At 46.9% G+C, this 113,898-nt stretch overlaps 6 protein-coding genes across 13 annotated transcripts; 4 read left to right on the forward strand and 2 right to left on the reverse strand.

Moving 5' to 3' along the window:
- Nucleotides 1-1,559: 1,559 nt before the first annotated feature.
- P3H1 (prolyl 3-hydroxylase 1) lies at nucleotides 1,560-22,376 on the reverse strand. The gene is made up of 15 exons (XM_045476928.1): nucleotides 21,846-22,376; nucleotides 18,527-18,679; nucleotides 16,534-16,723; nucleotides 16,197-16,328; nucleotides 14,786-14,925; nucleotides 9,142-9,231; nucleotides 8,792-8,844; nucleotides 8,496-8,617; nucleotides 6,551-6,678; nucleotides 6,330-6,425; nucleotides 5,760-5,910; nucleotides 3,320-3,437; nucleotides 2,869-2,944; nucleotides 2,441-2,581; nucleotides 1,560-2,023 (listed from the first exon to the last, which is right to left on the reverse strand). Exons 1-15 carry the CDS (start codon nucleotides 22,308-22,310, stop codon nucleotides 1,889-1,891), a joined length of 2,190 nt encoding a protein of 729 aa, XP_045332884.1. The 5' UTR covers nucleotides 22,311-22,376; the 3' UTR covers nucleotides 1,560-1,888.
- Nucleotides 22,377-22,556: 180 nt separating this feature from the next.
- On the forward strand, nucleotides 22,557-31,848 carry CC1H1orf50 (chromosome C1 C1orf50 homolog). 2 transcript variants are annotated; one of them, XM_045476934.1, is made up of 5 exons: nucleotides 22,557-22,755; nucleotides 22,875-22,990; nucleotides 30,017-30,103; nucleotides 30,627-30,758; nucleotides 31,325-31,848. In XM_045476934.1, the coding sequence occupies exons 1-5, from the start codon at nucleotides 22,572-22,574 to the stop codon at nucleotides 31,508-31,510; spliced, it is 705 nt and encodes a 234-aa protein (XP_045332890.1). In that variant the 5' UTR covers nucleotides 22,557-22,571; the 3' UTR covers nucleotides 31,511-31,848. The 2 variants fall into 2 exon arrangements, with proteins under 2 accessions (XP_045332890.1, XP_045332892.1); XM_045476936.1 differs by having other exon boundaries at nucleotides 22,557-22,746.
- Nucleotides 30,649-56,858, forward strand: TMEM269 (transmembrane protein 269). 5 transcript variants are annotated; one of them, XM_045476929.1, is made up of 8 exons: nucleotides 30,649-30,758; nucleotides 39,275-40,327; nucleotides 41,370-41,478; nucleotides 44,384-44,528; nucleotides 49,351-49,448; nucleotides 50,120-50,263; nucleotides 50,896-51,096; nucleotides 56,627-56,858. In XM_045476929.1, the coding sequence occupies exons 2-8, from the start codon at nucleotides 40,250-40,252 to the stop codon at nucleotides 56,761-56,763; spliced, it is 912 nt and encodes a 303-aa protein (XP_045332885.1). In that variant the 5' UTR covers nucleotides 30,649-30,758; nucleotides 39,275-40,249; the 3' UTR covers nucleotides 56,764-56,858. The 5 variants fall into 5 exon arrangements, with proteins under 5 accessions (XP_045332885.1, XP_045332886.1, XP_045332887.1 ...); XM_045476930.1 differs by having other exon boundaries at nucleotides 44,390-44,528; XM_045476931.1 differs by having other exon boundaries at nucleotides 39,275-40,264.
- Nucleotides 56,859-63,380: 6,522 nt separating this feature from the next.
- On the reverse strand, nucleotides 63,381-70,485 carry LOC123597715 (small vasohibin binding protein). 2 transcript variants are annotated; one of them, XM_045476938.1, is made up of 3 exons: nucleotides 70,380-70,485; nucleotides 69,392-69,532; nucleotides 63,381-63,813 (listed from the first exon to the last, which is right to left on the reverse strand). In XM_045476938.1, exons 2-3 carry the CDS (start codon nucleotides 69,503-69,505, stop codon nucleotides 63,727-63,729), a joined length of 201 nt encoding a protein of 66 aa, XP_045332894.1. In that variant the 5' UTR covers nucleotides 69,506-69,532; nucleotides 70,380-70,485; the 3' UTR covers nucleotides 63,381-63,726. The 2 variants fall into 2 exon arrangements, with proteins under 2 accessions (XP_045332894.1, XP_045332895.1); XM_045476939.1 differs by having other exon boundaries at nucleotides 69,392-69,550; nucleotides 70,380-70,464.
- A 5,527-nt stretch (nucleotides 70,486-76,012) lies between these two features.
- LOC123597716 (erythroblast membrane associated protein (Scianna blood group)) lies at nucleotides 76,013-95,734 on the forward strand. 2 transcript variants are annotated; one of them, XM_045476940.1, is made up of 12 exons: nucleotides 76,013-77,332; nucleotides 82,650-82,739; nucleotides 82,983-83,321; nucleotides 83,596-83,874; nucleotides 86,194-86,310; nucleotides 86,859-86,891; nucleotides 87,906-87,938; nucleotides 89,711-89,731; nucleotides 90,763-90,783; nucleotides 90,882-90,908; nucleotides 91,002-91,028; nucleotides 93,172-95,734. In XM_045476940.1, the coding sequence occupies exons 2-12, from the start codon at nucleotides 82,655-82,657 to the stop codon at nucleotides 93,894-93,896; spliced, it is 1,707 nt and encodes a 568-aa protein (XP_045332896.1). In that variant the 5' UTR covers nucleotides 76,013-77,332; nucleotides 82,650-82,654; the 3' UTR covers nucleotides 93,897-95,734. The 2 variants fall into 2 exon arrangements, with proteins under 2 accessions (XP_045332896.1, XP_045332897.1); XM_045476941.1 differs by lacking the exon at nucleotides 91,002-91,028.
- A 1,029-nt stretch (nucleotides 95,735-96,763) lies between these two features.
- On the forward strand, nucleotides 96,764-102,900 carry ZNF691 (zinc finger protein 691). Its single transcript, XM_045476942.1, has 2 exons — nucleotides 96,764-96,826; nucleotides 101,394-102,900. The coding sequence occupies exon 2, from the start codon at nucleotides 101,403-101,405 to the stop codon at nucleotides 102,261-102,263; it is 861 nt and encodes a 286-aa protein (XP_045332898.1). The 5' UTR covers nucleotides 96,764-96,826; nucleotides 101,394-101,402; the 3' UTR covers nucleotides 102,264-102,900.
- Nucleotides 102,901-113,898: the final 10,998 nt, after the last annotated feature.

Below are 113,898 nucleotides of genomic sequence, written 5' to 3' on the forward strand. Positions count from 1 at the left end.
TCCGCTCAGCCTCTCAGCACGACTGCCCCCTGCTCACCCCTCCTCCGGGAGCCACTGCCATCGGCCGCCCGGGGACGCGGTCCCTTTCGGTTCCCCTGCTCGCGGCTGGCCCCCCATCCTCTGTTGGGTCCCGCCGCCCCACCAGGCTCAGTCTTCTGCCTCTTCCTGTCTATGCTGACCTCAGCCTCCCTGCTTTGAACACCGTCCACGGCCGTGATGGCTCCCGAAGTTTTGGCCCCTCCCTCTTCCTCTCCCTAAACTGTCCAACCGCCTCATTGGCATTTCTGCTTCGAGGCCCAACAGGCTCCTTGAACTCCAGCGTAACACTCGTAACACCGGGCTCCCGGTTCCATGCCCAGCGTCATCTCTCGACAGTCTCCCTGTCAGGGGGAAGTGGCTCCATTCTTCCAAGTGCTGGAAGCCTTCATGATGTTCCATGATGTTCCTTCTTCTCACACCACCGACCCACCAGCAACTCCTGTGGGCTCTACTTCAAAAATGGGTCCAGAACCTGATCGCTTCCACCACCTTCACCGCCGGCACCCTGATCCACATTACCCTCCCCTCCCCCACTGAGGACTGCCGCAGTCTCTTCATCTGGTCCTTGCCCCAAAGCCCCTCCTCCACATACACCCTTCACCGAGGCCTTGGCAAGGTCAGCAGATGCTGTCACTCCTCCAAGGGCTTCTGTCTCACTGAGTCACGGCCCAAGCATCCACGGTGACCGATGAGACCCGTCTCATTGGCCGTCCTTCTTGCCTACTCTGTGCTATGTTGGCCTCCTTGCCCTGCCCCTGCCTCCTCTGGGCCTGACTCGCTTTCTTTCCTACCTTGAAAGGTCACACACACATGCGGGAGCACATGCACACACGTTTACACGTTTGTTACCTGTCTCCCCCCACTAAAATAGAAGCTCTGTGAGGCCAGGGACTTGTTTGCTACTGTATTTCCAGCACAGGCACTTCGCTGGCGCTCAGGACATCACTCCTGGTTGAGTAAATACATGAGAACTCAGAGTGCAGGTTCCCAAACTCCATACCCCACAGCATCTCAAGCCCAGGAGGAGAGACGGGCTTTTGGCCAGGGGAGCCGTCTGCTCCTTGTCTCCCGGAGGTGTGCGTTGTCCTGCACACGAAGGCCCTGAGGTACGGACACTCTGAGGCCAGACGGCAGAGCAGGACGCATGTGGCTGACATGGAGGCATCACGCCAGAGCACTGCTGACCAGCTGGTCGTTGCCAGAGAGGGATTAATAATAATCCCTACCATTCATCCAGAGCATTCCAGTGTACGAAGTGCTGTCACAGCCGATACCGAACCCGGGCCACACAACTGCCAGGAGGTGGGCAGAGCTAGCACCGGGGTCCCCATTATACGGATGACAGCTCTGAGGTTAAGTGTCTGGCCCACGGCTGCACAAGAAGTGGCCGAGCCGGGCCCTGAGCCAGGCGTCCCCACACGGCACTGGAGCTGTATCCTGCCCAGAGCAATCTTTATCAAGTGAAAGTTCTACAGCAGGTGGACATATTTCTACCCTCCGAATAAACTACTGAGTAAAAAAAAAACCCACAAATCATTTATTCTTTGGTTGTCTACACAGACACTTAAATACCGTAGTGCTGTCATGTGGCTGCCTGTGCAGGCCTCCAGGGGCGGCTCGGGGCCTGCGTCCTGAGCCCACAGCCGGGTCCAGAGGAGAGAGGGCCGTCCTGCCATATCCACTTCGGGGAGCAGTAGCACCCTGCGGATAGCCGTGAGCAGGGTCCCATTGGCCGGGCAGCAGACGGAACCTTCTCACTGCTCCGCAGCCCCCAGGGGCCGGCCGGTCCAGGGTGCAGACGTTTACTCCAGGTGGGTCTGGCCACCCACCCACAGTGAGCCGGACGCTGTCAGAGCTCATCCCTGCGCCCCGCCTCAACGCCAGAGAGAGACTCCTCGACGGGCTGGGGGGGCCCCTCCTGGGGGAGGACCATCTCTTCGGGGTTGAAGAGCATCTTCACCAGGTCATCCGCCTGCACCCTGTCCTACAAGGACAGACCCGCCTATTCAGAGAGGCCTCGGGACCAGGCACTCCCCTCTCTCAGGCGCTACTCGCCCGAGAACAAGAAAGTCTTCCTCCCTGGCTTCTGAGCTCCTCTCCTTCCCAACAGCTCCCCCTCTCTGGGCGGACAGCTGGGGTGCTGCCCAGCCAGGGAGTCAAGCACCAGGACCGTCCCCGGTCCTGGCATCCCTGACCTACAGCCCCGTTTACAAGTAAGGAAGAAGGGCCGGGGAGGACAAGGAGACGTGGCCACGGTGACACATCGCTGGAGGGAGGGGCCTCTGTGGACTCGAGGCCTGGGACTCTTGTCATGTCTAAGCCACTGGCAATGAGACGGGAAGGTGGGAGCAGAACCCGAGCCCTTCCAGGAACAGACCACAGCGGTACCAAGTGCTCTCACCCGCTCGCTGTGCCGGGCGTCCAACGTGAACCACAGGGCGATGGCACAGCGCTGGCCTCTGGTGACAGCCCTCACTCCATGCGGGTTTTCGGTGCCTGAAGAGAACCCCACAGCCCTTCCGCACTGGGGCTGTACTTCTGCCTGAAGGAAACACAAAGTGTGGGGTGGTGGGGTGGTACATGGGATGCAGACTGTAACCTGTCTTCAGAAGGGACACGGGATCATCAGGGTCCGGGATCAAGGGTGGTTCCTCAGCCTGGTTTCCCAAAGACCAGAGCTGGAGAGGTGGCCACTCAGAGGAGTAGGTGACACATCTCAAAGCCACCCACCCCCCCCCCCCCCCGGCTTGAGGAGGGGAGCCCTGGCCGCTGAGCCCATGGTGCTTGGGCGTTTCTGTCTCCCAGGGATGGGGACAAGGGCATACTCACTGTCACAGTCTTGGCGTCTAGTTCAGTGAAATAGAAGGTTCCTCCATCGAAGTCTCCATTTAGATAAAGAATAGCACTGGGAACAACAGACAGTGTCTTGCCAAGGGCCTCCTCCTCCTCCCCCCCTCCCTTCCCCTCCCTTCCCCTCCCTCAACAACCCACAGCTCCAGTTCCTTCATCTCCAGGTGCTCTCAACCAGCAGCTGGAGGATGGCTTCATGGAAAGAGAGCCTTCTAGACCCTTCTCTGAAGCCTCAAACATGACCCCAGCCTTCCCACCCCTCTACCCTCACTCCAGAGAACCCGCTGTCCTTCTCATGACACCACACTGGAATGACTCCCTAACTGTCTGACCTCCTAGCCAGAGGGCGTGGGGATAGGCATTGGATTCTGGGGACAGCTGGGCCCACAGCTCCGTGTGCGTGTGTGTTGGGGAGGAGGACAGCTGTCACCTGTAGTCCCGGAAGGTGTAGGCGGGGGGCTCCTTGATGCATACGAGGGCCTCGGCGTTCAGGATGCAGTTGTCCACGTGGACTGGGTGGCTGCTGTCCTTCCTCTCAGCCTGTGCCTCTGGGGCCGGGGTAACGCACATTAACGCGGGGACACCTCAGGAGACACTGCAGCTCTCCTGTTGGCATGGGGGGGTACTTCCCCAAATGTGTCTGGGTCTATGGAAATGGCCAATGAACTAGGGGGGGGGTCTCTGGCTCAGCCACCAGCCCAGAGGCCAGGACAAATCTGCAGGTTTCCCAGGAAGGTTCTTGGTGGGGCAAACAGGTGCAGCACGTAGGGTCAGGAGGCTCTAACCAAGGGGCAGGTCCTGGGCTGAGCTGCACGACCCCAGCTTTCTGGCCACAATACAAAACAGGAACCCCCAGGTAAGTAAAAATGAGGAGTCAGGAGGGTGGCAGGATGCAGGCACGGTACGGTGAGACTCCATATGCAGTGGGAGACAAGGTGAGGACGGCATGGAGGGGGAACAGATAGGAGCAAAGGTAAAGAGTTAGCAGGGTGCCTGGGTGGCTCAGTCGGTTGAGCGTCTGACTTTGGCTCAGGTCATGATCTCACGGTTAGCGGGTTCGAGCCCTGCGTGGGGCTCTGTGTTGACAGCTCGGAGCCTGGAGCCTGCTTCAGATTCTGTGTCTCCCTCTCCCTCTCTCTCTCAATCAATCAATCAATCAATCAATCAATCAAAAGGTAAAGAGTTAGTCTCAGTAGGGCTTTGCAGGTGGAGGAGCCATGCAGGAGGAAGGTCGTGAAAGAGAACAGACGGCACGTACTCTAGGACGCCAGGCAAGCACGCACATCACACGGAGCCATCGCCCCCAGCGCAAATGTCTGGCATGCCCTGAGCAGGCTGGTGGCCCTGTCAGGTCACCATAGATTCCTCCTACTTGTCCCCACCTGTGCAGCCAGTCATCAGGCCCTGTCCCTCCACCTCCTACACCCCCCTCGTGTCTTCCCTTCTCTTTACTCCCAACACCACCTGCCAGCTCTAGGCCTTTGTCCTCACCCACCCAGGTCACGGCTGACCGGCTTTCCTCCCTCTGGCTTGATCCATGCCCTCCGAATCTCTCAACACAAAGCAGCAAAACTAACCTTGTAAAAAAGAGGTCTCACCGAGTCCTTCCTGCTTGATGACTCTTCCCGGCTTCCCACTGCCCATGCCCCCAGCTTGGGATGCCGTGACACATATAGTTGTGTATCTGACACATTCCTTTGGGTGTGTCCAGATTTTGATAGAAATCCAAACCTTCCGGGGGGAGTAAAGCTCTCTAATCCCTACCACCTAGCCACAGCGCATCAGTGCGGAGAGCCTCTGAAGGCTGTGGCACGACAGATCTAGCTGTAGGCCACGTGTGACCCCCGCCCCCCTCCACAGGCACTGGCCATCCCTCACCCCTCCTCAGGACAGCAAAAGGGATAGAAGAGAGGGCGAGTGGGCAAGGAATGACCTTGAATCTGCTCTGACTTGGTTTTTGTTTTGTTTTAAAGATTTTATTTTTAAGTAATCTCTATACCCACTGCAGGGCTTGAACTTACAATCAAGAGTTGCATGCTTGGGGTTCCTGGGAGGCTCAGTCAGTTAAGCATCTGACTTTGGCTTAGGTCATGACCTCACGGTTTGTGAGTTCAAGCCCCGCATTGGGTGAGCTTGAGTTTTGGGCTCTGTGCTGGCAGTGCGGAGCATATGTGGGATTTTCTCTCCCTCTGGGATTCTCCTCTCTCCCTCTCTCTGCCCCTCCCTCACTTGTGCACTCTTTCTTTCTCTCAAAAAAAAAAAAAGAGTTGTACGCTCTCACTGAGCCAGCTGGGTGCTCCTTAATTTTCCTTGATTTATAAAATTAGATCTCTCACAGATTTGGTATTTAACATGTGGTGACAGAGAACTTGCAACTTAGCTCATGATTGATCTACACCCCTGTACGTCCAACACCACTGCTGAGAACCAATGGCCTACAGGATGAAAACCAAGTCCTGAATGTAGTTCTCCATAATCTGGCTTCTGAAGGCCTCCCCGGTCTTATCTGACTACCCCAACTTCACCCCCACTCCCCAGAAACGGCCACTTTCTTAGCCCCACCACCAGGTTGTCCAATGCCTGTCCTCATTTGCACATGCTGTTCTCTCTGGCTTAAACAACCTCTCATCACCTGCGCACTCCACAGCTCCTATTCATCCTGCACAACTGTCATCACCTCCTCTGGGAAGCCCTCCTGTCCTCCCAGTTGACTGTAACTTCCTGGGCTGCACTGATCGCACTGGGCTGCCACTTTCTGGTTCCCCAACTAGGATGAAAAGGACCTTGTCCTGTTCCTCCCCACGTCCTCGGCACCAATGCCAGGGCACAGAGCGTGTGCAGTGAGAGCGGCAGGGATGGAGAAGGCCCACCTTCGATGGCGGTGCGGCACACCAGGTGGGAGTAGGAGAAGTAGAGGGGGGTGTCCAGGCGGAAGTAGGACTCCATGACGCGCCGCACCTTCTCGGTCACGTTGTAGTACAGGTGGGCGCTCTGCAGGGGAACCTTCCCTTCCTGTCCCAGCTGCCAAGGAGACCAGTGGTCGGCTGCCCTGAACGCCCGTCTGTGGGCTGACGGGACCCACCGAGGCAACAGGCCCCCCTCCCTGTCCCTCGCCCAAAGTGCCAACGCTGCACCCACGCACAACGGCCCCCCAGTGTTACACCCGCCCCTCCTCCACCCGTCTCTTTATGAACAGTTTGTGCAGCCCTTCAGAAAGCACTCTCCTGGCTCTGGACACCGGTCAGTCTTGCTGCCTCGCTCTGATCACACTGAGTTTACTAGCCAGGACTCAACAGTCCACCTCCCTCAACTTAATTCATCCTGTGACAGGCAGACACCTTCACCTTTCCTGCCTCCACCCCCAACTCTCCCCTCTCCCAAAGCCTGAGCGTCCCCTCTCCCCATCCCCCACACTCTAGAACACTGAGTATTGGGTTTACCTTGAGGGCCTTGAAGACAGTGACTCCATAGAACTTTTCACTGGGGGTGTGTGGGGAGGTCTGACCCCGGTAGCCATCTCCTGAGGTCGCTGCTGCCTACAAGGCCCAAAACACAGGACGTAGACAGGGCAGCTGGGGTGGTTAAGGGTGAGCAGTGAGGGGCACTGGTGCAGGGGAGGCTGGGCCTTGGGGTGAAGGCGCGGTCACCGGGTTTCCCTTACGTTGGTAAGTCTCTGCAGCTCTCGGCACTCATCATCGGAGATGACACCATCCATCACCACCCTCTGGGAACCATTCAAGACTTTGGAGTTCATGGTGAGACTGATGCCTTCGTAGAGCAGGGGGCCACCTGCAAAGCAGTCATGAGACTGGGCTGAGACCTGCAGCAGTTCTGTCCAGACACACTCCATTGGATGGGAATAGAAATTCCAGGTGTTTCCAGGTCGCCAGAGAAACCTCGTACTCGGTCACTTCCAAAGGTGGGGTGGCCAGGAGGACAGAACTTGGAGCTGACAAGACAGAAGAGCCAAGTGCTAGTCCTGGCTCCCCTCCCAAACAGTTGTTGGTTCTTGGGCCTTTGCCAATAAGGAAACATCACCAACACATTCCTAAGACCATGAGCCCCAGAATCAGAAAGAACATGCTTAGCTGTGTGACCTTAGCAAGTTACTTAACCTCCCTGAGCTCTAATTTCCTCATCTGGAAAATAGCATCTACCTAAGTCTGATGCTTGTTTGATGTCAGAGAACAACAAGGCAAATTAAAAACCTAGCACAGGGGCGCCTGGGTGGTTCAGTCAGTTAAGCGTCTGACTTCAGCTCAGGTCATGATCTCACAGTTTGTGAGTTCAAGCCCTGCGTTGGGCTCTGTGCTGACAGCTCAGGGCCTGGAGCCAGCTTCTGATTCTGCATCTCCCTCTCTCTCTCTCTCTCTCTCTCTGTCCCTCCACCACTCACACTCTGTCTCTCTCTCTCTCTCAAAAATAAACATAAAATTTTTTTTAAAGGGGAGCAGCTAAACTAGCCGCCCCGTTTCAAAAAACAAAAACAAAAACAAAAAAACGAGCACAATCCCTGGCACATAGTTAATGCTTGAAACTTTAGTTCCCATCACATCATTGTCACCAGCAGCAGCGGTATTTATTTACAATGGGGACTTCCATCTGCCCAACCCACCCCCCAGGCAGTTATGAGGATCCAAAGAAACAATAGAGTGAAAACGAAGGAATGCGGCGCCAATTCTTTTCATATGCTAATCTTGTTAAATTAACCACTGTCAACTTAAGCCACAGCAGAGCAAAGGCCAACCTTCTCTTCTATTTCTTGTGGCCTCCCTCCATGCTGGGGACCCACTGGAGACGCAATTCAATTCCATCTATTTACTGAGGCTGCACTGTGTGCCCGGCCCCCGCGGGTCTCACACCTGAAGGTGGCACCTCTTCCAACAATTATGCACACGGGCAGACCTCGTGCAAGCACAGAGAAGGCTGCCAAGGAAGCTCAAAAGGAAGACGGAGGGGATCCTCAGGGCTGGGAGTTTAAGAAAGGCTTTGTGGACAGAGATGATGGGCGGGCCCTGGGAGGAGAGACAGGCTGGCAGATGAACAGAAGGTATAAGCAGGGGAAGAGCTCAACATGAGGTGAAAGGCGCAGGCAGGGTGGGTAGGGGCAAGGTCCTTGTATTTGGAAGACTGGTCTAGCCACGTGGTGGGGGAGGGGAAGGACAGACCAAGGAGGGACAGGAGTGCTCTGACAGCACCGGGGCCTGCAGCACCGGGAGAGGAGAGGCCTAGGGAGACAGGTGAGGAAAAGCAGTTTCAGTGCAGGTTGGAGGGGGCAGGCACGGGGGCAGAGCCCTCGGATCTGGAGGCTTGGTAACAGGGTACATGATGGAAGCGGTGTGTGTGTGTGGGGGGGGACAGGATGAGGTCTGTGCTGTAAACACTGACTGCAGTGAGCGGAACCAGCGTTGCAGTGACAACAGGAATCCTATCTCTTAACCAAAGACCAATCGTCAGTGCCCCTTCTGGGTGGAAGTCCTGGTGAGTTAAAAAGGGCACCAGGCGAGGCTAAGCCTGGCACAGGTCCTGAGGCTGGTCAGCTAGCGCAGGGACACCAGCTTGCTGCATACATGACAGCCGCAGACCCCCAGGCTCTGACCTCTCACCTTCCCGGGTCAGCCTGCTCACATCCAGCGACTCCTTGGTCTTCTCCTCCACCAGGGTCTCAATCTCCTTCATGAGGTTTCCGATCTCCTGGGAGATGCGGACGGCTGTTTCCCTTTCGGACCTGTGAGCACGGCCACCCTGAGCACTGTGTTCTGGGGCCGCCCTGGCTCCCACCCCAGCCTCCCAGCCTGGACCAGCCCACCCCCCTGCCAGGAGTTCACATCTGCCTGGGCTCAGGAAGCCTCGAGTGCCTCATCAGGCCGGTCCAGCCATGCAGTTTCTTCAGGGGCCTCACTTTTGTTTCTCTTGCAATCTTTTGGGAATCACCTCTTCTGGAGTCCATGAATCCTAAAAGCAGATCAGGAGAAAGATCAACACTGTAGAGCGACCTGCATCCTCCTCCAAGGTCTCCGTGCGTAGATTAGGGCCTACGGGAGGACCCGCCTCATCGCCTGCCTCCTCTCAGGAGGTAAAGCGAGGTGTGGGAGCCGGAGTCACCCCTGGCTGCCCAGAACTCCCCTTTGTCTTCCTCTGCCTCTCGTCCACAGGTTTCACAGATCCCATGTCTGGCTCAGGCCCCTGATGGTTTTTGCCCAGAGTCACACAGCTAGCCCCCTCACCCCCAGCTCCTGCATCCTGGCTCACCGGGTCAACAAAGGGAATTCCGAAAACATCGTAAGCGAAGAAGAGCAGTTCTTTCTCCAGCAGGCTGCGCTGTCGGTACTCCCGGGCACTCTGAGGAAAAGGAGTGGAAGGAAGGCCCTGGAACTCAGTCCTGTTAGCTCTGCAGCAGGGGTGGGGAGGGGGGAGTCCAACCCCACATTCTGCGCTGTTGCTCCCTGCGTGACCCGAGACTCTTCTCCCACTCCCACTAGTACTAGTGTGTCTGTTCTCCGGCACCTCTGTGCTCCGGGTTCCTCTGGCCTGGCGCAAGCAACGCCTCTGAGGGTGGCATAAGGCCCCCTGCTTCCCCCCATTTAAATCTCTGAGACAGGAAATCTGATGATTCTCAGGAGATGGGGAAATATTCCTCAAAGAAGGAGAGCTCTTTCTGGACTTTCATAGGGGTTCAATGCTGAGGCAGGAGACCTCGGTGCTCCGTGACCCATGTGTTATCACTTAACCTTTACAGCCACCTTTGAAGTTGACAGTATTCATTTTAGAGACAAAGACGCTGAGGAGCAGAGGGGATATGTGACTTGTTTAAGGTGACACTATAGGAAATGGAGCAGGGACCGACATTCAGACCCAGGTCTTCCCAATCCTGAAGCCCACGTGATTTTGGTTAGGCCGCTGCCTCCTCTCAGACTCTGAGCAGACCGGATCCCTCCCGGAGTCCCACGGCTGCAGCTACAACAGCAGGGTCTGGCCTTCCGGCCCTCCCCACACGTGCTCACAGAGAGGGCTTACCCAGGGCAGAGAAACTAAGTACCTTCCAGGGTCACATCTCTCCCTAGGTGCCCTGCTAGCCTCCAAGCAGCAGAAGGAGGAAAAGAAAAAAAAGAAAAAGAAGACACCATCAATTGAAAGAAAAGATGAGGGGAGTAAGGAAAGTGTTAACAAGACATCAATGAGTTCTACATCATCTATCATATTTACCCAACGGGGAGATGGAAATTTTCTCCTAAGGAGTTTAAGTGGTTCACCAAGTTCTAGATACCCAGCTAGGTGCGTTCTCCCATTTAACCCTCTCCCACAGCTCTATGAGGCTCCTAGGAAGCAAATCCCACTCCTATGTTTATTCACTCGGCAATGATTTGTGGAATATCAGCTATGAGACAGGAACTGTGCCAGCCCTGGGGTAACGCAGGGCCAGAACCGGGTCACCACCACCAGCCACAGGCCACTGTGTGAGTCAGCCCATCTCCTGGAGCCAGAATGTTCTCATCTGTAATGTGGGAGAATAGCGCCCCCTACCAGGGCTGCTGCGGTGATTAAATGAGATGATGGGTGTGAACCACACAGCACAGTGCGTGGCCTGGGACAGGGCTCAGCAAATGCTAGTTACCTTCTTTCCAGAAAGGAAAGTTCTAGTTAAAAGTGGTTTATTTTCTCCCTCTGCTCCAAACTCACTAATACGACTATAAGTGGAGGGAAAAGGGTCTTAACTGAACAAGACAAAGGCACCTGAAGCAGCACCCTCTCAAATGAGACGGTCCCCACCTAGTGGCCAAAGAGGACAACTACAAGGTCGGGTCTCCACAGGAGAGGGGATCGCAAGAGAAGGGTTATTTCTTTTTTTTTTTTAATTTTTTTAACGTTTTATTTATTTTTGAGACAGGGAGAGACAGAGCACGAACAGGGGAGGGTCAGAGAGAGGGAGACACAGAATCTGAAACAGGCTCCAGGCTCTGAGCTGTCAGCACAGAGCCCGACGCGGGGCTCGAACTCATGGACCGTGAGATCATGACCTGAGCCGAAGTCGGCCACTTAACCGACTGAGCCACCCAGGCGCCCCGGGAAGGGTTATTTCTATTAGAGACTCGGGATTCCAGAGCCAGGAAGGAAGAACCTTGCTTTTTTTCCTTCAGGGCAAGCTGGTGGCCCTACCTCACCATATGAGAATCAAATGAAACAAAAGCTGTGGAAGAATTTTTCAGACTAAATGCCACACACATCGGAAGAGTGGTAATTTTCAACAGCAAGCTCCGCAACAGCCACAATGGGAAGTTGGCTACTGCCTCATTCTCTGCCTCCTTCTCCTGGTGAACAGGGGAGAATTTAGCTACCTGGGGCTGGAGTACAGACAGGGCAGACCTGTGAGGAAAGCGCCCTGCTCCACCTGTATGTACCTGAGTTAGGTAGGCAGTACCACTCATGTATCTCCAAAGCTGGAAGTTTGGTTCTAATTCGATGGTAAGATGGAGCAGTGAACCATTCTGCCATCGCCGCCTCCTATTCCACCTAGCGAGTTCCTTCCTCCAGCCACTGCCTCCCTCGGCCCAGCAGCCCCCCTCTGCCTTGCCACTGTAACCCTGTACTGGTCTCCTGCTTCTAGCTTCTTCCTGTTCTGAGCCTTGCACCGTTTCAGCTGGTCGGGCTACTGTTTAAATCCCTTCGTGCACCCACCACTGTCTGCCTTATGGAATAGAGGCCAAGGTCCTGGGAAGGCACTCAAGATCCTTCAAAATCTGACCTTCCCAGGCCTCGTTGTCTGTAACTCCCCAGTATCATCTTCCATTTATGTGGGACAATCGTCCAGGTTGTTTGCACGTGCTGTTCTTCATCTAAAAGGCCCTTCCTTGCCTCATTCACCTGCTGAAGGCTTTTAAAACCAAATGTCAACGGCACTTCCTCTTGTGAAGCCTTCCATGACTTGTCAGTCGATTATTTCCTTTTTTTTTTTCGATTTGAGAGAGCGAGAGAGGGCACATCATCAGGGGAGAAGGGGAGAGGGAGAGAGAGAGAGAGGGAAAATTTGAAGCAGGGTCCACACTCTGCATGAAGCCCAATGCAGGTCTCGATGCCATGACCCTGGGATCGTGACTTGAGCCAAAATCAACAATCGGATGCTCAACGGACTGAGCCACCCAGGCGGCCCAGTCGATTATTTCTCTTCCATGATTCCACTACAGCTTGCATATGTATCCACTATTAGATTTACTACGGTATTCTGTAAATTTTGGATTAAATGCCTTTCTGTATCATCAGTGCCCTAAGGTTGTGCTTTAGATGGCATTCAAGGGGCACTTGGGTGGCTCAGTCGGTTAAGTGTCTGACTTCAGCTCAGGTCGTGATCTCACGGCTTGTGGGTTCGAGCCCCGTGTCAGGCTTTGTGCTGACAGCTCAGAGCCTGGACCCTGCTTCAGATTCTGTGTCTCCCTCTTTCTCTGCCCCTCCCCTGCTTGTGCTGTCTCTCTCTCTCTCAAAAGTAAACATTAAAAAAATTTAGATGGCATTCAAAAAGACACGAAAGTAATACATTATAGTGACTCTAGCTCAGGTTATGATCTCACGGTTCATAGGACTGAGCCCCATGTTGGGCTCTGTGCTGACAGTGTGGAGACTGCTTGGGATTCTCTCTCCCTGCCTCTCCTCTCTCTCTCTGTCTCAAAATAAATAAATATTAAAAAAAATTTTAATGTGTATTTATTTTGAGAGAGAGATACAGTGTGAGCAGGGGAGGGGCAGAGAGAGAGGGAAGCACAGAATCCGAAGCAGTCTCTGAGCTGTCAGCACAGAGCCCGACGTGGGGCTCAAACCCACGAACTGTGAGATCATGACCTGAGCCAAAGTTGGGCACTCAACCAACTGAGCCACCCAGGCACCCCATCAAAATAAATAAATATTTTAAAAATCCCACATGTGTAGCTATAAGAAATCCACAAAGTGCCAACAGCCATAAATACAAACATTTTGGTCTCTCTCCCTACCCAGGACCTGTAGGCCCATTCCTTGGGGGTAATTTGACGAACAATTTCTCATCAATCTGTCTAAAAAGTGTACAGTTTAAAAAATACCTATGTGTTTTAAAAAACACAAATAGGATAGAATATAACTACAGATCTCTTTTGTTTTCCTTACCTAAAACAGTCTCATGGAGACAATTTCACAGTGGTGCATAGTAATCTGCTCATGCAATAGGACAGATGTCTTGTATACCATTGAACAGATGTACTGCCATTTACGTAGACAGTTCCCAAACTGACGGCATTTAGCGTGGTTCAGTTGGTTGCTTTCAGTGGCAAGGTTCTGATGCGTATCTGTGCCTGTCTACCTCTGCATACCGGGGCAACTCTGCTGCGGGCCAAATCTCTGGCGGTAGAATCGCCAGTTAAACGAACAGTCCCACCGACAGAACCACTAGCGGTGCAGGAGTGTGCTTGCTTTTGCACTCCCTACATCTGTCCCAGAGATTTGGTGCATAAGCAAATGGGTTGCCTCTAGAGTAACAGTAGCTTTTGGCATCTGTTTGAAAAACTGGTCCAAAGTTACTTTTACACAGTATGTAGACGGGGTTTGTTTGAGAGGAGCCAGCAGGACACAGGCGACAGGCTCGCCGTCCTAAGTCTCACTCATTCTCCTCTTCTGAAACCAGGGATCGCTCCTGCAGTGACAGGCCACCCCCGATTTCAAGAGATGGCTGAGGTAAGAGGTGAGGAAACCGGCCACTGGCTGCTTGTGTCATATACCATCAGTAGGGCCCTCGTGATGCTACCTGTCCACAAAACACCTGGGAGATATTTGTGCCTGTTGGCTTGCAAAGTGCATTTATACTCAGTATGTCATCTGACCCTCACGCCCATCTTGTGTTAAAGAAAGAGTAAGAACCACAATCCCATTCTATGGAAGGAAAACCCGAGACTCAGAGGGGCCATGCCATGTGCCTGAGATCCCACACGACATGAAGAAGTTTATACAGCTAGTAACTAGAGGAGCAGGTGCTTGAGCCCAGACTAGTGACTTCAAATACAACTCACCGTTCTGGGCTCAAGAAGAGGGTCCAGGGCGTGTGCAAGGCGTATGTGAAAATATCAAGGATCATAGTATCACGTTTCACTAAGTTTAAAAACAACTTTCGGGGCGCCTGGGTGGCTCAGTCGGTTAAGTGGCCGACTTCGGCTCAGGTCATGATCTCACGGTCCATGAGTTCGAGCCCCGCGTCGGGCTCTGTGCTGACAGCTCAGAGCCTGGAGCCTGTTTCCGATTCTGTGTCTCCCTCTCTCTCTGCCCTTCCCCTGTTCATGCTCTGTCTCTCTCTGTCTCAAAAATAAATAAATGTTAAAAAAAAAAAAACAACAGAGAACTTTCTATGTTTCTAAGTGCAAAAATAATACCATTTGCTGAAGGGAATTTAGAAAATATAAATGGGCAAGATACAAACATCACCCATATTCCACCACCTAGAAATAATCCACCACCTAGAAATGACCACTGAACATGTCAGAAAGTTTCACTTTGGTCACTGGGTCTGCTTGGGAGGGAGTCGGGCATAGTGCTGAGAGAGGGAGAACTCAGCTCACACAATGGCAGAAAGAAGGGACAGGGAGGAAACGGAGGCAAGAAAATAGGTGAGTGAAAAAAGAGTTTAGCTTGAAGTAAAAAAACGATAGATGTTGGCCAAACAGTATCAAGTCTCAAAGCAGAGGTGCCAAGAAAGGGGAAAAGGGGTGCCCGCACTGCAATTCTGTTTTTCTTTTACGACTCAGACAACAGACTTCGGGGCCCTGATCGCACCGAGAGAGGCTGTTCCCTGTCCAAGCAGTGCCAGACCGCACCCCCCCCCACCCCCTTCTGCCCTCTGGTCTGGGTTCGGCTCGAAGCTGCCAGAACTAAGGCAATCTCTCACCTCACGGGGGCCAATGGATCTGGCTGGTTCTTCTCCAAGCATGGCTGTGTAGTAGGCCAGATTCTGGTTCATCACCTCATCGTTGGGGAAGAAGAGGAGGTAGGTCTTGGCACATTCAATAGCCTGTGTATAATTCCCAACTGCAGAGCAAAAAAAAGACGGCTGGGAAGAAAGGGTCTAATCCTGGGTACCAGGAACCACTGATGCCGAGTCTCAGTGCAGCTCGAGGCGGTGATGACACACAAGATGGCCCTGCTACCTAACACAGCTGCTTGATCTGAGGGGGGAATTCTAGAATAAGAACAGAAGTTACATAAATACAGAATATAGAATTGATTTAAGATGCTCAACATCCTCAGGCCTGCCTAATGTTTAAAAAAATTTTTTTAAATGTTTTATTTATTTTTGAGAGAGAGAGAGAGAGAGAGCATGAATGAGGGTGGGGGGCAGAAAGAGAAGGAGACACAGAATTTGAAGCAGGCTCCAGGCCCTGAGCTTCAGCACAGAGCCTGACACGGGGCTTGAACTCATGAGCTGTGAGAGCATGACCTGAGCCGCCCCTCAGGCCTGCCTAATGTTGAATGCCCACATCTTTAACATTTCATAAATAAACACTACCCTCACATGAGACCAATTTCACGAATATTCCCATCTTCCTACCTTCTTTTCCCTACAGATTTTCAGAAGATGGGGACAGACCAATAGCAGATTGCCTCTCTGACAGGACAGTTCTCATGCACATGTGTTGGTCTCCCCAACTCAACTAATAAACATTTTATACTCGGGCCGCCTGGCTGGCTCAGTCAGAAGAGCATGCGACTCTTGATCTCAGGGTCGTGTGTTCAAGCCCGTAGAGATTTCTTAAAATAAATAAAATTAAAAAACAAAACAAAACAAAACACTAGATGCCTATCTTCTAAAAAAAAAGAAAAATAAATAAACACTTTATACTCTTGAGTGTGTGGTGATGCTTAGCACACAGAAGGAACTCAGGAAGGATCTGCTCATTGCTGCTTGTTTGGATACTGGCAGTCCCCTGCCCGGAGCATCAGCACTCTCCTAGGGAGAAGGGCTGGAAAATGTCCTGTGAACTGGTTTAAATGGCAGTAATGGTAGTATATACCCTTGCCTTTGCTCTACCTTAATTCAGATGGGAAATCAGGTTATAAATGTTATAGAAGGGAGGAGAGAGGTCCTACCTAGGTCCTCTCCCAGCTTTGCCGGTTGCTGGCCTCGGCTCCTGGGGCCAGTCCCTTGTCACAAAGCACCCAGGGGTCACCTGGCTGGGTGCCTCCCAGAGTCACAGTGAGAAGCCAAACATGTTGAAGCAGCACAGGGGCCATCGTCCCTGCCTACCTTGCTTTGGGCATTCTACTGAAAAGCAGCAGAGAAGGAAGAAAGTCGGTCTTACTGTTATAGTAGGCAAACTGCAGATAATTATAATGTGATGGGAGGAAGTCTTCAAAGGGCTTCTCTCGGCTTGGGTGGGAAGCCAGCTCCGTGACGCAGTTCTGCTTACAGCTCAGGACCTGGATGTAATGATCTGAAAGGAATCAGAGGGGTAGTAACCATCAGGTCGACCTTCAGGATTCAAATTCTGGTGAAGATGAACACGTTCAAGAGAAGGGAACTTTCAGGCCCATCCTCAGACGGCGGGGATTGAGGCGGAAGACGCCGTGTGCGCATCGTCAACCCGTGGCCCCGGGAGCCCCCGGGCGGCAGGCGAGGGCAGGCCCGGGGCCGCGCACCTGCGATGGCCTGGAAGAGGTCCGCGTTGTACTCCAGGTAGTTGTAGCCGTCATAGTCGTACGGCCCCTCGCAGAGTGCGCGGCACTCCGCGTCCGCCACCGAGTACTCTCGCAGCGCCGCCTCCAGGTGGGCCACGGCTTCGTGGGGCTGCTCCTCCGAGTAGAGCCGCACTCCCAGCCGGAACTCGTGCTACTGGGAGGAAGGGGGGACTCAACTGCGGGCCGCACCCAGCCCCCGGCCCTCGTGCCCCCACCCCCACCTCTGGCCACCTGCACCTGCGTCCTCATGGCCTGCCTCGGGTTAGGGACACAAAACGGTGGCTGCTACCCAGTGGAGGCCTTTCGTAAACGGCCTTCACAGGTTTCTCTGGACACTCCAAAGCATTTAACTCAATCTCGATAAAAGATACACGGGAGTTCGCTGCAATTTTCTTGTACTTTTCTATAGGGATAATAGTGTTCAAAATAAAGATTTAATGAAAAAGAACTCTTAGATGCTAGAATGAGGTCGGTGCCGATGGTAGCAACCTTTCCAGCATAAGGGGTGATGTGGGCTGCAGATGACTGTAGAATGGGTTTTGCTATCTGTGACACATAGCTCCCATTCTCGTGTACAGCAATTTTCATTTGCCACAGAGTCACTAAGACACACACACACACACACACACACAAACTGTGTGTAGTTGTATAACGTATTTGATGTACACAATTTACTTTTAAAGTCATTTCGGTATTGTTTGTTTCTAATATCTCTATTTCTAAACTATTAAAACTTAAGAGAACATAAGCTCTTTACAAAATGCTATTAGCATCACAGATAATATCTCTTGTGGGACATGGATTTCTGCTAAACAAATAGAATAAGATCATCAAGGAACACTGCACCACTTATTGTAGTGAAAGCAAAAACCTACACAGATTAATACAATTATGCAAAAAATGGACTGTCATGCAACCATTAAAAATTGTATTTTCAAAGAAAATCTGAAGCCATGAGAGAAGCCTCATGATATAGTGTTAGTTCAAAAAGGATTTTGAAAAATACGTATACAACATGATACCGAATTAGGTTAAGAAATTAAGATATAGTGGAGGTGCCTGGGGGCCGAGTTGGTTAAGCATCCAACTCTTGGTTTTGGCTCAGGTCCTGATCTCATGGGTTGTGGGATCAAGTCCTGGATCTGGCTCTGTACTGACAGTGTGAAGCCTGCTTGGGATTCTCTCTCTCCCTCGTTTTCTGTCCTTCTCTGACTTGTGCTCTCTTTCTCTTTCAAAATAAATAAACATTAAAAAGAATTAAGATATAGAAGACTTTAAAAATAGGCTAAAATATGAACTACTAGTTTTTTTAAAATTTTTTTAATGTTTATTTATTTTTGAGACAGAGAGAGAGAGAGAGAGAAAGACAGAGTGTGAGCAAGGACGGGCAGAGAGAAATGGAGACACGGAATCCAAAGCAGGCTCCAGGCTCCAAGCTGTCAGCACAGAGCCAGACACGGGTATCAAACCCATGAGCTGTGAGATCATGACCTGAGCCAAAGTCGGACGCTTAGTCGACTGAGCCACCCAGATGCCCTGAACTACTGGTTTTGTTAAGATGGCAGTATTATAGATGATTACTTTCTCCTTTGTACTTATCTGCATTTTTCTAGTGTTGTACAATGAACATTTACTACTTCTGTAATCAGAAAACAAGCCTAGTAAAAGTCACTTTAATAAAAAAAGAGAGAGGGGGGTGCCTCGGTGGCTCTCCGTCAGGTAAGCATCTGACTTCGGCTCAGGTCATGATCTCACGGTTCATGGGTTTGAGCCCCGCGTCGGGCTCTGTGCTGACAGCTTGGAGCCTGGAGCCTGCTTCGGATTCTGTGTCTCCCCCTCTCTCTCTCTACCCCTCCCCCGTTCATGCTCTGTCTCTCAAAAGTAAACAAACATTAAAAAAAAAAATTAAAAATAATAAAAATAGAGAGAGAGAAAGGGACAAAGTTTTTTTCACCATATGGGGTTTGGCCTCAAGATCCTTGAAGTCAGCCTCCTTCACCCCAGACATGGTTTGGTAATAGTCCAGATTCTGCCGCATCTCCATGTGTTCAGGATTGCCCACGAAGAAGGTATGTGCAGCTGCTACTGCTTTCTCCAGCTTGTTTATCTAAGAATAAAGCACAAGAACATAATCCTCACATCCAAGCCCTGAAGGTTTGTGTCCAAATGCACAGTCCACGGTAAACAGGAAATCCCAGCCTTCCTGAGCCATCCACTCAAACAGTATGCTCTAGACCTTACCAGCCGCAGAAAACACACCTATTACAGGAACTACATACCAGAAATTAGGAGCACAGAGCCCTGGGCAGAATTAGCCTTTCTCAAATCAGGCGTAGCAGTTCCCCAAATCATTGGAGGTGAAACCTTCAATAGTGTAAACATTCTGTTTTTATTTATTTTTTAATTTTTTAAATTTCTATATATTGTTTAATGTTTACTTATTTTTGAGAGATAGAGACAGAGAACAAGCAGGGGAGAGGCAGAGAGAGAGGGAGACACAGAATCTAAAGCAGGCTCCAGGCTCTGAGCTGTCAGCACAGAGCCCAACACGGGGCCTGAACCCATGAACTGCGAGATCATGACCTGGGCTGAAGTCAGACACTTAACCGACTGAGCCACCCAGGCACCCCTAAACATTCTATTTAAAAAAAATTTTTTTTTCAACGTTTATTTATTTTTGGGACAGAGAGAGACAGAGCATGAACGGGGGAGGGGCAGAGAGAGAGGGAGACACAGAACCGGAAACAGGCTCCAGGCTCCGAGCCATCAGCCCAGAGCCTGACACAGGGCTCGAACTCACGGACCGCGAGATCGTGACCTGGCTGAAGTCGGACGCTTAACCGACTGCGCCACCCAGGCGCCCCAAACATTCTATTTTTAAACAAAGGTCATATTGTGGGGGGAATGCTATGGAAGATTGACTGCCCAAATAATATACTCTCAAGATTCAGATGTGGCAACTGAGCTGAAAAATGTGTAATGCTTCAAGAATTTAGTAGTAGAGGAGAAAGAACAGTTAACAATGACGCCGTGTCTAAGGATTTCCCTAGAAGATACTTTTCTTTTTCTTGCATAAAATATAATCAAGTGTTTTTGACACATTCAAGGAAAAGATGAGTGACTGAAAAATCCTAAGGTCTTATACAAAATCCAGACATGGCATCTTCTGACTCAAAGCCTGGGGCTCATGAGGTTAAAGCAAGTGGTTATATTGAAACCTGAGGAGAAAAAATCGTGCTACATGCCACAGTAATGCCCATAGCAATGGACTCAAGCATATCAGTGTTACACAGTTTCCTATGTAGAAGCTAAAATAAATCACTGATGATCTAATGATTAACATGGGCTTAAGTGTCAGACAGATCTGTGACAAAGCTAGGTTTAATTAGTCACTTGCTGGGGCTTTAGATAAGTCACTTAAAGTTTACTCTCTAAATTCAGTTCCCTAATCTGTCATCTGCAGATAGCACTCACTAACTCACAGGGTTGTTGAGAATGTTACACAAGGTGATATACCTGCAGCTTCTAATACATGGAGCTGGGCACATACGAAACGCTCAATAAATGTTAGCTGGTATAATCAATATCCTAAAAATTTTTTCCTTTTCCTCTTACCATCAGAACTAGTAAATGCACATTAGATAAGGAGTTGGCCCTGGCTCTGACCCTAAAATAGCTAGGTAACCTAGGGTCAATAATCGCCATCTCTGTACCTGTTTTGTTAATTGTACAATTAGAATTTCTCCCACGCCTGTCCCCTTTATGGATTTATTCTCCCACTGTTATCTTTCTACATTGCTCGTGCATTTTCTCGTTCTCTCTTATCTTCTCTCTCCACCCCCAGTCCTACTTTACTAAGCACCAAGGCACCTAATTTCCTTCTCTCGTGTGGACAACCCACACTCATCTCCTAATGGTTAGCCCCACCACCTCTTTCTCCTTCTCCCAAGGCTTATTCCACCTTCCAGAAATAGCATTCTAAAACCTGACACTGGCTCCTGAAGCCTGCAGAATTCTCTTCTGAGTCTGGCCTCACTTTACCTGGAATGGCCATTCTTCCTCTCCTCTAGTGAGATTTAGGACTCACCTCAATTGTCAACTCTTCTTTTAGTCTCCCTGGTTTCTCTGAGACAAAGCTAGGTTCTCCCTCCTTTGTGCTCCCACAGCCCTATGTACATACCTTTTTTAGCCTCTTCTATAGTGATTCTTAATAGGGAAGCGATAGGAAACAAAACAGTGTAAAGTTAAGCATTTTAATGACCTGTACAAGAACTGGAATGTAGTAGGTATTCAGGAAACATTTCTCAAAGAATTTTAGAAAGTGCTGTTAAGTGACACGACCGAAGACATGACCCACTTATTTTGGTTTCAAATACAGTACTTTCGCAAGTAACAAGGAGGAAGGGAACAGAATTGTGTAAGCAAAATGCTTGTGGAGAGGTGGAGGTCTGGTCTCCACAGTTCTCTTAAGTCTCTCTTTAGGTGGAATTGAAGGTCTGTGAAACTATGGATATAATAAATATGCAGCACAGCTCCTCCTTCTTTGTTTCCCCCCAGTAAAATGGGTCTAATAATAGCACCTACCTTACAGGATATTGACAAGATCTGGGCAAATAAATCAATAAACACAAAGTTCTTAAAATAGTGTCTGGAACAATGTGCTGGCTATCATCACCACCACCACCACCACGCAAGCCAGGGACGCTCCAAATCCATGTATACACTTGGTCTTAAGCCACTCTGGAATTCCTAAAAATACTCATTTTCTTTGAAAACCTGACAATAGCCAGAGGGTCCCCCCACAGCCTTAGTGGCTAGACAGCCCCTACTGGCGACGTGGCAAACTCACGTCCTGAAAGAGAGCTGCAGTAATCGTGTGGCAGGAAAAGCATCACTGAACAACGAACCGGAAGGAAGATATTGCAGAAAGGTCCTAGCTTCTCACTCGGACACTTACAATGAAATCCGGATGAGAGACCCAAGCTGCCGCTTTAGTTCCCTCTAGGAGGCCTCCCGGGGAATACAAGGCCAAGGTTTGCTTGGTCGTGCCTTAACCCCACGCTGGACCTTTGGGGTTACCATCTGCCTATGCGAACCTGGCGTAGCAGGTCTTCCGGCAGGGTCCCTCTTCTCCCTGGGTCCGAGGAGAGCTCCCCGGCCAGGAGGCCACCTTCCCTCTCCGCGGATACTTCCCCGGCCCCCCAGGTTCGCCCGGGTCATCTGCAACCACGCCCAGAAGGATCCCTGCCGCCCAGGGCCGGACAGGTCTGCACCTTGAAGTAGGCGACCTGCAGGTAGTTGTAAGGGCTCCGCTTGCGGAACTCCAACTCCAGCTCCTCGCTGAGCGAGTGGGCGGCCGGCGGCCCGAGGCAGCGGCGCAGGCAGGCGGCACGACGCAGCAGGCCCCCAAAGAAGCGCAGGTCGTGCAGGGCGGCGGCGCCCGAGGCCTGCGCCAGGCTCGGGGACGAGTCGGGGTCCATCTCCCACGGGAGGTCGGCGGCACACCGGGTGCGGCAGCGCAGGCGAAGGGCGCGCAGGGCGGCCCTCGAGCGAAGCGCCCGCTCCATGCTCAGGACCACCCCAGCCCAGTCCCCGCGCGCGTAGGCCGCGGTCCCCTCCGCGAAGAGCAGATCAGGCGCAGGCATGTCCCATCCCGTCTCGGACTCGACCTCGGCCCGGGAGGCAGCGGCGGCAATCGCCAGCAGTGTGGTCAGCAGCCTCAGAGCGCGTGCAGCCATTGCCGCCTCAGACCTAACGGGACAGCCGGCCACCCGCCACGGAGGCCGGAGTCCCACCCCCGAGGAGCCCCGCCCACCACGTCCCTCCCCTCCCCGCCCCTTCCCTGAGTGGAGCCCCGCCTCCCAAGCCCGGCGGCGCATGCCCACGAACGTTGCACTACCCTTTTTGGCTTTCCCTAAGCCAGCACCCCGCCCCTCAGCAGAGCCTAGGGCGTCAGCTGGAGCCCCGCCTCCGGGCTCAGGCGGTGCCCCTCAGCCCTGATGGCCAATGGCCAGGGAACACAGAAGCTCCGCCCACAGGCCTCTATGCGCATGCTCTTCCGCCTCGCGCCGCGGCTGGGGACGCAGGGAGGTTTGGCTGTTGTCATGTGGGACGCCGAGACGCCGGGGCAGTCGGGGGTAGTCCCCGCAGACCAAAGAGTTCAGCCGGCTACAGGTCGGGGAGGTACGCAGGGCGGGAGTCCGAGCGGGGAAAGAAGCCCTCACGGAGCAGCTAGTCTCCCGGGCTGCGCGGGAGGCCGAGGGCGGGCGCTCACGGGCTGTGTTCCTGGGTATGTGTCGCAGGAGCCCTGGTGGAGCTCACCCCGACCCCCGGAGGCCTGGCCCTAGTGAGCCCCTACCACACCCACCGGGCCGGGGACCCCTTAGACCTCGTGGCGCTCGCAGAGCAGGTGCAGAAGGTGAGGAGGCGCGGCTTGGGGAAGTAAAGAACCGTTTTGGTTCACGTTTGGCCCTGCATCTTGAGACTGGGACCTCACAGCCAAAGCCAAAGCGAAAGCCATTTGCTTTTTGTCTCCATTTTACAACTCGGGAAAACTGATTGTCATTGAGGGTCGGTAGTCTGACTCGCACTCTGAGCTTCTGAGACCAAAGGCTCCATCTGCAATATGAGTGCCCATAATCTCCTTTCGTGGGAAGTTTTTTTAAAAAATTTTTTTTTTTTAACGTTTATTTATTTTTGGGACAGAGAGAGACAGAGCATGAACGGGGGAGGGGCAGAGAGAGGGGGAGACACAGAATCGGAAACAGGCTCCAGGCTCTGAGCCATCAGCCCAGAGCCGGACGCGGGGCTCGAACTCACGGACCGCGAGATCGTGACCTGAGCGAAGTCGGACGCTTAACCGACTGCGCCACCCAGGCGCCCCATCCTTTCGTGGGAAGTTTTGCACAGCACTTTGAATATTCAGTATTTCTTTTTTTTTTTTTTTTTCAACGTTTATTTATTTTTGGGACAGAGAGAGACAGAGCATGAACGGGGGAGGGGCAGAGAGAGAGGGAGACACAGGACCGGAAACAGGCTCCAGGCTCTGAGCCATCAGCCCAGAGCCTGACGTGGGGCTCGAACTCACGGACTGCGAGATCGTGACCTGGCTGAAGTCAGCCGCTTAACCGACTGCGCCACCCAGGCGCCCCTGAATATTCAGTATTTCATTTGGGCCTCAGGACAGCCCTGTAAGGTAGGCAGTACAGAAGTTACTCTTCCCATTTGACTCGTGAAGAGAAGTTTCCATGCAAGTGTCAGATTACTCTAACGGATTCTGCAGGGATGCATAGTCCACTTACTTTAAACCGCTTCCCATTAGATCGTTATCTGTGCCCTGAACGCTTTTAGAACGTAACATCTTTTAGAAGGACAGGGACTTTTTGAAATTTATTTTCATTTAATTAATTTATTTATTTTTTTCCCAACGTTTATTTATTTTTGGGACAGAGAGAGACAGAGCATGAACAGGGGAGGGGCAGAGAGAGAGGGAGACACAGAATTGGAAACAGGCTCCAGGCTCTGAGCCATCAGCCCAGAGCCCGACGCGGGGCTCGAACTCACGGACCGCGAGATCGTGACCTGGCTGAAGTCGGACGCTTAACCGACTGCGCCACCCAGGCGCCCCATTCATTTAATTTATTTTTAAAATTTATATCCAAGTTAGCATATAGTGCAACAATGATTTCAGGAGTAGATGCCTTAATGCCCTTTACTCATTTAGTCCCATCCCCCCTCCCACAACCCCTCCAGTAAACTTGTTTGTTCTCCATATTTAAGAGTCTCTTATGTTTTGTGCCCCTCCCTGTTTTTATGTTATTTTTGCTTCCCTTATGTTCATCTGTTTTGTATCTTAAATTCCTCATATGAGTGAAGTCATATGATATTTGTCTTTCTCTGACTGGCTAATTTCACTTAGCATTATACCCTCCAGTTCCATCCACATAGTGGCAAATGGCAAGATTTCATTCTTTTTGATTGCTGAGTAATACTCCGTTGTATATATATACCACATCTTCTTTATCCATTCATCCATCGATGGACATTTGGGCTCTTTCCATACTTTGGTTATTGTTGATAGTGCTGCTATAAACATTGGGGTGCATGTGTCCCTTCGAAACAGCATACCTGTATACTAGAAGGACAGGGACTCTTAAATTTTGTCTTGTGTTCTCATTCACTGGGCACAACATTCCCAAGCCCAGTGCTTACGCATTCATTGCCAAGAGAATAAGGAGGAAATGTGAAATAACAAAAAGCGTCAGAAATTTTGACACGTGTGTGTTAATCCCACTGTTGATAATAACTTGCACTGTAACTTAAGGGAAATTACTTTCCTCTGGACTTCAGCTTCTTCATCTGTAAAATGCAGGGTTTCAACTAGGAAAGTTCCTAGATCCAAAGCTGCGAAAAACCAAATTCCATCTAATTTTTTTTTATAAATTTTTTTTAATGTTTATTTTTGAGACCGAGAGAGACAGAGCATGAACGGGGGAGGGTCGGAGAGAGAGGGAGACACAGAACCTGAAACAGGCTCCAGGCTCTGAGCTGTCAGCACAGAGCCCGACCCAGGACTCGAACTCACAGACTGCGAGATCATGACCTGAGCAGAAGTTGGTTGCTTAACCCACTGAGCCACCCAGGTACCCCTCCATCTAATTTTTACCAAGACTTCCAGTTGTAGAACCCTCTTCAATATGTACAGATAAAGGGCCCTGCTGCTTTAAAGCTTCTGATATTCCTCTCACCCTTGTGTGCACTATCACATTTGGCTTTGGTTATATTCAAAGAAAGGTCTTTATTTTGTTCAAAATATTTAATAATTAATGTGCTCAAATTCCCTCACAGAAACACCTCTGTACTTCAGGTTTTGTTTTTTTTTTTTTAATTTGAGAAGTATTCAAATGCTTAGGAAAGTGCTTTTGATTCAAACTTAGTGACTTGTCTTTTCTAGAGAGGTGGGAAGCAAAGCATAACTTTTATAGATTAGGAGAATACCATGTGTCTGTTTAACTGGATCACTTGTTGGGAGGGAGGCAACTAGGCCCAAAGCTTGGGCAAACATTTTCATGGCTTACTGAGTGACCATCATATTTATTACAATGGCTTGAAACAAAAAAAAAAAAGAAGATGGAACACAGTTTTTGCCCTTCAGCGTATGATCTAGTAAAATACAGAGGATGCATTATGGTGCTGCCTCCTTTTTTCCAATATTATCAATATTGAGCAGCTGGAATAAAAACACTAGAAACAAACAGATTGAATCAAGCATATTTACTGTTTGTGTCCTGAAATGTACTTTGTAGCAGGACTGACTGCTGCCATGCCATTTTGGTATTGATGTGTGTTTAGAATGCTCTAGAGGTCTGGTATTAAGGCAGAAATTTGGAATCAGACTGATCTGTGTTCAAATCTTCAACTGCCATTTATTAGCTGTTTTTAACCCTTGGACAGGTTGCTTTACCTCTCTGGGTATAATTCCTAAAATGAGACTGAAGTTATCATCTCCAACTTCATAAGGTATTATAAAAATTAAGTTAGATAATATATGTGAAGGGCCTCAGAATGATTGGGGCCAGTAATTAGAAGTACTCTTTAGTAATTAGAAGTGTTTAGTAATTAGAAGTACTCTTCTCATTTCTGTCATGAATTAGACTGTTTTGTTTACAGGGGACAGATTTGCTGCCACCACCTTAAGAAGAAGATTAATAATGAGGCCACTCCTAACCTAGAACTCTCTTAGCTCTAGAAACCACCTGCTTTCTCTTTGGCCACCAGGTGCCTCACTGTCCTTGGAACAAAATGCAGTACTTTCACCATGGGCCATAAGGCCTTGCATGATCTGGTCCCTGCCCCCTTACTGACTACTCATTAACTACTGCCCCTCGCTAACTGCCTTTCAGACATAACTTCTCCAGTTTTTGTTGCATGGCTGGCCCTTTCTTTTCTTCAGACCCAAGTCAAATGTCACATCTTCAGTGAGGCCTTCTTGTCTATTGAAGGTTATACTCCACTCCATCCAGATGATGCTATTATTAAATTGAATATGGGTACCTGGTGGCTCAGTCAGTTAAGCATCTGACCTTGGCTCAGGTCATGATCTCATGGTTTGTGAGTTCGAGCCCCACATCCAGCTCTCTGTGTCAGCAAAGAAACCACTTCAGATCCTCTGTTCCCCCTCTCTCTCTGCCCCTTCCCAGCTTATGCTCTCTCTCTCTCTCTAAAAAAAAAAAAAAAAAAAAAAAAAAGTAAACAGGGGCACCTGGGTGGCTCAATTGGTAAGTGTCTGACTTCAGCTCAGGTCATGATCTCCTGGTTCACGAGTTTGAGCCCCCACATCGGGCTCTGTGCTGACAGCTCAGAGCCTGGAGCCTGCTTTGGATTCTGTGTCTCCCTCTCTCTCCCTGTTCCGCCCCCACTCATGCTCTGTCTCTGTCTCTTAGAAATAAATAAACATTAAAAACAAACACACACACACACATTAAAATAAATAAATAAATAAATTGAATTTGCATCTAGCCTGCTCATGCATGCCAATCCCTGCGGTGCTTACCACTACCTATTAAACCAGTTACTCCACTCACTTGTTACCTCTGATCTGCTTCTACCACATAATTCTGGTTATTTTCTTCATAATAGCACATCATTATTCTGAGTCCACATAATACTAGCTCTAATGGTCTTTCTTGTTGGTGTCTGTATCTCTCACCAGAGCTGTGTTATGCATTATGGTAGCCTCTAACCACATATGGTTGTTGAGCATTTGGGCTATATGGTTAATGCAGCCGAGAAACTGGATTTTAAATTTTATGTAATTTTAACAATTTACATTTTAAAATGTGATAATTGATTCAATTATTGGACACTTTTGAAGTATATTTGGAACAAGCTGAGTATGTGAACTGACCCTTTTAAATGCAAATTTTATGAAGTTTACCGATTGAGTATTTCTTTTAATTTTTTTTAATGTTTGTTTATTTTTGAGAGAGAGAGAGAGCACGCACGAGCAGGAGAGGGGCACAGAGAGAGGGAGACACAGATTCTGAGGCAGGCTCCAAGCTCTGAGCTGTCAGCATAGCACCTGATAGGGGGCTCAAACCCACAAACTGTGAGATCATGACCTGAGCCGAAGTCAAACGCTTAACTGACTGAGCCACCCAGGTGCCCCAGATTGAGTATTTCTCACGATAATTTGGTATCTCAATTGATAGTATGAGTGTAAAATATAAGTATATACTTAGTATGAAATGTAAAGTATCTCATTAAAATTTTTTATACTGATTGCATGTTGGAATAATGTTTTTTGATGTATTGGGTTAAATAAAATATAATTAATTTTACTTATTTCTTTTTATTTTTAACACAGCTGCTAGAAAATTAAAAATTTACTACTTTGGGGTACCTGGGTGGCTCAGTTGATTAAGCAACTGACTCTTGGTTTCGGCTCAGGTCATGATCCCACAGTTTGTGGGATTGAGCCCCTCATTGAGTTTTGTGCTGACAGTGGAGCCTGCTTGGGATTCTCTTTCTCTCTTGCTTTCTCTGCCTCTCTCCCACTCGTGCTTTCTTTCAAAATAAATAAACATTAAAACAATTACATATTTTACTTCATATTCTGAAGGACAGTGCATTAGGCTGCAATCTTGATGGAGGTAGGGACTTCTTTCTCCTGTTTCTAGTATGTCCAGGGCCTGGCATGATGTCTCATACACAGTGGTTGCTCAATCTCTATTTGTGGAGCAGATAAATGATTGACTCTGTTGACTCCATTGTTTTATTCTCATGTGATGCTGGCTTATACCTGACTTTTACCTTGAGCTTCCTCAACTCACCAGCAATTTCTCTTAATATTTCTTTTTTGTATTTTTATTAAAATAAAATTTAAAAATATATAATATACATATATAATTATATATAATATATATTAATTATGATAATATATAATTACATATATTATATAATATGTTATATTATTATAATATATCTTTAAATATATTACAAAATATTTGTAATAAATTTAAATTAAAAAAATTTTTTAATGTCTATTTTTGAGAGACAGAGCATGAGGGGGGAGGGGCAGAGAGGGAGACATGGAATTGGGATCAGGCTCTAGGCTCTGAGCTTTCAGCACAAAGCCCGACATGGGGCTTGAAACCACGAAGCCTCAGTTGGAGGCTTAACTGACTGAGCCAATCCAGATGCCCCTAAAAAAATTTTTTTTAATGTTTATTTATTTTTGAGAGACAAGAATGTGAGTGGGGGAGGGGCAGAGAGGGAGGGAGGCACAGAATCCTAAGCAGGCTCCAGGCTCTGACTTGTCAGCACAGAACCTGCCGTGGGGCTCGGACTCATGAACTGTGAGATCATGACCTGAGCCAAAGTCAGACGCTTAACCGCCTGAGCCACCCAGGCACCCTCTTGATATTTCTTAGTTTGAGTTTAATCTCGTAATTTCTTCTTCTTAACTTGCTGTATACCCCTAGACATTAATCAGGTTTTCTTGATAGTAAGCTGGAAGTCTTTGACAGATTTCTGATGCCCGAGTGATAATCCTTCCCATTGGTCACACCAGTCTCTCTGGTTTTGAAAAGTGTTTGATTTATTTTAAGCAATTTCCATTGCCTTCATTTGCACTTCCTAGCACAAGACAGGAAGTCTTATGTGCACAATATAACATTGTTTCAGATCTACATCCTAGTATAGTCTTTAAAGGCTCAGTGGGTAGTTAGAGCATGTGACTCTGGATTTCACTGTCGTGAGTTCGAGCCTCACATTGGGCCTGGAGCCTACTTAAAAAAAACAAGAAAGCATTTGAAGTAACAATTAGGAAGGCAAATATAAGTTAAAATATAACTAGGTATGATGTAAATAATTCAGCTGCAGCAACGGTCAGATTAATAGGTCCTTCCTATATATAGCTAGATTCCTACATAACAGGTGATAAGAACTTTATCACAAGTGTCTTTTTATTTTAAGACCCATCCCAGATCTCAGAAGTATTTAAACATGAGAAAAATAAATGGAGACCTGAGGAATAAGTGTGTTTATTTGGGCAAAGAGTAAGAGGGGAAGTATTTTCTGTTGAGGAGAGGGCATATTCCGTACATGTGTTAGCATGTGAGAGTAGACCATGTTAGAGGACTGAAGAAGGTGCAGAGTGACTGGAATACAGAGGGTAGAAAGCTCTGGGACGTAGAAAAGAAGGAGGACTTAGTTCTGCTGTGTGGGGTCCTGGCAGGGTGAGCTTCTTATAAACAGTGCTATTTGAGTTGGGTGGGAACTGGGTGAGATGAGTGCGAGTTCCCAGGACTGTGTTGAGGCTAGGAAGGGTATTTAAGGCCTAAGCGAGGCTGTTGAGGTAACTCGTCACTCTGAGCTCTAAATACGAACATTGTCGAAGTCTTATCCTTTTTCCACCCACAGTTTGGTTTTGTCTCACCTGTAGGCTGATGAATTCATCCGAGCAAATGCCACCAACAAACTAACAGTCATAGCTGAGCAAATCCAACATTTACAAGAACAAGCCAGGAAGGTGAGTAACATGTAACAGCTTTTAGGTAGGGACTCCTTTTCCTCATTTAATTCACAGGTCTGCCTGGTCTTACTTATAATCGTTAAACTATTTTGTCTTGCTTATAATCGTTAAACTATTTTGTCTTCAGGACCTCCTAGAAATATAGAAGTGTTGAGCAAAATAGAGTAAGCCCAAGAAGTTAGGTATGAGGTAAGCTTTTTCACTGGGAGACAGTTTCAGTGAAGTAAAGCATTTTGAGGGGAAAAACATGTTCTCAGTTTTAAAAGAAATGTACATACTGCAGAAAAATAGGAAAGAAATTTAAAAGGCACTCAAAGCCAGTGACGTTCACTAATGCAATTCTTCTAAAGGCATTTTTACAGTCTAGTAGCATAGTCTAATTTTTGTCTCCTCAGAATCATCTGGGTCCTAGTAGTGACTGTGTGCTATGGGGGAGCAATTCCTAAGCATTGATTGGGATAATCACTGAGTGTGCCTGTTATGTCCAATACTTAATTTGTTACATCTCTGTGGTTCTTAGGTACTGGAAGATGCTCGCAGAGATGCCGACTTGCACCATGTAGCTTGTAATATAGTAAAAAAACCTGGCAACATTTATTACCTTTATAAACGGGAAAGTGGTCAGCAGTATTTTTCTATTATTTCTCCAAAGGTAAGAACATGTATTTTTGCGCAGAAATCTACTCTGGTCTTTGAGAAACTCTTGGCATATGTGCGTGAAGATGTAGGCATAAGGGTTTGTAAATGGCCTTCTAGTAAATTGGAGGTTTTCGTGAGCCCTGGCATGACTCTTAAAAAATATACATGAAAAACACAATTAAATTATCTCACAGTCATTATCTCTGTTAAGGGAGGTATCTGATGTGTAATGCAGTGAGGATGATTCTGACTGGTCTGAAGTGAAAACCCAAAAAAGAAATTTGTGGCATACAATGAGGAAATGAGGGGAGCCTGGGTGGCTCAGTGGGATAATGATTCTTGGTTTTGGCTCAGGTTATGATCTCACTGTTTGTGGGTTCAAGCCCTGCATCAGGCTCTGCACTGACGGCTCCGGAGCCTGCTTGGGATTATCTGTCTCCCTCTCTCTGTGCCCTTTCCCCGCTTGCTCTCTGTCTCTCTCTCTCAAAATAAGTAAGTAGACATTTTAGAAAATGAGGAAATAAGCTCAATTTCTTTACCTTCTACCCTGATGAGAACTGACTCCTTTGCCTTCTTTAGGAATGGGGGACAAGTTGTCCACATGACTTCCTTGGCGCCTACAAGCTCCAGCATGACTTATCCTGGACTCCGTATGAGGATATTGAGAAGCATGATGCTAAAATCAGCATAGTGGACAGGTTGCTAAGCCAGCCAGCGGCCCTGCCTCCAAGCACTGAACCCGCCTTCCAGGGACTGACTGACTGAGAGAGGTCTCTGACAAACAGCTCTCACAGCAAGGACTTACCACTATCACCTCCTTGTTGCCCTCATTTTCTGCGTTGATGGGAGGGGGCATGAGAATTGAAGTCTTGTGGGGGAATCATGCACTTCTTGAAAGGAGACCCTGTGCGCATATAAATGCTGTCGTAATTACTTTCAGTTCCGATGGTAATGAATCATACCAGACCCAACCAGTCACTTTCAGAGTACTGGCCAGTGTACTTTCCTTCTCCTTTATCTCCATCTGTTCTCCCGTAAGTCAGAGCATTGGAGAAAGAGGGGTGTCTTCTACCCACATAAAGGTTGGCGAGGCATTTTCCAGAGAGGACTGTTTTTAGTCTTATTGTAACTGGAAGTGTTTGAGATTGGGTTGAGGTTGAACATAGGGGGGAAAGAGAGAGAGAGAGAGGCAAACCATAAAACAAACTTTAACAATAGGGAACAAACCGAGGGTTCATGGAGGTGGGTTGGGGATGGGCTAGATGGATAATGGGGATTAAGGAGGGCACTTGTGATGAGCACTGGGTGTTCTATGTAAGTGATGAATCACTAAATTCTACTTCTGAAACCAATATTACATGATATGTTAACTAGAATTTAAATAAAAACTTGAAACTTAAAACAGATTGGGTTGAGGCTGTTGAGCAGTTAGTGTAGCTCCAACTTCAGATGCGTCTGGGAACAGGAATGTTGCGTAATGGAGGATGATGAACAGCTCGGCTTGCCTGGGCTAGACAGTGTGTGATTCTGGTATTTTTGCACTCTTGCGGAAGTGTGGCTTGCCTGTTTTGCTCTTCCTGCCTACTTTGAGTGACTGGAGATTCTGGGGCAGCAACAATGGACAGGTTTGGGGAAGGTCTACCTGTAACCTCACAGAATTCTAGACTTGGAAGAGATGTGGGAGGCTGCCGCGGACCACTGTATGGATCTGTGCTGTAGCCTTGCTGAAGAGGAGATCCAGAGTTTAGCCATCTGCAGCAGGCCAACTCCATTTAAATGGCAACCTCAAACTATTGTGGAAGAGGGGCAGTGGGTGAGAAACAAGAAAAAGAGCCAACCTGTTGATCATGAGTTAATTCAGATTGAAACTGATTTTGACCTGAATTACCCAATAATTTAGCAGAGGCTTTTTAGCTGAGTTCCTCTAGTTCTCATTCTAACTAGACTCTTGTGGGACTCTACCTCACCTCGTGTGTTCAGTGGAATTAACTAAATTTACAGCATATCCAGTGTGGCTGTACTTCAGTGCCATATATCTTATCACAGTCTGCTGTAACCACAGTTGCCCAAGTTCCTTTCTGGGTATGGATGTCTCTTGTGCTGATCTGCTTGGTAATATCCTAACCCCATCCTAGTTTTCATGGCCTTTCCTCATAAGGTGTATTTCTTGTTAGCTGTAAAATGGTTCATGAAGGCCTCACACAGAATGGGGCTAGAACCTGACAGGGCCACCCAGGTGATACTTGGTCATTCGTTTCACGGGGGGATGCCTGTGGGGTCAGCTGCAAAAGCCTATGATGGGGATGGTGTAGGGGACACACACACACACACACACACACACACACACACACACACACTTTAGTGGTATGATAGTTGGTTATGTAAGTTTCCCAGGTTTTCAAAAGGTCCTGACCTGCATGGTAATGACACATTCTGAGTAGGTGTTTATTAGTTATCTGTTGCTGCATAAATTACCAGAAACTTAGTGGCTTAAAACAACACACATTTATGATTTCATAGTTTCTATGGGTCAGGAGTTCAGGCACACTTAACCTGGGCCCTCTGCTTCAAGGTTTTTCACAGGCTGCGTTCTGATTATTGGCCAGGACTGGGTTCTCATCCAAAGGCTGGAGAAGGGTCTGTTTCCAAGCTAACTTAAATTTTGGCCCAATTTTAATTCCTCCTGTTGGACTAACATTGTTAATTCTGTTTACCCATAGACTATTAACCAGAAACTGACTTCAGTTCCTTGCCACGTGGGTCTCCCCAACATGGCAACTTTCTTTATCAAAGCCAACAAGGATGAGTCTGCCAGCAGGATGGAAGTTACAGCTTTGTGTATTCTAATCACGGGAGTGACATCTCATGCTTTTGCTGTATTCTGTCCATTAGAAGCAAGTCCTAGGCAAGCCCACACTCAAAGGAGGGAATTAAACGAAGGCGTGAATACCAGAAGGCAGAAATCATCAAGCAGATCTTAGAATCTCTGCCACAGTGCTTAGCTGAGAGGGAGAAAAGAAGGTTCTTGGGTAAAAGAGGCAGTATTACAAAGTGGTTAAGCATGGTAGTGGTAAAGTCACAGATCGGAACTGGACTCTGCTCTGACAAAATAACTTCCCCAGCTAGCATCCCTGCTTCCTCCTGTATCCTTCTCCAATCCATTCTGCAAAAAATCAGCAACTTGATCTTTTTAAAATCCAAATCTCCCTCACTCTTTACATTTCCTAACCACTCTAGAGCAAAAAGAGCAGTGGTTAAAAAAAAGTTCTTCTGTTCAATAAGGTGCGTTCCCTGCACTGACCACCAGGTAGTGCCATTGCTCTTTGCTACTTCTGCCAATTACCAAACTTAGGGAAAGTCAGTGGCAATGTGAAATGACTTTGGAGGTAGCACCTCTGAGTGGGGGGGATCTAGGACCCCTTGGTTATATACAGTAACCACTTTTCATTCACCCATCCATCTACCCATTCAACAATTTTAGAAGTATTAAGTGCCTTCTAGGTTCCATGTTCTGGAGAATAACACAGCTGAATTAAACAGGCACCTATTCCCAAGAAGCTCACAGTCTAGTAGGGGAGGAACCAAATCAACAATTACAGTGTGGTATAAAAAAGACTATGATAGTGGCATGTAGGATATGGAGCACCACGGAAGGATACCTAACAGCTTGGAGAATTTAGGAAGACTTTGTGGAAGAGCAGACACCAGCTTATGTGTTGAAAAACAAGAGTTAGAGCTTGTTTGGACACTCTCACCTGTCCTCTAGAGAAAGACTGTCTTTGGAATTAGGAGTAGGGTTCATTTTTGGATGTTTGTGAGTGAAGAAAGGGATATCCATTTTAACAAGCCATGTCAACCAAACTAGTCCTGGCAGTCAGGAGGGCTAGAGTGAGGTACGACCTGGCTAGAAAATTCTTTCTCCTCCTCCTCCTTCTCCTCCTCCTCCTCCTCCTCCTTCTTCAGAGAGAGGGGGAGAGAGAGAGAGAGCGCAGGGGGTGGAGGGGGAAGAAGAGAGAGAATCTTAAGCAGGCTCCATGCTGAGCCCCCGACGTGGGCTTGATCCTACAACCTTGAGATCATGACCTGAGCTGAAATCAAGAGTCAGAAGCTCAACTGACTGAGCCACCCAGGTTCCCCTAGAAGACTCTTACTTCTAGTAGCTAAGAGATAAGTAGATGAAGAAGGGGAGGAAAAGCAATTCCAGACTAGAAGCAATATGACATTTGGAAAATTTCAGCCAGTTTAAAGTGAAGAATGTGGGCCAGGGGCTATGGGAAAAGGGTTAATTGAAAGATTTGGGGGTACGTAGCTGGCAATATTGGCCTTTTAGAAATCTGTTTGGGCGTTAGAAGATGAGTGGAGGGAAGACCATTAGGAGCTTCCATCCCTAATCCAGGCAAGAGAGGACGGAGGCCTGAACTAAGGTAGCAGTGATGGAATGAGATATATAATTTCATCAGTTGTAAGGTGTACTTTTCTTCCCCCACATTTTAATATCTCTGAAACTCGGATGCTTCTAAAAGTCAGTGACACGTCGTAGTTTAAGTGGCAGCACTTTGTCCTTTCTCAGAGCTGCATAACATAATGCTGTGTCTTACAATGGTTGGGGTCTTGGATTTGATAAAGCTTGGCATTTTGAAGGTACAATCGATTGCAGCTTGTTAAATAATAAGATGTCGGGGGATGAGTGAGAAGAAAGTCTTAGGTAATGCTTGAATTTCTGGCTTGAATGCTGATACGGACGTTGGGGATCCACGCAACAAAATACGGAAGTGGAAGACATCCTGATATTTCCCAGAATAATGAGCAATCTGTGTTTGCTTTATTAATCCACCATGCTGGTCCTGTCCAGGTTCACTAGGTGTGAATAGCACCTGACTGTACTTGTCTCTCTCCACCCTAGCTGTCTGGAAGGAGGTTTGCTGTGTCTTAACCTTCTCAAGTTATCAGTCAGTCCACCAGTATTGGGAGTATTGGTATCGTAGATGCAAAGATGACAAATACTGCTTAGTGAGCTTTTATTCTGCCAAGCATATCCATTACCTGATTGAATTTTCATATAACCAACTATCTATGAGGTATATTGTATTCCTGTTTTAGAAAATGGAAACATCTGCTCAAAGATTAAGCAACAGGCCCATGGTTATAGTGATAGAGAGTGGTATGGCTCAGACTCAAACCGTCCTGTTGGATTCAAGTCTGAGCATAACCAGCCCTAGAGGATTCTGACATAGAGGTGTAAGAAAGTTAAATACCAAAGTGACAGAGGAAGATGTGCATATGGAATACCATAGGAGTAGTTCACTGGGATGTGTAGTGATGAGCACACAGGGCATGTATATCACGGCCCGGAGAAGTTAAGTAACTTACCTAAGGACATAACTCATAAGCAGTGGAGCCCATGTTCCTGGCACTAAAGCCTGTGCAAACCCCCCAGGCACAAGATAGGGTTCATCCCCTTAAAGAGCTGGAGATTGGGAGGAAGGAGGTGCTCAGTGCCTGGAGTGATTATTTCTAAAGTACCTTTGATTCAGTGGACCAGCCTCTAGTTGAAAGCTTTGTCTTCATTTTGATTTGGAATATTACCATCTCCTGCTTTTTTCCAACCTCACTGACTACACCTTTTCTGTCTCCTGACATCTAGCTTTTGGATTGCTCTGGGGCCTATTCCTTAGCCCTCTTTTCTATTAGGTGATCTAACCCATTCCCACGGATTACATACCCCCCATACGCTCTTGACGCACTTACATGTCTCCAACCCTGCTCTCTCCTGAGCTTCATGCAGGCTTACTTACCCAACAGCCTCACTTGATGTCACAATAAACCTAACATGTCCAAAATGAGTCTGGAATTCTGCCCCAAGCGTGTTTCATTGCCAGTCCTCTCCACTGCCATCAACACCTAGCTCACTGTTTTGGAGGCCAGAAATCTAAATCATCCTCGATTCTGTTTGTTCTTCCTGTACCAGTCAGCAGGTCTTCTCAGCTGTCTTCAGAATATATCCCACATCTGACTGCTTCTCACCACTTCCACCCGTACCCCTAGGGCCAGACCACCGCGGTGTCTCTGGCCTGGACTAATGCAGTGACTTCCCAGCAAACCTCCCTGCCCCGGTGCTCACGGTGCTTCAGGCTAGCTCCACAGAGACTGGTAGCATTGTCCTTTATTATTGTTATTTTTAAATGTTTAATTATTTATTTTGAGAGAGAAAGAGCCTGAGTGGGGAGGGGTAGAGAGAGGTGGAGAGAGAGATCCCAAGCAGGCTCCATGCTGTCAGCACAGAGCCCAATGTGGGGCTTGATCTCACCAACCGTGAGATCATGACCGGAGCCCAGATCAAGAGTTGGACGCTTAACCGACTGAACCACCCAGGTGACCCCCGGTAGCGTTGTCCTTTAAAAATATAAATTGGGTCCCAACACTTCTCTATAAAGATGATTCAAGAATTTCTCATTACACTTAGACTAGAGCCCAAGCTTTTTTCCAGGATTCTGTGTGGTCTTGCCACGTTCCTGCTGACCTTGTCCCTTTAACAAATCAAGCTCATTTCTGCTTCAAAGGCTATACATTTGCTGTTCCACCTGCCTGGAACATTTCCCCCAAGGTCTTTGCATGGTTTGTGGCTTCTCACCATTTAGGTCCCTGCTCAGGTAGCACTGCACTGATTCCTCTGTGAGAGATACCAGCTCGTCTCACGTCAAAATAACTTCTGGCCCTGCCTCGTTTTCCATAGCACTTATCACGAGCAGACATTATTTGTGCCCACACCCGAACGTAAGTTCCGTGAGGACAGAAACAGTGTCTGCCTTGTTTGCTGCTATATCCCTTGCACCTGACATAGTGCCTGGCACGTAATAAATACTCTAATAATGTACGATGGATGGACATCTATAGCTGTGTACTTACTTAGATCCTGTAAAGGATCTAAGTCAATATCACTAATAGAAATGTAACGTGAGTCACATGTATGGTTTTAAATTTTTTAGTAGCTACATTAAAAAATAGAAGCAGGTGATATTAACTTTAATAATACATTTTATCTCACCCAGTATATCCTAAATATTAACACTTCAAATAATACTAAAAAATTATTAGTGTGTTATATATGAAATAACACGCTAATAATTTTTTAGTATTATTCGAATATATATTCCATATATATATTCCACATATATGTATTCCAACTCATAACTCATATATATATATATATTTGAATATTTGAACTGTGGTGTGTATTTTACACATATAGCACATCTCAATTCAGACTAGCCACATTTTAGGCACTTAAGAGCCATATGTGGGGGCGCCTGGGTGGCGCAGTTGGTTAAGCGTCCGACTTCAGCCAGGTCACGATCTCGCGGTCCGTGAGTTCCAGCCCCACGTCAGGCTCTGGGCTGATGGCTCAGAGCCTGGAGCCTGTTTCCGATTCTGTGTCTCCCTCTCTCTCTGCCCCTCCCCCGTTTATGCTCTGTCTCTCTCTGTCCCAAAAATAAATAAACGTTGAAAAAAAAAATTAAAAAAAAAAAAGAGCCATATGTGGCTAGTGGCTACCATATTAATACAAGTGTAGACAGTCTGCTGTTCTTGCTGTCTACTTTCTTGTGAGATTCCAGAACAGAAGGAAGCTAGAAACTTCTGACAGACGGGGACAAGTGTCTTTTGTAGCTATCCCTCCTTCCTCTCCCTCTTCAGAAGGAAGCCTTGGGGATGTCCAGGCTGACAGATGCATGATCGTGTGCTTAGAATAATACTGATAATGACTGAACTTCTACTCTGCGCTAAGCACTTCATATAATCTCATTTAATCCACACAAGAATCCCATTTTACAGATTAGGGAATAGGTTCAGGAAACAAAGTAAGATTTACACATCTGGTAGTGTTAGTGCTGCAACATAAACTTGGTTAAGAGGTAAAGCCAGCATTGCCATTCGTATGCTGTAGTGGTTTTTGTTGTTGTTTGGCTTTTTTTTAGAGAGAGAGAGAGAGAGAGAGAGAGAGAGCAATCACAAGTGGGGGAGAGGAGCAGAAGGAGGGAGAGAAAGAATCGCAAGCAGGCTCCACACCTAGCACAGAGTCCGATGTGGGGCTCAATCTCCCCACCCTGGGATCATGACCTGAGCTGAAATCAAGAGTCAGCCGCTCAACCGACTGAGCCACCCAGGTACCCCAGTAGGCTGTAGTTTGTAATTTGCCACTAATGGTCCATGTGGCATGGACAAATTAAGGTAAATACAAAGGATAGGAGGAAGCTGCCCTGACTCTTGGACTTGTTGCCTCCATTCTGGTTTTCTCTTTTAGTTTCTCAGACACCTTAGGTCTGACTTTAGTGTTAGATTGTGTTCAGGTCTCATTTCCACCAATTATTAAAATCAACGAATCCCCCATTTCCTCTTCTGGAGAGTAGAAACGCTAATGCTAATGTCAAGAGCATTTGAGAAAATCCAGTAAGATGATAATGTGTGTAAAGCACCGTGAACAGGGCCAAAGGCTAGTTGCCACTCAGGACACGCTCCTCTTTCCCCCTCCAGGTTGCTGGGAGAGACAACAGTGTCACAGGACCGTGCAGCTCCGCCCCTTCCCTTGCATCTTCTCCCGTGGGGTCCTGGAAGCCAGCGCTGCTCTGACTCAGCGTTAGGGCAGGTGGGAGGATGTGGGGCAGGTGTTAGAACCTGTGCCTGGGAACCTACCCAGTACTAACAAGCTTCTTTCTGTAGCGCACTATTCATCCAGTTGCCAAATCCAGACACCTCTGAGAAGCTCTTACCTTCTCCCTCTCACACCTCTCCCACACCCTGGGGATTCCTTTCACAATGGCTCCTAGTCCGGCTACTTCCATTCCCTTCCGTTGCTGTCCAGCGAATGCGTCCTTGCTCCAGCCTGCTTCATCTGTCCTGTGGTATTACAGACCCTTCTTCCACGCTGGCTGCCAGAATCATATTTCTAAACCAAACTGACCATGTCATCCATACTTAAACCAACATTCAGGACAGTGTAAATTACTCAGCTTGCCATTCATCTGACAAATACTGGGGTGGGATGGGGTGACTTACCATATGCCAAAGCAGTTCTTACAGGTACAGAAATACAGCAGTGAACCAAACAGCAAAAGCCCTGCTCTAGGGACCCGTCACAGTCTGGACCCCAGCAACCCTTTACAGCCCTGTCTTCCCCAAAGTCCTTCCAGCCCACCTCTCCTGCACCATGCACTCTGCTCTCTGCCTCTCAAGGCTTCCTTTGCTGGCCACGTTGGAGAGACCAGTCCCCTCCTCCTAGATCCCTCCGTTCCCCAAGTTGCCCACAGGGTGGCCTAGGGCTCCTCTGCAAATTGAGGCCCCTCTTCCAGCCAACTAGAGCCCCGCTGCCCCTCCCTTGCCCCTCCTGGATTGTGAGCTAAGAGCCAGGGGTGAGAGGCTTGGGACCTGCGTGGCTCCCCCAGGCCTGTGGTGGCCGCCACCCACCACACAGGAAGCGGGGAAGGAGTGCGGCCCTCACCCCACCCAGGAATGTCTGGTCCCCAGGTAAGCATCCTGACAAAGCGCGTGACCCTCCCAAGATTACTGTCAGCGACCAGGACCCTGTGGGTAAGCGCTGCCCTAGAGCCCAGCCTGCCTCCATCTCTTCCATCTTCTCAGAGGGGGTGTCTTCCTGGGACCCCGGCAGGGCCTGGACAGGACCAAGAACTGGGAGAGGGGGCGTGGCTATCTGTTGGGGGTGTGGTCTGTAGGGCTGAGGGGTGGGGAGCATGCCTAACTAGAGTGGCTGCGCCCCGGAGTCCCTGCGCCTGATGGAGAGCCCTACCTGAGCATGCTCACTGCAGTTTGTGCCCTGGATGCCAGACACAGAAGCTGTGCAGCCTCGGGCCAGGCCGTACCCTTCTGCCCTCTCCTGCCCACAGTCCCCGCGTCTGCAGTTCCCGCTTGCTCACTCCTCTGCCCTCTCTCACCAGCCTCAGGGCTGCCTTCCTTTTCTTCACTTTCTCCCCTCCACTCCCAACCATATCTGACCCAGACACATCACTGCTACTCAAGGTCATTCAGGCATACCCCCAACTGCGACCTCCCTGCCCACTATGCCTCCAGTCACCCCCCCTTCCTCCCGGGGATCCAGCCTCATCGTGCTATTGCACGTTTTACCCCTTTGCCCCTTCATCCTTGGAGCCCCTTCCTAAATGTCACCACATCAGAGAAACCTTTCCCCACTGCCACCGCAGACTCAGTCTGGTGTTCCCTTGTGCGCCCAGAGAAATGGGACAGCGCCTTGCCCGATGTAACACTTGCCGCACTGCCCCTACTCGAATCTACCTCCCCTGCCAGACCCCTTCCTTCTTGGCGATGCAGCCTGGCTCTTGTTCTTTCTGCCCCAGAACATAGTCCTGGGGGTAGCAGGCATCAACAAATGTATCTTAAAATGAGTAAATGGAAGATTGTAGGCATTAGGTAGATGCTGGGTGTGTGGAGGGTCTGGATTGTTGAGAGTTCATTTGAGAGGGCTTCTTGGAGGACAGACTGAACAGGCTTTGGTGCGGGGGAGAGATGTGATTTAGTGCAGTGAGAGGATCCTGGGGAAGCACCAGAGTGACACATTCTACCGATTTAACGATCCCTGAACAACTTCTATTGTCAGGCTTCATGCTGGGCACAGGGGACCTCAGTCTGCACTCATGTTGCTTGCCCTGCAGTCGACAAGGAAGACAAGAGAGGCGGTGCCAGTGTAGAGTGCCGAGTGTCACACGGTGAGCACACGGACATGTGGCAGTGCGGAGGAGGAGTACTCACTCCAGGGGAGAGTCAGCCTTCCCAAAGAGGACCACCGGCCAACCCGAGAGCAGAGGGAGGGCCGGAGCCAGGGGCAGTGGAGAGAGGAGGCTGGGGGCTGAGCCAGCCTCATCATAAGGGCTTGTACGCCAAAGGAAGGAGGTGGACTCCATTCCCGGGGGAATGGGGAGCCACTGACGGGCTTCCGCAAAGTTCGGGAGTGACACGATCTAGTCCTGCAGGCCAATGCTGCGCAACGCCTCAGCTCTGAACCCCTCCTCAGAGAAGTCTTGTCTGAGCCCTCTGTCAGGCTGGACCCTCTTCCATGCTCCCCTGGCAGCCTGATCGACTCCCCTTTTCTGTGCAGGGTTGAACACCTCTCCTGGCCTGAGCTCCTTGAGACACGAGGCCAGGTCTTAATCTGCTCCATGTCCCAAGCACCAGGCGCTCATTCTTGCTCATGACCAAATGTTTGTTGAATGAATGGATTGCTCCTTTCTTGTCTGGATTTCTAGAGCCCTTACTCTCAGGTCCACATCCTTTTACACCCGGAACCTGTGCATTATGTTGAAAATAGCATTTAATTGCGAAAGAGGAGGCCCAATTCAAATCCTGGCTCCATTTCACGGGGCCAAGTCACTTGACTATCTTGAAACCTCAGATTCTTCATCTGTAAGATGGGGTACCATCGTGAACAGAGTCTGGGAGTCCCCACATGCATGCGTGAGTCTTGTGTCCCTGGGTAGACTGTATGCTCCGTGAAGGTGTTCCCCAGCACCTAGTGCAGTCTGAGCTTACAGGGAGCACAGTGCTCAGTCCTGTTGGTTGGTAGACAGCAGAGTGCAGAGTGGAGGGGAAGGAACACCTAAGGTGAAGTTGTAAGCCCTGTCCTGCCACTTCTGTGTGACTTTAAGCAAGGTTCTTCCCCTCTCTAAGTCTTCCTTGCCTCATCTGGCAACTATGGATATTAACCCTCACTTGGCAGACCTCACGGGCCAATGGAAACCATAGACATGAAAATGCTTCATGAATGAAAGAGATGATAGAGTAGATAACCGATCATTAATTAAAAACAAAAAGACAAAAAAACAACTCAAGGAGTACAGATGAGGTGTGCGTGGCAATTGGTAGAAATGCCCCAGGCATCTGCTGACTACCCCTGACAGGCAGAGATGCTGGGTTGCTGCCCTGGCAGCAGCTGGGCTGGGGACAGAGGTGTTTGGTCTTGCTGGGGTCAGCCCTGGGGCCCAGGAGAGACCGGGAGGGAGGGGTTCCTGAGGAGGGACTGAGCAGCTGGCCTTGGCTCTCCTTCCCTCCCGGATTTCTTAGGCAGCGTTCTTCTGTCTTAGGTTTTGAGGGGTCTCAGGAGTCCTGATGGCCTTGGTGAATGGGACCTGCCTGGGGGAGCAGTGAGCCCCTTAGTGCTGCCTGATCAACTCCCAGTTCCAAACTCCCAGTCTAGCCCCCTCCTCCCGGCCTCTGACATCTTGGTGGCAGGGCTTATGGGCCCTAATTTGTCTTAAGTCCAGCCTGGGGCAGAGACAGGGGCTGGGCAGAGGGAGTCTCAGCTTCCTCACCTCTAAAATGAGTGAGGATGAAACGAGAAAGCGGCTGCGACAACACCTCGGAACTTGCGTATTTTATTCAGGTGCAGGATTGCTGTTTATGGGCAGCGTGTTTATGGTGACCAGTGGGGCGTCCCTGTTTCAGGGAGCACTGGGGCTCTTTCTCCCCAAGAAACTTGGTGCCACAGGCCATTTATGTGTATGGAGTGCAGGTTTGGTGTTGGAGGCAAAATAGAGCCGGCCAGGCTATGGAAACAGGCAGGGCCAGTTGATTCCCTGGGCTCTGAGGGGCCCAGGGCAGGGCCGCTTCCTCTTGGGCAGGATGAAACTGCCCCGTGGGGCTGGCCCCCTGAACTCCTCCTTGGCCTCCTACCCCACAGACCGCCTCCTTCCGGACCTGTGCCCCCGGCAGAGGAAACACCAGACTTAGAATCCAGCAGGCAGGATTACCTTTCACTCACTGAGGATGTGATTTGAGCCAATATATCTCCATTTCTCTGAGGCTCAGATTTTGCATTCATCAAATAATGACAGCACCGTCTCCTGAGGTCGTCAGGATCAGGAGAGAGAACAGAGTGAAACGTGCCTTGTGCGCCGTTTTGTGCTGGACGCATTCATCTCTTGTCTCTCATCTCTTCCCCTGTCGGAGCTGGGCCTGATGTTCTGGTTGGGGTCGTCAGAACCAGGACCTCGGGGCACCCCCGCTGCAGCCCCGTCCTTCCGAGGGAAAGAGCAAGGCCTGCAGGACAAGGGAGGCTGACTCTGCAGTGGGTCCCTTTCGTGCTTTCTACCCCTCGGGTAGCCTCTCGCCCCCTGGAACATTCCTGGGGGTGAGGGGCTTGCCCTTTCCCAGTGTTATTTTTTATTCCTGTGGGGCTCCCCTCACAGGAATAAAAAATATGAAAAGTAGCTTTGTAATTTTTTTTTTTAAAGGGCTCACCTATGACAAAAGGCTCATCTCCCAGATAGGGGAAGGGCCCATATCCCTCATACCCTGGGCCATGGGGGTACCAGGAGGGCCAACCGTGGGCTGGAGGGAGGTCTGCACTGTAGGCAAGGGGGCAGACAGAGGGGTTGGAGACTGTGGCTGTACTGGCGTGGGGGCTTTGCTGTTGTGCCTTCCCAAGACACTCATCTTTAGCACCTTGGTCTTTACCTCCTGGTGTCCTCCAGCTACCTCCTGTCTCATTCTAGTCAGTGAAACAGTGTTGGGAGGGTACAGTTCTGGGATGAGGTCCAGGGAACAGGAGCTGCCTGGTCCTGGGAGCCTCTTTTGGGACGCTTTGACCTTGGGAACCCCTGACCCCTCTCCCCGGAGCCCCAGATCCGTGCACCAGGTTCTTCCTGACCAACGACCAGATCCATCTCTATATGAATGAGTTTTCCTGGAAGGACGTTACCAATGCCTTGTCCCTGGCCAACTTGATCCTGGGGCTCTTCTCCATCTTCTGCAGCTTCTGCAAGTAGGTCTGGGGCCCAGGAGGATCTTAGCCAAGAGCTGGAGCCAATGGCATGCAGGGAGGAGTGGGGAGCCTAGATAGCCAGGCACTGAGGCCCAGGATCAACCGGGGGCAGGAGAAAGGGTAGTGATTGGGAGTCAAGAGGCCAAGGTCCTGGCCTCAGCTCTACTACCAGCCTGATATGTGACTTTAGGTCGCATCCCTGAGCCTTGGTTTCTCCATCGTTAAAACAAGGAGCTTGCACTGTGATCTCTAGGTTCCTTCCAGCGGTGGCAGTCCAGAATGGTCTTTATGAGAAAACCAAGAGATTCTATTCTGGTGGCCTTTACATAATCCTTGGGGTAGGCAGGCTATCATGAGAAATTTTTGATTCCTAAATTAGAACTTATGATCTGGGGAATATTTATAGTCAGCACTATTATGGAAAATCTGGGACATGTTTATGGGCCCCTAAAAAGTTGTAAGCAAATTATATTTCTACAAATTGAATCATATTTCAATGCCTTGGCAAATCAGTTCTTTTTTTTTTTTTTTTAATTTTTTTTAACGTTTGTTTATTTTTGAGACAGAGAGAGACAGAGCATGAACGGGGGAGGGGCAGAGAGAGAGGGAGACACAGAATCGGAAACAGGCTCCAGGCTCTGAGCCATCAGCCCAGAGCCCGACGCGGGGCTCAAACTCACGGACCGCGAGATCGTGACCTGGCTGAAGTCGGACGCTTAACCGACTGAGCCACCCAGGCACCCCTCAGTTCTTTAAAGATAAATCCTTTATAATGCAGCCTCCTAACTTGTTTGATTCTCTATAACCATCAGCAAGTGACTTCTCTGGATCTGTTTCTCATCCATTAAATCATTTTACCTGATGATGTTTGAGTTCCCTTCCAGTTAAATTTTATGATTCTCTAAGTCTGGATTTTTGGGGGTCTTATAAAGTAGAGCATATCTACAGCAGAAAATCTCTAACTTCTTAGTTCAGTGCAATCTTCTGGGAGTGTAGCTAAAAAAATTTTTTTTAATGTTTATTTACTTTTGAGAGAAAGGGAGAGACAGAGGCATGAGTGGGGGAGGGGCAGAGAGAGAGATACACAGAATCCAAAGCAGGCTCCAGGCTTTGAGCTGTTAGCAGAGAGCCCAACGTGGGGCTCAAACTCACAGACCATGAGATCATGACCTGAGCTGAAGTCAGACACTTAACAGACTGAGCCACCCAGGTGCCTCAGTTTTGGGAGTGTCATTTTTATGGCACGGTGGTGGGCCCATTTCCCTTTAGACACATAGGTATGGCTCTAAAGAAAGGTAGTGCTGAGCTTGTTTGGAGACAGCTGAAGCCTGGGGTGAGGTTCTCTGCTTCTGCTTGGTCATCCAAGCATTGCAATCAGGGTGTAGACTTAGGAATGGCATTCTAGGGCAGCCTTGCCTGAGACTATGGTGGCTGCTTTTAGAGGGGTCTGGGAGCATGTGCTGGACTAAAGCACAGAACCCTTGAATGTAAGATCTGAAAGAGATCTTGGAAATCATATGGAGCATCAAAATATGTGAGACAAAAAAACAGAACTGCAAGGAGAAATGGGCAAATCCGCTATCGTCGTTGAATATTTCAACACCCCTCCATCAGAAACTGACAGATCCATTTGGCAGAAAATCAGTAAGGAGATAGTTGAACTGAACAGCACCATCAGTCAACTGGATCTAATTGATATTTATAGAATACTTTACCCAATAACAGCAGAATACACATTCTTCTCCTCACACTTTTGGGCTATAAGACATACCTCAACAAATGTAAAAGAATAGAAATCATATGAAGTATGCCCTCAGATCCCATGGAATTAAAGTAGAAATCAATACCAGAAAGATAACTAGAAAATCCCAAAATATGTGAAAGTTAAGCAACACGATTCTAAATAATACATTAAAGAAGAAAAGTATTTTGAGCTAAAAGAAAATGAAAATACAACTTATCAAAATTTGTTGGGGTGCCTGGGTGGCTCAGTCGGTTAAGCGTCCGACTTCGGCTCAGGTCATGATCTTGTGGTCCGTGAGCTTCGGGCTCTGTGCTGACATCTCGGAGCCTGGAGCCTGCTTCAGTTCTGTGTCTCCCTCTCGGCCCCTCCCTTGCTTGTGCTCTCTGTCTCTCATAAATGAATAAATGTTAAAAAAAAAAAAAACCCAACTTATCAAAATTTGTGAGATGGGGTGAAAGTGGTAGTTATAGTGAAATTTGTAACATTGAATGCGTGTGTTAGAAAAGAAACCTCTGTGAAAGACAACATCAGGAGAATTAGAAGACAAGCTATAGGCTGGGAGAAAATATTTGCAAAAAGTACATCTGAGAAAGGACTGTAAAATAGACAAAGCTTAAAATTCTTCAATAAAAAAACAAAGAACTCAATTAAAAAATGGGCCAAAGACCTTAACAGAGACCTCATTGAAGGAGATATACAGATGGCAGTAAGCATGTGAAGATACTCCACATTGTATGTTATCAGGGAGATGTAGTGAGATATTACTACACACCTACCGGCCAAAGGAGTTGCCCAGAACACTGACGACATCAAATGCTGGTGAGGACGTGGAGCAACAGGAACTCTCATTCACCGCTGGCGGGAACACAAGATGGTTCAGCCGCTTTGGGAGACAGTTTGGCAATTTCACAAAGCTACACCTAGTCTTACCATATGATCCAGCAATCACACTGTTTGGTATTTATCCAAATGAACTGAAAACTATGTCCACACAAAACCCTGCACTTGGATGTTTATGATGTTTAATTTACAATTGCCAGAACTCGCAAGCAACCAAGATATCGTGTAATAAGTGAATAGATGAATAAACTGAGGTATTTCCAAATTTTCCAAACAATGGAGGATTGCTCAGTGCTGAAAAGAAATGACCTATCAGACCATGAGAAGACACAGAGGAATCATAAGTGCATATTACCAAGTGAAAGAAGCCAATATGCAAAGGCTGTATACTATATGATTACAGTGATATGATATTCTGGAAAGGCAAAAATATCAAGATAATAAAAAATCAGTGATTGGTACAGGAGGGTGGGGGGAATGAATACGTGGAGCACAGAGGATATTTAGGACATTGGAAATAATCTTCATGATACTATAATAATGGATACTCATCATACGTTTGTCCAAAACCATAGAATGTACAACACCAGGAGTGAACCCTAAGGTAAACTACGGACTTTGGGTGACTATGTGTCAACATAGGTTCATCCTTGGTATGTGTCAAGAATTAGAATGTACTGTTCTGGTGAGTGATATTGATCATGTGGGAAGCTATGCATAGGTGGGAGATGGGGGGGTAGATGGGAAATTTCTGTAGCTTCTTTTAAATTTTGTTGTAAACCTAAAACCTCCCCCAAAAAATAAAGCCTTAGAAAAATTGGGAAAAAAAAGGAGATAGAAATCAATAGTATAAGGCTTCCACCTTAGCAAACTAGGGGAAAAAAAAAAAAAGCATGTTAAATCCAAAGTAAGTAGAAGAAAATAATAAAAATGAGAGGGACACCTGGGTGGTTCAATCGGTTAAGCATCTGATTCTTGACCTCAAGTCAGGTCTTGATTTCAAGGTCGTGGGTTCAAGGTCCGCATTTGGGCTCCACGCTCTGGGTGCAAAGCCTACTTACAAAAGGGGGGGTGGGGGGCCACCTGGGTGGCTCAGTCAGTTGAGCGTCCAACTTTGGCTCACGTCACGATCTCTCAGTTCGTGAGTTCAAGCCCCACATTGGGCTCACAGTGCCAGCCTGTCCACACAGAGCCCGCTTCTGATCTTCTGTCTCCCCTCTCTGCCCCTCCCCTGCTTGTGCTCTCCCCAAACTAAATAAATATTAATTTTTTTTTTCAACGTTTATTTATTTTTGGGACAGAGAGAGACAGAGCATGAACGGGGGAGGGGCAGAGAGAGAGGGAGACACAGAATCGGAAACAGGCTCCAGGCTCTGAGCCATCAGCCCAGAGCCCGACGCGGGGCTCGAACTCACAGACCGCGAGATCGTGACCTGGCTGAAGTTGGCCGCTTAACCGACTGCGCCACCCAGGCGCCCCCTAAATAAATATTAAAAAAAAAAAAAAAAAGAGCAGCCATCAATGAAATTAAAAATAAGAAATCAGTAGAGACAATCAACGAAACCAAAAGCTGATTGATTCTTTGGAAAAATCAATAAAATTGATAAGCCTCTAGGCAGGCCAACCAAGAAAATAAAGAAAAAAAGAGAAGACACAAACTACCAGTATCGGAAATGAAAGAGAGCCATCACTACTGATCTCCTGGACTTTAAAAGGATAATAAAGGAATATTATGAACAACTCTGTAAGTGACATAGCCTAAATGAAAGGGACCAATTCCTTAAAAGTCATGAATTACCTAAACTTGCACTAGGAGAAATAGCTTATCTGAATAGGCCTCTATTAAATCATTTGGCACAACCCCCTCACTTTCCAGATGGAGGAAGAGAGGCCTAGAGGGGTAGGGAGTGGTTTATCTGAGAAACTACAGTGAGATGGTTGCGGAGGCTGGGAACATAGGACCCCTGTGCCCTCAAATATGCCTGGGATTTCGAGTTGGAAGGGACCTTAGTGATTAAGGGGCTTGAGGCACCCCCTTTAAGACTGTGGGTTGAGAGTATGGCAGGGGTGTGTGTGTGTGTGTGTGTGTGTGTGTGTGTGTGTGTGTAAAGCAGTGTATTTCAGGAAGAACACGAGCGTGGGGAACATGCAGGGCAGGGTGTGTGTGTGTGTGGAGGGGTTGCCCAGTGCAGCCCATGACACAGCTGTCCTGTCGGGGCCTGCTGCCCTACACTTCAGGAAATGCTACAGTGCCTCCTGGATGCTTCTGATCAGCTTCCTATTAGACATGGCAGTTGGGACGATAACCAGACACCTCAGCCTCTGCTCCAGATCGGGTGAGTCCAGGCCTCAGACCCCTGATCCCTGACCCCAGGAGCCCATCTCGGGTCTCCCTCCATCTTCTCACATCCAGCAGGCTTTCAGGAGTCAGCACTCCTGCTCACCTCCCTCCGAGGACAGCAGAAACAGCTGGAGAACCATCCCGGACCCCCATAGTCCAGATCTAGGCCCCCCGGCGGGCTCACCTGTTGATCCTTAGCCATCCTTGCCCAGGCCGCAGTTTCCTTGGCGGTGCTGCCTCCCTGCTAGGGGTGCCCCAGGAATTGGGAGTGGGTGGTGGCTGCGGTGCTTGGGAGGGGGGAAATGAAAAATCACCCCAGCAGAGCGGCTGGTTTAAAATACAAGAAAATATTTCCATGTAAGAGTTTGCTTGAAAAAAAAGGTTCTGTGGCTTGTGAATTTGTATCCAGTTGTGGTCCAACCCTGGATGTTAAAGGGCGGGAAAACTAAGACCTGAGAAGGAAAGATTTGCCTCAGGCCGCATGGTCCATGTGAGGCAGAGCCAGGAGGCCCCCCCTCCCCCCGCCCCCGTCCTTGATCCCTAGGGGAGCAGCTGTTGCTCTCTGGGACCTCAGTCCCGGCTTGGCACCCCTGCAGCTCCCCCACCACAGGGGACTAAAGTGCAAGACAAATGAGCATAAGTTCTGACCTCGACCTTCTGGAGCAGGGGTGGAGCTGAATGACTTTGCTGTCTTCACCACCTTTGGCCTGGCCTCAGCCCTGCTCCTAGGTGTGGATGGGCCTCTGAATGCGTTCCTGGCCGTCATCTATGTGTTAGCTGCTACCTTCCGCCTGTGTTTTTATTCAACCGGTGAGTGGACCCCAGCCTTGTAGCTAAGGGTGGGGAGCCACGGAGGGGCGCTGTTGGATGCCAGAAGCCTGGGGGTGGGGGGGCGGTAACTGACTCCTCCCCTCCTCTTTGGTTCCTTTCCCTTCCTTGTCCTGTGCCCCAGGCCCACTGGAGGCTGCAGGCTGCACTGGCAGAGACCTGGAGAGGGGCAGGGGCCCATGGTTCTCGGACCAGCTGTGCCTTTTTCTCGTTGTATGACCTTTGGGTGGTGCACAGAGACTCACAGAATCCAGAACCAGAGGTCATCCTCCACAGTTTTCTACAACAAATGGAGAAACTGAGCAAGGCAACCAAGGGCAGTTGCCTTGCCCAAGGTCACAATGCAAGGGGGCGTAGAGGTGGACTAGAAGACCTCAGAGGACCCTCCTGCAGAGCCTTCCTTGGTGCTGGGGCCCATGCCTTGTCCCAGCCGCCTGCTTCCCCGTGGGGATCCGGCACAGAACCCACACACCATCTCTGCGAATGGCTGACCGCTTTACAGCCTGCCACTGCCTGGCGAGGAGGGGGATCTGGAGTGGGTGGCAGGGAAGACCCAACGGGCTGGCTTTGCTCAGCGGGAGGCAGCTAATCTCCACCTCTTCCTTCCCTGGCAGGTGTTCCCTTCACATACAAGGGTCTACCCTGCCGCTATGCTTCCTGTGTTTTGGCCTCCACCTGCCTTCTGACCAAAGGCAACACGTTCATTCTGTCTTGCATGGCCTCACTTATGATTCTGTTCATGATGGACCAGAGCTACTATCCACGTGATGAGATCCTGGGGTCTGAGAACTGGAAAAAATTGATTTATCTGGGGGGTGAGTGAAAATACTGCTTTCAAATGGCACCAGTGCTGGTCTATTATCACTGCTGCTCATGGCCACCCTGTACCTCGCCCCCACACTCCCGATCTCCCTTACCCTGTTTTATTTGTGTCCATGGAGTTTATCACCGTCTGAAATGTATCTACTTTTTTATTGTCTATACACACTAAAACTGCCCCCAGATAGAGGACTCTCTTTCATTCGTGCAGTAATCCCTGGGCCTAGCATTGTGCCAACCACGTGGTAGATGCTCAGTAAGTATTTGTTGAATGCTGTTAAGTTCAATCAGGAACACCTACCATATGCTGGATACTGCGAACCAAACTGATAAACTAGACAAACCCTTCCTGCCTCAGGATTCACGGTCTAATAGGGGAGACAGACCCCAACCAAATAATGGCAGAAATAACTAGAAATGCATAGTTGTTTTTTAATTTATAATGATTAATATTTATAATTAATAATTAATTATTATAAATTATTATATATAATTAATAAATAATTAATATTTATAATGTCATTATTTGTAATGACAGAGAGAGAGGGAGAGAGGCAGAGAGAGAATCCAGCTGGTTCCATGCTAACAGAGCGGAGCCCGACGCGGGGCTCAAAGCCATGAACTGTGAGATCATGACCTGAGCTGAAACCAAGAGTTGGACACTAGAAAGGCATAGTTTTTTTTTTTTTTTTTTTAATTTTTTTTTTTCAACGTTTATTTATTTTTGGGACAGAGAGAGACAGAGCATGAACGGGGGAGGGGCAGAGAGAGAGAGAGAGGGAGACACAGAATCGGAAACAGGCTCCAGGCTCTGAGCCATCAGCCTAGAGCCTGACGCGGGGCTCGAACTCCCGGACCGCGAGATCGTGACCTGGCTGAAGTCGGACGCTCAACCGACTGCGCCACCCAGGCGCCCCTAGAAAGGCATAGTTTTGATGTGTTGTGGAGCACAGGGTGCTCTGAGAAGGGGACTTAATGAGACTGAAATGGTCTGAAGGGTGGAAAGGATGCTTCAGAAGGTAACATTTAAATGGAACCTGGGTGAAGGTGGTCAAAGGTACAGACTTCCAATTATAAGTTCTGGGGACGTAATGGACAACACGGTGACTACAGTTAACAATACCACGTTGTGGGGAGCCTGGGTGGCTCAGTCGGTTAAGCGTCTGACTTTGGCTCAGGTCACGATCTCACAGTTTGTGGTTCAAGCCCTGCCTCGGGTGAGCATGAGCCCTGCTTTGGGTGAGTCCCACTTCGCTCTCTCTTTCTCTCTGCCCCTTGTGGGATTCTCTCTGTCTCTACCCCTCGCTCACTTGTGCCCTCTCTAAAAAAAAAGGGGGGCACCTGGGTGGCTCAGTCGGTCGAGCTTCAAACTTCGGCTCAGGTCATGATCTCACGGTCCGTGGGTTCGAGCCCCGCATCGGGCTCTGTGCTGACAGCTCGGAGCCTGGAGCCTGCTTTGGATTCTGTGTCTCCCTCTCTCTCTGCCCCTCCCCCACTTGTGCTGTCTGTCTGTCTGTCTGTCTCTCTCTCAAAACTAAATAAACATTGAAAAAAAAGAATATTGTATTTGGAAGTAGATAGGAGAGCAGATCTTAAAAGTTCTCGTCGCAAGAAAGGGAAATGGGTAACTGTGCAGTGGCAGACACTAACGAGACTGCTGGTCGTGTCACAGGATACACAAATATCGAATCATTGCGCTGTACACCTTGGACTAATACAGCTTTGTGTTATATGTCCATAATATCTCAATAAAACTGGAAAAAATAAAAAAGGTGACCTTCAAGATGACTGGCTAGGTGGGTGAGAGAGGTAGTTCAGAAGAGAAAACGGCATTTTCTAGGCTCTAGGCTAGAAGGTGCTGGGTGCGGTCGTGCAGCCGTGTGGCTGGAACTTGCTGAGAGATCCTAGTGATACATACCGAGTCCGTGCAGGGGGTGGGTTTGGGGGAACTGATCCTAGCGGCAAAGGGGAAGCCTCTGAAGGGACTTCTGAGCAGCGGTTTTAAGTGGCCACTTGACTACAATGTGGGGACCAGATGGCGAGAGACTGAGAACAAAGAGGAAAAGTGACTTGCTGTCGTATGAGAGGTGGTGGCAACAGAGCAGACGAAGGGACTTCAGATGCATGTTGGGAACAGAACCGATCTTGAGGAAGCCCTGAGGTCCTGGCCACACTGGGGACCTGGCGGATATCTCCCTGGAGCCCTCCCTGACTTAGGGCTTCCTTCAAGGAATACCAGTGTTTCTTCTTTTGGGATGTGCTCATGGGGACAAGACAAACATCTACAGGGATACTTGGTTTCTTTCTTTATTCCCTGTGGGTCCAGTCTGGTTCATAGGGTCCCTGCTTTCATCCCGACTGTCCTTTTTTCTTTTAATTTTTAATGTTTATGATTTATTATTGAGAAGGAGAGAGAGAGAGACAGAGTGCAAGCAGGGGAGGGTTAGAGAGAGAGAGGGAGACACAGAATCTGAAGCAGGATCCAGGCTCTGAGCTGTGAGCACAGACAGGGGCTCAAACTCATGAACCGTGAGATCATGACCTGGGCTGAAGTCGGATGCTTAACCGACTGAGCCACCCAGGTGCCCCCTGACCTTCCCTTTTAGGCTCATACCCTTTCTCTGTACCACCAGCACCGACGCCCCTGCTCAAGTTCTAGGCAGTGGCTCCTCTGTGGCCCGGCTAGCAGAGGCAGAACAGTGTTGAGAAGCATCTGGGTTTGCTGCTAAACAGACCTGAGTTCAAGTTCCAGTGCCAGGACGTGTTAATTGCATCAACTTCGGCTGACGACCTCATTATTTTGAGTTTAGTTTTCTTCATCTATAAAATGAAGCCAATAATTCCTACCTCAGGATTCTTGAGATTAAATGGGATAATGCAGATCAATCCTCTGGCACAGATGTGTCCTGTAGGGAAATTTCTAGTCCCTTCTTCCCTCCACCTGCCCTCCTATCTCTCAGCAACAGTGTTTCCCACAATGCTCTTTGCTCCTGTAGATACCACGGCTCCCCTTTTCTCCCAATAAACCATATGCTTGGCCTCAGCCTTCCTTGGATTGTCTTGGCTGTGAGAGTAAAGGAGGAAACTGTACCTCACAGATTTCGATACCACTTAATACCAGAGCCCAACTGGACAGATTCCAAAATGGCCACTCTTGATATTCCTCTTACCTGGAGTGCAGCCAATCACCTTTTTAGACGGAGGTTCCGTCTCCCCCACAGAGCTTCTGAAAAGCCGGCCTGTGGCTGTGAGACCTCATGTCACGCATTTTCCAGGACAACTCTGGTTTAAAATATTGTCCCATTGCCTCAACAGATCAATGACTGTTCTGAAATATTAAGCATTCCAAAGCTCCAATACATCTCTGTAACTGAAAGTGGTCTTCTGTCAGATCATATGTTCTGATTTCTCTTGAGGAATGTATGGTAGTTATCCCCACGGAAACGATGTTGCCTCGTACTCTCCAACCCTCTTTGAGCTTTCCGAGGCTGTCTAGTTTTTACAAGTCAGGCAGACACGGCTTTGAATCAAGACCTTGTACAGGTTATATCCCCTCTGCCTCTTCATCTGAAAAACAGACTGGATTCTGAGTCACAGAATGATTGTGAAACGTAAATGGAGTGATCTTTGTAACATGCCTAGCAGATTGGTGCACAGTAGATATTCCACAAGTGTTGGGGCCCTTTTGCCTGTCGGTGGTGTATCTCAGATTCAAATGTGTTGGGGGTCCCCCAAGACCACCCCAGGTTCAGTGGTTCTCTTGGGGATTCACAGGATGCATATAGTCACACTCATGGTTAAGACCTATTACAGCAAAAGACACAAAGCAAAGACAGCAAAGGGCAGATGAAAGGGGCAAAATCTGGAGGAAATGAGGCACAGCCCCTCAAGTGTCCTCCCTGTGGGGCCACCCTGCACAAAACTGTGACAACACCCATGAAAGTCTTGTGTACCTGGAAGCTCTTTAGAGACTCAGGGTCCAAGGTTTTTATAAGGGCTGGCCCCATCAGCACCCTAGACCTAGCGGTACCAAAATTCTAGACTTACACAGAAGGAAATCAACACTCAGCACAGTCTAAGGACAGGGAACCATTCTTGCCCATTAGGGAAAGTTCTATATTAGAAATAGACTCTTTTTTTAATGTTTATTTATTTTTGAGACAGAGAGAGACAGAGCATGAAGGGGGAGGGGCAAAGAGAGACGGAGACACAGAATCCGAAACAGGCTCTGGGCTCTGAGCTGTCAGCACAGAGCCTGACGTGGGGCTCGAACTCACGGACCGTGAGATCGTGACCTGAGCCAAAGTTGGATGCTTAACTGACTGAGCCACCCAGGCGCCCCAGGAAAGTTCTATATTGATATAGGGAACTGTTTACTAGCCATGTTCCTGGACTCCAGTTAAAGGCCAACCTGGCAAGCAGGACGGCCTTCATTCATTCGTTCGTTTGTTTGTTCCTTCCTTCCTTTCTTTTTTATTTATATTGAGAGACAGAGTGACCAGGGGAGGGGCAGAGAGAGACGGAGAAAGAGAATCCCAAGAAGGCTCCATACTGTCTGCATGGAGCCCAATGCAGGGCTTGAACTCACAAACCCAGGCACCTTGCAAGCAGGCCTTTCTTCTTTTTTTTTTTTTTTTTAATTTTTATTTATTTTTATTTTTATTTTTTAACGTTTATTTATTTTTGAGACAGAGAGAGACAGAGCATGAATGGGGGAGGGTCAGAGAGAGGGTGACACAGAATCTGAAACAGGCTCCAGGCTCTGAGCGGTCAGCACACAGCCCGACGCTGGGCTCGAACTCACGGACCGGGAGATCATGACCTGAGCTGAAGTCGGCCGCTTAACCGACTGAGCCACCCAGGCACCCCAAGGCCTTTCTAAAGAGAGCTGTCCCAGGTCTGCTGTGCTCTTCTGCATATGTGTAACATTGTATCGGCCACTATCACATATTAAACTTGACACAATTGGCAATATATATGTCATTCATATATATATATTTTTTCTTTTTAATGTTTATTTATTTATTTTTGGAAGGGGGGGGGAGGAGAGAGTACAAGTAGGGAAGAGGCAGAGAGAGAGGGAGAGAGAGTCTCAAGCAGGCTCCATGCTGTCATCACAGAGCCTCACACAGGACTCGATCCCACGAACCCTGAGATCATGACCTGAGCCAAAATCAAGAGTCGGACGCTTAACTGACTGAGCCACCCAGGCGCCCCTGGGATGGATGGAGATATATACATATATTTCTAACAAGGGGTCTAGACAACTCAAATTTATTCTCGGCTAAGACTGATTTCTGATCTGAATTCAACCAAATGGAACCTGAGTTTGCATTACATTATAATTGTCTAGTTGCAAAGAGACAAAACCTCTTAAAGGCAGGGCTCGGGTCTTGTTGGTTCTTGTTTCTTAGGCCGATGAGTAAAAACTGAAGGATGGGAGGATGGGGATGGGAGAGAAGAGGGCGGGAAATACATGCAGAGAGCTTCATAGACATGGAATGTTTGCCTTTTTTCTCCCTCCAGGTGTCATCATGCTGCTTGTGTCTCCATTCTCCCTAACTGCTTTTTACTGCCTGATGTGGTCGCTGTCCTACATCTTCTTTCCAGATGCTCTGTGGGGCAAGGCAGCATGCTTCAGGCTACAGCACCAAAGAAAGTGAACAGCTTCACCCACTCCCACTGGCCTCTGTGGGGTTTGTGCCAGCATATCGGGCCAAGCCTTGCCTTATCCTCACTAAATCTTTCTTTGTCCCTATGTGTCCTGTGTGCTAGATACGTGTGCCTTGAACCAAGGCAACCCACGATAGAGCCAGTGGCCTTCACTTCTTCCTCTTTACTCAGGGTTCCGAATCCCTTGGGGACAATAGCTGTGTCATATACAACAGAATTCTTTCCAAGATAAAGTTGGGTTGGGTTTGAGTTCCAGCCCTGTTACCGGCTGGGTGATGTTGTGTACTAAGGTCAATCCCTTGGAGTGGGGTGAAACCCTTTAGCATTGGTATAGTCTCCACCTTGGCCTGATCCTTATTACTCCAGGGCACGGGGGTGAGGGGGCGTGGGGGGTGCTTATTAAAGCATTTCTTAAACTTGCAGATTGGTTCAGTAGAGCAGAGCTAATCACAGGACAATCATGCTGCCCAGTGTGAATGTATACAGGATTTCGTAACTTAAAATTCTATATTTCGACAGTCAAAGCTTCTGCCTTTTGCTTCAGTTAGAGATTAGACACATTGGCAGCTTGAAGGCGTCACCTGGTTCCCATCTGTTTTTTTCCTCAACTATAAAATACTAACCTAGATATTCAGATGCCACTTCATATTTTTTTTTAAGTTTATATATTTACTGAGAGAGAGAGAGAGAGAGAGAGAGAGAGTACCAGCAGGGGAGGGGCAGAGAGAGGGAGAGACAGAATCCCAAGCAGGCTCCGGGCTGTTAGTGCAAAGCCCAACCTGGGGCTCAAACTCCAGAATCGTGAGATCATGACCTGAGCTGAAGTCAAGGGTCGGACACTTAACCGACTGAGCCACCCAGGTACCCCACACTTCATATTCTAAAATCCAAATTGAATAAAAATAAGGAATATTGTATGGAACCTTAAAGTTGCCCCTCACAAAGAATTTAGGCCCGAAGGCAGTGACTCCCCAACACTGCCTCTGGGCCCTCTACCTCCAAGCAGTATACCAAAGGATTGTTGGCTGGCTTGGCCCCTTCCCCAACTCTGGCGCCAGAGAACCTTTTACCTCAGATCTAATTTCTTGGTTTGCAGAACAATGTATTTGGTAAATAGGTAGGAAGTCTAAAATTAGATTTTAAAAAGAACCATCTGGTGAATCACACTGCCAGGATCTGGCTTTGAAGGAGCAGGTCGCGCCCTCCTCGTCCCTCCTGCTCTCCATTCATATCTGTTAGATCATTTATATTTTTTCACGGGTAGATGAATATGTCTGTGTGCCACCGGATTTTAGGCTCCTTCAGTTCGCATGTTTTTATTTCTGCTGTTTGCCACAGTGCCCGGCACTCAGAAACGTTTGCTTTGCAGGTGAATTGATTTTGTTGTGGATTCTAGCAAATTAGATACAAGATTACTATAATGTAGAAAGAACCTTACAAATATACATCTATATACCCGTACAAATGCATGATGTCCTTGGTCCTACACCCTTATTTCAGAGATGCTACGCTTCATCAGAATATTTTAGGAAATCCAGTTTGAGAACTGTCTTCACATACGCTCTTAGAGGCCAGCACGTAGCACAGTGCCTAGGCATAGCAGGTGCTCAAAAAATACTTGTATTCTGAACCAAACAAATCTAGTCCCAAAAATCTACTATTGAAGATTAGCCAATGATGGTTTTTTCCTGGAGCCACGTTATTTATCAGATTTGGCCTCCAATGACTTCTGGCTTTTTCTAAAATTTTCAACTACATTCAAAACAAGATGCAGTCTGAAAGAGGATTTCTGTGTCCATTTTGAGCCATAGCAGCAGAGTTAAAATATATAGGCAGACCCCCCACCTGTCCAAAAGGGGCTGTTTGGAGCAGGAAAGTACCCATTTGAATATGTAAATTGTGCTTCGCTTAGGACAATAATAATTCATACTTCATTGTCTCAAACTCAAGTTTAGGTTAGTGACACAAGGATAGTTATAGGTCAACGGGAAGCCTCTAGATTTCACAGAGGTGATGTGTGCTTCCTTCCAACCACGTGGAGGGATGGCTGCCCTTCTACACTAGTTCTGGGGACTCAAGCTGCTAATGCTGATCATGCAGGCCTTCCTCAGGAATAAAAATTTTAAAGTAGAATAGCTAAAATAGGACATTGTTCTAAAGTAAAATAAAATTAATAAAAAATAAAATAAAATGTTTTAACATAGAACAGCTCTCAGGAACAAGTGGAAAGTCCAAGACTTTAAAAATATGCTTCTTAGGGCATCTGGGTGGCTCAGTTGGTTAAGCACCCGACTTCGGCTCAGGTCATGATCTCGAAATTTGTGAGTTCGAGCCCCGCGTCAGGCTCTGTGCTGACAGGTCGGAGCCTGGAGCCTGCTTCGGATTCAGTGTCTCCCTCTCTCTCTCTCTGCCCCTCCCCTGCTTGTGCTCTGTCCATCTCTGTCTCAAAAATAAATAAACATTAAAAAAATAATAAATGAAAATACGCTTCTCAGATGAGCACCTGAAGTCAGAGGGGTTGGTTCTTGATTCCAGGCAGCTCTACTTCTCCCCTCGGGATAGAGTATAGATTTCCCTTCTAGCCCCCCCTGAGCTATCCTGTGCCCAAGGAGCAGGATCAAGTGACTGAGAATTCTGGGACTATTTATTTATTTAAGCTCTGTGACCTTGAGTGACCCATTTCCTTAACTGTAAAATGGAGCCTTTACTTCCTCTCTGGGTTGCTTTGTGAATTAAATGCAACACATAAGATAACTAGAATAGGGAATGGCATGTAAAAAGTGTTAAATAAAAGCTAGATCTCTCCTCTCTCTCTCTAGGCGTTCTCCCTTCCCGTTATACACCTTTCCATTTAAAATAACAGTAATAAGGGGCGCCTGGGTGGCGCAGTCGGTTAAGCGTCCGACTTCAGCCAGGTCACGATCTCACGGTCCGTGAGTTCGAGCCCCGCGTCGGGCTCTGGGCGGATGGCTCAGAGCCTGGAGCCTGTTTCCGATTCTGTGTCTCCCTCTCTCTCTGCCCCTCCCCCGTTCATGCTCTGTCTCTCTCTGTCCCAAAGATGAATAAACGTTGAAAAAAAAAAATAAAATAACAGTAATAATAACAATTAACATTTATTTAGTCCTTTCTATGTGTCAGGAATTGTTCCTTGCACTTTACTCTTTCACTTAATCCCCCATACAACCCAATGGCATGGTGACTGTAGGCTTAAGGTCAGCAGTTCTCAAAGTCTGGTCCACGGACCCCTGGAGTTCCTGAGACCTTTTCAGGCTTAAAATGATTTCCTTTTTCTCTTTCTTTCTTTCTTTCTTTCTTTCTTCTTTCTTTTTATTTATTTTTGAGAGACAGAGAGAGATAGAGCATGAGCAGGGGATAGGCAGAGAGAGAGGGAGACACAGAATCTGAAGCAGCTACAGGCTCTGAGCTGTCAGCACAGGACCCAATGCAGGGCTCGAACTCACAAGCCTCGAGATCATGACCTGAGCAGAAGTCAGACGCCCAACCGACTGAGCCACTCAGGCGCCCCAAAACGATTTTCTTAATAATCCTGAAACAGGAACGAAAATCACTGTTGACATTTTGCAAAGCAATGGTGGGTAAAGCTCCTGGCGCCTTGGTGTGAATCTAGGCTGTGGCACTAAATGGTATTGGTAGTTAATGTACTTTTCCCTGCCATATGCTCACGGTGAACAAAACAAAACAAAAAAAATCTCACTTAAGAATGTCCTTGATAAAGCAGTAACAATTATTCTTTTTATTAGACCTTGACCCTTGAATATACATCTTTTTTTTTTTAATGTTTTTTATTTATTTTTGAGACAGGGAGAGACAGAGCATGAACAGGGGAGGGGCAGAGAGAGAGGGAGACACAGAATCGGAAACAGGCTCCAGGCTCTGAGCCATCAGCCCAGAGCCTGACGCGGGGCTCGAACTCACGGACCTCGAGATCGTGACCTGGCTGAAGTCGGACGCTTAACCGACTGAGCCACCCAGGCGCCCCACCCCTCTCTTTTTCAACTACATATTAATGTGAGGCCAGATTTTCGTCACATAGTTTAACCAAAACAATATGAGAATGCAGAATGCAGAAGCAGATATGAGAAACCAGCTCCTTTCCTGTAAGCTGGGTGTGAGATTTGCAAAAATGTAAAACAATGCTGCTCTTCTCACTCAATGATTATTTTGAAAAAGTATTTTTTTCACAAAAAAAGTTATTTCAAAAATATTCATTTAAAATGAGAAAAATCAACCACGGGTTAACATAAATAACGAAAACAAAAGCCCTCCATTTTTAGAGTATAAAGAAATCTGAGACTGAAATGTCTGAGATTCACTGACTTAGGGAGACAAAAACTTGTCCAATGTTCATAGAGTTAGTAAGCGGGGGACCCAAGCATCAAGCAGCCTGACTTCCCAAGTCAGTGTTCTCATGAATTTTTAAAACAAATTTTAACGTTTTATTTTTTGAGAGACAGAGTGCGAGCAGGAGAGGGGCAGAGAGAGAGGGAGACACAGAATCCGAAGCAGCCTCCAGGCTCTGAGCCGTCAGCACAGAGCTCGATGTAGGTCTCAAACCTACGAACGCGAACCAGGAGATCACGACCTGAGCCGAAGTTGGATGCTCAACCGACTGAGACACCCAGGCGCCCCTCATGAATTTTTTGATGCAGAACTTCAAAAACATGTCTTACCTCTGAGAAACCGGGAGTAGATCCCCTCAGGGTTAGGGAATCCCAGGCAGGGAAGCAGACACAAGGTGCTCCCAGTTTCACTGATCGTGCTCCCAAGAGTCTTAGCATTCAACGCTATTCCAATTAGAGACTCAGAGGCCTCTGGAACCTTTACCTGAGGCAGATGAAACTTCTTTCCCTTTAAGTTGTGAATAAAAAGATGACTCAGTCTTGCCTCACAAGACTCAAACTTTTTTTTTTTTTGCCACAACCTACAGTAATAAGGAACTTTTCCCTCCAATGCATCTGACGCTTTCAGAAGTATACATAAACCTGAAACAAAAGCTTCATGAAACAGTATCTTTACCATATGATATTTTTGAATCTATTATTTCATTAAAAAGACAAGTGGGTCATAATTTATTAAATGGATTTTACAACCACCTGTAGTTTGAAAAATTGGAACACTACAGTATTTCTCTTGGATGGAAGATATCAGGCTGACATATATTAATACAGGCAATTCCCTACTAAGGATCAGAATCTTTCCGACCAAAGCTCATGTATTACTTGGTTGACATTTGAAACATTTCCCGTGAAACAAGATGGTTGGGAAAGGAAGTAACATTCACTAAGGATCTATTACATGCATTATCTCATTTATTACTCCAACAAATGATCCTGACTGGAAGAAAATACTCCATCACACAGATGGGAAAAATTAAGGCTCAGAGATTAGTAACTTTTCTAGTGTAGTAGAATTTGACCCCAAGACACTCGACTCCCCAAAATGTGCTTTGTAGCACACTACAGCATTTTCTTAGGTTTATAATCACTCACTCCAAACCCTGACTTCTTCTCCAAAAAATAAAACCAAATAATCCCTATTCAACCCAAATTGAGCAGGATATTATAGAGCCTAATCACCATTTATGAGGATAATCTTTGTAGAGGTCATCCTTAATTATAACTTGGGCTCTCAAAAACACATTCTCCACAGTGGTAGCAAGATTCTTATACCCCGCAAATTCCCCAGTTGACTCCTAAAACAAGCCACAGCAAATGGGAACAGAATTCTCAGTGATTTCAGGGGCAGCAGGGAGACAAAGAGGAGATGGGGACTGCTTGAGACATCCTCAAGGCCAGTAGGGGAAATCTAGGCATTTCCAGGGTGGAGACTTAAGGAGGTAGAGTCTGGCTCCTTTGCCCTGACTAGGTCTACTTCATTTGCATACATATTCCCACTGTCTTGACATCCCTTTCCCTACTCCCCAGGAGTAGCTGGGGAAAAAGAAAAACGCTCCTTTTGCTCAGCTTTAAAAGGACTCTGTTGCTAAAGCTGAAGTATGAACCACCATTCTTGATACAAGTGCCTGAAGCAGAAACAAATTTACACTTGATACTGAAAGATGGCAGGTGGAAGGATGGGTAGGTGAATGGTTCTTGAGGAACCAGTCTGAATATGCCCATCGCAAACCCGTTTCCAGGCCTGACAAAGTGGTTTCCGGAATGAAAAGCAAAAAGCACCCGCACACTCTCCCTGCTGGTGCAAGCCTGCTGCTAACTGTCCTTCACGAGGTCAGAGGAATCCTAGCTGCGGCCCTCCACCCCGAGTATTGGCTCACGTGGGAGTGAAGCGTCACGTATTTATGTCCGTGTGGCTGAAAGTTCAGAAGCTATTGGGGGTGCTGGGCTTTCGCCCCAGGAAGGAGAACTGGAAGCACTGACTTTCTCTTCCCTCCTCCCTTCCACTCCCTCCCCAAGGACGAAGGGTTGCCTCCGCTCACCTCAACTTGTCTTACCTATTACATTCTTCCTTTTTGTTAATTTTTATTGGTTTAAATTCAAGTTAGTTAACACACAGTGTTATCACATCCTTTCTGAGTCCACTGTCTATGGCTAGGCACCCCCTGCCCCCAAGCTAAAGTGAGCAAACGAACATTTTATCAGTCTTTTATTTATATTTTTGGAGAAGATCTACAGTTTCACGAGAAACACTGATTTTTTTCTCAAACAATAGAAAAAGTTAAAAAAAAAATCTAGGGTCTAGTGTCTTAGAAGAATAAAACAAGTCTCTTCAGCAAGCATCGGGCCAATTCAGACGGGAGTAACCAGTGAAGCAGGAGTCACACACAGGAAGTTCACATTTATCCAGTTTTAGGAAGAACCCAGATGTCGTCTTGTCTGGTTCTGTAAGGTTCCAAGTGGACCGGTTCAGCCTAAAACTGGCAACAAGCTGACCAGCACAGCCTCCGGGGGCCGTGTCGTTTGGACACGGGTGGCTCACTCTCCGGGAGGCTGCATCTGTTTACAGAACTCATCGAACTGCTGCTGCTCCAGCTCTGTCATGACTCGGTTGAGGGCATAGATCTGAAGGGAGAAGCCGACATGTTAGCAGACGAGGCAGCTGCTTAAGCAGACACCACAGGCTGGGTCAGGGGCAAATGCCGGGCCTGGGGCAATAATGCAGGGACAGTGATAACGGAGCACAAGAGACGGCTACTGATTCCATCTGGAGCATGAGGAGAGAAGCAGGCAGGTGGCTTGATCTGGCTCTTGAAGCTTCAGTAGGATCTGGCCAAGCAGGGAAGAAAGGACATACTAGGGGGCGGGCAGAGGGTGGTGTGACGGAATAAACAGAATAGAAGAGTACAGGATTAGTTCTGGAACCTTCAACTATGCTAATATGAAGGATATCACAGCGTGTGGGGAGGTGGAGAAAGCACTGAGGATGTTGAAGCCTTAAATGCCCTGCCGAGGCATCTGGACTTTGGCCAGACTCTGGAAAGCCAGCAAGATTAGTGCGCAGGGGAGCAACCCGATTGTATCTCTGCTTTGGGAAAGATAACTAGAGACCATGTGAGGGATCAAGTAGGGGAAAAAGAGATTACAGGCCCCTTAGGAGGCATCATCACAATAGTCCAGGGAGGAGGCGGCAAGAATATGACAACGTAGGGCAGGCAGCGGCGGTGGAGTGAAAATCGCAAGAGACATTCTCAGGTGAAAGGTGGGGTATCTACCTCATTCCTCACCTTTATCCTTGTGGTGCTGATTTGTCCACTAAAGAACAGAAACATCATAAAACGCCCCCAGTTGTAAAAGAGAAAAATGAAGGAGTGTGTTTGTGTGTGGGGGCGGGGGGATGTAACTTGGATCAATTTAAGAGAAGACAAGAAAGGGGGAAAAAAGAAACCGAGCAGTGAGACAAATAGAAAACACAAAATAAAGAGCAGAAAAGGAAACCAAATGTGTAAGAGAGGATCACTAACCATGCAAGATGGTTCTTTGAAAGCAGTAGAGAAAATCCTGCAAACCTATGACAGGGTGAACAGAGATAAAAAGGGGGAGACACAAACATGACTGGCATCAAAAAGAAAAGATAATCACTGATCTAATGGAGACTAACTCCAAGTATTATGAACTTTGTGTCAATAAGTTTGAAAACAAAATGAAATAAATTCCTACAAAGAGTAAAATGATCAAAACTGACTACATAGAAAGGGTGAATGATCCTACAGTCCCCCCATGTGTCTACTGTGGTGAGACCCTATAATCTCTAAGGAAAATGGGAATCCCACACAGTGATGAGGACAGTTACAAGCAACATAAATGATTATCAAAAAGCAGAATACTGATGGTTAAGGGGCACCTGGGTGGCTCAGTCGGTTAAGCGTCTGACTTCAGCTCAGGTCACGATCTCGCGGTTCACGAGTTCAAGCCCTATATCGGGCTCTGTGCTGACAGCCCAGAGCCTGAAGCCTGCTTCAGATTCTGTGTCTCCCTCTCTCTCTCTGCCCCTCCCCCACTCGTGCTCTGTCTCTCTCTCTCTCTCAAAAATAAAAACTTTAAAAAAGCAGAATACTGATGGTTAAAATGGTTAGCTTTTAGGTTATATACACTTTACCACAATGAAAATAAATGCATAGATCTGAATAGTTAAAAAAAAAAAAAAAGAAGCGGAGTGAAGAGACAGTCACAGAATGTAGTAACATATTTAAAAATTCAGAAACATGCACAACTAGATAGTATATCGTTAGGCCACAAAGTATTACTTGGGGGTACACAGTGGAAGAGTAAATTAGTACAGAACAGCAAGGGCACAACTGGCATAAAATCAAGAAATTAGGCCATGCTAGTGGGAAGGGTTGGGGACAAGACCAGAGAGGGGCCTGAGAAGCTTCCAAGTTCCTGGTCATGTTCTATTTCTTCAGTTGGGTGGTAGGCACAGGGTTGTTTTATTCATCTCCTTTAAGTTGCACACATTATATATACATATGAATACACATTCTTCTTATATATGTAGATTAGATATAGATCTATAGATATAGGTATCATATATTTGAACCTCGGCTTCATCCGTTCATGCTTTACTGAGCATTTTAATCTGCATCTGACTGAGCTGGGGACTAAGAAGGATATGAAGTAGCTTTTTGGAGACCAGAAGGCAGACTGGTAGAAGGGAAAATAAAATAAGCAGAGAAAGAAGGAACTCAAAATAGGTCAGCAGGTCTGAGCCAAGGAATGAAAGACTTTTGAGAAGGAAAGAGTCGCTAACAGTGTCAAATGCTGCTTCACTGCCACATGTGCCCTCTGTTCCCATTTACCCCCCACATCGCTCCATCACATCGAACATTCTAGAATGTGCCATCTTTGTAGAACTGAATGGAAACTGTGTCTCCTTTTCCCCGCAAGGGTCTTGCCATTTCTATCTTAAGACACTACATCCCAGGCAGCACAGATAAAGCGAACAGCAAGGTCACTGTGGGGCAAAGCAAAAAGCAGGAGCCGAAGGTCAGATTTAGCTGGCAGTCCTGCCCCTCAATCTGTCAGTAACTAGGGTTCTGTGCTTTAAAGTGAGGATAATACCTTCTACCTCACAAAGTCACATATCCTCTATCTCTTCCTTATGCCAGGCAGGATTTACAAAGGTCAGAATAATGGGAGGAGTAATAAGCCCTAGTGTGAAGATACACGTGGTCATGCATGTGCGGGCTGGCCCCGTGCCTGGGAATGTTACATTTCAATATTCCAATATTCCATTGCAGCATATCGCCATAAACACGATCAGTCCTTCAATTCAGAATCCACACAAGTAAAAGCAGGCCAAGTGCCTGGAAGCACCCGGTCTCTGCTAACAACCTGCTGCCATTTACTGTGTGCTCTCTCAGTGCCAGGTCCTGTGCTAAGTGCCTTACATACATTTCTGTTCCTCATGACAATCTTGGAGGTAGAGGTCATCATCCTTGTACTAAGGGGGGACTGAGGTTCAGAGAGATGAAGCATCTTGTCCAAGGTCCCATGGTAAGAACTGGGGTTCATAGAGGAGCAGGGATTTAGAGTTGGACTAATAAATCTAACCTGTGGAACCTCACCAGAAGGATGTCAATAAGGACAAGAATGTCCCTGACAGCATCTTTTCTTACAGTGTGCACAAAGGACAGTTGCCTCAGGCTGTTTCTTAGAGCAACCCTCCAACTGTTCCCCAAAGCGCAATGCAATAAGAACATCTGGGGCCTGGATCCAGGTGGGGACGGGGAGGTGAAGAAGGGAAGAATAATTTGTTAGAATCCAAGTCCACAGCCCTCAGGCGGTCGGTCTTAACCCAAAGGTAGATTTCTGTGTATGGATTAACTTCAAACACTCTATTATACGGTTTACTTAGTATAAAGCGCCTCCCCCAATGAATGCAGCTCCACGAAGGCAGGCATTCTTCTTTGCCTGGTCCAGTCACGGGTCTCAAGCTCCTGCAACGGCGCCTGGCACCTAGTAGCAGCTCAGGACTTAATGAACGGATCAAATCAACAAAAATGTGAAGTCTTTCGCTATCAAGTAGGAAAAGAAGTGAGGAATGAGAACCCTCTTACACTGCTAATGCACACTGTATCACCTCTTTGACGGCAATCTGGCAATGTCTAGTACAACGGAAATATACACAGCCATTCTACTTCTAGTTATAGATGCTCTACGGAAATTCTAGCACAGGTGCCAAAGTATCTATGACATCGAAAAGTTTTTCACTACAGTAATATCTGTAGTAGTAAAAATCTACAAGTAATTTAAATGTTCATTCCTGGGGCTCCTGGGTGGCTCAGTCGGTTGAGCGTCCGACTTCAGCTCAGGTCACGATCTCGCGGTCCGTGAGTTCGAGCCCCGCGTAGGGCTCTGGGCGGATGGCTCAGAGCCTGGAGCCTGCTTCCGATTCTGTGTCTCCCTCTCTCTCTGCCCCTCCCCCGTTCATGCTCTGTCTCTCTCTGTCTCAAAAATAAATAAACGTTAAAAAAAAAAATGTTCATTACTGGAAGAACGGGTAAATATACCCAAGTGGATTCATAAAATAGACTACTGTATCTCTTTTTCTCCTATGCTCATTTCTTTTGTTTCTTAAACTAAGAAACAGACTCTTAACTATAGAGAATGAATTGATGGGTTATCAGAGAGGAGGTTGGGGTGGGGGGGATGGGTCAGGTGGATAATGAGCACCGGGTGATGTATGGAAGTGTTCAATCACTACATTGTACACCTGAAACGAATATTACACTGTAAGTTAACTAACTGGAATTTAAATAAAAAGTCAAAAAATAAAATAAAATAGATTACTGTAAGCAGTGATGAGGAATAAACTACATTATTATAATAACATGAATAGTCCTAAAAAACATAATGTAGGCAAAGGGTCAAATAAAACACAGAATTTTATTTTTTACTTATTTATTTTTCTTTTTTTAAAGGAGGATTTTGTCAGTTTTTAATTTTTTTAAATGTTTATTTATTTTTGAGAGAGAGACAGAGAGAGAGCATGAGTGTATGAGTAGGGGAGGGGCAGAGAGAGAAGGAGAGAGAATCCTAAGCAGGCTCCACACTGCCAGCACAGAGCCCAATATGGGGCCTGAACTCACGAACTGTGAGATCATGACCTGAGTTGAAGTCAGATGCTTCACCAACTGAGCCACCCAGGTGCCCCTAGTTATTTATTCTTTGATAATTTTTTTGAAGATTTTATTTTTAAGCAATCTCTATGCCCAACATGGGGCTTAAACTCACACCCCCGAGATCAAGAGTTGTACACTCTACTGACCAAGCCAGCCGGGTGTCCCAAAACACAGAATTTTATTAATATAAAATTTTAAAACACAAAAGAACATTGTATATTGCTCAAGGATATCTATTAATATATTTGAGTGTAAAAGCATAAAACATTATAATGGTTGCCCACAGAAAGGGAAAAAGGGTGTAAGACAGGAATGGACAAAGAGGACTTCAAATTCATATGTAATTTTTATTTATCTGAAAGGCTCCAGGCGAGTATGACAAAATATTAATCACCACCAATCTGGGGTGCTGAGTACGCAGGTGTCTGTTATAATAGTCTGTTCTTCCGTATTTTTTAATGTCTCAAAAAAGGAACAAATAAAATGACTACAAAGAGGGAAGACAGTGCAGCAAGCTTTCTTATGATATTAAATACTAAAAAAAAAAAAAACCCTACATGTCTGGATGTGCTCCAACAAAGGTAGTGTCAACAGTTTAGCTTTTCATTCTCAAGTTGACTGTGTCGACTGAACAAAGGAACAGGTTTGGTGGCTATAGGACCTGCGCCTCTTCTGGTTATGAGCAGCTAGCTGCTCCCCGGCCAAATCCCGAACATCTGTGCTAGGGGGTATCCAACACTTGTTGTCTCACTCTGACCCCTCCCTCACATGTCCCTTCTGTTTTTCCTTTCTTCCTTGCACAAAGGCTCTGCACCAGGAATCACGTGGGGATGGTCAGGGCTCTGACAGTAACCTGGCATGAGACTCTGGGCTGCCACTCCATCATTCTGGACCTCGATCTCCTCCCAGGAGAGCACCTGCTTTCCTGGAGGCAGAACTGCATCACAGTTCTCTCTCCTGTCTCTATTCCAGCATCATCTCCAGCAGACCACAGGTATACTCGCCCATTTTTATCTCACCTCTGCTCTTTGTCTTTGCTTCAGCTCCTGCTGGGCTGATTTCTGCTTGGCCTTCTCCACTCTGCTGACAGGTTCTTTAACTTTGGATTTTTCTTTGCGGGCAGGTGGATCCATGACTTGGCTTCTGAACGCTTCCTAGCTCTGATGATGCAGAAGAGACTGATGAACAACAGAAAGAAAGAAGGAAAGAAAAGAAAAAAGAACTGCCGGTCACTTCCCTAACAATCCCTGAGCTCAGCCCCTTCCTTTGACAGGGAATGCAGAGTGGCCCGGTGAAAAGGGTGTTGGATTTGGTGGACTAAGACTGAATCCCACCGCCATGACCTTGCTGGGCGTCACTGGGCGAACCGTTATAATATTCTATTTTTCTGTATTTTTAAATTTATAAGAAAAAGAAAAAGCAAGAAATGAATAAAGCTAATATAAGGAGGGAAGAGAGTGCACCAAACTTTCTCCTGATATTAAATACTTAAAATCCCCTCCCCACTCTGAGCCTGTTTCCTGTCTGCAAAATGGGCCAACAGCCACATTCCCTGCCTCCTTCCAAGGCCTGCGGCGTGAGGATCAAGCCAGAGGACCTCTGAAACGTTCATACACTGCAGCGCGGTTCTGTGAGGACACCGCGGCCCGGCGGGGCCGGCCCACGCGTCGGAGCGGGTCGGCGGGGAGGCCCGGGCCTCGCGCGGTCTCCGGCCTCCGACCCGGCGCCTTTCCACGCCCCGCCGGCCCGACAGTTACGGCCCCCCTCCGCCGAAGGGTCCCCGCCTCCCGCCGCTCCGCCCGGGCCCGCCCGCCGCAGCCCGCCGCCCGCCCGCGGCCCAAGCCCGGCCCCGGGGTACGCCTCCCCGCCCGCCGCTGCCCTCTCCGGGGGCAAGATGGCGGCGAGCAGCGGCCCGGAGTCGCCGCCGGCCCTTCTCGCCTCGGGACTCCGGGGCCCGGCCGCGTCGCCGTGCAAGACCCCACGCGGGACACCCCCGCCTTTCCCTACCTCCCGGCTTGGACTCGCGAGCCCGCCGCGCCTAGGATTGGGCAGGGCCGGGGGCGGGGCCGAGAGGCGGGGCGGTGGGGCTGGCGCGCTCTGAGGCCCCGCCCCCCGGGAGAGCCACGCGTGCGCAGAGAGCACATCTGGCCATTCCCAAGTCATTCCTGAGTGTGAGCTCTGGGGCAGGGGCGGGGGGTGACTAGCAAAAGCTTTCCCTGGGATATTTTCTGGGACAGCTACCAGGCTTTGAAGAGTGAGATCTCAAGCCGGGAAGAGAATTGTTAACTTCCTGGCCTTCACTATTCTTAATTCGAAAAGTGGGGATGGTGACCGCCGCCTTCTTGGTTTACAAGCTCATTAAGAAGACCAAGGGAGGGAGGTCCTGCTGGCCACAGTGTCTGGAAAAAGGAAATCAGGACGGAAATGTAAATAACCAATATAAACATAGAGAAACGTTCAAGCTCATCGATAATACATAATTTTACATTTTTTTATAATTACAATTTTACAGTCATTTAAAATAATTTTACAAATCAAAATAGCTGGTCATCCTTTCTCATTTATTAGATTAGAAGGATTGAAGAAAATGGTAGGTAAATGACAACAGAAATCTTGTTCAGTCTAATCGTAATAATAATAGTAATAATAATGATAATGGCTGCCTCACACACTGTTTTTAGAGCTTCACATTTATTAACACATTTATTCCTGTTGATATGTATGACAATGTACATGTATAGTACCATGTTGTTATCCCCATTTTACAGGTAAGGGAACAGAGGCACAGAGAAGTTAAATGACTTGTCCATGGTCACACAGCTAGTAAGTACCCCAGCAAGTATTTCAGCCAGGATTTAGGATAGGAAATGGCCTATCCAGAGAAAGACGCGGCCATGTAGACCCCCTACTTTTGTTCTTCTAAGGACTAGGCAAGAATTGAAACAATTGATGGATGCTAAGCAGGGAGCTGTTCAATGGATACAGACTTTGAATTTTGCAAGATGAAAAAGTCCTAGAGATCTTTTGCCCAAGAATGTGCATATGTTTAATACCATTGTATTGTACACTTAAAAATAAATAAGATGGGAAATTTTGTGGGGTTTTTTTTTACCACAATAATAATACAAGCATGATCTTTGACTCAGCAATTCCACTTCTAAGTTATCCTAACTAAATAATCAGAGATAGCACTATTCTTAAGAGTGAAAAACTGGAAACAATAAAAATAATTGTAATAGGGGTTGATTAAATACATCATAGGATAGCTGTCATGGGAGTCAATGCAGTCATTAAAATGACATAGCAGAATATTTATTGATGTAATAAAATGTTTTTATTAAATGAAACAGTTAAAAAGAGGCACATACAACATGATCACAACATTTGTTTTATTTTTTCAAAAAAGATTATTCTGGACATATGGAAAAAAGATTGGATGAAAACATACCAATAGGTAAATCCAGATTACTTTGAGAGTAGAGGGGATTTTTATCTTATTTGTGCTTTTCTGTGTTTTCCAAAATTTCTGCAATGAACACTTATACCTTAGCAAGATTTATACTTTCTTCTTTTAATTAGAAGGAAGTCTAATAAATTTCATTTAAAAATGCTATACGAATGGTGATTGGATTATTGTTAATAATAAAAGTAGCCAAATTAGACTGGATTATAATACAGCTGGAAACAGGCATGGGCCTTTGGAAAACTTTAGAAAGCCATTCTAAAACGGACTGCATGCAGGGTATGAAGGAGTGGAAAAGCCGAAGTAGAAGATTAGGAAGAATAGTGGAGCCACTGATAAAAGTGAAGGTATGCTGAGTTAGCTTGGGAAAGGATAAAGAAGAGGGTAAATTAGAGGTGTGTGTGTGTGTGTGTGTGTGTGTGTGTGTGTGAGAGAGAGAGAGACACACACACACACACACACACACACACACACACACACACACACAGTGTGTGTGTTTACACTCGAGGTGGCAATAGGCAAGAACAGTTGTCTAGCTCCAGAAAGGTACAGGTGTAGAGACACTGGTTTGGGATTCTTCATCAGGATAGTGAGGCTGGAATCTGGAAGGAGGGGGAGTCTGGAAGGAGTGAGAGTCTGGAAGGAGTGAAAATCCCCTCCCCCTAATTCCTCCATGAGTTTATAATATCTATCTATCTATCCATCATCTGTCATCTTTTTGTGACCATCAACAGACTGTTGGCCAGTCTGCTTAATTCCCTAGTTGACTGAGTCAGAGTTTATGTTGATACAACCGCAGTATATTTTTACAATTGAGGTGTATACCACACTGAGGTTACATTCACTTTATTGAATAATTTTTTTTTCCTATAGTCAAAAATTGCCTTTTTTCCCCCATTCACTTAGTTATGTATGCATCTATTGTTAATTCTTCCCCAAATTCTCCATGTGGACTATAAAACATCTCTTGATCTGGTCACGTGAATCTGGTGATGTTTCAATGTCTTTTTTTTTTTTTCTTTTTTTTTAATTGGAGACATCCTTCCTTAGGCCCATCCTCTTCTCTCCAAATTATCGTCTTGGCCTCACTAGGCAACTATTGTTGTAGGACTTCCCCTAACCACATTCTGGGGATTCCCATCTCTTCTCCCCGTTGCCAAATCCGTTGTGTCCTGGATCTTCCCATTTGTGGTTTATTCTCTCATTTTAGAAGAGTGCATTCTCCAGTAACCTCCCCAGAAGGGGATCATGGGAGGTAAATGTTTGAAACCTTGCTTGTCTAAAAATGGCTTTATTTTACTCTCACATTTGACAGTTTGTCGGGGTACAGATTTCCAGACTGGAAATCAAATTCTCTTGGAATTTTAAAGGTATTGATCCGTTGTCTTTTAGCTTCTCATGTGGCTAGACTTTTGAGAAATCTGATTTGTATTCTGATTTCTGTTACTTCCTGTGTAATTTTTGTTTGTTCATTTGTTCTCCAGAATTTTTTAGGGTATAGGTTTTTCCTTCATCCTTGGTGTTCCGAACGCTCATAATGACTTGTCATGGTAAGTCTTTTTCTTTTTTTTTTTAATTTTTTTTTTCAACGTTTTTTATTTATTTTTTTGGGACAGAGAGAGACAGAGCATGAACGGGGGAGGGGCAGAGAGAGAGGGAGACACAGAATCGGAAACAGGCTCCAGGCTCTGAGCCATCAGCCCAGAGCCTGACGCGGGGCTTGAACTCACGGACCGCGAGATCATGACCTGGCTGAAGTCGGACGCTTAACCAACTGCGCCACCCAGGCGCCCCATGGTAAGTCTTTTTCATTCATTGTACTAGGTACTCCCTTTCAGTCAGGAAACGTGTAGTGTTCGATTTTGGGAGACTTTCTCTGTGATAGATTCCTTTGTTTTTAAAATCTTTTCCTTCTCATTTTCCACCTCTTGGTTTTGCTCTAGTTTATAAGAGATTATCCTGAACTTCATCCCCTGCTTCTTCTGTTGAGTGTTCTCATTTCTGCTCCAAAATTGTAATTTCTGAGTTTTTCCTGGTACCTGACTTTTCTTTTGGCAACCTCTTGCTTTCATGTTGTGGATTCAGGACCTTCTCTCATTCCATATACCTGAGGACATCAGTTGTAATTTTCTGCTCTTTCCTTTCACTTCCTAGGTTATTTTTTGTTGTTTATTTTGGTCTCTAGCTTTGAAGCTGGAGGCTGTCCTCAAATAATGATAATAGCTACCAAATATTGGGTGTCAAGCTCTGTTCTGAGTATTTTACATATTTTAACTAATTTAATCCTTATACTATCCCAGTGAGGTAGTTACCATTCTTATCCTCAATTTACTGATAAGGAAACTGAGACACAGAAAGGTTAAGGCTCTCATCCTGGACACACAGCCTGGAAGTGAACCTGAATCTAATCAAACCTCCAGCTTTCCAAATCACAGGAAATATGAGGGATAGGGAAATAAATTAAATGATGCCACTAGAAAGCAATCAGCCAAATCCAGAATGTGGGACATTGTACGAGACAAATTTCTAAGTTTTACCAATAATCAAGGGTATAAAGACAAAAATCTTTAAAAAAAGGGCAAAGAGACCATTATGGAACAAAGGCACTTTAGAAACCGAACCACAAAATGTAACATGTGTGTCTTGTTTGGATGCAGATTTGAACAAACCATGTGTAAAAAGACATGTCTGACACCATTGAAAATGTGTGAACATAGACTGGATATCAAATAATATCAAGGGATTATGATGTATGTAGGTGTGTGTGTGTGTGTGTGTGTGTGTACCTTAAATGGGTTATATTTTTGGAAATTTGCCATAGTAGAAATTAAACTAAGAAATTATTACTTCATTTAAACATGTCCTTACATGTTAACATAAGCAAAATATGTTTTATGAGAACAGCTATTTTCTGAAACAAAAAAATTAGTGAGAAGAGTGGTTTTGTTTCACACATCTGTACATCTTTTAAGCGTCTGGCTTGATAAAAGACAGCTGTATTCTCGTATCAGCTCTTAAAAAATTTGATCTGCTGCAGTAGGCTGTGTGGTTGAAGTGGATGTGATTGGAAAAGGGGCATTTCAATCGCCTTCTCAAGTAATTGTGGATATTCTTCTTTGATACTTTGGCCAAACATGGCCAATGGTAGTTTCTGAAAGGTTACTGCAGCATGGGATCTGCAGCCATCCCAGTGAACTTTTCTTGTCTTTTTTTCTCTCAGCTTTACTGAGATAAAATTGACATATAGGCGTACAACTTGTAGATCTGATACCCTTATATATTGCAAAAGGATTACCACCGTAAAGTCAGCTAATACCTCCATCGGGTCACATAATTACCATTTCTTGGTTGTGGTGGGAACCTTTAAGATGTGCTCTCCTAGCAACTTTAAAATGTATAAGCCACTAATGAACTTTTCAGACTCTGTTACCACTGAATTCTCTTGCATTTTGAGTAGATCTTTTACCTTTGCATGATTTTGTCAAGACATGCATTAGTCATTTGGAAGTTACTGGTTCACTGAGTTACACAGGTCTTTCAAATGTTGACACATTTCATTACATAACGTCAAAAAATCACTAATTACATTTAAAAAAATTTTTTTTAACGTTTATTTATTTTTGAGACAGAGAGAGACAGAGTATGAACAGGGGAGTGTCAGAGAGAGGGAGACACAGAATCCGAAGCAGGCTCCAGGCTCTGAGCTGTCAGCACAGAGCCCGACGCGGGGCTGGAACTCACGGACCATGAGATCGTGACCTGAGCTGAAGTCGGACGCTTAACCGACTGAGCCACCCAGGCGCCCCTAAAAAAAATAATCACTAATTATTAATGTCACTACCAATCTCAAGAGCATGATCTTTTTTATTGGGAAGCTATCAAGCCCACAGCGGCAGATGAAATGTCAACACAGTGAAAAAAGCAAATAACAGTTTAGTATTATTACGAGCATAACAATACTGGGGGACCTCAGGAAAGGGTCTCAGGGGCTTCCGGAGTTCATGGACCCCATGGACCCCACATATTGCTCTCCTAGAGAAACTCTTGCACATGTGAGCCAGGAAAGAATGTTCACAGCAGCACTGTTTGTAAAAGCAAAGGCCCAGGCACAACCCACATTTTTATCAATGAGGGAATAGACACACTGTTGGTATATTCATACAATGTCTACCACCCAGTGGTGAAGGAACGTATCAGAGCTCTCTGAATCAATCTGGATGAATTTCAGTATTTTAATCTGTACTCCACCAAAAAGCAGAGTGTGAACTGAGTCCTTCAGTGCAAGAGTTAGGAGGTGATCCCAGGAATCAGGAATGGGTGAGAAGAAAAGGAAGAAAAAAACCAATAAAATGTGCATTATTGAGCTAATGACATCTGTGCGCTACTGTGCTTATTTCCTCTGGCAACTCTCTGAGGTGTCGCATAGAATACAGCTCAGAACTGTCCCTCAGGGTGTGAGGCTGGAGCCTTTTCCACTGACGCCTGTCACTGCCCAGTTGATCCCTTCAGGGCATTAAGGTTCCTGAACTTCTGGGCGGCACACAGGTCGAACAGTCTTCCCTTTGTGTAGAGCCGAGTCAGACAAGCAAAGAGACCCTGTGGTCTTTGAGGTGGCATGCTGGCAGGTTGCCTGCAAGTTTCAGCTACCCCAGGATCCGGGGAGGGGGGTTGCTGAGGGGATATGGTGTCCACCACGGATGTCTGCTAGACTCAGAAACTAAGGTTGAGTGAAAAAAAGGAAGTCACAGGGAATTACGTACAATGTATTACATTTTTACAAAGTTCAAAGATAAATAAAGATATATCCTGCATTATTAAGGATACAATTATGGATATTGTGCATATGCAGTTATGGATTTTATGAAAGCAAGACAGGCAGGAAAGGGTTTATCGCATGTTGGGAGACAGTCAGCAAGTCTGCCAGAAAGCACATGTCAGGGTGCAGCTGGAGATAAAGGTAGTGGGGTAAGGAAGGTGGTTCATTGGCGGGTGTCTTTGAAACCAATCTTCAATTTTACTCTAATACGAAAAGCAAAGGGCAGCGAGCTTGTGAGAAAGAACGCGACAGGATGGAAATGTATGGAAGGGAATCACTCCGCCTGGGAGGGGAAGGAGGCTTTGGGACAAAGTTCCTTCGCAGCGGGTAGCACTGGGAGGTTCCCTTGCTTTTAGGGAGCCTCCTTTCTGCTCTGTTCCTTTATCAGGGGCGGACAGGCAGGGTGTGGCTGGTTGGTGTATAGGAGGCAGCTAGAGGGGAGTGTGTGGGGGCAGGAGAAGCCCCTGGCTGAGGGCTGAGGGCTGAGGCCTGAGGGCTGAGGGCTGAGGCCTGAGGGCTGAGGGCTGAGAATAAAAGATGAACTCTTCCCAAGGCTCACCTCAGCCCTACCTGATGCTCCTGCCTGAAGCCTGATCTCCGTGGATGGACGGAGGGAGCGTTCCCAGCTTGGAGACTCCAGGTCTGCTGGTGAGGGACAAAGGGCCCCTGATTCCAAAGGTGGTGAGTCCTCCCTCTCTCTCCTCTTCATTCTCCTTAGTCCTTTGACTTTCTCGGGATCCTCAAGTTTGTTGGAGAAACTGTTCCCTTTCTCCTTACTCACAAGTACGTTTTAGAAGACAAAATGGGGCAAGTGGAAATGAGCGTAACAGGATGAGGGACAAGGGGGCTGGATGGGTTTTGTCTAAAGATTCTCACTGAAGTAATATTGTTATCATTATTATTACAGCTGTCATGTATTTAGTCCTTATTAGCCAGGTCCTATGCTCTGTGCATCTAGACCAATCATTTGTAGATTTGTGGAGTCTTCTTAGCCTGCTTGGGGTTGTCAAGGGAACTTCCAGTGCGTGGTTTTTTGTGTTTGTTTGTTTTGTTTTTTCTGATTTAGAAGGTTTTGAAATTAAACTCTTTAAAACTTAAACGTAAATGGGTGCCCGGGGACAACATATTTCCAACACGTGTAGTAGAAAGAAAATTGTTGCTATGTGAAGAATTTTGCAAACCATTAAAGAGACAGATGCCCACATAAAAAAAAATGGACAAAGTCCAAATAATAAGTAATCAAAAAATATAAATTAAAACAAAACACCATTAATTCTTTTATTTTTTATTTATTTTTTAATTTTCTTTTCTTTTTTTTTTTAATTTTTTTTAACATTTTGTTTATTTATTTTTGAGACAGAGAGAGACAGAGCATGAACTGGGGAGGGGCAGAGAGAGAGGGAGACACAGAATCGGAAGCAGGCTCCAGGCTCTGAGCCATCAGCCCAGAGCCCGACACGGGGCTCGAACTCACGGACTGCGAGATCGTGACCTGAGCCGAAGTTGGACGCTCAACCGACTGAGCCACCCACGCGCCCCCACCATTAATTCTTTTAAAAGAGATACCATTTGGGGTACTTGGATGGCTCAGTCAGTTCAGTGCCCGACTTCAGCTCACGGTTCATGGGTTTGGGCCCCGTGTGGGGCGCTGTGCTGACAGCTCAGAGCCTGAAGCCCGTTTCAGATTCTGTGTCTCCCTCTCTCTCTCTGCCCCTCACGCACTCACACCCTGTCTCTCTGTCTCTCAAAGTATGAATAAAAACATTAACAAATTTTTTACATAAATAAAAAATAAAAGAGATACCATTTTGCTACTCATTAAAATAACAAAGATTCTTTTAAAAACATGAAGCCATGTGGTAGCAATCTTGTGGGGAAACAAGCAATTTCCTCACTTTGGTAAATTGATATGACCTTTCTAGAAGGCAATTTGGCAGTGCAAATTAAAAGTCTCTCTATTTTAAAGATGGGAACCTCAAGGCCTAAGAATTTAAGTGACTTGCTTAAAGTTACAAAGTCCATAGTTAGTTAGGGACTAAACCGAGATTAGGGCTCAGACTTCTAACTTTGGCCCTCCAGGTCTTATCTGGTAGCGATGCTTAATACAGCAATGTGTTGGAAAACAACCTAAATATCCTACAATAAAGATTTACTTTAAAAATTCTCGAATATCCATGATATCCGTGGCACATAAGTCATTAAAAGAATATTTGATGGTATGGGAAAATGCACATAATGTAGTGGTTAGGGAACATGACAGATATCAGCAGCATATATGGTATGGTCCAATTTTTTAAAAAAAGTTATATACATGCATGGAAAAAAATTTGACGAAATATATCTCTGGGTGGAGAGATTTCAGATGATTTAAAAATCTTAGGAGCACCTAAGTGGCTCAATCGGTTGAGCATCGACTTTGGCTCAAGTCATGATCTCATGGTTGTGAGTTCAAGCCCCACATTGGGCTCACTGCTGTCATTGCAGGGTCTGCTTCGGATCCTCTGTCCCCCTTTCTGCCCCTCCCACATTCGCCCTTGCTCTCTCTCTCTCTTGAAAATAACATTAAAAAAATGTACACTTAAAAAATAAATTTAAAAATTTTACTTATTTTTTTTGATAATTTCCAGATTTTCTACGGGATAGAAAAAGCAATATATTTTATTTAATAAAAACTTTTAAAAAATGGCTGAAATGCCATGGGGCTCTTCTGGATGTGAGCTGGAGCTGGCTGACTGGCAGGTGACTGTCAGGGCAGGAAACACTCATCCCAGAGGGCAAGTGTGAGGGGCTCACAGAGTCTAAGAGAATTTATAGCCACGACCAGGGAAGATAGGAAAGATGGCTTTTAGTTCCTTGAAGTTGGATAAGTACAAAGCAAAAGTTAAAGTTCAGGTATAGGAATGAAAAAATACCTAATTAGATTAACAATGTGTTTGGGGGACCTGCTGTACTATGGGGGGACTCATAGCAGAGGTAGTACCCAGAGAGCCGGTGATGGAGGATTCCCACGCACTGTCTGTTCACCCTTTTATACTTTCAGCCTTTTTCTTCTACCCTGTCCCCCTTCTACCATCTTTTGTTTCTCCTCCCGATCTTACTTAGGTTTCTTCTCCCCATCTGACTTGGAAAGGTACATTGAATACCCTGGTTCTCCTTCAGCACCGCTCTGCCCTCTGAAGGCTCTCAAAATTACAATCTGACTAATCCTGCTCTTCATAATTTTGTAAATGTAGGCATCAAGTTTCCAAATTAAGTTATTTCTAGCAAAGAACTGCAAGACAAACACTCGATATATAATTTTTCCTTTTCATAGTATACTGGAGTTAGAAAAGCTCCATCTATGGGGCGCCTGGGTGGCTCAGTCAGTTAAGAAAAGCTCCATCTAATCAAAATCCCTTAATAAGTGAATTTAATTTTTGCTAAATTTAGTTTTGTGTTATGTCTTTTTATTATTTTATTATGCTTTATTAATAAGTTAGGAAATAGAGATGAGAAAAAATTGTCTATATTTCCAACACCTTAATTAATTTTAATGTTTTTAATGTTTATTTATTTTTGAGAGAGACAGACTATAAGTGGGGAAGGGGCAGAGAGAGAGGGAGACACAGAATCTGAAGCAGGCTCCAGGCTCTGAGCTGTCAACACAGGGCTTGAACTCACGAACTGTGAGATCATGACCTGAGCCAAAGTTGGATGCCTAACTGACTGAGCCACGCACGTGCCCCACCAACACCTTAATTATTAATATTCATATTTTATAGGACTTCCTCTCAACTCCTTTCTTACACACTCTTTAGTTATAATCATTGTAAATATGTTATTTTGTATTTTGATTTTAACACATCATTATTAGTTTGAAACTAATCATTTGAAACACAGGCTTGATGAACCATAATTTACTTCGGCATTTCCTTATTGATGTACCTATAGATAGTCCAGTTTTTCACTTTTATAAACATACTGCTGAGATCATGTGACCTTTTATATTTAAGATTCTTTTCTTAGAATAGATTTCCAGAATATTTCTTACTGAATCAAAGGCAAATACATTTCTTTTTTTTAAATGTTTTATTTATTTTTGAGAGACAGAGAGAGATAGAGTGTGAGTGGGGGAGGGGCAGAGAGAGAGGGAGACACAGAATCGGAAGCAAGCTCCAGGTTCTGAGCTGTCAGCACAGAGCCCAACGTGGGGCTCGAACTCACGAACTGCAAGATTATGACCTGAGCTGAAGGTGGATGCTTAACCGACTGAGCTATCCAGGCGCCCCCAAGTAACGTTTCTTTACTTCTTGTTCCTTCCCAATTTACAATGAATTCAGCAAATGTAAGTGAATCTCCTATTTTCAAGACAGGAGACTCAGGGCCTAAGAGTTTAAGTGATTTGCTCAAAGTTATAGAGTCACATAGTCAGTTAGGGACCAAGACAAGACTGAAACCAAGGCATCTGACTCCAGCCCTCAGTTCGCTAGGTCTACTAGCTTTTCTTTTACCATTTGGCTTTATTTAGCCTTAGATTCTTGGGAATTTTCCCATTGGCTTACTCTTTGCTCTTCTCAGATGAGATTATGCATGAAAGTCACATCTTTAATAAAAAAAGCTAAGACCATACATTACACTCGTCACCCTCTACCCAACAACAGAATACACACTTAAAAAAAAAGACACATGAAATATGTGTCTCCTTTGCCTAACTTCCCTATTCAGTTTCTGAGTAGCTGGTAACCTGTGGGAAAGTGGGTGGGATAGAGGGGGGGAAAAATGTCCTAATTGTCATCCTAACCTCAGTGTGTCCTAGTGCTGTGTTGCCATTTGCAACCCTAGGGGATTAGAGATGGATATTACATGTGTCGTGACTGAAAAACAAAAACAAACGAAAACAAAAACAACCCTAAAGCAGTGTGCTGTTTGCCATGAGAGAAACAGAACTGGAAATTCGTTCAAAGCTTAAGTCCATCCTCCGTTTTTCCTCCTCCCTTTGATGGCCCCACCTCCTCCAAGTCTCTTTTTGCTCTATTCCAAGACCTTCCGGGACCTGACCTGAGGACTTCTACAAAAACCCTCCTCTTTAGAAAGGATTTGAAATCTTGGGGAGAATTCAAGAGACATTATCTCTTCCCTGGAGTGTTTTTTACCTTTAAACTTCATCCCCGGTTGTGGCATGAAAAGGTTTGGTTCCCGCTAAAGGAATTTCAGGCAGCCGCAAGTAGGTGGGGAGAGTTTTATAGTAGGGAATCCTCTAGGGTGTCCTTTTGGTTAATGCGCAAGGTGCATTTAGTAATAACTAAACTGTGGTGAATGCACAAGGTGATTTAGTAATAACAACTACAGCACTTTTATTGAGAACTTTTTCTGCCGGGCATTTGCGGCAAGTGCTTTCCATGCATTATCTCCTTGCATCTGGGAAGAAGCTCCCCCCTTTATAGATTAAGCACTGGAGGCCCACAGATTTTAAACAATATTCCCAGGGACACGGAGCTAGTACATGAATGGAGCTAAGACTTGAATCCACTGTGCATGGAAGAGCAACTGTGGAAGGGCCGGCAACAGGCCCTTGCCAAGCCTGGCTTGAGACACTAAATGCTAGAAGAAGCCTATATTCTGGTGTGCACCTGGTTAGTTCTGGGTGTAAGTTCTTGTTTCTCCAGACCCCTGCCTATGCCTTCGAAATCACACTCAGTGTCTCAGCCTCCCTGTCACCATGGCCCTCAGTCACGGCTTCCATGTTGAGCACTTACCTCCTCCAATCCTCACAATAATCCTGCAAGGAGGCACAGTTATTATACCCATTTTAAAGATGGAGAAGCAGAGCCTCAGTCACAAGGTTACTCAGAGAAGTTAAGTCACGAGTTTCCATGGAGGTAAGTAGCCAAGCTGGGCTGTGGGATTCCAGAGTGCTTGCTGTGCGGCTCGTGCCTGCGCCCCCACCTCCTCCATTGTCCCCGTTCCCTCATCAAGCTCACCAGCCCTTTCTGGTGTCTCCCTGTGTCTGTCCTCCTAGTTCGGATGGAGATGGCAAGCTCCTCGGGCGCCTGGCTCTCCGGCTGCCTCGTGGCACTCGTGTTCCTCTGCCTGCCCATGCGCGTGTCAGGTAGGAGTTTGTGAACCTCTTCCCGTGTCCGGGACGTCTGCGGAAGGAGACCCAAGCGCAAGGGGGCCTTATTTCTCTCGCGTTCACTTCTTCCCCCCCCCCCCCCGCCCTACCCCCCCAGTCCTCTCCCAGGCCCTTCCCAGGCCCTGCCCTTCCCCAAGACGTCCCCTTCGTCCACGGCACAGCTCCTGCCCTCCCATCCCTCCCAGACGCCCTTGTCCCTTTTTTGTCCGCACCGCACAGGGGACACCGGCAACTTCCACCTGGCCCCGCTAGGGGGCACAGCCGAGCTGCCCTGCCCGCTCGCCCTGTGGCCGGTCACCGTGCCCACCGCGGTGACGTGGCTGCGGTCCCCACACCCGGACCGCTCCCAGGCGGTGCACGTGTTCCGGGACGGGAAAGACCGGGAGGAAGGCGTGATGCCGGAGTACAAGGGGCGAACGGCCATGCGGAGGGACGCCCGAGAGGGGAGCGTCAGCCTGGAGATCCGCCAGGTCCGGCTGGAGGACCGAGGGCAGTACCAATGCCAGGTCCAGATCGGAAACCTGACTCGAGAGGGCACCGTGACCCTGCAGGTGGCTGGTTAGTCATTGTCCAAGGGGGACTGAGGTGCCCCCAAGATCTGAATCGTGGGGTGCAGTTACCCTAGGGGCGGATTGGAGAAGGTATGAGGATGAAGCCAGAGACTGTCTCACCCCGTGGGGAGGAGGATGAAGGTGGGGAGAGGGTGGGCATGCACGTGCCGTGAGCAGCCCCTGCTGCCCCCCACCCCGGAGACCGTGGGAAGGGGGGAGAGGGCTCCCGCGGGGACCGCGCCCCCACGGCCAGGCGTCTCTGTTCCCTGTCCCCCTCCTAGTTGTAGGCTCCGACCCTTACATCCACGTGAAGGGCTACGACGCTGGATGGATCCAGCTGGTGTGCAGGTCGGCGGGATGGTTCCCAAAGCCTTGGGCGGAGTGGAGAGACCCTCAGGGCAGGGTGCTTCTATCGCTGTCAGAGGCCCATTCCCTGGAAGCTGGGCTCTTCCGGACAGCGGTGTCCAGCAGAGTCAGGGACAGCACGCTGGGGAACGTGTCCTGCACCTTCCGCAACTTGGCCCTTGGCCAAGAGAAGACGGCAGCCATGGTCATAGCAGGTAAAAGCTGGGGCCGTAAACGGGCTTGAAGCCCCTGGTGAAAACTCCTACCTTAGTGGAAACCTTATAAAGAATTTTCACATTTTTTTAAATTCTAAGAGTAACACATGTTTGCAGTAGAAAACTTGAAAAAAAAACGAGGAACATTTTAAAGAAACCAACAAATGGCCTATAATGTCATAAATTAGAGAGAACTGCTGCTAACATTAAAAAAATTATATATTTAGAGAGAGAGAGAGAGAGAGCACAAGCAGGGGGAGGGGGTGAGGGAGAGGAGAGAGAGAAACCCAAGCAGGCTCCATGCTGTCAGCACAGAGCCTGATGCGGGGCTGGATCCCAGGAACCATGAGATCATGACCTGAGCGGAAATCAAGAGCCCAACGCTTAAGGGACTGAGCCACCCCAGGGGCCCTGGGGCATTTCTTTCAAGACTGTCTTGTGTGCGTGTATCTCTGAGTGCGTATGTCTTTGCACGTATGTAATTTTCTACCTGATGTCTTCTTCCTTTCCACTTCTAATGTCATGAGCATTTTCCGCCCATGTCCTTCAGTAGTTCTCTGCAACGTGACCTTTAAGGGCTACATAGTACTTCATTGTGTGGTTATGGCTGAATAAAATTAATCGAAGCCTTATTTCTGGACATCTGGATGGTTTCTAATTTTTCCTCCTATTATAATGAGTGGTGCAGTGGACATCTTTGCACATATTTTGGCAAGTGACTTTGATTATTTTCTTAGAATGTGTTTCTAGAAGTAGAATTGAGGGGTTAAAGGGGTATGAACCTTTTAAAGATCCTTGAGACATGGAGGCCATGTGGCAGAGCAGAGTGGTTTTAGAGCCCAGAAAGATAGACTGTGGCCTGGGGTTCCGAGTAAGCAAGGGTCATGACCTCTGCCCCCTCCCTTCTCTTACTACTGCCACTGCCTCTCACTGAGTGCTAAGTGCTTTACCTGCCTATCCCTTTCTTTATTTAAACAAAAATTTTTAATGTTTATTTATTTTTGAGAGAGAGAGAGAAAGAGAGGGATCTGGGGAGGGGCAGAAAGAGAGGGAGACACAGAATCTGAAGCACGCTCCAGGCTGAGTTGTCAGCACAGAGCCCAGTGCAGGGCTCAAACTCACAAACTGCAAGATCATGACCTGAGCCGAAGTCGGAGGCTTAACCGACTGAGCCACCCAGATGCCCCTATTTATTTATTGTTTAATTTTTTTAAGTTTATTTATTTTGAGAGAGAGAGAGAGAGAGAGAGCAAGAGAGCAGGGGAAGGGCAGAGAGAGAGGGAGAGAATCCCAAGCAGGCTCTGCCCTGTCAGCACAGAGCTCGATGCAGAGCTGGAACTCAGGAACCGTGAGATCATGACCTGAGCCAAAACCAAGAGTCAGATGCTTAACTGACTGAGCCACCCAGGTGCCCCATGATCCTTTTAAGTCTCCCAACAACCCAGTGGAACAAGGATTATTATCATCTCTATTTTACGGATGGTAAGCCAGGCTTGGGGAGGCTCAGTCTCTCGCTCAGGGTCACATAATGTTGAGTGAGGTCTCGCATCCAGCCTAGGCTCTCCACCACTTGTCACGGAGCCTCTTCTGCTCTTTTTTTCTTCTTTCCTTTCTCCTTTCTTCCTGGCTAGGCTTTAGTCTACTGCTGTAGCACCCCAGAATCTGTTCTGCCCCTGCTGCTAGGTCTCAGGGCAAAGATGTCACTGACTGTTGTTTCACTTGACAAGGAGGCAGGTGGGTACTCATGAGAAGAGTGGAGATGGCCCCTGAGGAAGTACCTCCTATCCTCCAAAGTCCCCAGATAATGGTTTCATATAAGGCAGCATGAGGTTGTGGTTGAAAGGCTGAGTTTAACCCACTGTCTTCGGGCGGGAGCATCAACACCACTCCTAAGAGTCGAGCATCTCACTTTAAAGTTGTCCCCAGGGGGCGCCTGGGTGGCGCAGTCGGTTAAGCGTCCGACTTCAGCCAGGTCACGATCTCGCGGTCTGTGAGTTCGAGCCCCGCGTCGGGCTCTGGGCTGATGGCTCAGAGCCTGGAGCCTGTTTCCGATTCTGTGTCTCCCTCTCTCTCTGCCCCTCCCCCGTTCATGCTCTGTCTCTCTCTGTCCCAAAAATAAATTAAAAAAAAATAAAATAAAAAAAATAAAGTTGTCCCCAGGTCATCCAGGGTTGGAGTTACTGAGAGAAGCAAAGACACTCACCTGTCTTGGCCGGAGGTCTCTCCCTAAACTTGATGGAGACAGTTGGGATGCGCCTGAGCCGCCTGCCATCTGAAGTGGGGCCCTTTGAGGGTGGTCATTGGCGGTTTCTGTTTCAGCCCCATCTCCAGGGAAGATCTCCTCCTCAGCAATGGCTCTTGCTGTGATCCTGCCTTTGCTGGGGCTTCTCATCATGGCAGGCGTTTGCCTCATTTGGAAGCAAAAAAGATCCAAAGGTAACTAAGTGGTAAGGGAGTCCCGGCCGAGACTGAGAAGTGGGACTGAGGCTTCTCTAGGAAATGGCCGGGAGGAAGTAGATGTGGACATGAGTTATCCCTAGGTTGCAGACCCTGCAAGCTGGCTGAGAGCAAACTGGTAGAGCCATGCTGGGGGACTCACATTGCAGAAAGGGTCAAAGAAACTGCAGAAAACTCCTGGGCAGAGCTGTGAATTCTATCTTCTGATAAATTAGGAAAATACTGATCATGCCAGTCTTCTAATTAATTAAGAAATGCAGTGCTATCCATTAGATAAAACCCCTGTGAATGTGGTTGAATTTCATAGGATCTCGGGGTCACAAAGGATCCTGAAAGTCGTATAAGCCAACACTCCTGTCCCCATCTGATGGTTTGAAGATCCTCTAATCCTTTCAAATAGTCACACACCCACAGGGACGAGGAGCAAAGTCCTACTCAGGCAGCTTGCGTGGGCCATCTTTGGACAACCCTGCCTACTAGAAAAAGTCCTTCCTTTAACTGAGCTGACACATCTTTCTTTCTTCCAGAGAATCTTCTCTATGAACAGGTGGTGGAGGTAGGTAAGTGTCTTGAGCTTGGTGGGGATGTTACTGTGTTTTATTGGTTTTGTGCTCCCAATGACCACTGATTTAAATTGTGCACCTGAAAGTCCCAACATCTGATGTCCTGGTGGCAGGGGTGGTGGGGGGTCTATACCTGCCATTTCCAGTTTTTGCAGACTCTTACTTGTCACAGCTTGCCTTCCAGTATATTTGGTGGTTTTTGTATGTGAACTCATTCCTTGGTCTTGCTCTCCACTCCTGTGGGAGTCATGTAGATCTAACGTGGGGGAAGCTTTCATTCGTTCAACAATTAGTAATTGTCTCTGAAGCACCCCAGACCATACTGGAGGCTGGGGACACAATGGCGAGTAAAAACACACACAGTCTGTGCCTTCTTGGGGCGTTCAGTCTAATCAAGGAAGCATATGTGAATGAAATGATTATACAAACAAATTGTGCACAGATGCCACAAGAGGGAGTTCTAAGGGTTGTAAAGACTGTGACCAGGAGGAACCAACCAAGTTTCAGGGACAGGAGAGGGGGACCCTGAGGAAGTGATGTGTGATCTGGAAGACAGGCGGTCTGGAGGGAAGAGGGAATAGAAAACCATGTGCAGCAGAAGGAACAGCATGTGAAAGAAACACAGTGTGGAAATGAGGCCAAAGATGACAGCGGATGAGGCTGTGGACTTGGCAGGGGTCAGCCCAGGTGACGCCCTGTAGATCACGTGAAGGGTTTTGGTCTTTCCTATCAGAGCAGTGGTAAAGCAGTGAACCGGGCAATCTTGGCCAGAATTGTGCTTCGAGAAGCTCTCTCCGGCTGCAGTGTTGAGAAAGGACCAGAGGGAGCAATGGGACAAGATGTGGGGGCAGGTTGGGGGGCACCACTTCTGTCATCCAGATGAGAAATGGTGAGGGCCTGGGTCAAGGAGGTGGAGGTGGAGACAGGGAGGTTCAAGAGCAGATGAACTCAATAGGCATCGGGGACCTTCAGAGTAACAGCACAGAATCTCATTTACTTTTCTTTCTCTAGAAAATCTTCTCTCAGACCACGCAAAAGAAAAAGGTAATTATATGTGTAGAATAAAGAGTAGGGAACAAATAACAAAGAATATATTCTTTCTATTTCTACATGAATGCTGACAGTCTATGATACATACTTTATACACACACACACACACACACACATTTTCCATTAATATTATTGGAATTCACTTTCCAATATCAAGGGCTTATAGGGCCGGTGGCCATGGTGAGGGGGTGCACTTGATCAGCATTCACGGGTCTGGATTGGCCTGAGGTCCCTTCACCAGTCTTTCTGTCAATCACTGAAAAAGAAGGTCTACTTACTATTTAGAAAGGTATTATTATGGTCATGTGGGGTGTATGGAAAATCTGAGGAATCCATACAACTTTTGCACCGAGAGAGGCGGTATCATACGATGGGAGGGTCACAGGCTCTGGAGTCAGCGACTGGGTCAGTGGTACCTGGCTCAGATCACTGCTCTGCCGCTTACCGGCCTTGGACAAGGCACTTAACTGCTCTGAGCTTCAGTTTTCTCGTCTGTAAAATGGGGACAGTAAGTCCCCTCACCTGATTGTTTTCAGGACTCAAATAGACAAAACTTCTTATTACAAAGCCTGGTACTCCTTTTTCTTCCTGCCATTTCATCTTCACTAATCGAGTGTCTGCTGTAAGCCACCGAGCATAAAAGTTAGACACCCAGGGCACAAACAAACAGGGGCTATGCCCTTAAGGTCTTGCTGGGAAGACAAGTCACTGGACCAGAAATGGCTCTATGTGCACCGATTTCAGCATCTCCTCTCCTCCCTGATTACATCTCCTCCAAGGCGATGGAAGTGTGGGTGCTTGCACAACTCAGGGATGCTATGGCTGCTCTGTTCAAGAGCGGAAGGAACGGTGGTGTAGTGGGGCTGACCTCTGGGAGCCAGACAGATGTGGGTTGGAATCCTGCCTCCTCGGCCACTTACTAGCCTGGTCACCTGGGCAAATTTCCACCTCCCTCTGAGCCTCAGACAACTACTCTATAAAATGGGGATACTAATTGTATGCACCTCACATGGTGGAGGGGGTTCAGTGCCCACCTCGTTATGAGAACACGACACAATAAATGGAGACTGTTAGTAGTGGGAATAGTAAAAATCAGCCATAAGCTCCTTGGGGGCTGTATCGTATTCGGTTTCACTGCCCAAGTGCCTAATGCCTAACACATGCCCCGCCCTTAGCACAGGGCCTGGCAGTGAACTCGAACGTGTAACTTTAGTTCTCTGGCAAGGCCAGTGCTAGGAGGAAATGTGGGCTGGATGGCGCCTCCAGAAAAGCCACAAGCACAGTAGTCTCAGGAGCTTACAGTTTATGTCCCGAGACCTGGGATCTCCAAATTTACCAATCTCTCTGCAGTTCTTCAGGGGAGTTACTGTCGAGAACAATACGAGCCAACAAGCCAATGCTATAGGCCTCCCGCTGGACACCATAGCTATTATAAACAGTAGGTTATAGAAGGAGGGCAAGGGACACACCCGTGTACACACAGTCACAAACGTACAGAAACACTCAGACAGAAAGAGAAAAGGAGCCGGGCAAAAAGGGAAGAGAAGGGAGAAACCGAAGTTCTGGGCAGCCTGGGTCACTGGGGATAGTGGTGCCGTCAGGTTCACGGGTCTGAGCTTTGAGAGATGTGACTGGATTAGGGGCCGACAGGATGGTCATCGCCCCCTTCACTGTAGGGGACGGAGCCATGAGCCTTCCCGCGTGCGTCCCAGGGATAAAGTGGCCACATGTGTTCACTTGTGTCTTTATCTGTTTGTTTGTTTTAGGAAGGCTCCATAAAGTGCTCAGTAAGTTCTGCTCCTCACCTGTGGCGCAAACCTCCTTCTGCTGACATCTTTGCTCTAGGATGAGTGTCTCAGTTTTACTCGTTGGGGCAGAAGAGGGGGGCAAGGGTACTTGAGGCCCTGGGGGCTGGGGATATACTGGCTCCCACAGCCCTCTTTTCTCAACTATTCCCTGTTCCTCTTTCCCGCATAACTGTTATCTGGTCTCTATGCGGGAACCGTTTCACCGGGAAGAGCTGTACCTCCCAAAGGGGAAGCCGCCTGGAAGACCCCCTTTGATCACCTAGGGGGGACATTCCCTGAGGTGGGATCCAAAGCATGTGCGTCCTCTTTAAAGTGAACGTGTGGGGGCGCCTGGGTGGCGCAGTCGGTTAAGCGTCCGACTTCAACCAGGTCACGATCTCGCGGTCCGTGAGTTCGAGCCCCGCGTCGGGCTCTGGGCTGATGGCTCAGAGCCTGGAGCCTGTTTCTGATTCTGTGTCTCCCTCTCTCTCTGCCCCTCCCCCGTTCATGCTCTGTCTCTCTCTGTCCCAAAAATAAATAAACGTTAAAAAAAAAAAATTTAAAGTGAACGTGTGGAGAAGTGGGTCTCCGCCACTTCACGAATGAGAACCTCTTTGTAACAAAAAAAGTCTTCAGGCACGTGACATGTCTATTTTATTTTACACTGAGGAAACATACAGAAGAAAATCTAGTGGAAATTCGGTGGTAGTTTCAAGTGAACTGATATTTTAGGCTTCTCCCGCAACATCTACAAATGTTGATGTTGTCGTGACCTGTGTGTAAAAGATGTGTTATTACTTGGTCTGCCGGGAAGTTGTGGGGGCCGCAGGAATTTGGTGACCCTCTGCGGTGTCTCTGGGGCGCGCTGGCCCACGGCTGGGGGCCCGCTGCTCTTGCCGGCCCTGTCACCGGGGAAGCTCAGGGCATTGCTCCCCAGGATCTCATGTGGGGGTGTGGTTGGGATGGGACCGCAGCATTCTGGGCAGGTCGACGCCCTTGTTCTGATTGGTCCAACTGTGTTTCTTCTTTAGAGACCCTCCGGAATGAACTGAGTAAGTGTCCCACGTGCTTATAACTCCTGTATCACCTTGTCTCCTGTGGATTCTGTGTTTCCAGTGATAGCTCACCCCCTGGTTTCTTCTTTTATTAGAGTTGAAGAGAGCTGCAGCGAACTCAGGTGAGGTACACTTTCCCTGCATTTGACCCCCAAGCCCCAAGACTTCCCTGTTTCTCTGTCCTTAAACTCAGGCATCCCCTTTACGTCTTCCAGGCTGGAGGAGGGCCCGGCTGCACTTTGGTAAGTCACACCAGCCAAATCATCCACATTTCAGAGCCCATTGCTCTGGTCCTGAGGAATTCAGACTGTCATTTAGAACTTTGTAAAAAGTCAAATCTGATTATCTGCTTATCAGTTTTGAAAAATCTTTGTGATTTTGGGGTTCACATTTAGAGTTAGAAAGTCTCCCCTCTTTGTTTTGATCTTCCTATGAGTTCTCTGTGAGTTTTGAGATTTATCTTAGGTTTGTTGGTTATTCACATTTCATCTTTGTGACTTGTCTGCTCCTGTCCTGTTCTGGCTACTTTTTTTTTTTAAATGCTTATTTATTTTGAGAAAGAGTGCCAGTGGGGAAGGGGCAGAGAGAGAGGGAGACACAGAATCCGAAGCAGGCTCCAGGCTCTGAGCTTTCAGCACAGATCCCAAAATGGGGCTCGAACTCATGAACCGTGAGATCGTGACCTGAGCCGAAGTTGGACGCTTAACCGAATGAGCCACCCAGGCGCCCCTGTTCTGCCTACTTTTTGATTTGTGAGGATATTATTTCTATATAAAGCATACTGGTTCTTTGTCATGTTTTTCACAAATTATTTTTCTGACTTTTGTTTTTCTGACATTTTCTATGTCAGACTTTCTGACTTTTATTTTTCTGACATTTTCTATTTTTCTGACATTTTCATTTTACTTTCCCTATAATATTATTTTTTTATGTATGAACATTTTGTTTTTTATGGAGTCAAATTTATTCATCTTTTCCTGTATTGTCTCTTCCATGCTTTCAAGTTGGGGAGGTCCTTCCTATCCCACAGCTGGGCCAACAGCAGTGCTCTTGTCTCTTCCCACACCCCTGCCACATCCTTCTTTCTCTGATGATCAGTTTTCTTGGGGCGTGGTGATTGAGACTCTCAGAGAAGGGAATGGGTGACGCAGAAGCTCCAACAATGCGGACTACACAAAAGTTTCGCAGGCTCATCCTAAAAGATTTGCACATCTTTTTTCATTTTATTCCGAAATAGCTTGCAATCTGTTGCTGCTGTTTTAACGAGACCTGTTATTTTCACTGCTTTGTAGTCCGTATCAGTTTCCCAGCTGCTCATCCCCCTTCCATCCACACATCTTCCTTCAGGCAGGTCTAATAGAATTGGCGAGTTGGCACTTAAGAGAACATCAGGTCACCTTGGTTGGCACTCCAGGAGCTCACAAACTCTTCTGACATTCAAGGTCCGGCTTCCTCCCACCACCTTGACTGAGTACAGATTTCACGGATTTACTCTCCAAGAAGAGCCTGTTTTCTGTACTTGGTGAAGGAGGGAGGCTCACTGTGACCCTTATAATCCACAATTTTAAGGAAAAATCCTTTTGAATCCTTTTCTCTATCCTAACATTCAGCTATAGTAATTATAAGCAATAATTTTATTTTTTTTAATGTTTACTTATTTTTGAGAGACAGAGGGAGACAGATGATGAGCAGGGGAGGGGAAGAGAGAGAGGGAGACACAGAATCTGAAGCAGGCTCTGGGCTCTGAGCTGTCAGCACAGAGCCCGATGTGGGGCTTGAACCCACGAACTGTGAGATCATGACCTGAGATGAAGTCAGATGCTTAACCGACAGAGCCACCCAGGTGCCCCATTTTAGCTACCAAAATGAGCATCACACCCTCGCTGTGTGAACTCGGCACTATCTCATGCATTAGTTCCTCAAATCTGTACAACAGCCCTACTCCCATTTTACAGAGGAAGGAACTAAAGTTGGGAGATAAACAACAAGCCCAAGATCATATAACCAGCGAGTGGCAGAGCTGGGACATCCTAGCTGGCTACTGGATCTAACATCAAAGCCCATGTTTATTATCATACATTAGATTCCTTTGGAACATCGAAGACAAAGGCAGTATTTCCTAAGGATTAAGGCAGCTTCACAGATGATGAAATACTTTTTCCTCTTTCACGTAATACACCGCCAACAGACCTGGGGGACTGGAAGACAGTTTTCTTTGGTTCTAGTACTTATAGGGGAGGGAGAACCATGGACTCAAATAGACCAATGACAGTGGTCACAGCCTAGGGATTATCTTTCCCTCCAAAGCTACTCAAAGATCCCAAAGATCTCAGGGGATCTGAGCCCTTGTCTTCCCCAGCCTCACCTGTCGGTGACTCTCTGCAGTGGCAGTGACCCTGGACCCGGACACAGCACATCCCAAACTCATGCTGTCTGAGGACCGGAGACGTGTGAAACTTGGAGAAAGAAAGCAGCCTGTGCCCGACGGCCCCCAGAGATTTGACTTTGTCGTCAGTGTCCTGGGAGCTGAGTACTTCACGGCAGGCTGTCACTACTGGGAGGTGTTCGTGGGAGACAAGACCAAATGGGCCCTGGGGGTGTGTAGCGAGTCTGTGGGCAGGAAGGGCAAGGTCACCGCCACGCCGGCCAATGGACACTGGCTTGTAAGACAGAGTAGTGAGAAGAAGTATGAAGCTCTCACATCCCCGCAGACCATCCTGCGCCTGAAAGAGCCCCCACGGTGTGTGGGGGTTTTCCTAGACTATGAAGCTGGAGTCATTTCCTTCTACAATGTGACCAACAGATCCCACATTTTTACTTTCACCCACAGTTTCTCTGGCCCCCTTCGCCCTTTCTTCGAGCCTTGCCTTCATGATGGAGGGAAAAATACAGCGCCTCTAATCATTTGCTCGGAACTCCAGAAATCAGAGCCATCAACTGTCCCCAAGCCAGAAGAAAAAGGCCAGGCTAATGGAGACGTGGCCATGAAGGTGGACCCTTCCTTACTCCCCCCTGAAGGACCAGAGCTTTCCCCACTCAGGGATATGATCCTGCCCTGGCCTTCTGACATTGGCCCTGCCCTTCAGGAGCTCAAAGTTCCTTTTTTTTAGGGCTGTGCCTCATTATCTGCCCCCCTGAAGGTCCGGCACCGGGCCCTGCATTTTAGGCTCCTGGCCCAACACCTGATTCTGAAACATCTCATCTCCTTTCCCCAAATCTAGACCTTGTGATTTCTGTTCAAATCACCTTCCTCCCAGGACTCAGTTCTAAACTCTGTCATCCTTCTGGGGACTTAAAGTTCCCACTGCCCTGGAAGAATTCTTGAAAACCAGACGAACAATCACATTAAGTTTAGGTGGTGATGGTGAATGTGTGTCACCAAGATACAGGTGTTCTCTACTCGAGGGGCTATTTATAGAGGAACTTCACTCTACTTCAGCTTGCTCTTGACCTCTTAGTCATGAAGTTATGGTGCCCAGTCCCTGACTTTTCTCTGATCCCCTCCAGAATGGCGTTTCTTCTTTTCTCAGGGCAGGCCTCTAGCTCCCAAAGTCAGCTTTTTAAAAGTAAACATTTTTTGGGTCACACACTCTTCCTTCTTTCTTCTGGAACAGGGGGTAGGTCAGCTAGAGGGGTAAAACAGGCCATCCTTTCTTTTCTATTTCCTTGATGCTTTTTTGCAGCAGAGTGTCCTGACATCCAGAGCTAATGTACATGTTTTCAAAGCTAACTTACCTATTGATGATAACCAGGTATAAGAATTTTAAATGAGGTAGCCATAATCCCCAAAAGACTGCAGAGTACAATCACGGAGCTGGGACACACAGCTTCAAACACAGCAGCCCAGCTGTGTGTGTGACCTTGAGAAAACAGCCATGGATGAGTTCGTCTCTTACCCTGGCCCTTTTGAATCTCCTCCCGGGATTTAGAGAGGCCCAGCCAGAAAAACGGTAGTTTTAACCACAAAGGTAGAGGCATTTTTTTTCCTATCAGACCATCATTCTGGTAGACTTGACTACTTGTGTGGCAAACAGCCTCTTAGGTCAGAGAGTATTGATTTCAAATAGGAAGTCGGTAGACCATGTGTGAGGATAAAATAATGAGCCTCATTTTTTGGTGTGGATTGCAGAAAGAAGCCTATTCACTTTCAAGTCACTCCACAAAGGTGATCTGGCCTTTTTGTGGAGGTACTGGCTATCAGTTTGCAGATGAGCACACAGTTCTACCCAACAGAAACTAGATCTTTCTGTCAGAAGTTCTCTCTGTTGGTGCTTATAATAGTTAGGGTCCTCCAGAGAAAAATGTATTTGTGTTATATTTACATGTATAAAGAGATTTATTCCAAGGAATTGTCTCATATGATTATGGAGGCTGGCGCTTCCCAAGATCTATCTGCAGGGTTAGTCAGCAAGTCAGAGACCCAGGGGAGCCAATGGTGTAGTTCCAGTTTCAAGGCTGACAGGCCTGAGACCCAGGAAGAACCAATATTTCCATTTGAGTCCGAAAGTAGGAAAAAAGTGGATGTTCCAGGCTGAAGACTGTCAGACCAGAAGAATTCTCTCTTACTAGGAGAGGGTCAGCGTTTTGGTTCTATTCAGGCCTTCAACTGATTGGATGGGGCAGGCCCACATTAGGGACAGCACTCTGCTTCACTCACTCTACCAATTTAAATGTTAATCTCATCCGAAAACCCCCTTACAGAAACAGAATAATGTTTGACCAAATATATGGGCACCCTGTAGCCTGGTCAAGTTGATATATTAAGTTAACTATCACAGTGCATGGGTGAAATTTTCTGTTTGCTTTTGTACATGAACGAGAAGTTGTGGCGAAAGGCTTTGGACTGGTAACAGACAAGCACATTATGGGATTGGTTTTTGAACAACCTTGAATTCACCCAAGCAAGCTTTAACCACAGTTAGAAATAAAGCCACAGTTTTATTTCTGATCTGCCTTCTCAGTATTTTATTTATATCAATTTATAAGCAATAGTGTGTGTGTAGGATTTATATTTCACTCACTCATATTCAGTTTCAAACATACTTTCCTGAATATCCTAATCTAATTCCCATTGTTCACACTGGCTGCACCCAAGAGAATTTACCAGCCAGAAAGAGAACTGACATTGTGGAAGCAGAAACTTTAACTCATTTAATCCTTAGAACAATTCTGCCAGGGATTTTATGGGGGAGGAAAATGGTGCTCCAAATGGCTAGGGGGTAGAACTGGTATTATAAATGTAGATTATTTAGCTCTGAAGACAAGAAATACCGTGCAGATATGAGAATATTGGATTAGGCTTTTTTTTTTTTTTTTAAGTAAAATTTGGAAAAAAAAAAATCCTAATCCTGGATACTTTAGAAGTTGTATTGTGTCGGATTGAGGAATGCCAGGAGTATCTATGTAGGACCGAGAAAAAAAAAAATCCCTGTGCAGGAGCGTTGGGAGACCCAGAGGCAGCTCCTTGCACAGGAAGCGTCTAACTTCTCACAAACGGATTGGGTTAGTGGATCTTTAAAATCCCTTCTAGTTCTACAATCCTTTGATTTTAAGGATAAACCTCGCGTGAAGGCTTCACGGATGTCTACAGGACCAAGGGTCACCAATTCAAAGTAAAGAAGAAACTGAGTTCATGACACTTGCAGGTCATGTAGGTTAGCTCTAGGTTTTCTACTACTTCCCAGACGGGTGGTTAAAACTACGTTGGGCTTTTCTCGTGTGAGCGTAGAAGGAGATCCGACGACCTTGGAAGGGAACACGGTCTCCACTTGCTCAGTTCTAAACTTCGCAAATTTCTTCTCGGAGTCTACGCTCTTCCTCAGGACTACAACTCCCAGCAGGCTTTGTTCGAGACCAAAGCTTATTGGCGAGCCCGCCTGGGTTTCTTGCCTTGTGGCAGCCAATACAGCCAGTGGGAATGAAGGATCCTCCTCAGGACCCAATCCTGGAGGTGTAGGGCGGGCCCTCTCTGGGTTCCGGCTCCGGCTCCTCCCCCGGCCCACAGAGGCAGCGCTGTCCCTGATCGAGCGGCGGGAGCGAGGTGGGTCCTGGGTGGGCCCGAGGTCGCGGGGGAGGCGGATACGGCTTTGTGGGGAACTCTGAGCATGGCCCCTTCCCTCTCTCCCGGGAATTAGAGGCTGTGGCTTTGCTCCCTGGACCCAGTGGGGAGCAAATGGGACCCGGTGGTCCCCCCCGCCCCGACCCCTGGCCCCTGCCCCTGGCCCGCGCAGCCAGGCTGCTGGCCTCAGCCCTTATTTCAGGCCCTCCTGTTGGCCTTTCAGTCCAGCCCCCCCTGGCACTGACCCTACTTTTGGGGCCAGCCCCTCCCCATCTCCCTAGCCTCCCGCCCAAGCCAGTCCGCTACTCAGAACCCAGCTCCTGTCCTCTGGGAGGCGCGTATCCTCGACTCCGCCATCGGCTTCTCCCCGCTACTTACAACCCAGCCTCCTGGCTCCCGCCCCCCTGACACCTCTGATTGCAGCCTGTGCCTCCTCTCCCCAGGTCATCTCCTCGGACCCCTATGGCCTCCTCTAACTGACCCGTTATGCAGCTCCCCGATACATTTCCCTGTTGTTCAACACCTTGTCCCTGGTCTTTCCAAGCTCTTCTCTCCCCATTACCTCCCACCCCCTACCCCTTGACTTGACCCTAAAGACCCCGAACTTTGGCCCTTCAGACCACTTTCCAGCTTAGCCCCTTCCCTCTAACCCAAGCCCTTGACCTTCAGCATCTGTGATCACCAGCCCCATCTGCTTGGCTCTTATTTCTTAGTCCTGGTCGCTTCACCACTGCCCCCACTGTCTCCCACCTTCGATCCTCCCTGTACCCCTGGGCCTCCTGGGAAGCCAAGACTGATGGGCCCTTCTCTCCCCCAATCTTTGAAATGTGACCTGAAAGTGTATCTGTACCTTACTTGTCACTGTGTTCTTAGTAGATGGTGGTCTCCCCATCTCTCTGTAAGTCCCAATCTTGCTCACCTATCCTGTAAGTCCTAGCTCAGATGCCTCCTTTTCCATTTAGCAGCTCGTCCTTGATCTCTTCAGGGAGCCACGCGGGTGTCACCTGAACTCCCGAACTCCTGTGGCACTGTTCTTACTCCTTCCTCCTTCCCTTCCCTCCCCTTCCCTCCCCACCTCCCACTCTCCCCCACTTCTCTCCAATACTAGTGTCAGGCTTAAAAGCACTGGCTTTGGAGTGATGGGCATAAGTTCCAGTTTTGCTACTCACTTGCTGTGTGCCCTTGGGCAAGTTATAATTTCTCTGAGCCTCAGTTTCCTCATCTCTAAAATAAGTTGTGTAAATGAAATGCCATGATTTGTATATAGTGTTCAGCCCAGGGCCTAGCATTTAGTATCAGCTTAAAAAAATGTGGACTTTTATTATCGGTTCCTCTATAATGTGCCAGGTGCTGTGCGAGGCATTGAGGAACGGTACAAAGGTGACTGAGGCACAGTTCCTGTCCCCTTAGAACTTAACCTTCTATACCATATGACAGTTTCTGGAGTTCATGGCCTGTTTCCCTGAACTGTGCCATAAACTGAGGGTAGTAACCATAATCCTAAATCTTTTTGCTCTTCTTTTGATCCAGCATTCAGTCCTGAGGCGAGTCGGAGCTTGGTACATTATAGGTGCTCAGAGGAGCAGGATTGGAAGTGAGAGGGGGCCGTGTCGCCCCCTGCATAGACAGAGGTACTAGAGCCCTAGGTGGGGTGGGCAGGGCTGGGGCTTGAATTCAGATCACATCCTTTCACTCATACATTCAAAAAACATTTGAGCACTGCCTTGTGCTGAAGAGAGATTTCCAAAGTGACCTAGTCCCTCCTTTCCAATGACTTATAAGTTTCTAGTGAAGCCAGATAATGTTAAAAGATAATTGCAAATCACTGCAAAAGCAAGTACATACAAACAGGAGTCTGTGTTTGCAGAAAGGTGGAAGTGGGCAGGAATCAAGAGATTCCTGAGGAACAGAAACAGACACAAGCAAGCCTGAAATGGGTTCTGGAGACAGGCCTGGCCTTTACTCAACTCTTTCAACAAATATTTATTAAGGACCTACTAGATATGACTGTCAGTGCTTTAGGAACAAAGACTCCGTCCCTCATAGGACTTCTGTTTTAGCAAGGGGAGGCAGACACTAAATAATTGACATAATAAATAAATAGAATGTTCGCAGGTGAGAAGTTCTGTGGGGTAGGGGGATGGGAATGTGGGAACGGGGTTGTAATTTTTAAAAGGATTGTCAAAACTAAATAAGTGTCAAGGAATAAATTGTTTTTGATGTTTACTTGCATTTTTGAAAGCGAAGCAAGCCTCCTTCACCTCCCTTATCTAGATTCTTCAAGAAACACTCTCAAACAAGGACTGGGAAACTATAGTTCAGCTCCTTTTGTCTTAAAGTTTTATTGGAACACAGCCACACTCATTCATTTTTGTATTGTCTACGGCTGCTTTTACGATACAACAGCAGAGTTGAGTAGTTGCCACAGAGATCCTGTAGCCCCAAATATTTACTGTCTGGCCCCTTTCAGAAAAATTTGCTGGCCTCCACTCAAAGATTTGAGGCTCTGTCCATATTGTACATTTTAGAATGTATAGTCGTGTACCATTTTTTACCTTGTACCATTTTTTTAATTAGAACATTTTTTTTTTCTTTCCTAACAAGATCACATAAGGGATCTTTTTCATTGTTGTGTTCTCTGCAGGGCCAGGACATGGTGTCCTCCTAAGTCCCATGAGGGACAAGGTCTTTGTTCTTCTAATGTAACCCAAATTCCTAAAGTAGCAGCAGTCATATCTAGTAGGTCCTTAAGATATATTTGTTGAATGGGTTGAGTAAAGGCCAGGCCTGTCTCTGGAACCCATTGTCCTCAACCGTGGTAACAGTAGCTGTCATTTGCTGCCACGCAGCATGCTGAGCACGCCGTAGGCATGCTGGATAGGCGGGTGTCACAGGGTTAGTGATGTGGGAGTTGAGGCTCCCGGTGCTCGAGTGATTTGCCCGTTCTGTACTGTGTGCCACCATCGGGATACGACCCTAAATACAGTCAGCGCCCCTTCCGTTACGGCTGTTGTGTGTTCCAGAAGTCCTTGCTGACTTGAAGGAATCCTTGGTCTGTCATTTTCTACCATCGCTGTCCTTTCGGTCTCGCTCCCACCCTCATCCCTTGCTCGTGTCCGCCCGCAGTATCTCCGCCGGCCCACTGCACCTTCTGAAGTGCTGCTATTGCTTTGGGGCCCAGAGGAAACCCCACGCCCAGCAGAAGTACTTCATCCCTCGTCCCCTGTCCTGGGCTATAGGAATGCAGAGGAGTCTGCGCAGCTGAGCAAGCATTTACCAATGTTTGCATAAGTTGGCGCTGTGTGTGTGTGAGGGATGTGGTTTGTGTCTGTTTGTCTTGTTTTTTTGTTTTGTTTTGTTTTGTTTTGTTTTAACTTTTAAAAATTTTTATTATTTTCAAAGTTTATTTATTTATTTTGAGAGAGACAGAGAGAGCACAAGCGGGGGAGGAGCAAAGAGAAGGAGAAACAGAATCCCAAGCAGGCTCTGCACCATCAGCGTTGAACCTGATGTGGGGCTTGAACTCACGAACTGTGAGATCATGACCTGAGCTGAGATCAAGAGTCAAACGCTTGACAGACTGTGCCACCCAGGCACCCCAATGTCAGTGTGTCTTTGTACATAGCATGTGAGTGTGTGTGATTTTGTGTGGTGTGACAGTTGAGCTGTATTTGTGATTGTGTAGCCATGTATGTGGCTACATGCTTGGGAGGGCTATGTATGTACATGGGATGTGTGTGGCTGTATGTGGCTATATGTGGTATGCAGGTCTGTGTATGTGGCTGTGTGTGGTATGTGTATATGGTGTGAGAATGTAGTTGAGTGTGTCTGGTATGTGAGTATGGCTGTGTGTGTATGTGGCCTGTGTATGTGGTTGTATGTGGTGTTGGAGAGAGGAAGTGGGCATTGACCAATCAGAGCACACGGCCCAGACCCTGCAGTAGGTCTTGGAGGGCCCAGACGTTAACCGTTAGTTGCTAGGTTAGGGTGAGTTCCGGGGAGGGGAAGGGTGGCGGAATGTTTAAGAGGGATCATGCTGGGCCTTGTACACAGCTAGGGGAGCCTCAAGAATGAGAGGTTCTATTCTGTTCATTCTGAAAGCAGGGAAATGGAAACTTTTCAGGAAGTGTTTTCAAAAGAGATCACCATAAAAGTAGTTTTAGTTAGCTTAGAGTTAGGCAGGAAAATGGAATTTTACCCAAATGGGAGCTCCTTTACTTGTACATGAATTATAGTCTAGACTGTCATTTTTCAATGATATTGAGAAAAGTGACATTCGCGTTGCACAAGTATCTGTTGGGCATAGACAAAGCTGATGCCTCTTTACTCTGATAGGCAGCTTTAAACATCCGTGGAAGTTTGTAAGTTTGTAACTTGAAAGTTAGTAAGTAAAGGCATTGCATCCAAGTATTCCAGTTAATTGAGGTTATTTCTAATGGATGGTTCCATGGGGAAGGTGTACACCCCTTTACCAGAACAAGATTCCCTGTGGTCTAGCCTGACCCAACACCAAGGAATAAAGGTGTTGGCCATTTGTGTTCATTCTCAGGGTTCAGAAATGGGCAGTGAGAAGGAGAAGGAGCAGAATCCAGAACAGCACCTGCCTGAGGAAGGGGAATGGGGTAAGCCTTGGAGAGTGGAGGACTCGGAGGGTTTTCGGATCCCAGATGGAGAGAAGGAGCATGAGCAAGAGAGCCTGTCAGAAGGTCCACAAGAGATCCACCCAAAAAAACCGTTGCAGAAAGTCGCAGACCCCGCCAGAGAGCCCGGGGGCCCCATGGCTCACCCAAGGCCCGAGATCGACGAGAAGCCCTTTATATGTGCCCAGTGTGGCAAAACCTTCAATAATACCTCCAACCTGAGAACACACCAGCGGATCCACACCGGCGAGAAACCTTACAAGTGTTCTGAATGTGGCAAGAGCTTCTCGAGAAGCTCCAACCGCATCCGGCACGAGCGGATCCACCTGGAAGAGAAGCACTACAAATGTCCCAAGTGTCAGGAGAGCTTTCGGCGGCGCTCAGACCTTACCACGCACCAACAAGATCACCTGGGCAAGCGGCCGTACCGCTGTGACCTCTGTGGCAAGAGCTTCAGCCAGAGTGCCACGCTGGCGGTGCATCACCGGACGCACCTGGAGCCAGCGCCCTACATCTGCTGTGAGTGCGGCAAGAGCTTCAGCAACAGCTCCAGCTTCGGCGTGCACCACCGCACGCACACGGGCGAGAGGCCCTATGAGTGCACCGAGTGTGGGCGGACCTTCAGCGACATCTCCAACTTTGGAGCACACCAGAGGACCCACAGAGGGGAGAAGCCCTACTGGTGCACTCTGTGTGGGAAACACTTCTCCCGGAGCTCCAACCTTATCCGCCACCAGAAAACGCACATGGGAGAGCAGGCTGGGAAAGACGCCAGCTGAAGGACAATGAGGGAGAAATTGAGAGAGAGAGAGAGAGACAGACCCCAGCCTAGTGTAGGTAGATCTGTAGGATCTGCTGCTGCCCCCTTGACCTCAAGCCCCTCCTCCCACTTTGGAGAATGGTTTCCTGTTGCCTCTGAAGCCAGGATCTCCAGGAAGTCCTGAGAAGGGACCCTGGAGTAAAAATCCCTGCCCCTTTCCAGGCCAATTTCTTGCCTTGGAAAGTGGGAGGATCCAGTCTTGGCTTCATCTCCTTGGGATGAAAGAGAAGTAGGATAGGCTTGGCACATGCTCGTATCATTAGGGCAATCATCCCCTGGCCTTTGAGGAAGTCCCTGTGAGGTGGCATCACTGTCTGAAGGTCCTCGGAATTGTGTATGAAATGCTCGGGGCACATTGCAGTGGCTGCCAGTTCCCATCTGCTGGGCCCCACCTGTGTTGGGGGGAGCAGCCTTCCCAATGGAAGGGGCCTCCTTGGCCTGGAGAAGAGGTCTGGCCCTGCCTTAGGAATGAAAGGGAAGCCCTCAGGGAGCCTTGATCTAGGGACCTTCACAGTCCCCCATGTTTGTGACTTGTTCCCCCCACCCCACCTCCATCTGTTCCCGGAGTGATTAGCAGTAAAACTCTTCAATGAAAAGGACCTGTGTACTTATTTGGGGCATCAAGGAAGTGGGAGCTGGGGAGGCGGCCATGCTGCAGCCTCTCTGGAAGGGGGTTGAATTCCAGGAAAGACAGAATGGGTGGCTGCTCTGAAAAGCAGAGGAAAGCAGGCTGAGTCTCTGGGGCCTTTGAGCAGGAAGGCAGGAGGAACCCACATATGCTGTAGATTCTATAGGTCACATTACATCTTTGTGTCATTGACATTTGCTCAAGGGAATAAGATGAGGAAACAAGTGAGGAGAAGTGAAGTCGATTGCTGTGAAGTGACACAGCAGGTATGTGGTGGAGCCAGAGTTCACACTTGGGCCTCCCTTGATTCTGAACTGATGCTCTTTTCATTACATGCACCTACTGGCTTCTGAAGGAGGATCCACTTAGGGGGCCGGCCTGGGACCAAGTGAGCCCCTGGAAATGGGAGCTGGTGGGGCCTTCTGGTGCGGCCCTGGTTCATTTGCTCTGTGGGAAGTCAGTGCCAAGTATGAGAACCTTTCCTCCCTTAGATTCTTGATTGACATTTATTTGTGTCTAGGAAAAGTGATAAGTGTTGGGGAGTAGGGGTGAGGGCTGGGATGAACCCATGATGGGGGTCTTTGCCTTTCGTAGCAATGGTTTAGTTCCCAAGGCTGGGACAGCTTGGTGGGGATTCTGCCCAGCTTCCTGCCCTCCTGGTTTTGGCCTGGCTCCACATGCCAGATTTCCATGTTTTCTGACGGCAGTTGAACATTCACCCAGGTTTCCTCCAACACATAAAGAAGACCCTTCTCTACATCTCTTGCCGATCAGGTCCTGCTCTTCCAGACTGAGAGGCCCTCTTCATTTGTAGCCAATTGCCAGAATGTGATTCTGGTACCAGGCTTAAAACTGGCACCGTCTGTGACCTGACCTATCACATGGGATCCTGCCACCCAGCCAGAGACGGATGTGCTAGCAGCTTTGTACTCATTATGTTGAATTCTCACGTAACCCTGGGAAGTAAGAATTACCCACATTTGACAGAAGGAGAAACAGGCTGCCAGAAAGTGACTTGCCCAAGATCACATGGCAAGTAAGTCGCAGGGGCAGGACTCCACCTACTTCTGCCTAAACCCAAAGCCTGTATTCCAACTATAAAAGAAGACTTTCCAAATGATTCCCTGACATTTGTAGGACACTACAGTTTACAAAGTACTTTTTAAAAAGTTTTTATTTTAATCACCTGGTGCTCGTCACGACAAGGACACTCCTTAATCCTCATCACTTGTTTCACCCATCCTCCCACGCACCTCCCCTTGCGTGACCTTCAGTTTGTTCTCTACAGTTAACAATCTGTTTCTTGGTTTGTCTCTCTCTCTTTTTTCCTTTTGCTTGTTTGTTTTGTTTCTTGAATTTCACATATGAGTGAGATCATACAGTATTTGTCTTTCTCTGATTTATTTCACTTAGAATTATACTCTCTGGCTCCATGCATGTCATTGCAGATGGCAAGATTTTATTTTTTTTTAATGTTTTTTATTTAATTTTGAGAGAGCACAAGCAGGGGCAAGGCAGAGACGGGGCAGAGGATCTGAAACAAGCTCTGTGCTGACAGCACAGCCCAATGTGGAGCTTGAACTCACAAACCGCGAGATCATGACCTGAGCTGAAGTCGGGACGCCCAACTGACTGAGCCACCCAGGCGCCCCAAGATTTCATTCTTTTTCATGGCTGAATAATATTCCACTGTATATACCACACCTTCTTTATCCACTCATCAGCTGATAGACACTTGTGCTGCTTCCGTATCTTGGCTATTGCAAACAGTGCTGCTATAAACATAGAGGGGCATGTATCCCTTTGAAATAATGTGTTTATATTTGAAAAAGCACTTTTATTTCATATACATCTTTCTGCTTCTTCAAAATCTGCGTACAAAATATTTTAAACATAGTCACCCAAACTTGTATGTATGAATTGGCACACTCCCTAGTAATTAAAGTTGCCATCAAACACCACCGAGCACCCGTTCTTGGGCACCTGTTACCTCTGATCTCCACAACTATCCTGTAAGGTAGTAGTATCCCCATTTTTTAAAAACATTTTTATTTATTTAACTTACTGTTATTATTTTTTTAATTTAGAGAGAGAGCTCATGAGCAGGGGGAAGGAGAGAGAGAATCTTAAGCAGGGTCCTCACTCAGTGTGGAGCCCAATATGAGGCTCGAGCCCACAGCCGTGAGATCATGCCAGCCGAAATTAAGAGTAGGATGCTTAACCCACTGAGCCACCCAGGCACCTCTCCCTATTTTTAAGATGAGAAAATTCTGAGATGTTAAATGACCTGACTTAATGGCTATGCTGGGATTCAAATCAGGTATTTATGACTCCAAGGCCAAGCTCTTCATTATACTCACTACCAAGCTAGGTCTACTGGCCCCCTGTCTGGGGAGCTTGGTATCCTTCCAGACTTACGTAGAGCCTTAGTAACAGTTGCTGTGACTTTCTGGGAATCTCTGCTGCCAGTAAAACCCAGGACCAGTGCTCGAGGCACTTGCTTTGATGTTGGGACATGACTCGCCAATCTCATTTGCCCCTTTTTGACCAAGTTCATAGGTTATGGTTTCTGCACTGGCCCAGACTTTTGAGTCCTGACTAGTCCATTATTCACTCTCTGACTTCCTTTTTTGTTAACTTCCCTAATTTTCTCCTTCATTCTCTTCATTCTCTGAGTGCAGGAGATGGGCACAAAAACCTAGAGCTACAGTGCAGGATGATATGGGTCATTATGGTTGTACCCAGGGTGCAGTAGGAGCACAGGGGAGGGCCTTACGCTGGCCTGAACTGGACATTGGAGTCCAAAATTGAATAAGACAGTCCTTCCTTCAGGGAACTCAGAGGAAGAGAAACTCTGCTCAGAACAAGGTATTGGGGGAACACAGGTGGGAATGGCTAGCTCTTTGGAGGGAAGGAAAAGGTGAGACGATGATTGAGTCTGGTCTTCAAGAATGAATAGATGTTTACTCAGGCAAAGAAGAGGAAGGTTATTTCAGATGGAAGGGAAATGGCAGTGTTTTAAGGAACAGTGAAATGTTTAACGTAACCAGAGCATCCTGTGTGAGGAGGAGATGATGGTAAGGGAGGGACCAGATGGTGAAGGCTGTTGGATGCCAGGATAAAAAGTTGTGGGCTGTAGACAACGGGATTTTCAAGCAGGTGAATGGTGTGATCGATCATTCAAGCTAGTGTGGAGGGTGAACTAAAGGGGTCAGGTACGTTGGAAACATGCCAGGTGCCAGTTGGGGGCCCTCCTGACCCACAGAGAGTTCTGTACGATGACCTCAGAGTCTTGCCAATTCCACAGGATGGAAAGTCCAAACCCTCCACCCAATTCCTGCAGATTCCTGGAACTCATGCTCTCATGGCCTCTTGCCTGAGGTTCCTATGGTCTGTGCAAGTCTCTGTTTTGTCCCCATCAGCCCCTGTCACAGAACTGAGCATCTTCACTGGCTTCCCCAGGAAATTCCACCACAACAAGCATTCTGTAAGTTTAGAATCCCTTTGAGAGATTGGTAGTCTTGGGGAGGGGTTCCCATCATGGTATGTCACTAGCTTCCTCTCCTCTTTCCTCCCATCGCTGCCCTTATCCTCTCTCTCCCAACTGCTGTGGAAACTGCAGATTGTTTTACTCCATAATAAAAAGCTGTTTGGCTTTTCTCAGCCCCTGATGCCAATCTGCATACACAAACACATCAAGGAGCGCAGCAGAACAAAGGCCTCACCATTTAACAGCATATGCCTAACCCATAAAGTAGTTGCAAAAATAAACCAACAAATACCCTTGGAGATTCACAAAGTAGGTAAGCATATTAAAGGTTCAAGACTCTGGTCTGAGCTCAAGTGATTGTTTCTCCTTCCTTCTGAGACCTGGCTAAGATAACTGAAAAGGAATAGAAACACATAACAGCAAAGAGAATGGCAGGGAAGAGGAGTGGCAGGTGCAGACCTCCAACAGTTTCTAAAAGTAGATGACACACACTGATGGCTCAGCAGAGTGGGAGGAAGCCATGGCCCAGAACTCAGGCATGGAAATGAGAGCCAGTCTTCCCGGCAAAACCACAGAGAGGCTGAGTTCATGGTTGGCAGGTACTGATGACAGACAGGAGGAGTGGGTCTAGAAACTATACTCTCCACAGAAAGTCTGTGCAGCTGCACCAGTCACCTCCCTCTTACGTCTAGAATGGAGAGTAACTAGCACTTACCTCCAGACAAAAATAAAACGTACACAGCAAGACCCCAGAAGGCTCATTCTATAGAAATCAAATCTGGTGTTTCATATAGTGTTGATACCCCAGAATAAAACTTTTGTCATTGTGACATTTACAAACCCTCTCCCTACCTCATCCCCCAACAACCCATCCACTCACACTGCAGAAAAGTCTCCCAGAAGACCCCACTCAGCTTTCCTGTTCAAGGGGGTGACCTCTCAGGGAAGCATAGAGCAACAGAGGAAATACACAGCAACTGAGGGAGCCAACTCAATTACTGAGATTAACCAACTAGATCTGTCATTCCATAAACAGGCAACCAGGAGGACCAGAGTTATGAAGACAGCTAGAAGCATGAAAGAGAGAAGGGGAAACAGAATAAGTGACTCTAGACAACAGAAAGTTATAATGTAACAGTAAAATCTTTAAAAATTCTAGTTATATCTTCAGGAAGATCTGGGAAGTTACTGCCTCCATAAAACAAGAAAGGTCACTAGTGGCAAGGACCACTTGGAAAATAGGAAATACCTTTGGAAAATTAAACATATGACAGCTAAATTAAGATATTCAAGAGACCACTTGGAAGATAAAATCAAGAAAAGCCCCTACAATGTAGAGCAAAAATACAAAGGTAAGGAAAGAAGAAATAAAGCACCTAGAAGAGCAATCCTGGAAGTTCTTATGATGAAGACTGCTAGTTGTCCTCCAAAATCTGTTCACCCATTTTTTTTTTTTTTTTTTTTTTTTTTGGAGCACTTAACTAACCAACGTTTCCCAGCCTCCTTTGTAGTTAGGTATAAGTCATATGACTTAACTTCTTATCATTGGAAAATGAGCAGAAATGGTACATGACACTTCTGGGCTTAGACCTCAGGAAAGAGCAGGCATGCCTTCAGTTCATTTTCTTCCCCCTTTTCACTTTTTGTAACCTGTGGGGACCCAGCTTTGATAGTTGCAGACTATATAGTTTGCTAGTATTGATTTGCCAGATAAAACACAGGACACCCCAATAAATTTGAATTTCAGATAAACAATGAATAATTTTTAGTATAATTATGTCCTAGATATTGCATCCTAGTGGGTGGCAGAACAACAGGATAAAAGGAAGTGGGTTTTTGAACTTAGCATGTAGCAGTGCTATGCCACTCACCTGCCTAGATGCTTCACAACTATTAGTGAGAGAGAAACAGATTTTTTTGTACTCTAAGCCACTGCTTTGTTGAGTCTCTTTTTTATAGCACTTAACTTTTCATCCTAATACTTAGAAGTGAGTTAATTTCTTCTTTCTTTTCCTTTTCCTTTTTCCTTTTCCTTTTTCTTTCTTTTTCTTTTTCTTTTTCTCTTTCTTTCTTTCTTTCTTTCTTTCGTTCTTTCCTTCTTATGGGGTAGTTTGGGAGTGTGATTTATTCTTATTATTTAAACTCATGTTAGTTAACGTATAGTGTAGTATTGGTTTCATGAGTAGAATTTAGTGGTTCATCACTTACATATAACACCCAGTGTTCATCCCAGCAAGTAACATCCTTAATGTGCATCATCATCATGCATTTAGCCCATCCCCCTCACCTACTTCCCCTCCAGCAACCCTAGTTCGTTCTCTATATTTAAGAGTCTCCTATGGTTTGCCTCCCTCTGTTTTTATCTTATTTTATCTTTCCTTCCGTTCCCCTATGTTCATTTGTTTTGTTTCTTAAATTCCACATATGAGTGAAATCCTATGATATTTGTCTTTCTCTGATTGACTTACTGAAGTGAGTTTCTGCCATAACAAGACTGTAGCACATCTTACTACAGATGGTGTCTTACTGTTGCCATTGGTTATTCTCCCCCACTTTAACATCTCCAAAATTGGAATATGTCTAATAACTGATACTAGCTTAGATTTGATGAAATATCACATTACATGAAAGAGATGAGGCAGTGATGTCAACAAGATGGTGGAATAAGAAGTCCCAGTCTTTACTTCCCAACAGAGACAGTGACTGAACAACAAAGTATGGACCAAAATACCTTTATAGGAACTCCGGAAATGAGCACAGCTCAGATCAGGTTTTCTGTGGGGGGTAGGGGGAAGGCAGGGAAAAGACTGGAACATGTATCAAACATTCTGGATTTTCAGAGGGCTGCCCAAGGAACTGGTTTATGTCTTACATGATTTGGCGTACTGATGGGGAGCCAAAATACTTTTGATGCTGCTAAGTACAAAATACTTAGGATGGGGGCGCCTGGGTGGCGCAGTCGGTTAAGTGTCCGACTTCAGCCAGGTCACGATCTCGCGGTCCGTGAGTTCGAGCCCCGCGTCGGGCTCTGGGCTGATGGCTCAGAGCCTGGAGCCTGTTTCCGATTCTGTGTCTCCCTCTCTCTCTGCCCCTCCCCTGTTCATGCTCTGTCTCTCTCTGTCCCAAAAATAAATAAACGTTGAAAAAAAAATTAAAAAAAAAATACTTAGGATGTCACTGAGCACAATATACTTTTGGATGCCACTGAGTGGGGTGGCTTTGTGCTACACCACGAGAGAACCTGCAATACCACGGATAGACACCAGAGGGAGGAAGAGATATATGAGGCCCTGAAAAAGAAACCACCAAACCTCTAACTGGGAAATTAGCTCACAAACTCTGAGAAATTGCATCCACCGAAAAGGTTTTCAGAAGTCCTAGAATCTCAAGCCAGGTTGATTATTGAAGGTTTCCCCCTGCTTAAAGCCAGACTATAGAAAAATCAGGAAAATAATGCATGGACAAAATGAGAATATCAAGAAAGAGATAAAAACTATAAAAAAAGAACCAAACAGAAATTCCAGAGTTGAAGAATATTTAATAGCTGAACTGAAAAACTCATTAGAGGGGTTCAGCGACACACTTGACCAAACAAGGAAGAATCCGTGAACTCAAGGACAAGTTATTTGAGATTATTGAGTCAGAGGAACAAAAACAAACAAGAATGAAGAAAAGTGAAGAAAGCCTAAGGGATTTACAGGATATCATAAAGCTACCCAATGTATACATTATGGGAATTCCAGAAGGAGAAAAGAGAGAGAAAGGGGTGGAGTGGCTAATTAAAGAAATAATGACCAAGACATACCATTTCAAGTATGAGACACTCAGTAGTCTCTAAGTATGATGAATCCAAAGAGGCTCACAGCAAGACAAATCATAATTAAACTGTCAAAAGTCAAAGACAAAGAAAGAATCTTGAAAACAACAAGAGAAAAGCAACTCACTACATACAAGGGAGCTCCCATAAGATTATCACTGTTTTCTCAGCAGAAACCTGAGATAATATATTCAAGGTGAGCGAGACAATGTATTCAAGGTGTTGAGAGAAGAAAAACCTGCCAGTCAAGATTATTATATCTGAAAAAACTGGCCTTCAAAAATGAAGAAGAAAGAGGGGCACCTGGGTGGCTCAGTGGGTTTAGCATCTGACTTTGGCTCAGGTCATGATCTCATGGCTTGTGGGTTCAAGCCCCGTGTCGGGCTCTGTGCTGACAGCTCAGAGCCTGGAGCCTGCTTTGGATTCTGTGTCTCCGTCTCTCTCTGCTTTTCCTCCACTCCTGCTCTCTTTCTCTCTCTCAGAAATAAATAAATATTAAAAAATATTAAAAAAATTTTTTTAAATGAAGGGGAAATAAACACTTTCCAGAAAACAAAAGCTGAAGGACTTTACCCACTAGACTTTCCTTACAATAAATCCTAAAGGGAGTTCACAAGTTGAAACAAAAGGATGCTAGACAGAAACATGAAATATAAAAATATATAGCTTGTTGATAAATGTAAAAAAAAAGATAGAGAATACTTTATTACTGGGGCGCCTGGGTGGCGCAGTCGGTTAAGCGTCCGACTTCAGCCAGGTCACGATCTCGCGGTCCGTGAGTTCGAGCCCCGCATCAGGCTCTGGGCTGATGGCTCAGAGCCTGGAGCCTGTTTCCGATTCTGTGTCTCCCTCTCTCTCTGCCCCTCCCCCGTTCATGCTCTGTCTCTCTCTGTCCCAAAAATAAATAAACGTTGAGAATACTTTATTACTGTAATGGTATTGCAAAAAACACTTAACGCTGGTATAGAATTTAAAAGACAAAAGCATAAAAACAAAAAACTATGGCTATAAAACTATGAATACAATTTATATAAAGATATAATTTGTGGGGCGCCTGGGTGGCGCAGTCGGTTAAGCGTCCGACTTCAGCCAGGTCACGATCTCGCGGTCCGTGAGTTCGAGCCCCGCGTCGGGCTCTGGGCTGATGGCTCAGAGCCTGGAGCCTGTTTCCGATTCTGTGTCTCCCTCTCTCTCTGCCCCTCCCCTGTTCATGCTCTGTCTCTCTCTGTCCCAAAAATAAATAAACGTTGAAAAAAAAAAAAAAAGATATAATTTGTGACATCAATAACAAAGTTAGGGGTGGAGAGATGCAAAAGAGTTGGGTTCTGTTTTTTTTATGTTTATTTATTTTTGAGAGAGACAGAGACAGAATGCGAGTGGGTTAGGGGCAGAGGGAGAGGGAGAAACAGAATCGGAAGCAGGATCCAGGCTCTGAGCTGTGAGCACAGAGCCCAACGCGGGGCTTGAACTCATGAGCCATGAGATCATGACCTGAGCCGAAGTCGGATGCTCAACCTACTGAGCCACCCAGGTGCCCCAAGAGTTGGGTTTTGTATATGATTAAAGTTGTTATCAACTTAAAACAGATTATTAGCCCTATGGTAACCACACACACACAAATACCTATAGAATATATACAAAAGAAAATGAGAACGGAATCAAAGCTTGTGAATACAAAAAGTCAACAACACACAAGGAAGGCAGAAAGAGAGGAAACCAGGGAAAAAATAGCTACCAGACAGACAGAAAAAAAAATGAACAAAATGCCAATAGTAGGTCTGTCCCCTTTAGTAATTATTTTAAACCTTCTTATTTTTAAATTTTTATTTATTTTAAGAGAGAGCACAAGTGGGGGAGGGGCGGAGAGAGAGAGAGGGAGAGAGAGAATCCCACGCAGGCTCTGCACTGTCTGTGTGGAGCCCGATGCGGGGCTTGAACTCACAAACTGTGAAATTATGACCTGAGCTGAAACCAAGAGTCAGACACTTAACTGACTGAGCCACCCAGATGTCCCAGTAAGTATTTTAAATGTAACTGGATAAGCTCCCCAATCAAAAGACTTTGAATGGCTGAATGGATTATAAAACAAAAACAAAAACAAAAAAACTATACCCAACTATATGCTGTCTGCAGGAGATCCTCTTTACACATAAAAAAACACATAGAATGAAAATGAACAAAAGAGAAAAGATCCCATGCAAATAGTAACCAAAGGAGAACAGAAATGGCCATATTTATATTAGATAAAACAGACTTTAAGGAAAAACTGTTACAAGAGATAAAGATGGACATTATAAGGGGCAGTTGGGTGGCTCAGTGGGTTAAGTGTCCGACTTTGGCTCAGGTCATAATCTCATGGTTGGTGAGTTCAAGCCCTGCGTGGGGCTCTGTGCTGACAGCTCAGAGCCTGGAGCCTGCTTCGGATCCTGTGTCTCCCTTTCTCTCTGTGCCCCTCCCCTGCTTGTGCTCTGTTTCTCTCTGTCTCTCAAAAATGAGTAAATGTTAAAATAAAATTGAAGGAAAAAAGAAAGACATTATAAAATGGTAAAAGGGTCAATTCGCCGGAAAGATACAATTACAAATATACACAGCCTCAACATTAGAGCACCCAAATATATGAAGCAAACGTCAGAATGGAAGAGAAAAACAGACTGTAATATAATAATAGTAGGAAATTTCAATACCCTACTTTCAATAATGGGTAGAACAACCAGACAGAAGTTCAATAAGGAAACAGAGGGCCTGAACGACACAATACGCCAAATGGATTTAACACATATATACAGAAAATTCCACCCAACATCAGCAGAATACACATTATTCTCAAGTGTACATGAAACATTCCCCAGGATAGATAGCTTGTTAGGCCACAAAACAAGTCTTACCTAATTTAATAAGACTTACATCATACCAAGTATCTTTTCTGACTACAATGGAATGAAACTAGAAATCAGTAACAGAAGAAAAATTGGAAAATTAAAAATATATATGGAAATTAAATCACACACTCTTGAAGAACCAAGGTGTTCAAATATTTCTTCACAAGGGAAATCAGAAAATATCTTGACACAAATGAGAATGAAAACACAACATACCAAAATTTATGGGATGCAGAAAAGCAGTATTAAGAGGGAAGTTGATAGCAGAACATGCCTACATTGAAAAAGAAGAAAGTTCTCAAACCACTGACTTTATGCTTCAAGGAACTAGAAAAAAACAAAACTAAACTAAACCCAAAGTTATCAGAAGGAAGGAAATAATAAAGATAAAGGCAGAAATAAATGAAATAGAGATTAGAAAAACAATAGAAAATCAACAAAGTACTCAGTTGGCTTTTAAGATCAACAAAATTGACAAACCCTTATCTAGACTAAGTAGGACAAAGAAGGGAAGACTCAAATAATGAAAATCATATGCAAGAGGGGACATTGTCACAGAAGTAAAAAAAAGATCAAAAGAGACTACTATGAACAATTACCTAGAAGAAATAAATAAATTCTTGGAAACATACAACCTACACAGATTGAATCATGAAGAAATAGAGAATCTGAACATACCAATAACTATTAAGGAGATTGAATCAGCAATCAAAATGCTCTCAACAAAGAAAAGTCCAAAACCAGATGGCTTCAAGGGACAATTCTACCAAATATCTAAAG

The sequence above is a fragment of the Leopardus geoffroyi genome, chromosome C1 (assembly GCF_018350155.1).
Source record: "Leopardus geoffroyi isolate Oge1 chromosome C1, O.geoffroyi_Oge1_pat1.0, whole genome shotgun sequence".
Classification (NCBI taxonomy): domain Eukaryota; kingdom Metazoa; phylum Chordata; class Mammalia; order Carnivora; family Felidae; genus Leopardus; species Leopardus geoffroyi.

Bases quoted from the DNA above. Each gene is read 5' to 3' on its own strand.
- P3H1 (XM_045476928.1), bottom strand. From the start codon at position 22,310: ATGGCTGCACGCGCTCTGAGGCTGCTGACCACACTGCTGGCGATTGCC. The intron at 14,926-16,196 runs GTAAGACCGACT...TTTGCTCTGCAG, and splicing joins GCAGTTTGCCTACTATAACA to TTGGGAATTATACACAGGCT. The intron at 5,911-6,329 runs GTAAACCCAATA...TCTCCTTGGCAG, and splicing joins CTGTCTTCAAGGCCCTCAAG to CTGGGACAGGAAGGGAAGGT.
- CC1H1orf50 (XM_045476934.1), top strand. From the start codon at position 22,572: ATGGCCAATGGCCAGGGAACACAGAAGCTCCGCCCACAGGCCTCTATG. The intron at 22,756-22,874 runs GTACGCAGGGCG...TATGTGTCGCAG, and splicing joins GCCGGCTACAGGTCGGGGAG to GAGCCCTGGTGGAGCTCACC. The intron at 22,991-30,016 runs GTGAGGAGGCGC...TCTCACCTGTAG, and splicing joins TCGCAGAGCAGGTGCAGAAG to GCTGATGAATTCATCCGAGC.
- TMEM269 (XM_045476929.1), top strand. From the start codon at position 40,250: ATGTCTGGTCCCCAGGTAAGCATCCTGACAAAGCGCGTGACCCTCCCA. The intron at 40,328-41,369 runs GTAAGCGCTGCC...TTCTATTGTCAG, and splicing joins CAGCGACCAGGACCCTGTGG to GCTTCATGCTGGGCACAGGG. The intron at 41,479-44,383 runs GTGAGCACACGG...CTCTCCCCGGAG, and splicing joins AGAGTGCCGAGTGTCACACG to CCCCAGATCCGTGCACCAGG.
- LOC123597715 (XM_045476938.1), bottom strand. From the start codon at position 69,505: ATGGATCCACCTGCCCGCAAAGAAAAATCCAAAGTTAAAGAACCTGTC. The intron at 63,814-69,391 runs GTGAGATAAAAA...TTCTCCCTTCAG, and splicing joins AGCAAAGACAAAGAGCAGAG to ATCTATGCCCTCAACCGAGT.
- LOC123597716 (XM_045476940.1), top strand. From the start codon at position 82,655: ATGGAGATGGCAAGCTCCTCGGGCGCCTGGCTCTCCGGCTGCCTCGTG. The intron at 83,322-83,595 runs GTTAGTCATTGT...TCCCCCTCCTAG, and splicing joins CGTGACCCTGCAGGTGGCTG to TTGTAGGCTCCGACCCTTAC. The intron at 91,029-93,171 runs GTAAGTCACACC...GACTCTCTGCAG, and splicing joins GAGGGCCCGGCTGCACTTTG to TGGCAGTGACCCTGGACCCG.
- ZNF691 (XM_045476942.1), top strand. From the start codon at position 101,403: ATGGGCAGTGAGAAGGAGAAGGAGCAGAATCCAGAACAGCACCTGCCT.